Source organism: Lissotriton helveticus, chromosome 5_1 (assembly GCF_964261635.1).
Source record: "Lissotriton helveticus chromosome 5_1, aLisHel1.1, whole genome shotgun sequence".
In the NCBI taxonomy this organism is placed as follows: domain Eukaryota; kingdom Metazoa; phylum Chordata; class Amphibia; order Caudata; family Salamandridae; genus Lissotriton; species Lissotriton helveticus.
This window is the reverse complement of record NC_136065.1, coordinates 1,251,615,584-1,251,759,762: the sequence shown is the minus strand read 5'-3', so window position 1 is coordinate 1,251,759,762 and position 144,179 is coordinate 1,251,615,584. Positions and strand designations below refer to the sequence as shown.

Here is a 144,179-nt window from a genome sequence, read left to right as displayed (position 1 = left end):
GCACAGGATACAGATGTACTTTAAGTGGAACTCCCTTGTACTCCTTCTGGGACAGGTACATGGGAGAAAGAGTATGCCAATACAATAGTCTCTTGGATTTACATACTGATGGAGATATTGAAAGCCTTTTGATACTGGGTCCTTTACCCCAAACACCAGAAATAATTGATCTGACCTCCTGAAATTACTAGATCTCTCCAGATACACAGAAATAGCCCTTTTTACATGTAAGAGATGCCAAAACTCCTCCTCTTTAGAGGACGGAGCAGGGACAAAGAAAGGCATCAGAACTTCCTGCTGAATATGAAATTTGGACAGCACTTTCGGAATAAACGCAGGATTGGAAGTCAAAATCACCTTCCACCATCTTAAGAAAAGGAGGGTTGTACAACAATGCAGCCAGTTCTTCTAGCAGGTGTAATTGCCATTAAAACCCCACCTTCAAGGTCAGATATTTTAAAACCACCGAAGTCAATGAATCAAAAGGAACTCCTTCTAATGCTTTTAACACCAGAGACCCATCCCAATACGGTAATGTAGGTTTAACCTGTGGCCTAGAAATGGAAAAACTCCTCTAGATTCTGGCGACGAGATTACACCGTCTACCCTCCTGAATCCCTGATGGCCACCCAGTGGACTTATACAAGTAGAATATGTCACTTTCTTTTAGAAGACTTCTTGAAGAAATTGCAAAATACCTGAAATATTATAATCCACCAGAGAAACAGAGTACACCAAACAATATTTTGAATATGAAGACAACATCGCAGGGCGACGAGAACGCTGGATTGCCTCTGCTAAATGTTGTGGAATCCCTCTACTTTGTAGCCCTTACCTCTCAATTTCCAGACAGAGAGTAGGACCAGAGACAGGCTTCTGAGCAAGGTGTGAGGAGCAGTGCCGCACTGATCGGGCCGTCGCCCATGTGCAGCTAGAGAGAAGTTGGATACCCTGTATACCAGAAGGGGCTGTCGTGTGCTGAGAACTATGTCACATCGATCGGGCTGCCGGCTGTGTGCGGGAAGTTGCCACAACCCTGTATGCCAGGATGGGCCACAGAACAGACACCCTGTGGCCAGAGTGACCGGGCAGTGAGGTTCGTTGAAGTGATCCCGAATGCTAGGAGGTGCTACTCGAAGCGCTGAGGCAAGAGGTCCTGGCCTTTGTACCTGACCCCAAATTGCTGATACAACCAAGACAAGGGAGGCTTTGTATCCGAGGAGACCGGAGGACAGAGGAGATGCCGTTGGAGCCCCGCCTGAGCAAGGAGACTGCCCCATCTCCAAGCAAGCAATACTTACCACGAGTGGCTGGTGCCGGAGCAACCCCGATCACCAGAACGCTGGCAAGGGCGGCCCAGGAGAGAGCTGGTGCCTCGCAGGTGCTGCACAAGTGAATGAGTGCAACCCGACCATGCCGATCTGAGTTAGGAACGCACTGTACCACTGCTTGGGTTTGTATTGCTGGAGCATGTACACTGAGAACTGAGCTTACAGGCCCCAGGGGATATACCGCCTTGGTGTTTGCGACCCTGTGAGCGGGGGATAGTAGTTTACATTCTCTCGATGTTGCTGCATGTGAATGGGACATAACAGCACACCAGTTACGTGGGAAAGTAGTAGCCGGGGAGGCCTGACAACTGCTAGGGTGCCTGCTTCAAGGGGGACTGTGTTATTGCTTAAAGAATGCTTCTTTTATAACAAAATAGGTATTTGAATGGACATTCATTCACTGTGTGAGCTGCGTGCATGTTGAGTTATGGGTCATGTTCACTGATCTGTTGCTACATTTCCCTACGATGGAGCTTTAACTGCTCACGCTACATTACCAATTGACAGTCAGGTGCAGAAGGAGGTGCTGGTCCCAATTGCAGGGGATCCATAGTAGGGCTGGCATTGGGACATCAGGGAAAACTGCCACAACCACATCGGCTGGGTCCAGTAGCTCCTGCTGACCCTGTGGTCTTCTGAACGGGATTCAGACAGTGTCTTTTTTCATTAATTTACCCCTTTAATACTGAGGAACCTTACCAGACTCCCCCTTTGACAAATCAACCCAGCCCTGACAGTGGCTTGACTCAGGACCCCAAGCCCAACGAAGGCCAACGGATGCCAAACAGTCCCTGGCCCCTGCCTGACCGAAGGTACTCTCACCTGAGTAGACCGATACCTTCAGTCTCAGCAGTCCAAGTGCCGTCAGCCAGTCCCCAGCTGACAGAACTCCTGTAAGCACCAATCCGCTGCCGGAGCGCCCGATGAATGCTGCTATGAACCTGCCCTCCTACCTAGCACAGGGTCACATTGCAGGTCAGGAACAGCCAAGACCCCACTTCTATCCTCATCATAGTCGAAAGCCATGAGAAACAAGCATTTGCAATGCAATAGGTCTCGCATTAGGAAAGTGTGAGCTATTGGTATTGTAAATGACACATTTTTTAAATAAGTGTTGGCTTTGAAAATATATAAATTAATAGCATAGTTATTCACAAAGCCAATAGCTTATACTTTCCTAATGTGAGTCCTATTGGCTATGGCGATGCTTGTTGGTAGCAAGCAAGGACAGTGCTGTTGTGGTGCTGTGGTTGGGCTGAGTGATGTGGTGGTGTATTAGAGTGATGTGCTGGTGATTTAGAGTGATGTGCTGGTGTATTATAGTGATGTGGTAGTGTCCCAGAGTGATGTGGTGGTGTCCCAGAGTGATGTGGTGGTGCCCCAGAGTGATGTGGTGGTGTCCCAGAGTGATGTGGTGTTGTCCCCGAGTGATGTGGTGGTCTCCCCAAGTGATGTGGTAGTGTCTCTGAGTGATGTGGTGGTGTCCCTGAGTGATGTGGTTGTGTCCCAGAGTGATGTGGTGGTGTTCCTGAGTGATGTGGTGGTGTCCCTGAGTGATGTGGTGATGTCCCTGAGTGATGTGGTGGCGCCCCTGAGTGATGTGGTGGTGCCCCTGAGTGATGTGGTGGTGTCCCTGAGTGATGTGGTGGTGTCCCTGAGTGATGTGGTGGTGTCCCTGAGTGACGTGGTGGTGTCCCCGAGTGATCTGGTGGTGTTCCTGAGTGATGTGGTGGTGTCCCTGAGTGATGTGATGATGTGGTTGGGCTGAGTGATGTGGTGGTGTATTAGAGTGATGTGGTGGTATCCCTGATGAATGTGGTGGTGTCCCTGAGTGATGTGGTGGTGCCCCTGAGTTGTGCCCCTAAATGTGGTGTGGTGGTGGCCCGTGAGTGATGTGGTGGTGTCCCAGAGTGATGTGGTGGTGTCCCCGAGTGATATGGTGGTGTCCCTGAGTGATGTGGTGGTGTTCCCGAGTGATGTGGTGGTGTTTCTGAGTTATGTGGTGGTGTTCCTGAGTGATGTGGTGGTGCCCCAGAGTGATGTGGTGGTGTCCCAGAGTGATGTGGTGTTGTCCCCGAGTGATGTGGTGGTCTCCCCAAGTGATGTGGTAGTGTCTCTGAGTGAGGTGGTGGTGTCCCTGAGTGATGTGGTTGTGTCCCAGAGTGATGTGGTGGTGTTCCTGAGTGATGTGGTGGTGTCCCTGAGTGATGTGGTGATGTCCCTGAGTGATGTGGTGGTGCCCCTGAGTGATGTGGTGGTGCCCCTGAGTGGTGCCCCTGAGTGATGTGGTGGTGTCCCTGAGTGATGTGGTGGTGTCCCTGAGTGATGTGGTGGTGTCCCTGAGTGACGTGGTGGTGTCCCCGAGTGATGTGGTGGTGTTCCTGAGTGATGTGGTGGTGTCCCTGAGTGATGTGATGATGTGGTTGGGCTGAGTGATGTGGTGGTGTATTAGAGTGATGTGGTGGTATCCCTGATGAATGTGGTGGTGTCCCTGAGTGATGTGGTGGTGCCCCTGAGTTGTGCCCCTAAATGTGGTGTGGTGGTGGCCCGTGAGTGATGTGGTGGTGTCCCAGAGTGATGTGGTGGTGTCCCCGAGTGATATGGTGGTGTCCCTGAGTGATGTGGTGGTGTTCCCGAGTGATGTGGTGGTGTTTCTGAGTTATGTGGTGGTGTTCCTGAGTGATGTGGTGGTGTTCCTGAGTGATGTGGTGGTGTCCCTGAGTGATGTGGTGGTGTCCCTGAGTGATGTGGTGGTGCCCCTGAGGTGATGTGGTGGTGTCCCTGAGTGATGTGGTGGTGTCCCTGAGGGATGTGGTGGTGCCCCTGAGGGATGTGGTGGTGTTCCTGAGTGATGTGGTGGTGTTCCTGAGTGATGTGGTGGTGTTCCTGAGTGATGTGGTGGTGACCCTGAGTGATGTGGTGGTGTCCCTGAATGATGTGGTGGTGCCCCTGAGTGGTGCCCGTGAGTGATGTGGTGGTGTCCCTGAGTGATGTGGTGGTGTCCCTGAGTGATGTGGTGGTTCCCCTGAGTAGTGCTCCTGAGTGATGTGGTGGTGTCCCTGAGTGGTGTGGTGTTCCTGAGTGATGTGGTGGTGTTCCTGAGTGATGTGGTGGTGTTCCTGAGTGATGTGGTGGTGCCCCTGAGTGATGTGGTGGTGTCCCTGAGTGATGTGGTGGTGTTCCTGAGTGATGTGGTGTGTGAGGGTGAGGGTGTGTGGGGGTGTGGGGGTGTGAGGGGGTGAGGGTGAGAGGGTTGAGGGTGAGGGGTGTGAGGTTGTGAGGGTGAGTGAGGGTGTGTGAGGGTGAGTGAGGGTGTGTGAGAGTGTGTGAGTGTGAGGGGGTGTGAGGGTGAGGGAAGGTGATGGGGGTGAGGGTGATGGGGGTGAGGGTGATGGGGTGTGAGGGTAAGGGTGTGTGAGGGTGAGGGTGTGTGAGGGTGAGGAGGTGTGAGGGTGAGGGTCCGAAGTAAATGGTGGCAGGGCAGACATAAGACAGAGAGAAGAGACTGCGTGGTGACTGCGTTGGTCAGTTTCAGAATCAGGAGGGGCAGAGTCAGCACAGTCTGCGAGGGGTCAACGTGTCTAGAGGCAAAGCATAGCAGATGTAGCATTGCAGCTAGCAAGTCGAGTGTTTTCAAGCTGAGTGTCCCTAGAGAGATGGCAACACAGCAACAGCATTTGAGGAGCAAGGCTACTGTAATCAAGAACAGTAGGCTTTCACTTTCGTCCAGAAACAAGCTCTCAGCATTGCTGTGGTGGGGGGGGAGGGGTGGCGGGGAGCGGCAGCCTTTGAAGTCTGATGCCGAGGCACAGACAAATGGTGGTGCGCAATGTGAACGCGGGGGGCGGGGGAGGGGGGGAGCGGCAGCCTCTGAAGTCTGATGCCGAGGCACAGACAAATGGTGGTGTGTTATATGGCTGGCGATGGTGTGCACGCGCATAGATCACATGAAATGTATGCGATCCGCAGCCGTTTTGTTAGACTTTTCTTTTCCGCTTACTATAATCTCGCCGGAGCAATGCGCAAGCGCATTGGCACAGGCGAGACCTAAAAACAGTGGAGCTTAACCTTATATGTATATGGGTGTGTAGGTGGAGCTGTTTTTTAAACTTCCTGTTTTCTCTCATGTCAGAGGAGAAATCACCTCATAAGTAATGACTGGGAAGAGGATGTGGGGATAATGTGACCTCTTAATCATATGCAATGCTAACGATTAATCCCTCTGGATAACAGGAATACATTACCCATCCACCATACAGTTCCAGCTCTTCTTTCCTGCTTCAGCTCCACCTAATCCAACACCTCCATCATGGTCCAGCTCTCTTTTACCAAGAACTCAGGCGCGTAACACCCATTGGACTCACCGGGCTTCACCCCCTCCCCCCCCCCCCCCGTCGTGTGTGGCAGCCCGGAATGAGACAGATCCCAGGCACACACACAGCCGCACCCGAACGTTTTCTTTAAAAGACCATTTGAATGTTAATTAGGCCTTGGTGTTGTTTCATCCCTTGTTCAAGGCCCTGCAGCTCCACTCTGCCTACTGATTAAATGTTCAGTCCCCCCCCCGAAATTTTTTCTTAGCCCCCCCCCCCCCCGAAATTTGGCTCTAGTTGCGCCTCTGCAAGAACTTCCCTGCTTTTCTCTTCCACTACATCAGCGCTCCACAATTTATACTGATTAACCAGATATCAAAGGCATTCTGTGGTCGAGGCCCTCCAAATTCCTAATGGCTTTGTAATAAGGCTCCTCAATATTAAATACAGGAGAAAAGGCTAAATCTGTGTGTGTTTATTAGCACATGCGCATGAGTTGAGAGTTCTGCATCACGCCTAGCAGACTCTACAGGAATTTTAATGCAGACCCAGGTAACAATATAAAGAAAATTATCAAAATCTGCTCTTTATTTTCTTTGAAATATACAGTGAAAACAACAAATACAAGTTAAAACACTTCAAAATAACTTAATAGTTAACTAGACAAATCCTAAATGTTTATAAAGCAAATGAAGGCAAAATCGCAATATTAAGAAAGAATAAAGGGGATTTTTCAACCAACTGTTGTTTAAGGAAGATGGGACATAACAGCCAGTGCTACCGACTTTGGAGCCGGGGAACTGTTAGGTTGCATTCTTTTCATTCTTTTGTTGTCCCAGATCCGCCATCTCCAGAGTCTGATTGGGAAAGATGGAAGTAAGGATTCAAAGCCTAACTAGATGCCCTTGAGGGAGAGTCATTACCGCATGAGAATAAATATGCCATCTTCAGGCATTGCTTAGGTTCTGAGGGCCGCAACATTTTGAAACACATTCCTAAGAAAGTGGTTCCTATGGTCGATGAAGAAAACAAAAGAGAAGATGATCCAGGAAAAAGCTGACAGGAACGAAAGGTGTAAAAGTGCTGCTACAAAATGTTTGGAGAGCTTTAGATGTGCCAGCACAAATCATTTCGATAATGCAAGAGTGTGTCCAGCTATAGACAAGATACACGTCAAATGTTCAAAAAAAGGGCATTTTGCAAGGGTGTGCAGATCATCTGGCAAGGGTTCTTCAAGGAATGTTCACAATGTAGAACAATCTGCTGAGGGGGGAGTTATCATCCAGTGAGGAGGATCAGCTCTTCACCGTCATGCATGGGGAGCATACGCAGGACACATGTGGTGTGGTTTTGCAGGGACCAGAAGGCCTTTTTGATTGGTGAACATTAATGGTGTGGACATTAAGGTTTTAGCAGACTCAGGGTCCTCATTCACCGTTATCGGTAAGAATTTTGGAAGGAGCTATTCCGAGGCATTGATTTAAGGGGGTCTTCTTTATGCCCTGTAGGCTATGGTGGGAAGATCATCTATGTTGTAGGTGAATTTGATGCTGATTTTGAGTTAAGGGACAGTAAATCTCGAGAAGTAGTATGTGTGGCGAGTGATGATGCATGTTTATTGGGGTGGAAGGACTAAGGAAATTTGGGGATCATGGTGGATCCCAATAATCCCCTTCAATTTATACTAAAGAAGGACTATTTCCAGGTACAAACAGTCAAGGAGGAGACATGGGAATCCATGTATCCTGAAATTTAAAAGAAAGAACTGGGTTTGTTTAAAAGTCTTAAACATAAAATAAGTTATTTGGAGGGGGGGGAGGGTTATATCACAAAGTAGACCCAAAGGTATCAGAGCGCTTTACATGAGCACCAGTTGCGTTATAGACGGACCCATTCATTTTTGTTAGGCACGGGGAGATTAAGTGATTTGCACAAAATCACTGGATATTGAACGTCCCTGCTGAGACTCAAAACCAGTTCCCCAGCTTTGAGGTCAACCATCCTAGAAGTTAGGCCGCATCCTCTCCCAGGTTGACTTAGAAACCCAGACAGTCGTGCATACGGTTCGGATGGTACCTTTGGCCTTGCAATGATGTGATAGAACTCATTGAGTCCTCTGACTGGGTAGCTCCTCTGGTTCTGTCAAAAAGGTGAATGGTATGCTGCATATGTGTGTGTGGATTTATGCGTTGGTCCGACCATAGCGCAGTCTCCTTTGATCTGTCCCTTCCACCTACAGCTAGTAATTCCAGAATTCCTCACCCTCTGGATAAATCTAGAAATTGGAAAGGTGTCTCATTTGAGACGCTAGCCAATACTCTACATAGTATACACTGCATAATTCAAGAAGATCAAGACAGAGGCATTTGCAACATGCTGTAATCTACATCCAATATACTGGCCCCCCTGAAGACACAAACCCATAAAAAGCACCTCCCTTCAGCTCCTTGGTTCAATGAAAGACTCAGGTTGCATAAACAAACCTGCCGTCACTCTGAGCAGGCTTGGAGAAAAACTTCAGATGAGCATGAAAGAATTCTACATAAAATAAGTTTCAAGGAATATAAGCTCGCACTGATAGAAAAAAAATCCAAATACTGTACGCATAAAATAAAAAATTCATCTTCCACTAAATATCTATTTAGGTTAGTACAACAGCTCTCAGCTTCACAACCCAGAGCAGAGCCAGAGTTTCTGTGACCTGTTAGCAACTTTTTTCAGTCTAAAATCATGGATATCTACACAGGTTTTGATCCTAACTCCAGGCTGTCCAGTCACTCATCGATAACCAGCTGGCACCCATGGGGGGCCATCAGGCCCAAGTATTGAGACCATAGGTCTCTCAAAATTCTCTAATCTTTCGCCCCTACTGGTCACAGAATATCTCAGGAAAACCCATGCATGATCACCCCTAGAAGCATGCCACCATAATGGCAGCCAACATCATAGCAGAGCCTATCCGGATCCTATCCCTGTAGCTGGAAGCAAGCCATCTTTTAAAAAAAAAACAATTTAGATCCCGGGGAATGTAAGAACTATCGTCCCATCTCCCTACTCCCGGTCCCGCAAAAATGTTGGAGTAGCATCTAAACAGCCAGCTGATGGAAACTGCAGAACACAACTTTGGCTTGACGGCTCCCAGTTCGGCTTCAGGAAACACCATGGGACTAAAATCGCTTTAATATCAGCCACTCTCTGCGGCTGCAAGCAAACTCTGGAATTTCCTTCCCCTTACCTGAAGAGCCATACCCCTTCTTCTGCCATTCAGGAAGGCTCTTGACATGGCTATTTGCTGGTTTGTTCTCTATCAGGTGCGGGTGTAATGGCGATCCTCTTCCAGACAGCTGGCATTGATGCCCTACGGTGATTGTTGCGCTTTATAATTCTCAAATCAATCACTCAATCCCTCAAAGGAGGTAAATGGTTCAGCCTATTGGATATGGCATCAGCATATCACTAGGTTGACCTACACCCTGAATCCAGGCATTACACAGCATTCATCACCCAGGAAGGACTCTTTCAATTCAAACAAATGCTCTTTGGACTTGCTTCTGTGGTTTTCCAGAGGATTAAGGAGAGAATGCTCAAAGGGATGCCCATGGTGAAGGCTTTTCAGAATTATGTGCCGGTATATGGTGCTGACCAGGACCAGCATAATGGCAGGTTACACTAGGTTTTATCCATGTTAAAAAATAAAAGTGTGACTCTGAGCATCCAAAAATGCAGGCTGAGTGTGCCCACTGTGGAGTATTAAGACTACAAGTTATTCTCTGAGAGTATGGAACCTAAAGCATGTTTAGTAAAAGCCACAGAGAATGTTTGCAACCCATGTGATTCCTTTATGGGACTCGTTAAATTTTATGCCAGGTTTGTCCCCATCTGTGCTGCAAAAACCTTTTGCATGGGAAGACTCCTCAAAAAGAACATCAGGTTAAACTGGGATAATGAATGCGCCAAAGAATTTGACCAGATCAAAAAGGAAGTAGCTCATGCCATTCTCCTCAAGGCTCTTGACACCAAGGACCAAACAATAATCGTGACTTATTCCAGTCAAAGGAAATTAGGTGCTGTACTCTCCCAGAGCAGAGGGGGCAAAGATGAAGTAATAACGTTTGCTTCAAGAAGCTGGAGGGGAATCGAGACAACGTACTCCTTAATTGAACGGCAGGCCGTTGCCTGCTAGTAGGGCATTACCCATTACAAGCCCTGCTAGTGTGCGGCCGCTGGGTGGGCAGGACTACATGCTGATGGAGCTTCTCTACGGAATGTCTATTGTACGCACCCAGGATTGCCCTCCTGCAATACCCCACCTTATTAAGGTCAGGGTTTATTTTTATTTGAAAAGCTGCGTAGAAATGGGCTGATGCACCAGGCGAAATGAGGGTGAGCTGGAGGTTGGAATTACGATGATGCCCCCTGGGCTAAAACCATAAGTGTTGTACTTACAGTGGAGCACGAACAATCATGGCCGATGGAGCTGTTTAGGCAGCTATAGAGGAGTTTGGCTCAGGTTCACCCCTCGGCCGTCACCTACCCAGCCGGACATTGGACATTGCTTTTCACGGTTTTTGTCTGCCTTTCACTTTAACTGCTTTGTCTGCTTTGTTACCCCTGAAGTACTTTCTCCCTGCCAGTCTGCTTGACTCTATCTCCCCTAAGATGGCCGCCATGAGTGGGCCCTTCACCAAAGCTCTCCTTCTCCCCTTATTGGGGAAGGATCCAGCATCTGTGCTGTGGAGTTTCAGAGACCCCTCTGAGAGAGACCACAGTGACAAGGGAGTCACACACACACAGCAGAGGATTGGGAATGATCCTACTACCCCTCGGAGACAAGCTCCGCACACCGCGTCCGGCGCTCACGATGGAACTTTTTGAGATGCCCCCCCTAGGCAGAATCAAGAACCTTCTGTATATACTGCGGTGCCCAAGCAACCTTTGGCCGATGACTGGTGGAGCTGTCCTATGCAGCAATAGAGGAGTTTGACTCTGGTTCACCCCTCGGCCGTCACCTACCCAGCCGGACATCGGACACTGTTTTTCCTCATCTGTCCATTATATTTCTTACCCCCTCCCGCCTATGTTTATGCTATGCTTATGTAACTCATGTAACTATGCTCCAGCAACTGATGTAACTTTGTAACTATGTTCTTCGTCATGTAAAGAGCTCTGATAACCTTTGGGTCTAGCCAGCGCTACATAAAACTTTTCAAATAAATAAAATACTTATGGGGATCAAGTTTTTTCTGTACGAGTGGATCACAAACCATTGGTCCAGCTCTTTAAATCAAAAGGGGGAGAGAAATCTACTCCCAGGATTGCCAAATGGCAATATAGACTTAAGGAACACAACTATAGTGTTGAGTATGTGCCTGGTAAGAAGAATTTGTTAGCGGACTGTCTGTCCAGATTGCCCAGTAGTGAATGAATGGCACTGATGATTAAGGTAAAGATTGAGATTCTGAGATAATTTGTAGTATACAGAGGCACTCCGATGGATATTATAGGTTCAATCACTTTATCAGGTGGTTTACCCGAGTATAGCATTGTCCTCATGAGTTTTTCAGTTTCTTGAATCTGTTTGCCAGAGAAAGGGTGCCTGATGAAGTGCTTTCCGACAACAGATGTCAATGTACTTCAGCACAATTTGAGGATTTTTTGAGGTTCATGGGCATTGAGCACACTAAAACATCCCTTTGTCATCCTAGAAGTAATGGTCTCGTAGAGAGATTTAACAGGGTCATCAAGGAGAACGTATAATTGTCTAAGGTCAACGGGTTAAACTACAAGCTAGTACTCAAGAAACCGTTACGGGCATTGCACACCACAGCACTACTGGTGTGTCACCATTCATTTTATTGATGGGCTGTTGGAAGTGCCACCAAATGCTGGAGGTGGGTGTCCCTGACCCCTCGTTTCAACATTAGGCTAAGTAAGGACACCGTCCAAGATAGCCCTGCTCACCCCCTTAGTAGCTTGGCACGAGCAGTCAGGCTTATCTCCAAGGCACGAGTATACGATGCGTGCAACCACACTCACAGCAACCCAATGATGACACGACAAATAGACTCCACACGAGCTTTTATAAAATGAGTATGATCTTTATATAAGAAGTTATACAATATGACCACATAATACAAAACCAACATATAAGCATGGGTAGTATTCCTTCCAGTGGGTTGGTAGGTTCTAATCCCAACCATCGCTTTTAACTAACAGTTAAGCTTACTTCTAACCATTTCCAAAAGGTTAGGCAAGTCGTATTGCTAGAATCCCACACGTTGCAAAAGGAAACAAATACTGCAATGCGTAACAATATTCTCCTGTGCAATAGAGAAACAATGCCATACGTAGCATGTAGTTCGTCAGGTACAAATAAGGTCCGGCGTCATACGACAGTGCGATCGTTCATTAGCAGCAATAATGCAAATTGTAATACGACAGTTTAGGTCAGGTACAAATAAGGTCCGGCGTCATACGACAGTGCGATCGTTCATTAGCAGCAATAATGCAAATTGTAATACGACAGTTTAGGTGCTCCGTTAGCAATGCACCCAATATGTATCAATGATGACACAAAAGTACCGCTTCTCACTCCGGCCCCAGTAGTGCCCCTCCTTGGCCCAGCACAGACCTAGATTCGAGCCGAAGCAACAGGCTCGCACAGCTGACAGAAGCGAGAGGCCGAGAGAGTGTCCCTCCAGGCCCGCACCCCACCCCAGGTGGTGATCCACGTTACCAGGGGGGCGCGACCCCAATCTCCTCTCCTACTTCAGTGACTTGGGCCTTGATCCAGAACTCCATCAATGGGTACGGTGAGCTCGGGCCGGCTGCTCAGCTCCTCCGGGGCTGCCGGTCCGGGCCGCTGGTGTTTCACTCCGAGGGCTGAATGACCAGGCCCTCCTTCCGGCGGTCTCAGTGAACACCGAGACCCATCCTCAGCACTGTGGAGACTTACTTAGAATTCGGTGCACACACTCCTCAGGCCCTCCTCACCAGCGCCTCTGGTTGCACTTCGAAACACACTTTGCGGGTCTGAGACTCGCCTCTTCTCTGGTGCTCACTGGGCCCGGTGCTCTTCACCAACACCTCTGCTTGCACCTCGGCAGGCACTCTGCGCGTCAGAGTCTCACCTCTTCTCCCAGTGCACACGATGACCAGGCGCTCTTCACCAACGCCCTGGCTTGCACCACGACACGCACCCTGAGCGTCTGAGTCTCACTGTAAACGTGTGGGACTGGCTGGCCGGAATAACAAGCGTGGAGGCCTGAGATAGTGGGCAATGGTTGTTTTATTCTTGTCACTGAACGGACAAAGTGCATAAAGGATGAGGAAACGAAAACAAGAGAAAAGTTCCACTTTCGACGAGAAGGAGGGGCTGGTCCGGGTCGTCTGATGAGTGGTTTCTTCTGTGGTCGGTCTGGGTTAGTCCTCGGAGGTTCCGGGAGATATAAACAAAAAGAAAAGGAGCCGTTAGTCTCACTGGACTATTGAGGGTTGAACCGTTACCAACACCCAGGTTTCTGTGAGGGGGAATGAAGTGACCGTGAGGAAGGGAAGGAAGGGTCGGGTCGGGATAGAAGCAGAACGGGGCAGAGAAGCAGACCGTGTCCGGTGAGAGGGACGTGTATGGGCAACACACACACGTGCTATACAGGGCTCAATGGTGCTGTACAATATTTTACAGTGAACTAGAATTGCCGTGTCTTTCGGGTGTTTATTTACAAAACAAGGGGGCTATTAACACAGCACTATAAGGTGCGACAGGGGCGGTTCTCAGTTACTCACACGCTCCGCCAGTCCTCGCTCCAGTCGTCTTCTTCCTCGGTCGTCTTCTCCGTCGCCTCTCTGGTCCGGGTCTCCTGCCACGAGCTTGATCCGACGACTGTGTGTGTCTCTCCTCCGGCTTTTCCGGCGTCCGGAACCTGATAGGGGGAGGTCCTTCCGGGGTCGTCTCGAATTGCTTCCTGTCTAAGGCCGCTCCTGATTGGCGCCGCATCACACTCACATCTTCTCCCGGTGCACACGATGATCAGGCGCTCTTCACCAACGCCGTGGCTGCACCATGACACGCACTCTGCGCGTCTGAGACTCACTTCTTAGTTCAGTGCACACGACGACCAGGCGCTCCTCACCAACGGCCTGGCCTGCACCACGACACACACTCTGCGTGTCCGAACCTCATCTCATCTCATCTCATCTCTCCGTGCACACAACGACCAGGCGCTCCTCACCAACGCCTTGGCCTGCACCACAACACGCACCCTGCGCGTTTGAGACTCAGCTTAATCCTGCGTGCCCATGATCACAAGGTACAACTTCTGAGGGTCTCAATCTGCAAAAGCACGTGCACACCGCGTTGCTTGGACCATCACTGGAAACTTTTATGCTCCTGTATTTCCAAACAGGGAGACAGCTCACCTCGGGCCCTTGGGGTAACAACACACAGCACAAAGCACAGTCTTCTTCAAGCAGGGGGACCCAGCGCCTCCAAGCACAGTCCCAACAGTAAGTGAGTAAATGTATCGGAGGATAATCAAAAGTAAATGTATCGGAGGATAATCAAAAGTAAATGTATCGGAGGATAATCAAAACCATGCTTTTGAGGATGTTTTTTTCGAAAGGATTGCTGACTTTCTCGATCTAAAAATTAATGCTATTGTAAAACCTTTAGATTCAGAAAAGGGGGTGGTGATGAACAGAGTGTCTGAATTAAGCAGACCACTCTTACCCAGTCCAAAGATCAGGGCTTGATCCATCACCGTTATTTAGCTCACTGCCCCATCCCAGCTCAGAACCTGGCTATATGCAAATTAGTCTGTCCCTGGCCCAGTGCATCATGGGAACAGGGCAGACCAAACTACCAAGCCAATTCTTCACCAGAAAGGAGACAAGCTTCCGGGGACCGGTTTCTGCCATTTCAGGCGTCTTCGGCCCGGCTTGCTTGAATCCTGATGGAGCAGTGAGCAAGGGACTCATGTCTGAGTATACCCTTCCATGCTTATGGTGGACAAAATGATTCAGAAAAGGGGGTGGTGATGAACAGAGTGTCTGAATTAAGCAGACCATTCTTACCCAGTCCAAAGATCAGGGCTTGATCCATCACCGTTATTTGGCTCACTGCCCCATCCCAGCTCAGAACCTGGCTATATGCAAATTAGTCTGTCCCTGGCCCAGTGCATCATGGGAACAGGGCAGACCAAACTACCAAGCCAATTCTTCACCAGAAAGGAGACAAGCTTCCGGGGACCGGTTTCTGCCATTTCAGGCGTCTTCGGCCCGGCTTGCTTGAATCCTGATGGAGCAGTGAGCAAGGGACTCATGTCTGAGTATACCCTTCCACGCTTATGGTGGACAAAATGATTCAGAAAAGGGGGTGGTGATGAACAGAGTGTCTGAATTAAGCAGACCACTCTTACCCAGTCCAAAGATCAGGGCTTGATCCATCACCGTTATTTAGCTCACTGCCCCATCCCAGCTCAGAACCTGGCTATATGCAAATTAGTCTGTCCCTGGCCCAGTGCATCATGGGAACAGGGCAGACCAAACTACCAAGCCAACTCTAAAACCTTTAATATCTAAACTTGACAAGTTGCAAGCAGAGATTAAGAGGTTGGGTGGTCTCGTTACTACGGTTGCAGGTGGCGTAGAAAACATTACCACGATAGTTACAAACCTGACCAATAATATAGGGGGAAATGTGGTTAGTGAAGCTGTCTGTGATAATGAAGGGATTCAGTTGCCTGTTGAAAATGTATTGCCCCAACCATTAACATCATTGGCCACCACTATTGAGGGCTCTCTTTTAGTTAACATCCCAACAGATGATATCCCCTCTGTCAGCCTACCCCCAGTAACTACTCATACTACAGACCCCCTACAATTTTTAGTCGAGGCCACACCAGTGGTTCTTGTGTTAGCAAATGTACCCCCCTTAGAAGGGGGAACAGTGGAAAGCACTACCTCCCTTACAAGTAAGGCTCTGCACTGGCTAACCAGTAACATGCGGTTAGCCCCAGGGGGAAAACACCACTTGGCAAATGTTATCAAGTCCACAACCACGGTCCCCTGGCTGGGAAACCGCCCGAAAAAGTTTAAAGGGGACTGTGTGACAGTGAGCCTCTCGAATCATGATGTCCTCCCTAACATATTGGCCAACTTATTTCCTCCTCAACGCAGACAGGGTACTGTTGTCCCTTTAACCCTGAAGTTTTTTTATGGGGAGCAACAGAATGTTACTTATCCAAGGACTCCCGCGCCAGGGTGGGACAGATTTTGGGACTCTAGCACTATACGGGGCAAGACATAAGGCATAATGCAGTGGCCCACTATCCCCTTTTACCACAGCAAAATTCCTTTGTAGAACCTCTTCAGTTATTTAATCGCTACGCCCCATTGTCCTTCATGGATCAGAATGATTGACTCCCTCTTACAAAAGACATTAGCAATGAGGGTTCTTTGTCTGCTTTGGGACCTTTAGATCCAAAACCCATTGGCTATAGGGTCTGCAGAATTATGAGCTGGAATGTTGCTGGCATCAGATCCAAATTCAACAATAAGAACTGGTTGGAGATGGTCAGATCCAACAACATTCTTGCCTTCCAAGAAACCTGGGAAACGTCAGACAGACTTGTCCTAGACGGCTTTTCTCATTTTTCTGTACCTGCAGTACCTAGTAATTCCGGAAGGGCAAAGGGAGGTCTGGCTATATATATTTCCCTAGATGTTCTAGGAAAGCCAAGACAGATCAAAACTAATTCAACAAACATTTTAGCGGTTGAATTAACTATACAAAACTCACAGCCTATTTTATTAGTTAATTTTTATAATTCTCCTGTCAGTCAAATTTTGAACGAGCATTTGGTAACTCTAGATGATTTCCTGTCCTCCCACAGTGAGAATAGTGTTCACGGTTATGATGTGATTCTCATGGGAGACTATAATATTCACCCATGTAACATGGATTGCCGTGTGGAATATGAGGATTTTCCCCCCTACCTCTCCACTCCGCACTTTGAACACTCATCACGAGGAGAGGCTCTGGAATCACTCTTAGCAACTTTTAATCTTTATGAATCTTTTAGTAGTGACATACGCGTGAGGTTACCAACATACGTGGGTAACAACACCGGCACAATAGTAGATTATATTTTTTTATCGACCAGTATTTTGTCTGAAGTTTCAAACTATAAGGTAGAAACTTCAGTCTTCAGTGACCATAACCCAGTAATTTTAGAGATTGTATCTCAGGGAGTCCTGGGAAAGAGAGAAACTGAAGTATTATGTGTGACCAATTTAGTCCTGACAGATCAAAATCGCAGGCTGAAATGGGACCAAATCACCCCAATAACCTTTATACAGGATACCCTGTCTAAAGTTGAAGGAGAGGTTGCAATCTGCCTGGATAATAATAACTCCGTTAATACTCTGTTAGAAGCGTTTAACGCTATTTGCCGCCAGGTCAATTTAGACCTGACTACAAGGAAAAAGCCCCATATATGTAGGGGCCCAAAATGGTTTGACTCAAATTGCTCCAAGGCTCACTCAACTCTCTTGAAGGCTTTAAAAAATATACCAAGAGATAAAGTACAGATAGCATTACTAAGAAAAAAATATAATCATGCTATCAGTAAGAGGAAATTAGAGATTAAAAAGGAGGCCTGGAACGATTTGTTGTCGCCCGACATACAGAGAGATAGCTCAAGATTTTGGGCGATAATAAACCATCCTTTTTTTGTGGGATTAGACAAGCAGAGAGCAGATTGCACCATTCCCGATGAACAGTGGGTCACACATTTTAGTAATATTTACAGTTGCCCTGATAATATCCCAGGCCGTGGAATAGAATCTATACAAGTACCAGTTCTTATTTCCCCTTTTAGTATAGAGGAGGTAAAAAAAGCGATCAGCGACACACACTCTAAAAAGGCACCGGGCCCCGATGGGGTTCCCGCTGACTTTTTTAAGAGTGCCCCTGAACTAAGTGCCAAAATCCTTACCAACATCTTTAATGCCACAAGAGATTTTGTTTTTCCTACTAGCTGGTCAAAGTCTACCATAATACCGATTTTTAAAAAGGGACAAAGAACAGATCCGGCCTGTTATAGGCCAATTTCCCTTATTGATTCTAGTGTTAAGATCTTGGGAAGAGTCCTTTTAGGAAGACTGACTCAGTTTCTAGAAGGGAAGGGCATTTTATCAAATGCACAATATGGCTTTAGAGCCAAAAGAGGAACTTTAGATCAGTGTTTAAATTTAGAACTGATCATAAGTAAATACGTAATTGCCAAGGGGGGCTCTCTGTACATGGCCTTTATGGACCTCTCCTCAGCTTTTGACCTGGTTAACAGGGCTAAGCTGTGGGGAGTCCTTCTGTCCATGGGCATTCATGCTCCCCTGGTAGGATATCTGGCCGAGCTACACAGAGACCTCAAGACCTCGGTCAGAGTGACAAGGGAAGGAAGATGCACGTGTCACTTTGACTCAGAGAGGGGGGTTAGGCAAGGATGTATCCTTGCCCCCCTCCTCTTTACTCTTTATATAAATGGCCTTGAGGCAGCTCTGACAGAGTCCCATATTGATATCCCACGTGCAGGAGAGACAAAGATACCTGTCCTCCTGTACGCGGATGACGCTGTCCTCTTAGCACGTTCTGGAGTGGCATTGAATAAACTGCTTTTATCTTTTGGGGATTTCATGGCCTCGCTGGACATGAAAACAAACGTAGAAAAATCCCACGTAATGATAGCAGGAGCCGCAGGCAGGAAAAGAAAGATTAAAACATTCTTCTTCGCTGGGAAAGAGGTTAGGAGAGTTCCATCCTTCCCTTATCTAGGCGTGACCTTTGACGAAAAGGGTAAGTGGGGCCCCCAGCTTTTGGCCAAAAGCAACGCTGTAGCAAGAGCGGCTGCTGGGTTGCTTGGTTTCGCCAAAAAACTTGGAGCCCGTCCCATGGAAAGCATTATAAAGGTCTATAAAGCCAAATGTTTGTCGGTTGCTCAATACGGCTCTGTCATTTGGGGGTACACTAATCATGAATATGACAAGATTCAGAAAGTAGAAAATAAATTTTTGCGAACTCTGCTTTCCGTCCCCCAATCGACTTTGACATATATAATACACACGGAGCTCGGACTGGGCTATATTACCGACATTTTAAAGTTAGCCCCAGTTATTGGATGGTTGAAAGTGTGGCTCAACCAGGAGCTCACTCTAAATCATAGCATCCTCAAAGATTGTTTAGCCCTGGATAGAGCACACAGTATTCCATGGTTAAAATATGTTCAGACGCAGTTAACTCTAGTTGGCCAACCTGAACTTTTTTCTTCCCCACACACGATAAATCAGGAAGACATAAAGATAGTCAAAAATGTATTGACTGACCGCTATGTCTTGGAGAGGAAAGCCACAGAGTTAAACAAATCTACGGTTAGGAAACACTGTATGCTAACATCTGTTTCAGGTATGGAACCGTATCTTTTTTTGGTAAATAAAGCATACCATCGTTTCCTTCTAACAAGATTTCGTCTTGATCTGATTCCATTCATTCTGGGTAATTTTAAACAGTGGACTAGACCTGAAAATGCTGAACCATGTGACTGCGATTATTTGTCTATCCAAGACACGACTCATTTTATCCTGTTCTGCGGTCATTACAAAGAGAGTAGGAAAAAATACTTGCTGCCTATACTGTGCAATATGGGTTTTACACAGGTAAAACCAGCTATGTTGTTCTTGCAACTTCTACCGAACCTAAAAGTGACATTTCATGTTGCTAGTTTCTTGGTTGCTGGTGCACGTATAAACAAGCATCGTTTTAAAATTAGGCACCTTGTCCCTGATTAATGTGTACCTTCTATATTTTATTGATTTTATTCTTTTTAAATATCAATGTATATTTTATTTTGTATAACGTGTTTTTAGGGTTTTTTAAACAAAATTATGATCTATACATTATGTGTCTTGATGAAATGTTCTCATGTATTGCTCGCTCTTTTATGATTTTTAATAATCGAATAAAGATATTTGACTGACTGACTGACAGTCCCAACAGCCTCTCCCTTGGTTAGAACAGCAAACTGCAGACCAGCCCCAGATCACGAAGCAAGAGTTGGTCTTTCTACAGCAGTCTCTTCAGTTGCTTGTTCTTTAGCAGAGGTTCCTCTTGACCAAAGAATGGGTCCAAGCCTTTTCAGTCTCAATCCATTTCTGTTTCATTCCAACGTTCAGGGGTTTCAGCTCTCATAGTTATATCCCTTAATGTCTTTGAAGTTTGTTTGTGCTCAGGGGTCCCTGATCCCTCCTTAAATCAGTTCTGGGTGTCTCCCTCCCAGTGTCACCTTTCTCCCTTTGATACTGGGGGTCTGGATCCTTAATCACTCAGCAAGAGATGAGTCAATTGGTTTATAGCACCAGCCCAGGCCTTTTCACCTCCTGGGCTTCTCCTCCCCCTACTCTCCAGATGCAGGGCAGCCTGGTGCCATCTCAACCCCTCCCTGGGTCAAGACCTCTCCCAGTTCCTCTCACCTCTCAGATCCAGACAGTCAATCCACATTTCAGCAGAGACACACAGAAATACTTAAAGCACAAAACTCAGTCACTTTCTAAAAGAGTGGATTCTGAACACACCTTGACTTAACCACCTTCACAGAAAGATGTGTTATGACACCGTGAGTTCATGCATACTAAACTTCACCTCTCCATTTTAAACTTATAGGAAACGAGGCTAACAAACACAACACCCAGCTTCCCCCTCCCCCCATCTGTCCTAGGGCAGGATGGCCTTTCAGCAGTGAAAAATGAAATGAAGTATTTTTCACTGTCAGGACATAACACACACCTTTTACCTACACTGCACCCTGCCCAGGGATTATCCAGGACCTACCACAGGGGTGCCCAATGTGTATGCAAAAGGGAAAGTCAGGCCTGACAAGTGGTGGCACTTGTCAGGACAGCATGCTAACTTAGCAAACTGCGCGCCAGCCCTACACTGCAGGCCTGAGTTCCCTTCTCTGCGCGCCTTTGCATTACTAGGCCTGGCACACACGTGCACATCACTAGGGACTTTACTAGTAAGGCAAACATACCAATCATGGCCAACCAATTACCATTACACTTTACATAGGGAACACTTGTACTTTGACACTGATCAGCAGTGGCAAAGTACCCAAAGCATCTAAATTGGCAACTCTATGTCAGGTAAACGGTCTGGGGGAAAGCAAAGAGTTTAGGGAACTTTAGCCACAAAGGGCAAGTCCTACATGGGGAATGTGCCCACTCCAAAATGTTGAGGAAGTGGACGGGTGCGTTTGTGTTACCTGAAAAGAAAATAAGGAATGTAAGTATGGTAGAAAAGGGTAGCGTGGTGCAGAGCGGGTGGGCGAAACTCCGGAGGACATGTGTAAAGCATCCACGCAGCACACACAGGCGACACAAAAGGCACACTACAAAAAGAGACTCCACACCAGGTTGCATGAAAAACAGTATGTGTCTTGTAAAATAAACACATCAGAAGGGAATCACAGGTGCAGATAAACTGTGCCAGCTGGCACTGGGTAATGATTCACATGGGACTATTTACCAGGCAGGGCCAATCCGCTGCCAGAACCATCACAAGGTACAATTAGGGTAAATGTAAAATCCATCAGCAATGAAGGTATGACGACCAGTAGTTCTGCCAAAATCCTGAACATAGAACTTCCTCTTAGCATAAGAGCATCTCATTAGCAAGAACAATTTTAGTATAAGTCCATTATGCCTAGCCTGGGCAACATTGTCATACACATAAAAGCATTATCGTTAGGCATAGACTTGTGGGCATAAATCACATTAACGTGAGGCACCGAACCTGGGAAACATTAGGCATAACCAGGAAGCCTCATCAAGGGCTAAATACAACCTCATTAGCATAAAGGCAGTAGGCCTGACCTGTGAGTCCAAGGAAAGAGCATTAGGCAACATTAGCATAAAGGCATTAGTCATGAGAACACATTATGCATAGTTTCAGGTATAAATCACCATTGCCATAGGCCTGGAAGGGAAACATCAGGTTAGGCACGGTATACAGAATACCAACGCTGTAGCCTTAGGGGAAAAGAAGCATTAGGCATGAAAGGTAAACATCTGCCGTAGGCCTAAGTCCCATTAGATTACACATAAGCATAAAGGCAACATTAGGCATAAACTGAAATGTCAGGTTAGACACAGTCAATTCACATTAGCGTGAGGCACTAGGCATAAAAAAACTCCTTATGCGTAACATCAGGCCTATCAGATATGAGCCTGGAGGCATAACCTTATGCAAGGGTACATTTGCATAGATCTCATTAACAGGAATAACATTCCCATCCGGCATAATCCTAGAAAATCAGGGCAATAACGTTAGGCATCATTAGGGCATCACCAGCATGTCCTGCTCCTTGTCACAGATCAGCCTGGGCGCCACTGCGCCGGGAGAGCCCCTCCTCTGGGACTCTCAAATCACCAATGCTGTAGCCGACAGAGTACTGGCCCATTGGAGCCCCCTCTCTGGGGCTCAGAAGGTACAAAACTGACCAAGACGTTGCAATAATGAAGGGGGCCCAAGTCACTGAACCAGTGAGAGCCCCTCTCTCTCTCTCTCTCTGGGACTCTCCGCGACAGAACTGCCCATGTGGCCGGTGCCCGCTTCTGCGGTGCAGCGAAGGTAGGGACAGACCAAGTGGGCCTTGCGGGGTTAGGAGAGTCCCCCTCCGGGACTCTAAACAAGAGTGGCCCCACCAATTAACAGTCGGAGCCCAGCCCCACTCACCACTCCTTGGGGGCTGGGCGGGGAAATCCGCAGCCGGTCTCGCCCTCCGCTGTCTCTGTGGCCTGCGGGGCTCAGAAGAGGCACCCGTCGTGTCCCTATTAACTCAACCCACAGCCCCACTCACCGGCAGTCCTTGGGGTCGTCACCAGGGGCCTGCGAGGCTCCGGTCTTCTCCCCTGCCGCTTCCTTCCCGCGGGCTCAGCAGGGAGGGCTCTCCCCTGCTCACGGGAGCCCGCCACCGACAACGCCTCAACTGGCTTCACCCGGGCCCCCTCCTGGGACCCGGGTCTCGATGGAGGTCCCACGCGAGGCTCTGGACTCTTCCCTGCAGCCTGCAGGCGCGGTGTCTTCCTGGTTCCGCCCCCACCCCAGATGACGTTCTTCTGTCGTCACCGGGTAGGCCGACAGTGCTCCCAGTGGCTCCCGGCAGCGGCGGTGATCCTGGACGATTCTGAAGTACGGGGTGGACTCCCGCCTTTAGCTAAGGACAATTGCCGGGTGGGTACCCGCTCTTGGTGCGCACGGCGGCCCGGGCCACAGCGGTGATTTTGGCAGTTTCGTGCAGGGTGAGCACCCGCTCCTCCAGGGCACACGCGGGGTAGGCTCCTGCTCGCAATTTCCAAGGCGCCGGCATGCGGGGTGGACACCTGCTTCCACTGGCAATAAACCCGCAGGGTGGGCACCCGCTGGGTTTATAATTAGGCTGTCAAGTGGGGTGGGCACCCGCTCCCAAATGCAGCACCATCAGGTCCTGGCCCACAGTGGCGCCAGCACAGCGCTCGCAGAAAGAGGCAAAATTCTGGCAAGGTAGCGCTTGAGGGGACACAGCGCTTTACCTGGCGGTTCCCCAGCAGCAGCAGCGCTCGCAGGTTCCTCAACAGCAACAGCACTTTCAGGGCCACAGCGCGTCGCAGCCCCAGCGCCAGGGAGAGATTTCAGGTGTCAGGCACCCAGTGCTTCCCAGTCTTGGCCCTGATGGCAAGTCCTTTCAGTATATCGCTTAGCTAACACAGTCCATGGAAATATAGTGCCCTCACAGCCCAGAGTTACAGAGGACAGACGCTTCCCTTCTCCTGGCCCTTTAAATGTAGCGCTCACGAGGCGCAAGGTTCCACCAGCAGGGTTGTAGCGCTCAAGAGGCGCTAGGCAGGCGAGCAGCAGGCACTACTGGGCAAGATCAGCAGTCAGTGGGCACTCATCAGAACAAGGTTGCAATTCCTAGGAACTGTCATCCTCTGTAACGTGGCACTCCTCCTGGTACAGCCATCTTTTTACTCCAGCAGCGGGGCTCTCACTAGCCCTGTGGACAGCAGAGGGGTACAGTGGGGCACACGGGCCAGCACACAGGCCCTTGCGGCGGTACCTCCTGGCTGTAGGTCCCCTCTCATTCAAGTCCACGCTCAGTCTGAGTAAATGGCATCCTAGCTCTGCTATTTATACGCCCCTCACTCCACCTACCAGACAGTACCAGAAGCTTCTAGAAGCGTCTGGGGAAACTGGTCCTAACTGGTTTAGGGGGAGGTGTAGAGCACTCTGGGTGCCAGGCTTCCCTCCAAAAGCTGGGGTTGCTGGGAAACGAACAACTAGACTGGCAACTCACCTCAGTCAGGCGGCACAAACACACAGCCTTGGCATCCATTTTAAAAGTAGCATTTCTCCACAACAGCACAAATAAATCGGCGCACGCCATTGCGCAGCAGGTATTTTCTCAGACCCGGTACCAGGCTAGGGAGGAAAGCGAAACTTTTTAGGGAAAAGGGGCCAAGTCCAACAAAGTAAAAAGTGCATTCAGGCACAGAACAAATATGATCAAACTTACCTCAAGCAAGGGTCCAGGGAACTGAAAGTGGATGTAGGTGATGTGGTGAGGGTGAGATGTTACTGGATTTTACCGAAAGGAATCAAGGTTCTCTGACCTCAATAAAGTAGTGAAAGTGAATGAGAGTGCTGTGAAATTGGAGAAAGGCAGATAGTGGAACAACGGAAAAATAGCGGTGTCTCGAGTGCATGAGGCGAATAAGTCTGAGGAACATGTGCTGGTGAAAGGTCATGGTGTACTGCTCTAATGGAACACTCTGTGTCTGTTAGAATTACCAGATTGCCATGCACGTTCCGGGATTATGTTTTACAGTTAAAATATGATACTGTTACCAATTCTATTAAGTCATTTTACAATACATTTCTTGCCTTCACATATGCTTTTCTTTTATGTTCCTCAATGTTCATTTTGCTTAGACTTGTTAATTGGAGATTTCACTTATGCCAAACATTTATTTTAAGAACTTTGTTTATTTATTGTTTAGGGGGAAATGTGTTCGGTTGCATTCTTCTGCTGTTTCGAATGCACAGAATGTTGTGGTGAGGAGATTCTAGAGTAGGGGGGACAGGAGTTGGTGTTTCATCTTATTTTTATTTGAAAAGTTTTATATAGCGCTGGCTAGACCCGAAGGTATCAGAGAGTTTTACATGAGGAAGAACATAGTTTCAGAACATAGTTACAAAGTTACATCAGTTGCTGGAGCATAGTTACATGAGTTACAAAAGCATACCATAAACATAGGAGGGAGAGGGGTAAAAAATACAACGGGAGACGCGGAAAAACAGTGTCCGACGTCTGGCTGGGTAGGTGACGGCCGAGGGGTGAACCAGAGCCAAACTCCTCCATAGCTGCATAGGACAGCTCCACCAGTCATTGGCCAAAGGTTGCTCAGGCACTGCAGTACATACAGAAGGGGGGGGGGGCATCGTCAAAAAGTTCCATTGTGAGCGCCGGACCGGTGTGCGGAGCTGGGCTCCGAGCGGTACTAGGATCATTCCCAATCCTCTGCTGTGTGTGACTCCCTTGTCGCTGTGGTCTCTTGAGAGGTCTCTGAAACTCCACAGCACAGATGCTGGATCCCTCCCCAGCGAGGGGAGAAGGGGAGCTTTTGGCGAAGGGGCCCGCTCATGGCGGCCATCTTAGGGCAGATAGAGTCAAGCAGACTGGCAGGGAGAAAGTACTTCAGGGGTAACAAAGCAGTTAAAATGAAAGGGAGACAAAAAATGTGAAAAATAATGTCCGGCTGGGTAGGTGACGGCCAAGGGGCGAACCAGAGCCAAACTCCTCTATAGCTGCCTAAACAGCTCCATCTGCCATGATTGTTCGTGCTCCACTGCAAGTACAACATTTATGGTTTTAGCCCGGGGGGCATCACCGTAATTCCATCGGCAGCACCTGTCCCGGTGTTATTGAGAGGCGCCGTCTGCTTCAACCTCCAGCTCACCCTCACCGCCACGCAACCATGACCTTAATAAGGTGGGGTATTGCAGCAGTGCGATCCTGGGTGCGTACAATAGGCATTCAGTAGAGGAGCAGCATGTAGTCCAGCCCGCCCAGCGGGCGCACAGCAGCACCAAAATGCCGGGCGCGTGTGGCACCACTTCCTTGCAGTCAACTGGGGGTGTGCGCGTAGCCAGGTACTGGTGAAACTTCATGTTGAGAAGGTGGCTTAAGTTCCTACTGACACAGAATAAATCATACCTTTAACACCTTCAATGCGCACTGCAGCCAAGCTGACCATGTAATTTCAATGGAAATTAGAGTAAAAGTGGGAATTGCCTTAGCACCAAAGGGGTTACATACACCTATCTGCATCTTTATAAGGAACTGTTGTGAATTGTTAATGTTTAATATTACCTCGGCAACCATACAGTGTGTTTTCTATGTTCATAGCACTACGTCACTGATTCCAACTTGGAATGTTGGAATGGTATTTATGTGACGTCACTCCCGGCGTCCATGTTATTTTACTGATGCCTCTGATCTGACCATTTGCCCATTATATATCTTCCAGTGAGCCTTTCAGTTTGGTAATTAAATCTTATTATCTTTGTCATCTGTGTCCGCCTCCTTTTTACAACAATGGCGACGAGGGTCTAAGACGAGAGAGGCTCACGGACACCGTCGGAATACTAAAGGTGAAAATTCGATTTTGGAATGAGGTCATCTGTAACAACGCGTGGACGGTAATACACAGGAAATACAGAAAAAACGGAAGTGGCGCAATATTGCCTAATGCTGCCGCTGCTGATGGCTTGATTGTGGACGCGCTCAGAACATCCTGACAGATTCGCGTAAGGCATGCTGGGATCGATCTAGGCATCCTGCTTGACGCTCATTGGTGGAATAAAGCAACTTCACCGATTGAACGTGTGGCAATTTTGTCTAATAGAGTAAATCCTGTCAGATTTACGCGCGAAAAACGAGCAACAGAAAGTGTAAGGATTATAATCAAGCGCAAGTTTAAGTAATAGGGAAAAATAAGCGCATTGAATCCTGAAGATAGGAGCAAACTGTGGTCAGTAAGAGTTGTATGAAAATATGTCTATTAAGGTGATCTAAAAAAAAGTGACCCGTGAAAAAATAAATAATATAAGAGGAGAATATTCGTTTTTGAGGAACATAAGAAACTATAAGAGAATAAGAGTGGAAATAGTATAAAGTATCAATAATAAAATTATACATCTATAAAGAGAATTAAAGCAAGAATCATCAGGAATAAGAGAAGATGGCACAAAGCAATAACATCTGTGTTCCACCGCTTTTCCTTGAGGAACCAGGGAAACCTATAATGAAATGGAAAAGTTGGTTGAGAGCCTTTGAGAACTATATTATATCAATTGATGGCAAAGGATATGATGCGGAGAGGAAAAAAGCACTTTTGTTTGGTCTATTAGGTAAAGCTGATCAGGAAGTGTTTGACAGCCTACCAGAATATGAAAGTCCACAAGGTGTATTCATACCTCTCAATGAATACCAAGAAGCTATTAAGAGACTTGAAAAACAATATGATGAGGAAAGCAATATAATGGTAGGAAGGCACAAATTTGTGCTGAGGAAACAGGAGGAAGGTCAAACGCTTGAGGAATACATAGCTTGTTTACGAGTTTTGGCAAAAGATTGCGAATTCAATGAAATGACTGACATTTATATAAGAGACCAAGTGGTATTTTATTGTTATTCTAAGAAGGTGCAGGAGAGGCTGTTAACATGTAGAAACCCCACACTGCAAGAAGTAAGAGATATTGCCAAAGCTATAGAAAGATCGTTGGTATCAACAAAAGTATTATCTTGCAATAATAGTAATGCTAACGTAATTTGTTTACAGGATAAAAGAAAAGGTGAACAGAAAGGTTTTGAAAAAAGTTGGGGTGACAAAAAGGTAGGAGGAAGAAATTTAAATTGTTTCAGGTGTGGGTCACAGGAACATTTGGCTGATTGTAAGTCATGTCCGGCCATTGGAAAAAAGTGCATGAAATGTAAAAAATGTGGTCACTACACTACTTTATGTAAAACAAAGAGAACAACAGAGAATGTGAAGATAAATACTGTGGGTAATTACGATGATGAAATGTGTGCTAAAATTGTACTAAATGTTGAAATGGTGGATGGAAAGATAAAAGGACCAATTGGAGATGTAAAAATAGGAAAGGTAGAATTACAATTCACAGCTGACTCAGGGTCTCCTATAACGATTATTCCTGACAAATTGTTTGAGGAAAAATGGCAAAATGTAACGTTGCATGACACTGATGTAAACCCGAAAGCTTTTGGGGAGCAAGACATAGATATGATAGGTTATTTTTGTGGCACGTTGACATTCAAAGGAAGAGAAATTAGCACAAAAATGTATGTTGCAGTAAAAGGTAGGGTACTGGTAGGTTGGAAGGACTTGGCAAAGTTGGGTGTGATTCTACAACCAGGAGCCAAATAACCTATAATTCTTAAAGAGGATTTCATAAACAATGTATGTATAGAAGAGAATCAAGAAAGTGTAGAGAATGTATTGGAAAAGTATGAAGAAGTTTTCAAAAATGTAATAGGGTGTGTAAAAGGATTCACGCACGAGATAAAATTAAGAGAAGGTGCAGAACCAATAAAACACAAAGTGAGAACAATTCCGCTGTCAATTAGAGGAGAATTAAAGAAGGTTCTAGCAAAGTTGAGTCAAGAAGGAGTGATCGAGGAAACTGACGCATCCGAATGGGTGTCTGTGATTGTAGTCTCTAAAAAGAAAAAAACTGGGGAAATAAGACTGTGTGTGGAACTTATATCCTTAAACAAAAACATCCTAATAAACTGCCACCCACTCCCAATGATACAGGAAATTCTACAATCTGTAACAGGATCAAAATATTTCACTTTAATAGACTTGAAAGCCGCTTACCATCAAGTGTGTTTGTCTGAAGAGTCAAAAAAGCTCACAATATTCATAACACCGTTCGGTGCATACAGGTATGTAAGACTACCATTTGGCCTGGCCTCCTCAGCTAGAGTATTTCAGAAGTTAATGGATATACTATTTAGAGAGGTCAAAGGAGTCAAGGCGTTCCAGGACGATATCCTAATACACACTGAAACTGAGCAAGAACATCTTGAAGTACTTAATAAGGTGTTAGAGATTCTAAGGAATAGAGGAATGACGGTTTCTAAGGAGAAGTGCAAATTCATGAAGAGTAAAATAGAGTACCTGGGTCATGTACTATCCTCAGTAGGGATAACACCTAAGGATGACCTTGTAGAAGTTATCAGAGATGCACCGGAACCAAAAGACAAAGAGACTTTGAAGTCCTTCCTAGGACTGAGTGAGTACTATTCTAAATTTATAAAAGGATATGCAGGTAAGGTAGAACCGTTAAGGAAACTGCTGCGGAAGAATGTAAGTTATAATTGGACTGATGAGGAAGGACAGGCATTCAACACCATAAAAAAGGAGATTTCTGAAGCTCCTGATTTGAAATCTTACGACCCAGAACTTGAAAATGTTATTACGGTAAATGCCAGTGCAAAAGGCATAGGTGCTGTGTTATGCCAAATAAAAGGAAATAAAGAAAATACTATTGCGTTCATATCCAGGAGGTTGAACGACACAGAAAAACACTACAGCACCATAGAACGCGAGGCGCTTGCATGTGTTTGGGCGGTGCAAAAACTAAAAAACTACTTATGGGGAAAAAGATTTGAAATAGTAACAGATCACAAGCCATTGGTGTATATGATGGACAGAGAAGGACGTGGAAATGGAAGAGCCAGCTCCAGATTGATAAGACTGTTACACAGCGTCCCTTAGAACCTGCCCCACCACTGATCGAGCATGCGGACATCCACACTGTTCCTTGCACTGTGGACCTGTCCGCGTCTCTAAATCTCTCCGACTCGCATTTACAACACTCACTGGAGAAATCACCGGCAATTTTCGCTAGTCATATCAGCACGGTTGTCACTCCACCTGTAGATAGGGGTTTACTGGAGGGAGCAATCCCTAAGAAAAAGAGAAAAGTAAATAAATCCCGTAATACTGTCGGCCCTCCGACTCACCCTAATTCCCTACTCCTGCCCACTTCTCCCCCATTATTCAGCCCACAGATGCATCCTTATTGCTACATCAGGGAGCCACTTGCTCACTTGCACAAGTAATAAACCTTCCTCCTACTGACAACACAAATCTTAGCGTTAGTAGTTGTGACAGTAGCGTAGGTCTAGACCGCGAATCCTGTAGTAACAATAACCTACTTCTGATAAAAATATGGGACATAATTAGAACTCACTTAAAACCATTAGAGCAGTCTCTTCAGCAGGTTGAAAAGCAGTTAGCAGAACTAACTCTAGCCTTGAAAACAAAAAAAGATACCAATACAGGCCAAGCTATGGCCCCCAAACCTAATTCCAAAACATTCAAGGTAGGCGCGGCACCGCTAAAACCACCTACTGCGACCTTAACGGTGCAGAAAAAATTGCCATTAACAACAGGCACTAAGGGTCCAGTACCACCCAAAGTACCCTTGTCCTTACCTACCCCGGCCCCTATCCAAACAAAGCCACCTGAAGCTCTAAATCCCATCTCGAGAAATAGGAAAAGGGGGCTATCCGATCCACCTTCCCCCAGAAGCTACCCCATACGTGGTGATCATGACCGGCGTCCCCGAACTCTCTGTAAATTCGGACGAACCGGCCTGGTCACTGAAAAACAAAGTGATCCATTGGTTATTCACTAATCGACCTCTACCACCTTTTCTGGATAATAGAGTCACCACAGTTCGAAGAGTTCCCTGGTTGGGCACTGAGCCCAAAAACATCCAGGGCGACTGCGTTATTGTGAATTTCGAAGATCCAAATACAGTCGAACACATTTGCTCCTGGGGTGACCATTCAACCATTGAAGGGATAGCCGACCAATAGACTGTCATATTTCTATCCTCCAGTTCCCCGGTACAATGCTTGGAGCTGGACTCGAGTTGGGAACTGGGACAGAAATAGAGATCGGGGAGGTTGGTCAGGCTACGGTAGCAGGAATATAGTCCCCGCTCCACTTTTAGGCTGGAGAGGTCCACCTCTAGCAAACAGGTACGAATGTCTTGATATGGTAGACTGACCACCAACCTCCAGTACCTCCATCAAAGGTGGAATCTCTTCCCAAATTCTACACACACCATACCTAGCTTACCTCACTACAGGATTATCCCCGTTGGATACTGCATCTTCCCAGATGCTTAGTCCTATCGTAGTACCATTAGCTCCATCGGCTGAATTACTCCCCAACACGCTAGTTCCCTTGGACCGAGGACATACAACCGATCAGTCAACCATTATTGGAGAACTATCCACGCTACAATCACTAACTACGATTTCAGGGCACATCTGTTCCCTAGGTCAGCCACCCAACCTCCCCTTGCCGCCCTTCAGCCAAACACTCTGTCTCAAGGTTCTTTACCCCCTGATGTCCTGCCAAGATCAACCACAACACCCCTTCCAAGTTGGGAGCTCTCAGTCGTTTATTGGAATGTAGCGGCTCTCCGATCTAAGGTGGACCTTCAGCCATGGCTTGACGTGATCAACGCCCATCATTTAGTATTCCTGCAGGAGACTTGGGCCATTGACCCAATTCATATCCAGGGCTACAAAACATTTCATGTCCCTGCCGATATTACAACGCATGGGAGGTCAAAGGGAGGCCTTGTTGTTTATCTTTCCACCAAAATATCGCCACTGACTGTAAATGTTTCTCTTATGTCTGCCAGCTTCCAAATTATAAGGATTGTATTTGAAAAAAGCACTATATATTATGTCATTAACATGTATAACAATCTTTCACCTGTAGACTGCGCAAAGACCTTGTCTGAACTTTCTTTGTTTATTCATGACCAGCGGGCAAAGTACTCCCCTCCGCTATGCTATGTTGTGTGGGGGGGCGACTTCAACGTTCCTTTGTGCAATAAGTATAAGAAAGGTATATGTGGCCTCCAAGATGTATGCGACTTCCCTATGACACATTTTACCCACTCGAGTACCGGTAATATCCTGAACGACTGTCTTTTTTCTTTGGAACTTGTGTATGCTAACGAAGTAGTGAACCCTCCCGTCGAGTTTAAGCCGACTTTTCACAGGAGAGGTTTCTCTAGCACCATCGATTATATCTTGTGCTCACAAATTCTGAAAGGTCAGCTGAAGTCCTTCACAACAGGCACAGATATTTCCAATGACCACTTTCCGAACAGCATTAGCCTTATACTTAATACCGCACCACACGCCCATAACAGGACTAGCCTGCTAAACCAGCAATCTCTGGCCCTAGACAAACAAAACGGCTTCACCGTAAAATGGTCCAAGATTAACCCTGAAGACATCACTAGGAAGGTTATACAAAAAACTCTCCCTTTTATAAATATCTGTCTGGCGGAGGCCTCGTCTCCCCAGCTGATCCTTTCTAGCTTTTCGGAAGTATTAAAAGCTATCCGGCACGAATTAAACCGAAACCACAAACCTCGCGACAAGGATTCGCTAGGGTGGTTCGACGCCCCTTGCTGAAGAGCTCTTTCTGCTCTAAAAAGTGCACTGCATAAACAAGACAGAGATGTAGCAGAAATAGCCACGCTTAGAAAGAAGTATAAATTGGCCCAACAGAGCCGGAAACGGGAAATAAAGAAAAACCTATGGGCCCAATTACACGAGAGCACAAGGAGTAAAGACTGCTCGCTGTTCTGGTGGACAGTCAAGTCACCCTTCCTAGTAGACGCCTTAGCCGTCCGTCACCTAGATGTAGCGGTGCCAGCTGAAAAATGGGTGGCCCACTACTCGCTAATATTTGGTGACTCCTCCGCTGAAGCCTTAAACGCACAGCACCATGAAGAAGGCCTTACTTTGGATAATCCCTATCCAATAGACCTCTCCTTCGACCTTAAAGAGGTCACAGCCGCACTATCCTCCTCGAAGACCGGCAAAGCGCCTGGCCCCGACGGAGTACCACTCGATATTTTTGTGAGTAATCTTGATCTTTGGTCCCCAATAGTTACTCAGGTCATGTTTGCAATCTCACAGGCTGGCTTAATAGAATCCTGGTCCTCGTCAGTATTGCTCCCAATTTTCAAAAAGGGCGAACGGGATAACCCAGCCTGCTACAGGCCCATTTACCTCTTGGACTCACTGGGGAAGGTTGCCGGCCGGTTACTCCTGGAGCGTCTCCAGGATTGGGCCTCGGAGAATAACATCCTAACCGACCTACAGTATGGGTTTCAGGAGGGACTGGGCACTGTAGAACAGGCCCTGAATCTGACTCTTTTAATGGGCAAATATGCAGGGGCAAAAGGAGGCAACTTGTACTTAGTTTACGTCGACCTCAGTGCCGCATTCGATTGCGTGATCCACTCCAAATTGTGGGTAATTCTGAAGGACTTGGGGGTGGATCCCCCCCTCCTAAAATTCCTCCGAGAGCTTTATACCGACGCCAACGCGTGCGTGAGGTACGGTACAAACGGTGAACTATCTCAGTCATTTAGCGTAACAAAAGGAGTTAGACAGGGGTGTGTCCTGGCCCCGTTCTTATTTAATATCTAAACTAACGGGTTAGAACGGGCGATGCTGGAAGGTAGCCAGGACCTTCCATGCATAAATACTCGGCCTATTCCAGCCTTACTGTACGCCGATGACTCTGTCATTCTGGCGAGAACACTAAAACAGCTTCAACTACAACTGGATAAGTATTGCCAGTTTATGCTCTCTTTGGGGCTAAAAGTTAATAAGAGCAAGACTTTTGTGATGTATACTGGCCCGAAAGTGAAGAAACCGAAACCTCTCTTTGTAGAAAAGGTTAGACTGGATTATGCTAGGGAATATACCTACCTGGGTATTCTTATTGACGACCAAATAACCTGGAAACCTGCCATGGTGAGCAAAAAGTTGTTATTTCAGCGAACAACTCCGGCGCTCGTTTCTTTTTCTAGGAAATTGGGCAAACCCGCTCCCGCCGAGCTGCTTAAAATCTACCACGCTAAATGTCACAGCGATGCAACTTACGGCGCGGGTGTTTGGGGCTATGCTCCTTCTGACGAGCTCCAAAAAATCCAAAATGGGTTTTTAAAATACATTCTTGCCCTTCCTCAAAGCGCCCCAATCTATGGTTGCCATACCGAGCTCGGCATTGATTATCTATCGGATACCATCAGATACCAGCCGATTCTCCTATGGCACCGTATTTGGACTAAACAGCAATGCCACCTAACTCGCTCATTAATAACGGACTGCTTATACTTGGCTCACTGGAAAAAGATCCCATGGTTATTGTACGTTTTTAACTTTCTGAAAGATCTAAATTGTCCACTATTCTTCACAGACCCTTCATCACTCCTTGATATATCCAGGAAGGCCTTGAAAAATCTGTGTGTAACTCACCTTAGAGATCTACGTTTATGCTCAGAGGTAGGCAAACGTACAAATACCCATTTACTGATGGTACAAACCTCACCTGGCATTCAGTTGTATTTGTCCTTCTTTTTGTCTAACCACGAAAAAAAATTTTAACCAGGTTTCGTTTTGATTCCTTTTTCCGTCTTGTCTCTTTTCCTGGGGTTTCAAATTGGTCTCACGAAATGATTAGATGTCCCTGTGATGGAATTGCACATCAGTCAACCCTACATGTAACATTTTTCTGTAGCTACTATGTGATCCCCCGTAAACGTTGGATTATTCCTCTTCTCCGACAAATGGGCTTGAGAAGATGTAGGCCTGCGCTCCTGGCTTTACAGTGATTAGAAACCCAATTTGTTGCGAAATGTATAGCTTGTTTTCTAAAAGCATGTTTGAAAATTCGCTTACAATTAGTGCCGTCGCCCACTTGAGACATCCTTTTACTTTTTACCTAATTGATATCAACTGTCTTTTTCTAAACCTAAACATTTTTTAACCTACTTGTAAAAAATGTGTATGTGAAAATCTTTTTTAAAAGTATGATGCAATTTCTAATTATGTACTTTTTATGATTGTAAAAATTCAATCGAAATAAAGACTTTTGATTTTTTTATTTTTTTTATAAGACTGTTATCCAAACTCCAAGAATACACATTTAGTATAAGACACATCAAAGGAGGTCTAAATTGCAGAGCAGACTGTTTATCAGGTCTGCCAGTGTGCAACCAAAATGGAGATTTCACTTGATGATGTGGAATGTGTAGTAGCTTGGATAGATGCTTCTGAAATGTCCAATGGATTCATAACGAAAATGATATGGAAAAAAGGCCTAGTAAATGACAAGACAATGGAAAAAGTAATGAACTATGTAAGAACAAAATGGCCTCCCATCAGGAATTTGCAAAACGAGTTGAAAAGCTACCAACAAGTAAGTGATGAGCTGACAATAGAAAATGGATTTTTGAAAAGATGCAACCAGTTTATACCACCTGCTGGTTTAAGGGAGAAAATAATAAAATTGGCTCACAAGGGGCACCCTGGTAGTAGTGCTACTAAGAACATCCTAAAAGTGCACTACTGGTGGCCAAGAACGAATTATGATGTGAAAGAATTCATCGACAAATGTGAGCAATGTTTAAAAGCTGACAAGCATTGGAAAATAAGCAAAGGAGAGTTACAGATGGTGGAAATACCTAGTGGACCATGGCTGAAAGTAGCAATACATTTTGCTGGTCCATTTAATGGGTTAGAGGAAGATTGTAAATATCTAATTGTACTAACGGACTACTATTCCAAATGGGCGCACTACAAATTTTTACGCACAATTGCTACAGAACAGGTAATGCTATTCCTCAAGAAAATATTTGCTATGGAAGGCCAACCAAAGATCACTGTCTCTGACAACGGCACTCAGTTGGTGTCTAAACAAATGACAGAGTTTTTTGAGAATGCAGGTATCAAGCAAGAAAAGACACCACTCTATAGCCCAAAAAGTAATGGTCAGGTGGAAAAAATGAATAAGTTCATAAAAGAAGGAATCCAACTAGCTATTGCATCGAAGTTAAATGTGAAAGAAAGCATTCGTGATAAAATAAGCACACCTAATGAGACAACCAAACATACACCGATGAGAGGAAAGATGGCTAATGAGGTCAGCGCAGATGATAGCATACTACAGTGGGATGAAGTATGTGAAAGTCGTTGTTCAAGAGGTGCAGAGGAAAGTTTTAACATATCCAGATACGAAGGAGAAGAAGAAAGCTGTATAACGGAGGAAGGTGACAGCGGAGAGGAAATGTGCAATGTTAGCGCTGCTGACAAAAAACTTGACTATGAGTGTATTAAAACTAGATGTGGAAGGGAAGTGAGAATGCCTAAGCGTTTTGAGGATTATGTTCATGAATGACTTTATTATGTTTCTGGAGGAAAAAGGGGAGATGTTGTGAATTGTTAATGTTTAATATTACCTCGGCAACCATACAGTGTGTTTTCTATGTTCATAGCACTACGTCACTGATTCCAACTTGGAATGTTGGAATGGTATTTATGTGACGTCACTCCCGGCGTCCATGTTATTCAGACCCCCCAGGATATTGCGGCATAGATTTGCAAATTTAGCGGCACAAAAATTGAAATTTAGCGGCACAAAAGTGGAAATTTAGCGGCATTATTGCGGCACCTTATTTTACTCGTAATCATTCGTTTTCAGCCTTAAATCAATGTAAACTGATTTAACAGGGTATTCCACTGTGAAACTGGCATGGTTAAAGTGTCTGCGGCTCTACGGAAGCACAGCTTCAATCTGTACCTCTTGAGAGGGGGCCGTATTTCTCCCTGGGATGTTCTAGCACCCATGTATGCACCCCTGCCGGGCACCGCTGCCTCCTGGATCCGTCCATTATTAAAAACAGTAATTTCTATCACCCTTTTTAACATTGAATGTATATTGATAATATCAACTATGACCCATAGAGGAAGTCCTGCTTTCCTGCTAGAGCGCTTTACTAGAAAATAATGCAGCGAATCAAGCGTAGCAATTTAAGTGACACTTTGTGAGTGGACAAAGACAAGGAAATTCATTTAAAAAACTATCCTCTTTTCTGAAACCCAATGGTCTAAAAGGGGCCTTAAAATATCCCCAGCAGTTATGAAGTGCTGCTGCAGTGTACATAACTACCAGGGTTTCAGAATGCTTATGTGTGCCATTTTCATAAATTCACTGTAAATATGAGTGACATTCAATGACTATGAGTGACACTTTCTCCTGAACAAAATCAAGCAATGAAGTCTAGGGAAACGGATAACTATCATAAATTGCCCCAATTTGAGCGATTAGAAACTCTAGGAATATCTTGAAACTGCAGCAAAGTACCAGAAATAGACGGATACTAGCCTAGTGCCTTTGAAACACTACAGAACATTTGGCAAAGCGTGATGTACCTATCAGGGTCCTCTGAAAGAAAAATGAATAACTGACCCAGCACTGGTAAATCTGGAAAAACATAACTGAAGGTATTATATTTATGTAGTATAACTGACAACTATAGTCAGTGGCAGGTGTAGCGTCCTAGGTTGAAGTGGAAACAATTATATTCTTGAAACGTAGTTTTAACGATGTTGTATTTTGATCCAGGACAAAGAGAATGCAGACGTTTTTGCTTCTCTCGCCAACCTCTGAACCGCCTGTGGTTTCACAATCCATGAAAGTAAACCCAGTGATATGATGAGCTGGGAAGATTATTTTAAGTGTTAAAAATATAACTTATTGTAACAGCAGAAGAGAGACACTGCCGCGCGCCGTCTCTTACCACAGCAGATAAAACTTCCAAGTACATGTTTTAGTACTCCCGCGTTTTGCCTTTAAAAGTGAGAGATTTACTGCCCGGAGCCACGGCTGGAAACTTAACCCTATAAAAACGTCATTCATTCCGGGGACCATGTGTCTTGCATTCTTCCGGGACCACGTGTAAGAAAGCTCCCCCAAAAGCAGGTGAGATGATGGATTTGACCTCACTGCGGCCGCTGAACATTTACAGTCTCCCCCGACAGGTCATTCTACAGACCCCCACCTACGAATGAGAAATGGAAGCTCTGAGAAGTGCTGGGCCTTTATCGGTGATTAATGACCCTGCGCTTCCACAGAGCACCTGGGAGGCCCGAGAAGGCCTGTTCAATGGCCGAAGAGACACGTGGCCCCAAGGATGGACCCAGCTGACCGAGGCGCTCATGCCTTCTGCGTGTGTGTCAAAGCCAGCCGTGCGGATGTTTCCGGTATTTGATTAATGAAGCTTGGGCGAGCTCTAATATGGAAATACAGGCCCGCCTGCAGAGGATCACAGTAGTTGGATACATGCGCTGGAAATCAAGTGAAGAGAGGACGTGATAGCATCGAAGCGGTGGGCTTTGCCAAAGCGGGGTTGGTGAAAACGTTTCTTAGAAACCTCAACATGCTGGAGAAATGGGTCAGGAGGAAGCAGGTATTGAACGGCTGGACGGCGGCACGTAGTGACGTGGGCGCGCACAGCCAATAAACAGGCATTGTTTGTTTAGCAGACACTTTTTGGAAAAAAATCGCGGCGATAATAGTAAATATCGCGGCCATCGCGCTAGTGGGCCGATTTCGCGATTTTTTCGTGAATCGCGAAATCGCGAAATTCTGGAGGGTCTGGTTATTTTACTGATGCCTTGGATCTGACCATTTGCCCCTTATATATCTTCCCGTGAGCCTTTCAGTTTGGTAATTAAATCTTATTATCTTTGTCATCTGTGTCCGCCTCCTCTTTGCAACAGGAACCATGGTTCACATCCGTGTAAGCTCAAGATCCTTGGATTCTGGACAAATCACTTAATCCTCTCGTGCCCGCAAAAGCATGAATGTGTAACGTAACTTTCTCGATCAAAGTACTACAATATCTTTGGTTTAATTCGTACTATATTTATATAAACTGCACAAAACATAAGTACCATCTTCTGAAGGTTCCAGAGTTCCAAAACGGGCAAACGTGGCCTGTACCTGTATCTAAGAAGGTGAGAGAAACGAATATATGATTATACCACGATTTCAATTACCACGCATGGCTTTACCACGCGAATTTTACATCGCAAGTGGCTTTACCACGCTGGTATTTACAACGTAGGATTTTACTACGCCTAGAAACGTCTTACCTGCACGTCTTTCTCTACGAGCCCTTACTTCCATCCTCCATTGAAACAAGCGTCAAAACACGTATACCAAAATAAAAAAAGGACTGTTTTTTTGACGTACACGGCACGTCTTTGGGGGAGGCTCTTTCCTTTTTCTTTTAAAATTATGTTCGTTTTTTTTTTTTAAGTAAACTGCTTGTTATTTTTTGGGGGGGAGACCCCCCCCAGCCCCCCTCTGCCCACCGCTTGTTATTTTTGGGGGGGGGAGACCCCCCCCAGCCCCCCTCTGCCCCCCAAGCCCACGCAGAACGACTCGAAGGAATACCACATCTCCCCCCCAGCCCGTGGTAAAGACGTCGTGGAAGGCACCCTGCGTGGAAGGCACCCTGCGTGGTAAGTGTCACGTGGTAAATGTTAGTAGTGGTAATGCCTTCGTGGTAAATGATGTTTCCCGAGAGAAACAGAGTGTGTATGTCTGTCAGTCTTCAGTAGAATGTCATCCAATTTGGTATATTCTCATCAGACAACTCGCCCCCGCCTACAAAATGCCACCTCAAAGTAGGTTTGAGTTGCCTCTTAAAATAGCGGTCCCCCAGACAGCCCCACCCTTCTTAACTCGCCTTTCATCGCAACCGGCAAAGGGCTTGACGTGGCTTAGGCAACCCGGCCTCCGCATAATACCGGAGGGCTGACGTCACACGGGAGGGGGCGGCGGTTAAAGGCAACTCTTGTTTGATTGGCTGATGAAGGAGTGGTGCAGCCAATGGCCTGTACAGTCGCGTTCTCTCTCTATGACGTCGGTTGTTATATGAAGAGAACGCTGCCAAGTGCCTTCTTCTTCGCTGCGAGGAGAGAGGAAGAGGTCAGACTTGCGGGAGGTGAGAGGCGGGGCTGGACCACGTGACGTGACCGGGAGGGGACTGGAGGGGGGTTAATGGGCGCGCGACTGCCTTGAACCTGGGGGTAACAATGAGTGCCCTACTCCTGCTTAACGGCACAACACTCGGGGCCTACTGTCGAGTGGAACGCAGTTACTTACCACAGAACACCCACCTGTCAGCGACTAGCCTGTCGCAGTGTATTAATTTCTAGGGTGATCGTGTCTCATGATTTAGTTCAGCTGTTTCTTCCTGATCTCCCTCGTTTTTTGTATTTTTACCTTCGAGAATCATTTACATTATTTTGGTATAAATGAGTGAGCCTCCCCCCAACATTTCTTACACTAGTTAGCCTGGATTGTCATCATTGAAAGCAAATTTGCAAGTAACCTACCGAAACTACAACCTGTTGAAGGTATTAAATACTTCGCAGCTTTTTCCTCTAATCCGGTATGGCCTCCCCCGCACACAGTGGTTAACTTAATTCCAACAACACTAACTTCGCATATGCTGCTCACTATCCTGCACTACAGGTTGACAAGTCAAGAAATTAACAGGGAACACCCCTCCTTCAAGGGCTTGGTTCTGGCCATACCGGCTATACTGAGGGAAAGTTCGCAAATACCCAGTACAACGTCTACCTACCCTCCAGGTCTCTGGGGCGGCGGAGTGGGTTGTGTGTTGTTGAGTGTGTCTGCAGGGCACAATTCAGCTTAAACTGGCACAAATCCTTCCCTGAGTGTCTAGGCAGCCTGATGAGGACTCTCACAAAGCTTTTGCTGTACCTGCCTATGTGGCACCGAAAAGTCATCTGCTGCATATATCGTGCTACATAAATTAATTTCACCTACATTACGAAACTGTAGGTAGGACGTGGCTTATATCCATGGTCTCTTTTTTTTTGTATTGACACAAGTTCTGCTCTATCCATAAAAGCTGTTTTTCATGTATTCAGTTTGTTTGTGTTAGGTGGCCTCTTCTCGGATCTTTAGTCAGTTTTATGTTCTGCTTTATCTAGCTTGGTGCTATGGCAGATGCTAAGTTGTATGTTGCCTGCACATCTGGAAGAGAAGTGTACCTACCTGGAGACGCTTGATGGTCGTTAAGCATGCCGTCCTATTTGTATTTATTAATGGGATGGGCATTTCTCATTTTCAGCCACAAATCATGTACATAGAAACATGTTTGTTTATGAACAGACTGAGATAATGGATGGTTCCCTTTTGCCTGCTGTACGGAGATCGTACTTTGCTGATAATGGGAAGCTGGACTCGCATCAACTGTCGGGGCGTCAGTAGTGTAAGCCTCATAAAGGGTGAGGTGCGCACAGTTTGCACACTGTTCCTGTGCTGACAGGAGCCGACTGCGAGATGCAAGGGTAGGCAGCAACAAGCCAGGAGAGCCCCTCCTCCTTCATCACAACCATACACCGTAATGTTTGGGTGTGGCTTTGTATTCCCTGTGCATGCCTTTGCATAGGTGTGTATAAATGTGAGGGGCAGAATCTCTTCATGATTTGCCCTTCATGATGATTTTTTTTTGTATGTGAATGTCTTTATCAGTGAGTAATAGGTGCATTACTTGGTAGCCAACTAAGTGAATGCAAGCAGGGCTGACGGTCTCTTGGGAAGAAGTTGGTGTAGGAAGCAGTGGCGGCTGGTGAACTTTGAAAGTGGTGGTAGGCTTAAATTCTCACCTCAAACTGGAACAGGTAAGCTAGTGGAGTGTGCAAGCTTGAAATCCTTGTAGAATGTTTGGAGGTGGTTGTAGTTCTGCCTTGATATTTGAAAAAAAAATATGGGTTATTTGCAACATCCTTTACACACACAGTTATTAAAAGAAAACCCATTGGTTCTCAACGGACTCCTTTGAGTACTGCCAAGCAAGCTTTACCCGCAATACGTGGTCTTGACACTTCCAAATAAAAGCATCACAAAATGGAGGCAAAACCATGAACTTTGGAATGTAGTTTCCTTTAAAAGTAGGTTGCAGCAATGTTCATTCCATGCAGTTAAGAAAATCAGGGTATGCTTAGTCACACATGCCTATTGATTTTTCAAAAGTATCTTTCTTCACTATATTTTCCCATCCAGTACTATCGAAGCGGGTTCTCTGCCATATGTTGTGGCTGAGTTTCTACATTAAAGGGTATATAGGGTGATCAAGTAAAAGGTTATTCAAATCTCGAATTGAAATTCCATAGGTAAAACAGCTACACATTCTTACAAGCTCACAAAGCCGTGCAACTGTTCTGTTACAAATAAATTCCATGACCATACAACAAACAAATAGCATCACTCTTACATGCTCATGGCTCAGTCAGTGTTGCTGATACCATAATAAAAACTTTATCAATAAAGATAGTAAAATGCCTCTACCCAAAAATGTCACAAATGGGTTACAAAGATAAGTCTGTTTACCAGTGATCAAATACATACAGTAATACCTAGGCATTTGCAAACCGAAATTCACACATCCGAGTTCAAGCAGAATTATTAAAATCATAGGGCCTGGTCACCAGCAGGTTTGACTACGGCAAAGCACTCTATGCCGGAATAAACAAAAACCTCAACCGCAAGCTACATAACAGACCAGATCGGGAGGCCACTACTTCTCTTTCCACACAGCCAGAGCCTGGAACGACCTTCTGCTCTGCTCAGACAGATAACATCGCTCCCCATCTTTGCAAGAAATCTCAAAACCTGACTTTTTGACAGACACCCTCCTTGATGGACTGGAACCTGCGACCCCCAGCACCTTGAGACCCTTACAGGTGAGTAGTTGCGCTTAACAAACACCTGATTGATTAGGCACAAGCATCTGCTGGCAGGAAGATGCCAGAGTACCTGTTTTATTTTCATAAGAAAATGTAAGAGGCCAAGAGTTGTGACTTTCTGATCATGGAAACCAGGACAGCCAACAGATAGTATGGAAGGATGCTTCTAATCTGGTGACTAAATCAAATACCATGCCCTTGTGTTATTTAGATTTTAGCACCAGCTTCACTAGTGAAATAATGGTCGTAATAGAGAAATACTGGTTAGACGGCAAACCTGCGTAAGAACCAGAGCGTGAGCCAAGCCATCATAATATTTAGCGTGTAAATCATACAACAAACATTATGTTAAAATATAATACTTTAAAATCTAGAAAAGGCTATTCTTTTATAAACAAGTGGCAGCATTTCAGTTTAGCGTATTATTCAATGTAATGGATGACGTGGCGTTAGAAATGATAGTTTCCAAACAACTTAAGGACCTGCTGTTCCGATGATGCCTTATTCAACTTTTATGTTATGTTATACATGAGGAAGCAACATTGCAGAGAATTAAACTATATATGCATGAAATTTATTTCGGACTACATCTTGACCTGTTGTATTTGAAGGTGCCCTACAATGTTGTGATCACGGAATAGGGGGCATGTGAATTGAATTGAAATGAAGTACTTCCCTTGCATTACACCACCATTTACCCTGGCAAGCAGGGATTGACCCAGGTTTCTTAGTTAAAACATTGTGAAATTCTGCAACGGTATGGTTAGCTCGTTCTACCTCCTAACCAAAGATTAATGTTTGATGTTTAATTCTTCAAGTAACTAAATAAGTACACTGCGTTAAATAAATACTCCTATAATGAACCTGAGTCTTTCTAGGAACTAAAAAGTGCAGAGCTGAAACAAGGCAAGACATTATAATCTGCTACTATCCCTGGTCTTTAAAAAGAGACCGACTTCCGGCTTGGTTTATAATCTCAGTTAAGGTAATTCCACATATTAACAAAATATGAGGCCTTGGAGATTCCACAGAATTATAGGTCTTCACACAAGCACAAGTGAAGATCCGAGCTTGGATGCTGACAGACTCGGAGCTTGCACTGTCACACGTCTGAAAGTGGGCAGTTTCAGAGTAAATATTATTTTAAGATTTCAAGGTTTGGGTGTTAAATGGTTTACAGTTAGCCTACGCAAATACTCGCTATTTCTATGTTTACCCTGACTGAGACTGGTGTATTTCTGGTGATCATGAACACAGGTCTCCTCAAATAGATGCCATGGGTGGTGTCGTCATATTGCATAACCAGGTTGTTGGTGACATCACATGTGCCTTGTCAACAAATGCTGTAATCATGGTCCGCAGAAAGTCAGCCCAACCGGCTGTGTACTCTGAGAAAGGACATTGCCTATCTCCTCTCACCCGGCTTTCATGGCTGCCAAGAGAACATTAAATCCTGAGACTTGACGATTTACTTTCCTTAGAAGTACAATTAGTCAACCGGCTTAAAAACCTGGACGGTCAGTAGATGTCGCACAACAGGAGGGCACTTGACATCATGCCCCTTACTTCTGACAGAAATGCATTTCCTCTCTAACCACCACGCTTTCTATTTAACTTTTTCCAGACATTGTCGTGCCCTCGAGGAATGACATTTCCATCTCTGGCAAATCTAAGCCAAAAAGATCCAAACATTCAGATCTGCTAGATATTTTTCCCAATAAAAAAAATCTAGTTCAAAGTTACTCCATTACCTAGAGTTGTATGCAACTGGTTCACCAGAATCGTTGACAAAATAATTCAGTTTACGTAGACTGCTTTAATTCCATCACCAGTCCAACCACTCTTGTCTACAGTTCATTCTTCTGCCCCTTTAGTACTAGTCATCAACCCTTACGCATACATGCTCTCCTTGGTTTGTGGGTATCTGAAGTCGAGAAGTCTGCTCCAGAAGTTGGTCTAACAACCTCGTGCATATGAATCCCCCTGGAGCTTTATTATTTTAGAACTATTTACAATAATATGGAACCTGTGCCTCCGGATCATGCCAGTGCGAGTTGGCCTGGTTCCCCTGACTTCAGAATCCAGGCTCATGTTCCAGCAGTTCCAGGCCTCTGCACATGTGTGCCTGGTGGCTGCTTGGGGTGCCCTGAGCTCCTGGCACAACAGTTTGATACCAGGCATGAGAAATAAGTGCTTTGTTTCCCTTTCACTGCCGCGTGGGCAGTGATGATAACCTGCTTCCTAATGCTCTCGGCGCTTACTTTGTTTCCCCGTAACCCTACCCATTATGGTTATGATAAGCTGTAAAGATGGGGATCGTTGGACACGTTGGTCTAGAATATCAGGCATAATTGCTTAGCTTAACCTGCTGTTGCTTCAAGATGTGCATGACACTTAATCTAAAGGTTGTCAAGATATGAGCAGTGTCCAGATGCAAGCCAAAAGTTCTGCACTGAAGTCAACTGGTCAATTATTGCCAGTCCCATGAGACCAAGACTAAACCCCTAAGTCATGATCATCTTTTTTTTTTTTTATTTAAAATGAAGCTGTGAGACGAACCCTTAACCTGTTAATGGTGCTTTTAAAAAAAAAAAAAAAACTTTTTAACTCTGCCTACTCAGAATAGCTGCACTATTTGGAATACATAAATGTAAGACATGTCAAGGGCATTTTCTTCCATTTTTTCCCTTTTTATATTGCTATACAAAGGTACAAGAACGTAATAAAAGAATACTTTTATCTACATACCCTTTCAGTAGCTTGCATATAACACGAGGGCTCATTTAATCTTTATTTTTTACGTATGTCTGGTACTTGTAGTTCTTCTTTAAAGGCTAAAGGCCTCACTGGAACTATCGGGAAATAGCCAGAATGAGCTACTCAAATCTGTCATTGGATATAAGATGATATTGCTGTTGTCTGTACTATAGTTCGTACATTTGAATGAAGCATTGCTGCTCCTTGTACCGAACCTGCTTGTTTGAGCGAAGCTTACACTGCTGTGATTTCTGCTCTTCCTTTCTGTGGGAATCTTGCTCGACTTCTTCCCGTGCTGTAATCATTGTCGGTGTTAGAAAAGCTTGCACACACTGCACCCTTGTTACTCAAACTAGCTTTATAATGTTCTCGGGTTGTCCATACTGCATGTCCATTCAATGTTTTTTTTTGCTGACACTGCAAACTTTCTGCATTGCATTATAAGTGTCGCAGCCCTGCTCTGACGCTCATTAAAAGAATACCGGTCTACCTGAGCCGTTCTGATATGTATAATTAAAATACATAATCTCTGTTTAGAGGTTCTGCCACCGGCAATTATAACATAGAAACCTTCTATAGAAGTTCTGATCGTGTCACTTAGCATAACTAACGTGCCCTTTGAAAGGTGCCCATACAGTTCCATTCACATTATAGCAGCACTGTGGTGTTAGGAATCCCTTTTCATAAAAAGTGCCGCTGTCCTGATGGCCAGTCTGAAAATGTCACATTAAAACATTTGATTCCTGCTCAAAGTTTTATGAACTGTGGCACTGGGGTATTACGGCGCTGCAGTGAAGGGCACGTCATGACCCAAAGAAGTGTTTATAAATAAACCGTCAAAATATGGCAGTTTTCCGACTCCGCCCGTGCCCGTTTCTTCAATCCTATCTCCAGATTCACCTGGTGGGATCATGTAGTTACACCCCCCCGCTCCATCTCCAGCATGAGGCCTTGCTCAGACTCCTCATGCAAGCACACCCCGTACCATGAGGCTGTCTTCTTTCACCCCCCCCCCCCCCTTATCCCTCTGCGGGTGACTGCCGCAGGTTTCTCTTCCCTGTATCCGGCCAGCCAGTGTCTCATTCTCCTTGCTGAGGGAGGCCCCTCACACATTGACCTTTGACCGTACGACTCCCTCCTATCTCTTCTCTACACCCTCTCCCTCCTACAGGGGATATAGCTCCTACGCAACTCGTGTCTGCTTGTCGCTGGATGTATATTTAGTTTGGCTGCCTACAGCGATGGGTGTGTGAGGGGCCAACTTCGGCTCATCCAATGAATCTCCTCTCTGTGCTGATGCAATAGGATATTTGGCAGAAATAAATGCGATTGTCGCACATTCACCGTGATGCTGGCCCAAGGCATTAGAGTTTTTTTGTTTTAAGCGGTTTGTAAATCCGTGTTGGCTGATAGCTTGGCCGCTTGCAGTGACGGTCATATGTTTGCGTGTTTTGATGGGGGTGTGCCTTGCTGGTGTCTGCCCCCCCCCTGCGTGTTGTGCGCCTACATCACTTTCCAGGGCGGAGTGACCATAAAAGTGGCAGTGTCGACAACATCGTAGGATTCACGACTTGGTGAGAAGACGCGGCCACGCTCTAGCCGTCAGCCTCCAGCGTCTCCCTGGGCCCTGTCTTTGATACAAGAAAGATCATAGTCGGTGAGTCCAAAAGCCTCTGGCCCAATAGTATGAGCTCATGATGTGCCCGTTTCAGTGTTTAAGAAGCTGTAGAAGCTTTAGTGTTCAGCAGTCAGAGTTTGATATGTGAGATTCGGCTTGAAGGTAGGAATAGCCAGGTTAAATGAGCACACCCGTGGACAGAGTATTTCCTGTGATGAATCCTGTGTTTGTGAGGAGTCCTTGTTTGCAGTATGCTCCAAGGTGACTGGCCTACGCACGGGACACCAGCTGTTGCACGATGCGCTGGTGTTCAATGGACTCGATTGGATGGTGGTGTTGGGAGTAAATTCTGACGGAATGTTTGTGTTCCGGAATTTGTTAATTTATGACATGCACGAGAATATCTCATCTGAGAGCCATTCTTAAAACAGCAGAAATCTTTAGCCAAATCTCTTACTTGTTGGCTAGAGACGTTCTTTATGAAACTGTGAGCCTTGGGTTCTGCTTTCCGGGAAGGGTGCAGCCTTTGGGAAAATGGCAACCTTCTTTCTCTTTTGAAGAGTAGTGTGTGCACTGTGGTATCAGAGCAAAGCATGAAGGAGTGATCTTTGCTCCTTCAGGATCAGAGGTGCTGGTCTGGCAGTACTTGCGCGATTGTTTGTGGATTTATTTTAGTGTCTGTTCTGGCTTGGCACTCTAGTGTTTAGAGAAGTGCCTCAGTGAAGACGCTAGGGTAAAGAAACAGCATGATATATTTTTGCAAAGTGAATCTTTTAGTTGTTTAAAAGGGAATGTGTTCTCAAATTTGAGAGGCGAGGTCGGCAAAGAAGTGCCTTCTTAGGTTGTGTGTTGCGGTTTGGATCGAAGTCCCAAAAACAGCGCATTACGATGATTTGTTTTCAAGAAGGTCCTTATTTCCTGCTTTGAAGCCTTTAGTCCTCATGTCAGATTTTGATTTCACTTGATATCTTGTACTGCGACCTCATTTTAGATGTATATGTTTATACATGTATAGCCCCTACAGTAACCCTGTAAAGCAAGGTTTTATTGTAATTGACCGGTGTTCGATAGAGTAACATGGGCTGGCTATAGAGGAAACTCGAGATGGTTAGCTCCATTATGGAACAACCAAATTGTCTTGTTTGGTGTCAAACACCATGCATCTTAACCCCCAATACGATTCTCATGTTGAGGGTGAGCTGGCATGCACAAGGGTGCCACCCTGAGTGGGTGCCTACCCCCACCCCCCAATATATTTTGACCCAGTGCCTTGGTGGGCATCCCTGAGCCATTTGCCTCCGAGACAAGTCTGCCTTCATGATGAGTTATCCTAGCACTTCCCCAGGATGGAGCCAAAGGCCTGGGCCAGAAGTAGGTCACACCTCCTCCCTCCCATGATTGCTAGTGTTTAGTCATCAAGACAGTGAGCCTCAAAGGCTTTCACTACCCTTGATATGTAATTTATTGTCCCCTACTCTAGAACAAAGCCCTTACTTCCCTGTCCACTCTGACGGGCGGTAACATTACTTTAGGCGGCATACACCTCCAAAAGGCTACCCACACCTTTAGGGTGAGCGAAGAGCTCTGTACAGCCAAGGAAGGGTTCTGTCATGTGGGAAGACCCTAAATTAGAAGACTCTGGGTAGAAAGGTGACGTACACCCACATGATGTTGTCACCTCAGGGACGGGTTAGCCGTAGGGACCAGTAGCCCATTGGCCACTGTCCCTCAATCCCATAACCTCCCCTAAACTGAATTTAAGGGTATCCCCAGACACCAGAGCCTCATTTCTGACTTTGCGTCTTTGTGTCTCTTCTCGGATTCAGTCACTGACCAATAGGACTTTGGACTCTGCCGTAGCGCAAAGAGAGGGCACGTAAATGCCCTTAAAAGACCATATACTGGAACTGCATATTCATGTGTCTGTGACAAAAGCTCTTCTTTGCTCCCAGAAAGAGGGGCTCCAGTAGACGCCAGACACCAAAGCAGACTCCCTTGGATTTGTGGAACCAGTTCCCTGCAAGCTGCAGGAAAATCAAGGTGCTGCATGACAAGAATTGCGAACCGCTGGGCCTGTTGAGTGAGCCCAAAGAGAAGTGGTGTCCTGCAAGCCCAGAGTGGTAGCTAGGCTTTCTACCTAGTTTTAAACTGCTACTCTACGCCTGTTGACTTCCAGCCGCCAAAATAAACTGTGGACTAAATTTGCCAAAGCTTGGTGATCCCCAGTTTGCTGATGGACTGAGTGTCATACCCAGCCCGAGAGTAACTCGTAGTGACCGATTTAGTCAACAACCTTGCTGCTGTGTTCATGCGTCCTGAAGCGGGTGGCGAGTATGTGGTAAAGCATCTTTGGTGCGACCTCACCTGGTGATTGAAAACTGCCAGCTACCTCTGCACCTGTAGCTGCTGAGCAAGGTAGAAGAAATCCAGCTGTTGAACCGGAGTCCTAGGACCCCAAAGGCCTTTACTCCCCGTGGGTATAGTGGAACTCCATTTCCAAGTGTGGTTTTGTCAAGTACTGCAAGTTTGACAGATGCTGTGGATCCCTTTCCGTACCAAGGACAGCCAAGTCACCTCTGCACCTAGACTCCCTGGGCAAGGTAATGAAGTAACGACTGTTGTAACTTGGTCTAGGGACCCTCATGCAGTGCTTAATTTCTGCCAGTGGTTTCGGGTTCTTAGCACCTGCACCTACTTAACAGGGCCGAGGTTATTGAATTTTTCTCCCCTGTGTGATGGGCAAGTAATTCCTAAAAATAAATGTACTTACCCGCTGCAATTCAAAACATCTGACGTCGAAGGAGGCTTCGGTTCGGCTGCATGTCTGCCTGGTATGTCAGACCCACCCAGGTCCAGGCATGATGACTGCATCACGTTAGTGATGTCAGTCATGCACGCGTGTGTCACTCCCATTGGTTAATTATATTTGAGTGCTGATGAAGAGCTTAACCGCATCAGTGCGGTGCATTTTCCCGCTGTGCGCTGAAGTTTTAAAAAACCCGCGGTTCATAACGAGCTCAGCTCGTCATGAGCGTAGGAGAGGTGTACCTCATGACGAGCTGAGCTCGTCATCAGCGTCGATGTGGTTAAGCTGACCGGGTCCTGGAAAGTTCAGGTCTGTCTCAGCCTCAGGACAACCAATGTGACGTCAGGCGTTTTGAATTGCAACAGGTATTGTAATAGGCTATTTATTATTATGGCACACAGGGGTTTGAGGGCTGGGGTTGCTTGACCACAGTTAACAAACACTTGCCTACAAATAATTTAATGTAGGTGGTAATGGACTACAATCTTCAGATCACGGTACAAGGCAGATTCATTCAGTTTTGTAATGGTAATTGGAGATGGCGGCCGCAAGCTGAGTGGTCGCACTCCTGCAGGGGAAGATGGCGGCTGAGTAGAACGCTCAGTCGGAGAGCTCCTGAACCTGACTCCTCTGACATGAGGAAAACGCGATGAAATGCGGTGAAATATAAAAAACAAACGAACTTTACAGGAACGCTGCAGTATTAAGAAAGAAATAAAGCGATCTGCTTTTCCAGCAAAAGGAATGCGAGTGCAACGCGCCCCTCGCTCGATCTCAAGCATTACAGCCGAGGACGACGTGGGAACAAGCAAAAGCAGGCACGGGAGATGTTAACCCACCTCGAGGCAGAATACAGTGAGGCGCTGGTGAAGGGCAGCATAAACGGTGTAACCGCCACAGAGTTGGTCGTTGTGTTTAAAGTCCCTCGAAGCTCCGAGAGTGTGCAGAGCGAGCAGAGCGAGGAGAGCAACGGGTCCGCCGTCATACATCCGGGGAGTCCAGGGAATCATCCAGGGAACCGAGACGGGATTTGGGCAGTAGCCGCCAGAGCAAAAGCAGCAGCAGGCAAAGCAGCCGGAAGAGTTTGGTATCTCTTCCGGGGTATGAGCAGTCGAGCCTTACCAAACGAAGTGAGTTCAGGGCTTGGCTTCCGGACAGAGAGAGGCAGAGCCTCAGCAGTCTGCGCAGTCCCAGGAGAGGAACACACAAGTTGGAAACACACTCGAGGCGACCCAGGAAGCATTAGCACAAAAGATAAGTGGCTCAGACCTCTCAACACTGCGGAGATAAAGGCTCTTAATTTAACTTGTAAAATAAACGCTGTCAGACCAGAGAAAGTCAATACACTGACTCATATGAGTGCTGGGTTAAAAGGCACAGAGGGAGATGTGAGGGGGTGCACCAAGTCCTCTGAACAAACTGAAAGCTTGGAAAGATTAGAGCCCTGCACTGAAAATAAACTGGGCGCTATACCAGAGAGACAAGAGAGGAAAGTAATTTCAAACTATAGCCTGCGAAATAGAGCCTTCCTAAGCCAGGAACAATATCCGAAAGGAATTTCTCCTAGAGAGATAAAAAAGAGAGTTAGAAAGCCACCTAAGGAGAGATTAAAAAAAAACACTGACACTGAAAAAGAAATAAATTCAACGAAAAATAAACCTGATATACTGCAGAAAAGAAACGTTAAAATAACACCTTCGTTAAGGACATACTTTAAAGTCCAGTCTAAACAAGACCTTCATACCAAAGAGGTGTGTACACAAATTATACCTGAAAACCTAACCCCAAGTCCAATTCTAACACAGCAAAACACTGTATCGCCCCTGACAGCACCTATCTGCTTGGTTCACGAGAAAGTATCTCCAGTTAGCTGCAAGAATAAAACGCAAAGTAAGGCTGAGACTGGAGAAGAAGAAATTAAAGAGGCAGAAATAGAGGTAGGTACCAACCTTCTAGTAGGTATCATGGCCACTGGGGTGACTAAGGGTGTTGGAAACCTAGAGGAAAGAGAAGAAATAGTAGGCAATAGGAATGGGTTGCTCGAGAATGAGGCTGAGACTGAATTACAAGTGACAGGTCAAAGTATCCGGGAAAATCAGACAGATAGACCTCTTGAGACTGACTTACAAGAAACAGGACATAGTATCCCGGGAAATCAGACGGATAGGCTTCTTGAAAAAATATGGATAGACATGAGAGAAAAATTCACCATATCAGAAGCCAAGCAGGATAAAATACAAGAAGTATGCGAGAAACTGGACAACAAACTCAATGAGCTGGGAGACAGAGTGACTGCCATAGAAAGTGAAGTTGGCACCCTAAGTAAAAAAGTGGAGAAAAATCAAAAAGACATAAACTCTCTGAGGCAGGATAACAAAACATTGCACGAGAAGATGGAATCGCTCGAGAATCAAGCAAGAAAAAATAACATAAGGATCTTAAATGTGCCGGAAAATCAAGAGGGATCTGATATCAAAAAATATGTGGTGGAACTACTCTTAGAACATTTCCCATGGGCAGTCAGAGCACAGCTTGAAGAAGATATACAAAGGACACATAGGGATCCTTTTAGCAAAAATAAAGAGAGGAAAACACCAAGGAAAATTCTCGTAAATTTCAAAACCTACGTGCTAAAAGAAAAAATCCTGGGAGAGGGATTGAAAAAAGGCAACTTCAACAAAGAGAACTGGTCTTTTAAAATTAGATCGGACATGTCTAAGGTTTCACAGACCAGACAATGGGAGCTAGGGAACCTAATGCCAGAATTACAGCAACTTGGTGCAACTGTGCAGATGAAGTTCCCTCCGTCATTAAGGATAATGTGGAGGAACAAAATGCGAAATATACGGGACCCAGAGGAAGTAAAATCTCTCCTGGACTTAATGCGAGAAGAAATTATGTCGAAAGAGTTAGGAAGGTAAAGAGAAATGCTATTAACATATGTAGCTCTCGTATAAACAATGATATAGGTCGCTGCAGAACTACAGATACAATAAAGAGTACAATAAAGACATTAAAGACGTGTCAAGAGTCAGGGGGAAGAGGAGCCATAAAGGGTTAAGGAATAACCCTAAGAAAAGAAGAAGGAGGCTTCCCCAGGGAGGGTGAAAATAAAACACTAAAAGAAAACACAAAAAAATATTCAGTTCAGAAAAAGGGTGGGGAGCAAAATAGGGAAAAAATAGAAAAAAAAATCCTCAAACGTCAGGGAATGGAAAAGGGGTTGCCTTTTATATACAATGAAATAAACAGTATCCGGGCCGGGGAAGCGATAATGAGAAACAGAGCAGAAGGGGGATATGACTACGAGTAAAAATGTTAAAATCCTCTCCTGGAACGTTAATGGAATGAGAACCAAAAGTAGAAGGAATAGGATTTTAGAATACCTTAAAACATCAGAGTGTGAAATTATTATATTACAGGAAACACACTTGCTAAAAGAGGAGTGGGCCCAAATAATGAAGAACTTACGATGGGTAGATAGATATATATGCACCACACAAGATTGTAATATCAAAGGGATTGGGATAATAATAAAAAAATCACTCAAGGCCACAGTAGAATCGGAAGAACTAGACAACAAGGGGAGATGGGCAATAGTAAAAATAAGGATCCAAAATAATTATTATACAATAGCAGGATACTATGGCCCTAACTTAGATGATGCAGAACCCTTACAAAAGTTATACTCACATCTATTATCAGCCACTAGCCCAATAATCCTGGGAGGCGATTTTAACCTTATAATGGACCCTAAAATCGACAGGTTCCCCCCAGGAAGGCAGGCAAGCCTACCTAGAATGAGAGAATGGATTAAAATATACAAAAGGGACCTAGAACTAATAGATATTTGGAGAGCGAAAGGGGAGAAAACCCAACCTTTCACGTTGCATAACAAAAAATTAGGGCATAGGTCAAGAATTGACTACTTCCTCATAGATAAAGATCTGTCAGAAAAAGTTAAAAACTTAGTACATATACCTGCTCATCTATCAGATCACTCTGCGGTCCAATTGACTCTCCAAATAGAGACAATAAAAACTCAAAAAAGATTCACGGTAGAACGGGCAATCCTATTAGATCAACAAATTGTCAGAGAACTTAAAAGAGAGACAGAAAACTTCTTTGAAAACAACAAAATTGGCACGACTAAACAAATCACGTGGGATGCATACAAAGCAGTATTAAGGGGGAAACTACTCAGTTTGGGTGCATATAAAACTAAAAAAATCGGACAAGAGATAAAGGATCTGGAAAACAATATCAATTCCCTAGATTCTGAAATAAAAGTGGAAAAGGATATAACAAAGAAAAAGGAGTTGGAAAGAAGGAGGCAAAATCAGAAAGAAAGTCTCGAGAGTATATTAGAAGATAGAGTCCGTACAAAGTGGGAATCAAGCAAACTAAGAAACCATGAATACGGAGAAGGGTGTGGAAAGTGGCTTGCATGGAAATTAAGAACGGATCAAACCAGAAATAAAGTAGGAAGTATACATCTAGACGACCAGATGAACCAAAGCAAGGATGAGAATGTCATCAGACAAGAATTCAAGAAATTCTTCACAGAACTTTATACAGAAGATACAAACCCTTCAGAAGATCAGATTGAAGAGTTCCTTGATGCTATACCATCTTTAGCCCTAACAGAAGATGAAAAAGTAGAACTGAACAGAGAATTTCAAATAAGTGAGATAGAGGAAATAATTAAGAACTTAAAAAAAGGCAAAGCAGCAGGCCCAGATGCCCTACCAAATGAATTCTATCTGATATTAAAGGACACTCTCGCACCATACATTACAGAGCTGGCAAACTTGATTCTTATACATCAAAACAAAATCCCAGACTCCTGGAATGATGCCATAATTACGATTATACTAAAACCAGGCAAGGACCCTAGCAGATGTGAGTCTTATCGACCCATATCGCTGCTGAATGCAGATTATAAAATCTTCACGAAAATCATGGCAGCGCGGCTAGGAAAGGTAATGCCTCAACTTATAAACTTGGACCAAAAAGGTTTCACTAAAGGAAGGCAATTGCATGAGATAACTCATGAACTCCTGAGCACTATTGACATAGCTATACAAGAGAAAACTCCACTTACAATACTAACTATCGATGCCGCAAAGGCTTTTGATAGAGTCAATTGGCTCTTTCTCGAAAAGGTGATGAATAAGAATAACATAGGACAACCATTTATCCAAGCCATGAAAGAAATCTACAAAACACCAAGGTCCAAAATTCTAGTCAATGGTAGCTTGACAGAAGACGTGATTATAGGAAGAGGAACTAGACAGGGATGCCCTCTCTCACCCCTGCTTTTTAACTTATATATTGAACCACTAGCGAATAAGATAAGAAATACTAAAGAAATAATTCCATTTATCTATCGTAACTGGGAAAAAAAGATCGCATTATATGCAGACGATTTGATGATCTTCACGAAAGATTATGTTTCCTCCAAATCGACCATAGAAAAGATCTTAACTACGTATGGAAAGATTTCAGGCTACCTAGTAAATCACTCCAAGACTGAAATAATGACATGGAATACGCACTTCAAAAACCCAAATATCAAAAAGGAAATAAAATATCTAGGAATCCTGATAAACCATGATCTAGAAAAAATTCCACAACGTAACTTAAACAAAGTAGCAGGGGAAGTGAGAAAATTATTCAAAGTATGGTCCTGTCTCCCCCTTAGCATAATTGGAAGATCAAATATCATCAAAATGTCTATTCTGCCCAAGTACACCTATCTCTTTAACACCATCCCCTTGGAATTTAGAAAATCTTTACTAAAAAAATCACAAGGAGAAATCGCCAGTTTTATATGGGCCTCAAAGGGAATAAGGATAGCCTGGAGAAAACTTAGAAGAAGCAAGAAAGACGGAGGACTAGCAAGCCCAGACTTGACGGAATACTGCAAGGCGTTTCAATTTAAAAATATACGGACATTACTCAGAACCCATTATAACTATCCAATATACCTGCAAGCATTAACGGATTCATTAGACCATTTTTTATTCAAATTCGGACACCCAAAATACTTTAAAAAAATAAAATTAAAGACCTTAAGAGAGGCGGCGAAACTTTGGACACAAATCAGAACAGCTTTGAATATTTCCTATTACAGCACTCTGGCCCCTATATGGGATTCACCAGGAACTCCAGAATTTCTAAAAGATGCACTGGCAAACCCCTTGAAACTAGCCAATGTTGACTACTGGGGCCAAATAATAAAAGGATCCTCTCTGGTAACTTGGGAAGAATTACAAAGTATTACTAACGATTCAATAGCAAAATTCAAATATTACCAAATGTCAAGCTGGGCTAAGACCATCCTCGGAAATAATCAAGATAGTAAGAATTTGGAAAAGGATATGGTAAAAGACTTACACATCAAAAAAGAGATTTCAAAATGGTACTGGATTCTTATTGAAGCAACAAATAAGGGCACACGAATTGAGGAGGAAATCTGGGGGAGAGACTTGCAAATTGATAACTTGGATAACATTTGGGAAAAATCAGTTGGGAAATGTTGGTCAACCCTAAAGTCAGTGGCACTAAAAAGAAATCACTTATATACAATACATCGTGCTTATTGGACTCCGAAAAAACTCTCCAAATTTAAGAATGCCGACATTAAAAAATGCCCGAAGTGTGGGGAAGAAAAAGCAGATGACATCCATATGTTTAAAAACTGCCCGTCTCTGGAAGATTACTGGGAGGAAATCGGTAAAACCGTGAGTAAGATCTTACAGAAACAACTAATTGTAAGTACAACTTTAACTCTTTTTGGAATAGAAGATACTAATGATGGAATAAGGTTATCTAAACACCATGAGAACCTTCTATTCGTATTGATAGTACTAGCGAGAAGAGAGATTTGTGTTAATTGGTTGAATGCGGCACCTCCCACTTTTGAGTCATGGATGAATTCTGTTATAAGGATTAATAAGCTAGATAGAAGAGGGACAACTTCCAAAAAGTTTAAATTTTGGGAAATTTTGGAAAAATACTTAACTGCTAACTTGGAGTTGACACAAACAATCCTATGATTAATGCGAAATGACATCTGGTGGACAAGTAAAGTACTTGCCGAGTAGTCAAGGTGGCTAGCTCTTACCTCATTCGCAAACCAGATATCCTAATATATAATGGGCTGAGGATACTCCTCTGCGTAACTCCTCGAAGAGGAAGACCAAGGGACCGCCCCGGAATCCACGCTAAGAGGCAGAAACCTAAAGTTCCATTCATATATAAAATCGCAATATGAGGATATAAAAAAAAAAAAAAAAAAAAAAAAAAAAAAAAAAAAAAAATGGTAATTGGAGAGTTATGAAATTAGTAAACTACTTTACATAAAATATATTCTAAAATGCCAATGGAATAGCTTAATTTTTCTCAGCTCTGGCTGCAGGTCACAGGTTCTTGTGAGGTCAAAAAACGAGTGAAGAAAATGGGACTAGATGATAGATGCTTGTGAAAAGTCGGAGAACTGTTATGAGTGTTTAATAAATGGTGCTACGGTCTGAGTAATTAAGGAGTGCGAAGCTTACTGTTTTACCAGCTCGCATGACTCACTGAACTGAATCGACCTGAAGCAGGACAAAAATGATTCGTTTTTACTTTTGCATGCTATTGCTTATGGCTTGGACCTACCCACCAAAACACAGCGCAGTCCTTGTCCCACCTCGCCTCGGTGTGCACAGCACTGTACTGTATTAAAAAAACAAATAACTTGCCTGCACCATGACTGCTGTGCTGCATGAGTAGCTGCATTCAGGGATTAAATCGCTGGGTAGCTGGAAGTACTGCAGGCACGTTGGGCCAAACTGAACCGTAGAGGCCTGTGAATCACTAGCTGTGACCAAACCAGCTAACCGTACATGATTTCATTTACACTACACATTGTACATGCTGTGTGGCATGTGCAGTTGCATGGTCTTCAGGGTGGGGCAGAGCGGGTGTGGTGAAGATTGTATTATCATGCGCAGTATAAACTGCAAGTGCGGCGTCTCGTGTGGTACAATAGGACCAATGTGCCAATGGTCTGCAACTAAGTGCCACCGTAGCTGCAGGTCAGAGTTAAGATGAGTAGTTGGCAGTCATTATAACATATTGATAATATCTTGTTCTCTACGGTGGGGACAGGGCTGCTGAATTAAGGACAGGGAGCAGGGGTTGCGAGACTTGAGCCATTATGATATTGTGACTGACTGTGAGCCTGCAGTCCTGCAAGTGCATTGCATGCCGTTGATGCTTCTTTATTACTGATTGGAGGGTCCAGTCGTTGCAAGGGAGAGGCGAGACTGGCTGGGTGTCCTAAAATGTTTGTGTAGTAGAACAAAGGTCCATGTGGTGAAATGAAATTTTGTGTGGAAGTATTATGATCAAAGTCCCAAAGGGCTAAGGACCGTGTGATTTAATGTTCCTATGGTAAAGGTCTTGTGGTGAGACACAAGTGGTAAAACAAGCTGACACATACCAGTGTAGTAAAGTTCCCAGTGTAAGGATTAAGTTTGTCTGTGTGGTAAAGAGCCTGTCATGTGGCAAATATATGTGTAGTAAAGTAATTCACTGTGTTTGGGTTAAGATCCTGCATCGCAATTGTGTGTTAAATGGCTGAGTACCGAGGCGTGTATTAAAAATGTCTTGTGTGATGCAGGTTTTCTTTCCCCTTGCCTCCTGCAGCTCTGGGTATCGTAGCGCTGCTCTCCTCCTCACTCACTGCTGCCAATCTGAATCTGTGCATTTTTAGCGCCTCGCATTGCTGGACATTAATTGTGCCGTGTGTTGATTGTAGATTTTTAATGGTGCCTGTGTGCTAGCCGTGGATATCAACTGTGCCTGTGTTTAAATTGTAGTTATTAACTGTGCCCACGGAAGTATTTTTATTTTCATTGGCTTTATTTCACATTACTTGAGAACCAATATCGGCGTGTTAGCCATTGTTTTTGCTTGTTGCCATTTGGTTGTGCCTCAAGCCCGTTCCTCCTCCCGCCTCCCAGCCGCCCCGCCCTCGCTACGCCCCCCTCCACCCCCCATTTATGACAATTGGACATTCGCGCAGCGTCCACGCGCAGCGGACGCGCCCCTTGTGCGCCAAAGGTAAGCCCGTCTACGCCCGTCCGCGCCTGGACCGCGCCCAGCGCCAGACCCCCTGGTCCCCGCGTTTCACAAACCCCCAGCATTACATACGACCCATCCTCCCTCCTAACACTTAACCCCGGCCGACTCCCTAACTGTGCCCAAGCCGCACCGGGACACACCCATGGACCCTTCACCTGCCACTCCTGCAAGTACAACTCCATCGAGACCCACACCAAATCCACAAACACCAAACGGAGATCCGACACCAACCACCTCAAATGCATCCTTCTCAACACCCGCTCGGTTCATAAACACGCCATCGACCTTTGGAACCTACTCGACACCATTTCCCCGGACGTCGCCTTCCTAACAGAAACCTGGATGAATGCCTCATCAGCTCCAGACATCACCATAGCCATCCCTGACGGCTACAAGATCATCCGTAAGGACCGCACCAAGCAAACAGGAGGAGGCATCGCCATCGTCCATAAGAACACCATCCGCCTCACGACCAGTTCTGACGACAACCTCGCTACCGCCGAACACCTTCACTTCCAGATCCACACCGACCCCAAGACCACACTCCGAGGCACACTCCTCTACAGATCCCCAGGACCCCGTTCACAGTTCAGCGAAGACATCACTGACTTCATCACCCCACACGCCCTCCCCTCAGAAGAATACATTCTTATAGGAGACCTCAATTTCCATCTGGAAAAGAGCAACAACAAGAATACCACCACCCTCCTGGACAATCTCGCCAATCTTGGACTCAAACAACTTGTTAACACCCCCACCCACTGTGCAGGACACACACTCGACCCTATCTTCACCTCCAGCAAGCACATCTCTTTCACTCACTCCACATCCCTCCACTGGACGGACCACAGTTGCATCCACTTCAGTTACAATAAGACCACGATCCACAACCACCCCAACCTACTCTGCGAAGAAATTGGAACAAAATCACAATCGACCAAATCTCCACATCACTTCTTCAAAAACCCCCTGCCTATTCAACGAACCCTAACCAAGCCGCCATCAACCTCACACAATGGCTAACCCAAACCGCCGACAAACTAGCACCCTTGAAAACACATCAAATCAAGCAAGGAAGCAAGAACGCCCCATGGTTTAATGATGACCTTAAGAAATCCAAGAAACTCTGCCGCTCCCTTGAAAAAACTTGGAAAAAAAAACCCCAAACACTATCACCCAAGCCGCCTTCAAAAACGCCACCCGTAAACACCACCAACTCATCCGGACAGCCAAGAAATCAGCACTCAAAGACCGGCTAGACTACAACGCCCACAACAGCAAGGAACTCTTCAACATCATCAAAGAATTCACCAACCCCACCGCCAGCTCCAACGACATCACCCCCTCTCAAGCCCTCTGCGACTCCCTCGCCTCTTTCTTCCACGACAAAATAGCCTACATTCATAACGGCTTTGACAACCAACCCGGAAACCAGTCCACCCCACTCGCCTCCGAACCTGTACCTCCTCCGAATAACCTTCTCAACTGGAACCCAATCACCACAGAAGACACCATTCACCTAATGAACTCCATCCACTCCGGATCCCCCACAGACCCTTGCCCCCATCACATCTTCAACAAAGCAGACTCCATCATCGCACCCCATCTCCGAGACGTCATCAACTGCTCCCTCAAATCCGGCACATTCCCAGGAAAATGGAAACACGCAGAACTCAGCGCCCTTCTGAAGAAACCCCCAGCTGACCCCACCGAACTCAAAAATTACCGACCCATCTCGCTCCTCCCTTTCCCTGCCAAAGTCGACCCCACCGAACTCAAAAATTACCGACCCATCTCGCTCCTCCCTTTCCCTGCCAAAGTCATTGAGAAAGCCGTCAACAATCAGCTCGCCGCCTTCCTCGAAACCAACAAATCACTCGACTCCTCACAGTCCGGTTTTCGAGCTAAACACAGCACCGAGACCGCCCTCATCGCAGCCACAGATGACATTCGAACACTACTGGACAACGGAGACACAGTCGCCCTCATCCTCCTCGACCTCTCCGCAGCCTTCGACACAGTCTGTCATAATACCCTAATACAACGCCTCAGCAACATCGGAATTCAAGGGAATGCATTAGACTGGATCTCCTCGTTCCTCGCTGGAAGAACTCAGTCTGCCTCCCCCCTTTTAAGTCTAAGGCCACCGAAGTCATTTGCGGCGTTCCACAAGGATCTTCTCTCAGCCCCACCCTCTTCAATGTCTACATGAGCCCCCTCGCAACCATCGCACGTCAGCACAACCTCAACATCATCTCCTACGCTGATGACACTCAACTGATCCTCTCACTCACCAAAGACCCAACCACCGCCAAAAACAACCTTCATGAAGGGATGAAAGAAGTAGCCGAATGGATGAAGCACAGCCGTCTAAAACTGAACTCGGACAAAACGGAAGTCCTCATCTTAGGTGCATCCCCCTCCGCCTGGGACGACTCTTGGTGGCCAACGGCCCTAGGAAAAGCTCCCATACCGACGGACCACGCACGGAACCTGGGCATCATCCCGGACTCCGCTCTCTCGATGACCAGACAAGTCCACGCCGTCTCTTCATCATGCTTCAACATCCTACGCATGCTCAAAAAAACATTTCGCTGGATCCCCACCGAAACAAGAAAATCGGTCACCCATGCACTGGTTACAAGCCGCCTGGACTACGGAAACGCCCTCTACGCCGGCACCACCGCAATACTGCTGAAAAAACTCCAAAGCATCCAAAACGCCTCAGCCAGACTCATACTAGACATCCCCCGCACAGACCACATCTCCGTTCACCTGAAAGACCTTCACTGGCTCCCCATCAACAAAAGAATAACGTTCCGTCTCCTCACCCACGCACACAAAGCCCTCTACGAACTTGGACCTGACTGCCTCAACACGCGCCTTTCCTTCTACACTCCCACCCGCCAACTGCGTTCGTCCAACCAAGCCCTAGCCGCTGTGCCGCGCATCCACAAAGCCACCATGGGGGGAAGATCCTTCTCCTACTTAGCGGCCAAAACCTGGAACTCCCTTCCCATCCACCTCCGCCTCACCCAAAACCACCTAGCATTCAGAAAACAGCTTAAAACCTGGATATTCGATAAGTAAACCTCCCCTCCTTCCTCAAGCGCCTTGAGACCCTCTGGGTATGTAGTGCACTATATAAATCCTGACTTGACTTGGATAAAAGGTCCCACTTGGTAAAAGCGTGTTTCGAGTGTTGTGAAGTGTTCTTGTCCATCAGACAAACTGGCGTTGAAGCACTGCATGAGCCTCGAGGCGCTGGGACCCACTGTATCCATGTGGTGACACTGACAGTTCACCTATTGTTCCTAGAGACCAGCCTCCAAGCACTGTGCTAGGTGAGTCTCTATCTGTGATGTGACACACACCCATTGTTCCTCGCACATCCTGGATCTGTAGCAGACACATTTAAGGTGCTTACTAAACCTTTATGGTCATAACAATCAATGTTCATGTTCCACAGCAAGCTTCTCACGCTATTGTTTAATTACTGTTCTGAAAACTAGAAAGGTGCCATCTGGGAATAGGATTGCCCCTGTGGCAATTGCAAAAGTATGGAACAAATTGTGCATCGGATGCATCCCATCTCGTCTTTGCAGGGTTTTTTCAATGATTTTTAGCAATAAGGCAGTTTGTTTTTCCATTTTCTTTACAGTGCCATACATGCGTACTTTATAAAAAAAAAAATATGGAACATAATGTAACCGATATTGACTCAAGTTTGCATTTAGTTTGTGTTTTGTTTTGTTTTTCCAGCCAGTATCTTGAGTTCAAATCTACAAACCACTGCTAGAGTAAGACAGTCAAGAGCTATAAAGAGTGACTTGGGTATCCACTTGGAGTGTAGTAACACATGAGGCCCTGGTTGACGATGGTACCCTACACAGATAGTGATCCAGATGCTGTGACGTCACCAAACCAAGAAACTGTCTGGTGGCACATTTCTTTTCTCATGGTTGGGATCCCTAAGTCTTATAAGATCCCTATAGCCTTGTAATATCTCATTCAAAGTTTTCTTGGGGCAGGGGGAACCGCCTAGCAAAACCGTACTTAAGGAAGGCTCTCTTGCTGAAATTCAGATCAGGTATTACATCTGGCCATCAGCAGTGGCAGCTGAGGATGTGGGTGGAGCCAATATAAGTGGGTGGAGCCAGAGGGAGAATTGGTTGGTGCCAGGAAAGTGGGTTTGACTTCTTTCTAGCACCTGGACTTCATATTTTACTAAATTAAGTACTACCCGCATGACCTTATACCCAAGAGGGTTAGTTTGAACTCATCCTGCAAGTAAAGAAGTGTCACCCATGTCGCCCCCTATAGTGCCTGGGTAGACCCTATGGGGTTCTTTTCCCACTAATACTGGTTAGGAATTTGCCGACCATGGGCCCCATCATTCTTCCAGAAGCCTCTGGGAATGACGACACTTGGCTCAACAATGTATCCATCACCAAGGATACAGGTCTAGAAAGAATCAATGTACCAAAATATTATTGGGATCAATCCTCCACTTACCAGGATATTGTTGTTATGCAGAATGTATTATATCTAAACGGTCTTTATCAGCTGGATCCGGACTTCTGTCTCTTCAGTGTATCCGTCTATTTGGCAGCGTCCCTCTTAAGAAGGGGCAGCATGGTGTCAGGCTAGATTCATTCGCATACTAGGAAATAATGATACATTAAGTGACTTTCAAAGATCCAGCCTACGTGGACAACCTATCTTTACATGAGCCACCACGATATCTGACATATATGTAAGCTTCCAGGGCAATAATGCTCCCACAAAATAGCTTTAAAAAAAAGCATCCTGCAAATGTGGGAAGATACAGAGAGTGTCCAACTTTTCTAGTTGTTGTTTGGTTATTTAAGCAGTTGCCATTACTGCATGAAAAGACCCTGCATCTGAAAACCGAGCAAGGGTTAAGATACAGTGGTTGTGTAATGATAGTTTTTGCCCTGCCCCGTGGAACGAGAAGCTAAGCAGGGGGTCCAGTTTCAATATCACTGACAGCTCAGCAATATTAATGTAACACAGGTTTGAGTTCGTTCTAGGATAAGGTCCTCCCCTCTGGCTTCCTTGTGCCTAGAGAGGTTTCTTCCTCGTGCCTAGAGGTTTCTTCCTCCATCTTGTTCTTGATTCAAGAAAAGGCTGAAATGCCTTTAGCATCTACTTCTCAATCACTGTTCAGTTTCATGTACTTCCAGGTCAGCAGCAAGTACACGAGGCAGCCAGCTTCATTTGAAGCCGAACTATCCGCAATCGTTTGAGAAACCGGAACCAAGGGTTTATTATAAGGTCATGAGCAATAATTGTCTAGTTTCTTGACTCCTGCCCAAAGCCTGAATGTTTTTAAACTTTTTTACATTCTGGTTGTTTTGTATAACCCTCACACCTGCACTCTGACTCTGCTGCAACAGAGTACTTTCAAAGAAGGGAGCGGGGAGGCGGGAAGGCGTAGTAGTGTACAAGTAACACAATGGCAATACAATAAAGATAAGCCTCAAACGTTTGTCGGAAGATGTGGTTCTCGGGCCTTTCCGCAATCCGTTTTTGGAAGAGAGTTTAGAGTTGGAACATTCATTGGAATGAGCCCAGACAGTGAATTGGCTTCTGCTAAACGTTTGCATCATATCATCAATCAATCAATCAATCAAAGCATTTATAAAGCTCACTACTCACCCGGAGGGTCTCAAGGCGCTAGGGGAGGGGGGGGTCCGCTACAGCTCGAACAGCCAGGTCTTGAGCTGCTTCCTGAAGGCGAGGTGGTCCTGGGTCAGGCGGAGGTGGGTCGGGAGGGAGTTCCAAGTCTTGGCGGCCAGGTAGGAGAAGGACCTTCCCCCTCTGGTAGTTCTTCGGAAGCGGGGGACGGCGGCGAGGGTGTGGCCGGTCGATCGAAGCTGGCGTGTGGGAGCGTAGAAGTTGAGGCGGCTGTTGAGGTATCCTGGTCCTTGGTTGTGTAGGGCTTTGTGTCCGTGGGTGAGGAGACGGAAGGTGATTCTCTTGTTGACCGGGAGCCAGTGCAGGTCTCGCAGGTGTCCGGAGATGTGACTGCGACGGGGGATGTCCAGGATAAGACGTGCTGAGGCGTTCTGGATCCGCTGGAGCCTCTTCTGGAGTTTAGCGGTGGTACCGGCGTAGAGGGAGTTGCCGTAGTCCAGACGGCTGGTGACGAGGGCCTGGGTGACCGTCTTCCTGGTTTCGGTGGGGATCCACCGGAAGATCTTGCGTAGCATGCGCAGGATGTTGAAGCACGACGAGACGGCGTTGATTTGTCTGGTCATGGAGAGGGAGGAGTCCAGGATGAAGCCCAGGTTGCGTGCGTGGTCTGTTGGTTTGGGTGCGCTGCCCAGGGCGGGGGGCCACCAGGAGTCGTCCCAGGCGGAGGGTGAAGGTCCAAGGATGAGGACTTCCGTCTTGTCCGAGTTCAGTTTCAGACGGCTGTTCATCATCCACTTGGCTACGTCTGTCATCCCTTCGTGTAGGTTGGTTCTGGGGGTGGCGGGGTCGTTGGTGAGGGAGAGGATCAGCTGGGTGTTGTCGGTGTAGGAGATGATGTTGAGGTTGTGTTGGTGTGCGATGGCTGCGAGGGGGCTCATGTAGACGTTGAAGAGGGTTGGGCTGAGCGAGGAGCCTTGAGGAACGCCGCAGATGACTTCGGTGGCTTCTGATCTGAACGGGGGGAGGCGGACTCGCTGTGTCCTTCCGGCTAGGAAGGAGATGATCCAGTCCAGTGCCTTCTCCTGGATTCCGACATTGTTGAGGCGCTGCGCTAGGGTGAGGTGGCAGACAGTGTCGAAAGCCGCGGAGAGGTCTAGGAGGATGAGGGCCGCTGTTTCTCTGTTGTCGAGCAGAGCTCGGATGTCATCGGTGGCTGCAATCAGGGCGGTCTCGGTGCTGTGGTTGGCCTGGAAGCCAGACTGCGAGAGGTCGAGGGATCCGTTCGTCTCGAGGAAGGCGGCCAGCTGTTTGTTGACGGTCTTCTCGATGACTTTTGCAGGAAACGGGAGCAGCGAGATGGGGCGGTAGTTCTTGAGGTCGGTGGGGTCGGCTGATGGCTTCTTAAGTAGGGCGCTGAGTTCGGCGTGCTTCCAGCTCTCCGGCAGCGGTGTCGAAGGAGGTGTTGATGATGTCCCGCAGGTGGGGTGCGATGACAGCGTCGGCATTGTTGAAGACGTGGTGAGGGCAGGGATCGGTCGGAGATCCAGAGTGGATGGAGTTCATCGTGCGGACGGTGTCTTCGGTGCTGATCGGGGTCCAGGTGCGGAGGGTGGTGGTGGGGGGCGGTGGTTCGGTCGTGGCGTGCGTTGGTTGAATGCTGAAGCTGTTGTGTATTTCCGCGATCTTGTTGTAGAAGTAGGCGGCGAGGGAGTTGCAGAGGTCTTGTGAAGGGGTGGTGTCGTTGATTCCGGCGTTGGGGTTGGAAAACTCTTTAACGATGTTGAAGAGTTCCTTGCTGTTGTGTGCATTGTTGTCCAGTCGTTCCTTGAATGCAGTTTTCTTGGTGGCGTGTATCAGTTGGTGGTGTTTTCGGGTGGCGAGCTTGAGGGCAGTCATGTTGTCCTGTGTTGGGTCTCTGTGCCAGGCTTTCTCGAAGGCTCTGCAGTTCCTCTTGGAGCTCTTGAGTTCATCGGTGAACCATGGGGCTTTCTTGCTGCCGGGTCTGCTAGGCGGGGTCCTCAGAGGGGCGAGGTCGTCTGCACAGTTGCTGATCCACTTTGTGAGGTTGGTGACGCTTGGCTGGGGTTCGATGCGCCGGTGGGAGGGCTCTTGCTCAGGGAGGTCGCGAGCTGGTCGGCAGTGATCTTGTTCCAGCTTCTGCGTGCAACCTGTTGCTGGTGGTGGTGGATCGTGGTCCTTCTGAAGCTGAAGTGGACGCAGCTGTGGTCCGTCCAGTGGAGTCCGGTGGCGTGGCTGAAGGTGATGTCCTTGCTGGATGAGAACACTGGGTCGAGTGTGTGTCCGGTGTAGTGGGTGTGGGTGGTCACCAGCTGCTAGAGTCCGAGGTTTGCGAGGTTGTCCAGCAGGGTGGTGGTGTTGTGGTCGTTGTTATTCTCCAGGTGGAAGTTGAGGTCCCCGAGGAGGATGTAGTCAGCGGAGGGGAGGGCGTGCGGGCGGATGAAGTCGGCGATGTCTTCGCTAAATTGTGTGCGTGGTCCCGGGGGTCTGTAGATGAGGGTGCCTCTGAGGGTGGTCTTGGAGTTGATGTGGATCTGGAAGTGCAGGTGTTCGGCGGGTGCGAGGGTGTCGTCGGTGTTGGTCGAGATGCGGATGGTGTTCTTGTGGATGATGGCGATGCCTCCTCCTGTCTGGTTGACGCGGTCCCTTCGGATGATCTTGTAGCCGTCCGGGATGGCGATGGCAATGTCGGGCGCTGAGGAGGCGTTCATCCAGGTTTCCGTGAGGAAGGCGACGTCTGGGGCTGTGGTGTCGAGCAGGTTCCAGAGCTCGACGGTGTGTCTGTGGACGGAGCGGGTGTTGAGCAGGATGCACTTCAGGTGGCTGCTGCTGGTGCTAGTCTTGGTCGGTGCTGGTGTAGTGCAGGTCCGGGTGCAGGCGAACTTGCAGGAGTGGCAGCAGAAGGGTCCGTGGGTGCGTCTCGGGGAGACTCGGTAGCATCCCGGGATCCTGCCGGCATTGAGTGCGTTGAGCTCGGTGGCGTCGTAGGTCCGGCGGGTGGGCTGGTGTCTGCGGGGGCCAGGGGTCCTGGCACTGGGCGCGGTCCAGGCGCGGACGGGCGCAGACTCTTACCTTTGGCGCACCTTCGGCGCTCATTCGGTGCTCCCGCTGCGCGCGTCCGCTGCGCGGTCGCTCAGGAGGCATCATAAGTGAGGAGCCGGGAGGGCGGGTCAGCTGGGTGGCGGGAGCGGGGCGGCCAATGGGCAGGGGGGGGTGAAGTCGGCGGAGGTCTGTGGCGGGAAGGAGGTCTGAGGGCGGCTCAGCGGCGGCTGGGTCGTCCGGCGGACGGGAGGGGACACAAGGACAGCAGAGGGGGGAAAGGGATACACAGAGGGCAAACAGGCAGAATAGAAGGGAAAAAACGAGTGTGGCAGCAGAGGGGAAAAGGAAAACGACGAAGGCAACAACGAGGCAGCAGGAGGGGGGGGGGGAAGACACAGAAGGCAGCAACGATGCAAGGCAGCAACGAGGCAGCAGCGAGGCAGCAGAGCAGGGCTCAGGCAGGCAGCGGGCAGGAGCAGCGGAGTGGGGGCGACCTCGCCTGGTGAAGGCTCAGCGGTCGCTCATATGCCAGACAATGGTCTTTTATGGGCAGCTAAACATAACGCAGATAAGTCAAGGGACCCCTTGAGCTACTGTTCAAAATAATAATGCCGAAATATCAAGAATATGAAAAAAATTCTACAATACACACTACTATAATGAGTCATAAGAGAAGTGTGGAAGTGAGCCAAGGGAAGAGGGGTTACAGTGAAGGAACCCTCCTCCTGTGTGACCAACCTTCGATCCTCCACAAGAAGAGTCAAGAGGTTGGGTTTCAATGCAACAGATCATAACTAAATGTGTAGATAATGGGTTTTGCTGCATCAGGATTCGAATCTTGGACCAGGAAGAGAGACACATCTAAGAATTAAGTGCTTAACCCGTTACCTATCTTGGTCTTTAAGATACAGTGCATGTAAATGTTCTACTCACAGGTGAAAGCGTCTAGTTCTTATCATAGTTTAACAATCAGTTCAAATAAAACAAACCTTCATTTTTTCAACCTTCGTTTCATTTTTTTTATGTGGCCTACCCCGAGATAGACAGCATGATTAAATTAAGCAAAGTGTGTCTACAGAATCACGGTAGGGGCAAAAGAAGCTCTCCTTAAATAGGACTCAAAGGGGTACTAGCTAGAGTGCTTTCTCTGAGCTTGTGGCTTGGACTCAAAATGCAACACATCTGTTACAGATGTTTGCTTTAACAGCCAGATAAAGCATAACCTGCAGATTTAGCTTACTTAGAGACAGAGTCAACTTTGCTGCTGACGCAGTATATGTGAAGAAATCGCACGTTAGGCTTTCCAGGCTCCGAGCGGGCCAAACCTGTCACTTGTGATGCAATGATGTTTTAGTTCAATACGATTGCAGTCTAGGTAGGTGACTGACCTCACCAGAGCCCCTCCGGTCAGATTGTTCGCACTGCGCTTATTGATACAACAGGTCTATTTGCCAGCCAAGTCAGCAGGATTCTGCAATCCCTCCCAGGCTTGGTTCCAAACCCTGCATATGCTTACAACAGCAGAGCCTGTACACTGGGGGTCGTACTGCCACAGTGTTGGAGGGCACCCTGCAAAGCTGGCCCCGAATGCTGCCTCTAGAGGCAGAGTTAGATCCATGATGCAGTAGGTAATTCAGCTACTGACGTTGGACTTGGGCTAACGCCGCAGGAAATCCGCTCTAGCAGATATATAGGGGAGTCTTGATCTGTACAGAACATGTACATAATTAAGGCTCCCTTCACAGTTAGTACCATATGCACTCTGTATTTAAACACGGCAGACTGCAAAACCTGGATCTGCATTAAATCTAGTCGAAAGGATTTCTACCTAAACCAGAAAATTCTCCAAGACTGTGTGAAAAAGCTGTCCTCTGGTTCTTGGTGTTTAATGGGTGCCCTAATGTTCGTAAGAAGCTTCCCACAACACACTTATGGCCAGATGTACGACCTGCCAAATAGCGAATCGTAAATTGCGTCTCTTTACCGACTCTCAATTTGCGAGTCGCTATGTGGCATGTACAACAGTCTTGGACACTGTTTTTGATTCCCAATGGAGTCGCAAAATGCGAGGCACATGAATATTAATGAGCCACTCTCATTTAGCGACCCCATTTGGAATGGCTGGCCCTCTCAGGGATGGTGGCCTGCTGGGCTCAGTATACTACCATGTCTGGGACTGCTGTTAAATAAAGCAGCTTTCTTTTTTTTTTTTTTTTTTTTTTTTTTTTATATATGCAGCCAGTTTTTCTCAAAGGAAACCGGGACGCATTAAAAAAATAAATAATGAAACCCTTCATTTTTAAGGGCACCCAGTGGTCCCTGGCGCCACTGCCTGTCCTTAAAAAATGTTTTGCTTGCATTCTGCATGCACTTTTACATATAATTAGACCCAGGGACCTACTATTGTGTTTTTCTTGTTGTAATCTCTCCCTGTACAGCTGTGTGGTGTGTGCAGCTGTGGTGTTTTCCACTACTCCTTTTCTGTCTCCATACATACATTTAGTGTTGGTGTTGGATGTGCAGCATTAGTGCTGAAGACCCTCTTATTGCAACTAAGGGTACAGGTTAGCCACATTCAAACAAAACCAGTGAGACTTCTCTTGCTTGTGATCGGTTGCCCTACTTTGTGCCGCTCGCCCTACTTTGTGCCGCTCGCCTCTCCTGTCTACCCTACCCTACACCTCCTCCGTTCCCCCGCCTCTTTCCCCGCCATTTCGTCGGGCGCTGGAGCTAGGAGAGCAGCACCACCCTCCGACCTGGAGGCAGAATTGAAATGTGATGGAAAACAAGGAAGCCCTTCAATCAGTTTCTTTTAATGCAGCATGAGCGGTTACTCCAGGCATGAAAGGTCAATGGTAATTAAGGAGTTAACAGAGGGGTAACTTAACAAACGCATACGTACGTCATGTATGTCTAAGCTTAGATGTCGCTTCAAAAAGATGACAAACGTCACTCATTTGGGTACAATGGAGAATGAGGCACATGATTTGATTGGGTACAATGAATGAGTCGCATGATTTGATTTAGTACCATGGCGAATGAGGCACATTAATTTGAAAGACCTCAGTGTAAAAAGTGCTTCTTTAAAAAGTGTCAAATTAAAAAATGGAGCTCATTTTCGTTTGAGCCTGTTAATGGTAGACTGGGGGGGAGACAAGATTTTGAAGTATTGGCACAAAACACATTTAATAAACATTATTTGACTTTTGTGTACACGCACAGCTAAAATCGGATTAATTAATGGCTAAAGGTTTTTCACATTTGCTGCATGCACTGGTTCTGTTACGTAACTCTTCCAAAAGGTACATTGTGAAAACTGATGCTGCTGTGACTCCCTTAAAGAAATCCACACTTCTCACCCAGCAGTTTTTAGGGCAAGCTATCAAGGCTGGCTGACCGATGTTGCTTTCTTTGACTATTTTGAGCAGTGCATTATAGCTCTCCCACCTCCTGGCATGACCCCCAGCGTCTTAAGGGGGGCATTGTAGTCTTTATTTTCAACAATTGTGGCAGTTTGTAAGCAATTAGATGTAGCCACTACTCGTAATTGTGTGTGTTTCGTTTTCTTTCTTGCAGTGGCACAGCTAGCTCGAGCTCTGATGTTGGCTGGTGTTTGAGGTAGTGTCTTTCTGTACAGCTATGTGGCGCTGATCTCTTGTCTTTTGTCTTCCATACAGTACTCTTTTCAACATGTTCTCCAAACTTGTTAAGCGGCGGGCTGTGGGAGCCCTGTATCGCAGCATTCACTCCTCTGTGAGCTCGGCAACCATGGCAGCAAGTCAGAAACCCTTGGAAGATCCTCTCACCTCAGACTATGTCTTTGACCGGGAAGCAAAGTATGGGGCCCACAACTACCACCCATTGCCTGTGGCTCTCGAGAAAGGAAAAGGTGCGTCTTTAGTATCTCTGCATGTCATGTCCTGCTGGAAGACTGGTGGAGCTATGTGGTTTTCTTGTATGGCTTGTACAACTAACCAGGATGCGGTTTGTAATGTGCTGATGGTCCCGTGTCCATAACAAGGTAGAGGAAACGGCTGGAGATACAGAGGAGTGTCTTTATGAAGACCCAGGGAAGGGTTCAGGGAACTGATGTCAAGAAAATGAGCGCAATGACCTTCGTAGAAGAAACGGAGATGAATAGCCGGATTTAAACGGGGGATGAAACAAAGCAATGTATTACTAGAGCACTTGTCACAGCGCGACGATGTAAAGTTGGCACCTATGTGTTGGTCTTTTCTCAAAGCAGTAATGTGATACTAATGCACATACAACACATTTTAGTTTAATATGCCAACCTTATTGTTTGCGTCTGTGTCATGGCCAACTCTTCTTGCCTTACTAGTGGACTGGACCTTTTGGGTTTAACTTGTGATCTGACCTTATTCCAAAACCTCATAAGAATAGCACCAGTTTTCATATTCTGTCAGTTCCAAGTATGGTAATTTTACCAAGAGACTGTCCGTATTTACTTTCACAAATGTTTACTTTTTCTTTAGGTGTCTATGTATGGGACGTGGAAGGGCGGAGGTATTTCGATTTCCTGAGTGCATACAGTGCTGTGAATCAGGGCCACTGCCATCCAAAGATCCTGAATGCGCTGAAATCTCAAGCTGAGAAGCTGACCCTCACGTCGCGTGCATTTTACAATGACGTTCTAGGAGAGTACGAAGAGTACATCTCAAAACTCTTTGGCTATGACAAAGTGCTGCCAATGAATACAGGTGTGGATTTTTGTCCCAAAGGGTTTTATATTTGTGTGTGGGGGAAGGCGTAGTGGAAGGTGTGTGGGAGGGGCATGGTCACGTGATCTCTGCTAAGTTTGAAGGCTGTTTTGAGGGCCACAATGGTTCAGTAGGCTGAGGTTCTCTAATGACTCTAAAGTAGTTGGAGACTGTTTTAAATGTCTAGACTCAATGAATGAAATGATCACCATCTGACCAGTTTTCCCAAGGCCGTACATATAACATGACTACGCATTTCTAGAACCACTGACATGATATTGTTCTATCCCTGTTTAACTGTTTTAGTGTGTGGAAATCCTGTTATGAAAGCATCAATTAATAAACTTTTGAGCTGAGTGTCCTCTTGAGGCCCGGGGGAAGAAACGGTTGTCCATTGGAGGCTGGCTTACCACATCTCTTTGTCACTGAATACACCATTGTCTGGTCCGGAAATTTCTTTCAAAACCATTACGATCCGATACTCTGGTGTTAAATTGAAGTGCAAACGTTTGCTAATGAACCTGATTCTTTAATAAAACTCCATGACTGGAATGTGCCCCTGATGGGAGTCAGTAGGTTTAGTGATGTTCGCCAAATATGTGGAATACACGACATTCATTTGCTTATGTAGCCAGAAATCTGTATGGGATTCACATTTGTTTTTATTGGCGCTGTGTTCATGTTTTGTTAAGAAGTTAAATATTGCACGGAAACCATAAAAACGTATTACTGTTTTTTTTTTTTTTTTTTTTAATAGTGTGCCTCAGGCATTAATGGAAAGTACAGTGGTCCGTGTGGGGCGAAGGGCAATGATGTATAATTGTATTGTGGCTTGCATGAGTTGGTGTTTTTTGGAGAGCCTATCTGGTCTACTGATTGACGTGCTTGATTTTAACTTTGGTACCAGAGTTGTAATCTTCTTTTGTCAAAAGTGTCTATTTGTAGGATCATTCAATTAATTTTCCTATTTCTGTTCCTTAACAGCCAGATTTGGAAGCATTTAGAAAGTGTGTTCATGTATAACTGCTATAAAACTTTGACAACTGCTTTTGAGGAGTGCTGTGTTTCTAGGTTTGGTAGTAACCAGAAGGTGGCACTCTGACCTTCAATGTTCAGTATTACTGTTAATCCTTTATTCTCCGTCAACCAATGCCTGCCATTAGACAATGTGCCATTAAACAAAAGTGATCTCCGTCTAATGGTGATGAGAAATGTGCCTTAGTTACATATTGCATGTTAAGAAACCAATGCTTCTATACAGAAGGGTGGTCAAGATAAACAGTAGCTGCGCATAGGACTTCACTGTGATCTTTGTGCTTTTGAGATAAGTAAGAGAGAATGGAACCTGTGTTTGTGCTCTCCATGTTGGGATAGAGTGAAGTAGCTGTGGTCCTTTTATGTTGGCAGAAGTGAGAGAACCTGTATCTGTGCTATAGTGAGGGTCGCTGTGGTATTCCTGGCTAACTCCGCGTGAGCAATAGCACTGTGTTAAGAGGAATGGGCAGAGGCACCACGTCTGTTTTAGATGATAGAGTGGGGGGTGGGGTAGAAGAGTGCTGTGCCCTTTGTGTCTGGCCACTAATATTTACTGGAGTGTCACCTTCTTTTATTTTGGTTTGGTAATGTAATTCGAGGCTCTAGCGTTTCTTTACTCGTGAGTGGCTCATGTGGGGTTTTAAATGGTGTTTACTTTTCTTTCTGTACAGTGGTTTCATTTGGGGCATGCAGACACTTTTGTTCCATTTGTCACTGACCTTTTTAATTCTTGCTCCTCACAGGTGTAGAAGGCTGTGAGACGGCCTGCAAACTTGCAAGAAAGTGGGCCTACACAGTGAAGGGGATTCCAAAGTACAAGGCCAAGATAATCTTTGCAGGTACGCTTATCTCTTCAATCTCTACATTAATATTTTTTCACATTTGGCTTGATATTTACTGGAATTTAGATGCATTTTTTCATTATGGGTCTTTGCCATGCCCATCTATGACGTATTTTCCACTAGGAAAGTTATGCGCAATTAGCCCTTTAGTCAACTGGGTAATCCTGGATTGGGTCACCTGAAGGACTAAGTCCGAGCCCCAGTTGATGAAATTTCATTGTGAAATTAGAGGGTGCATTAAAGGGGCAGTGGGAATGTAGACTAATACCGATTGGTAGGGGCACCAAATGAGAAACAATATTTTGTAAATGAACCCTGCTAGGCCTCCTCCCAACGCAACGTTGATATATACTAGCAGCCCGACCCAGCTTTGCCTGGGGCAGAAGGGGGTGTGGGAGTTGCATTTCGGATTGCGGCAGCGTTGCGCGGGGAAGAAGGGGGCTGGGGGCAACATTTCAGGGTTGGGTGCACTCCCGCCCCCGCCCGCCCCGACATTGCCCAGACCGCCTCCCGCCTCCCTCCCGCCTTTGCCTTTGCCTTACCTGAGCCGCCGCTCTTCCCCACGCTCCGGACTTCACCGCCACTCCTCGCTGCTCGTCACCGCTCCTCCCCGCCTGTCGTCATCACGCACGTTGCGGACATCGCTAGGTCGCGGCCAGCGCTACGTCGCGGCCTGCGCTACTTTTAGGGGACTAGTTTGTTATTAAAGTTTAATTTTTTAATTTATGTTTTTTATTTTATGCAGCCTATGTCCATCTACACACCCTGAGGATTACAACAATGTATTGGGTGTGCGGATTGGCTCTGTGGTTCCCAAGTTTACCTTGCCAAAAGGTTTCGGTTCTCTCTTTATAATAGTAGTATAGATATATATATTTTTACAGTGAAAACTGACCCTTTTTTGGCAAAGTGCCTAGCTGTAGATTTTGAACCCTAGATCTACCAGTACCTAGGGAAACCTAGCAAACCTATACATTTTTGAAAACTAGACACCAAGGGGAATCCAGGATGGGGTGACATGTCTGGCTCTCACCAGGTTCTGTTACTCAGAATCCATTGCAAACCTCAATTTGTTTAAAAAAAAAAAACACATTTTCCTCACATTTCTGTGGTGGAAAGTTCTGGAATCTGCGTGGATCCACAAAATTCCACCCACCCCGCATTCCCCAAAGTCTTCCGATTAAAAATGGTACCTCACTTGTGTGGGTAGATCTAGTTCCCGTAACAGTAAACTGCCCAAAACGCAACGTGGACACCACGTTTTCACAGTGAAAACTGACCCTTTTTTGCGAAGTGCTTAGCTGTAGTTTTTGAACCCTAACTCTGCTGGAACATAAGGGAACCTAGCAAACCTATATATTTTCAAAAACTAGACACCTGGGGGAGTCGAGTGAGGTATGGCTTGTGTGGGTCCCCCAACGTTTTCCTACCCAGAATCCCTTCCAAACCTCAAATTTTGCTGGAAAAAAGCACTTTTTATTCAAAAGTTTTTGTGGGAAAGTTCTGGATTGTGCATGGATCTTCAAATTTCCTACCGCCCAGCGTTCCCCCAAGTCTACCGATTCAAAATGGTACCTCGCTTGCGTGGTTGGGTCAAGTACCCACGACAGGCAAGGGCTCCAAGCTTATTGAGGCAACATCAAAATTATCCATCACAAAACAGCCTGGGTTTGCAAGTGGGGGGGTCCCCCTGGAATTTCGGCCCCGGGCTTGGCGGCCATCTAGGGAAACCTACCAAACCCACACATTTCTGAAAATTGGATACCCGGAGGAGTCCAGGGAGATATGGCTTGCATGGATCCCCCAACGTTTCCATACCCAGCATCCCCTGCAAACTTCACATTTTGCTGAAAAAAATCACTTTTCACACATTGCTGTGTGGGAAAGTTGTAGGATCACCAGGCAGACACACATTTCTTACCACACAGCGTTCCCCCAGGTCCCCCGATAAAAAAATTGTACCTCACTTGTGTGGGTAGGCATAGTGGCTGCAACAGGAAATGGCCCAAATCGTACGTGGCCCAAATTGTACGTTGGAGACTTCAAAATTACCTTGTCGAAGGGGCTGCTCCTCAACATAAATACAAAATCCCTAGTGGCCGTACAAAAAAAATCAGCGATCCTTGCCTAAGGCGCCGCTGCCCGCCAATTGCATTTCCAATAAAAAACAAGCGTTTACAATGCAATGGTCTCGGCATTATTAAAGGTAGAGCTATTGGCATTGCTCATGACATTTTTATTTTTTATTTTTTTAAATCATAAATAAATGGCATTGTCATTTACATTGCCAATAGCTTAATCACTTGCATATGTGAGACCTATTGCATTAGCACCCACACACTGAGTAAGTAGTAGAGTGAGTAGTTGATAGTGAGTAGGAGAGAGTTATTAGTAAAGAGTATTAGAGAGTGAGTAGTAAAAAGTGAGAGTGAGTATTATATAGTGAGAGAGTGAGTAGTAAAGAGTCCTAGAGCCACACACATTTACATGCACAACCACACCTTTACATATACAAAGTGTATTTTTATTTTTATTTTCAGTAGGAAAGAGTGAGTTGTATAGTGACTAATTGTGAGTGAGTAATGTTGAGTAGCAGAGTGTGTAGTATAGTAAGTACTATACATTAGATGCGATTTAGTACAGTATCACAATCCAAGAGCGAAACTGTGCTCCAAAGGGTTAGACTCCTCTGAGGCGTAAGGACCATTATCACAATCTAAGCGAGACAGTGCTCCCAGAAGTGAGTCTTTTTAAAATCCACAGGGCCCCGGTGCGCACTGTCAGCCTCCCACCTGGTGAGGGACAAATGGGGGTGGGGTCGCACACTACTCACACACCGATGCATCGCAAACACTTTACTACATTGACCAGAGTCCTTAGGGGCGACACCGCCGGTGTGTGAGTAGTGTGCGACCCCACCCCCATTTGCACCTGGTGAGGGACACTGGGTCTCTGCAGCAGGCCATGTTCTTGGCACTGAGCACCATATACCGCATCCTACAGCACCTGGCATTGCCCTAGAAAATGCAACTACATTTTTCCTTTGGAAAATGCGCTTTGTGCTCTTACCATGGCGACCTGTGCAGCTGCCCACAAACGTCGTGTTTTATTCCTGCCTGGGCACCAGGAATCGTGGTGTCTATCAACCAATCCCTGCTGTCTCCTTCACTCCCCTCCACCAACCCTCTCCCTCCCCTTTTACTCCTACACAGCCACCCTCACCCAAAACTCCAGTGCCTCGCACCCCCACACACACTCTGGAAATAGTCTCTCCTGCTTGTTGTGACATTATCACCCGCTGCCTCTTTATACGTTGTGATTAGGTACCACATCGCTCCTCGCACTCACCTTTACTAGCGAGGCGCTAGATGCAAGTCAGCGAAGTCCCTAAAGACGCTTGGTGGTAGTACGAAATCACCACCTTTCACGTCCGTGCACATTGGTACCTGTTTCTTTTCACAGCCGGGCGTTGTACTGCCTTTCACTTGTAAAGCCGGGCCTTTCTCCTATAGGCGAGGCAATTGTGGGCACTGTGGGGAGCAGGGACTGGCCTCCCCCAACGTCTGAGTCCCGCTCTGGGACTCCCTCCAAGTCGATCTGGCCCACACAACGCTAGCACCCGCAGGAGGGTGGGGGGGGGGGGTGCAATGTGCCCCGACGCCCTCCTCCTCTAAAACAAACAGAAATGAATCCCGGGGCCTCACTCACCGGCTCTCCTGGTGCGGCGGATGCTGTTGCTGCGGGGCTCTCTCTCCTGGTGACACCGAAGCCCTACCTGCTCCTCCAGGCGGTGGCTCCTCTCCTGGGGTGCGGGCTCACCGGCGACTTTCCGCCTGGGTGCAGGAGCGCGGGGTAGGCTACCGCTGCTTCCTGCTTGGCTGCCTGTACTTCCGGGTCCTGGGAGGAAGCACTTCTAAGGTGCCGCGGGCAGCGTGGCGGCCCCTTCAGGTCACTGCAGGCGGTGCGTCAGAGCGTTTCACAATAGGAACAGTAGTGATACATGAGAAGATGAATAAATTACAAAAGCAGACGTTAAGTAACATGAGGCAAAAGTGACAATTGTGAGCAAACAAAATACAAGAGGAGCAAACTGTGCATTACAGGAGGAATAGACTGGGACCTCTGCGAGAGGGAGGGTGTAACGCCCACCACTAGAAAAGGGGCGGGGCTTAAATAGAAAGACGAGCAAGAAAACGCCCCAGAATCCAAAAGACGGGGCTTGAACGGAGTGATGCCCCTCTCCTCCAATGGCTGGCCTCCGTTTAGGCAGCCAGCCAATGGAGAAGAGGGGCGGGTTCAAGCCCCACTGTAGAAAACATCTAGATAACATTAAATCTTCGGACCGAACTGCGCAAGCGCAGCCTACGGTCATCGACCTAACAATCCCTGGTGTTTAGTGGGCCTTCCTGCTGCACTATCGTGCAGCAGTAATGCTCAAAAGAGCCATCCGGGGAAAGGAAAAACCTTTCCTTCCCCCGATGCCCCTTATGTTTAAATGCCACCCCCCCCCCCCCCCCCAGGAGAAACTTACCTCTTCTCCTGCTGACGCGCTGGAAGCAAATCGGCTTCTAGCGTGTTGGGAATCCTCTAATGATGTCAGCGCACCTCGCCGCTGGTGTCATTAAATGACGTGGAGTAGGGGGGCGGGCGAGGCAGGGAAAGGGTTTCCCCGGTGGGGCACCTTAAAGGGAGGCCCATGGGAGGGGAGCGCCAGCGCTTCCCCCGTGGGTGGGTGCTACGACGGCCGGGAGCCGTCCCCGACGCACGGAAAGGGTTAACCAGCATTTTTTATGTCTTTCAAAACAAAGAGTGACGGTGTGTGTGTATATGTGTGTGTGTGTGTTTTTGTCTTTCTGTACAAAAATGCTGGTGAAATCAGACCGACACCGCACCACACATGACTGAAAGGACCTGTACCCAACTATTAAGCAGAAAATACATTTATTAGGGAGGGTGTAACACCCCAACCGCTCCCCTCCCATGAAGCTATACCCATAGTTCAGAGCAAGGCTTTCAAGGCTCATGATAGCAGTAAATGTGTAATGGCTGGAAAATGGACACCTTTAAGTGAGGGTATGGTTTGAAGAGTAATAGACTTTTGTAATAATAGGGTGCAGAGGAGGGGTATATGTTGGAATTCCAGCCAATGCATGTATAAGTTGGACTGAGCACATCTGAAATGGTGCAAATCAGGATTTTATTCAACGGGAAATGTGATGAATTGGAAAATAAGTCTTTTTAATTTTTTCGATTTTTGTTTTGTTCAAGTGGGTAACTTGGTTCCTGAATAAAAGGCATTTTTTGTTAGTGGTTGCTCATCACTGCTGTGTGCTACTGAGGTGTATTTTACTCGGTGGCCGCCGGCATTTTTCAGAGGGCGTGGGTGGGTTCGTTCATACATGCGTAAGCGTGGGTGGTGGTGGGGGAACAAGAGGGGGGGGGGGGGTGGGGGGGATGGGGCACAATTAAAGAAAAGGAATTATAATTAAAAAAATTGCCACCCTGGGTCTTACGTCTGTGCTCTCCTTATCAGACTGAGGCACAGGAAGCACAGTCCGGCTCCCCTGACTAATCACAACGCTGCAATGCAGAGTTGATTGGTTTTGAGCGTCCTGCTTCGACGCTCAACCAGGGAATGGGGGCCTAGGCTTGTTCTCCATGCAGTCTGTAGTGCAGCCTGCATGGATAATGTGCACATAACTGGTTTGGCCGGCCCGAACGGGCTGACCAAACCGTCATTGCACACTTAGGATTGGGCAAACCACTCCTAACCTGCCCTGCTCAGAGCAGAGCAGCCCCACCCACAAAGCAGCAGAAAACATTAAATGATAACTCAAAGTTATTATCCTTTTATGTTTCCTTTACTTTGCAGTGTGCTGCTTAAAAGCAGTGGGGCGACGCTCCTCCTTGATGGTTCTCAAGACTTCACTGTTTTGCTTCTATGGGACTCGACCATTTTCTTGGCTCTAACTTGATTGTTAAGGCTGAAGCCCGTATCGAGAGCGACCCATATTTGTTGTGAGCAACTGGTTGGATGATCAGTTGATTGACGAGGCGTCTAGCGACCTTGCATTTATCCATGCTTCAACCATTATTCCATTTGCCTCGGGTCCTCTGCTATAGGTTTTGATATGAAGTTTACTTTTGTTTAATGCTTCAAAAATACCCATTTGAGTAACATTAACCGTGTCGTTTTCTCCTGCCATGCATTTCAAGATATTTTTGCTTTTGCGTCCACTGAGGTTGTTGGTTGGCTCCCTTACATTGTAACTTGGAACCGGTGCTTATTTATTTTATGTACGTCATTTATAAAGCGCCTGAATCTAGAGATGAAGACACAACTGTTAAATTCTACATTTTCTCTTTCTAGCTGGCAACTTCTGGGGTCGAACTCTCGCTGCCATTTCTAGCTCCACAGATCCTTCAAGCTATGATGGTTTTGGACCGTTTATGCCAGGATTTGAAATCATCCCATACAATGACCTCCCAGCCTTGGAGGTAAGACCTGTTTTCATCTTCCTGTCTGTTAGTAACTGCAGATATGATGTAGTCCATTTATTCAGTGCTCATATGCTTCCAAACAAGCGTCCCAGCGCTAGCGGCATGAAGGACTTCAGGCACTACAAGGTAGAGGGGGTTGGAAGGTGCAAAATTAGTAGAAAAAATATAGGTCATTAGTTTTTTTTTTTTTTTTTTTTTTACGACTGATTCAGAGGGAGCCATGTGCAAAACAAGGGACACTGTTCCAAAGCTTGGATGTAAGAGTGATGCGTTTTCAGATTTCAATTGTGTTAAAAGTGGCTAGTAATTAACGAGAATGGTTCAGGTAGGAGGTTCATTCAAGATACCAGCAGAGAGCAGTTATCACTACCGCTCTAAACTGCTGTAGGACCTCCCTTATTAACCCTTCGACACTCATGACGAGCTCAGCTTGTCATGAGGTACACCTCTCGTACGCTCATGACAAGCTGAGCTCGTCATGAACCGCGGGTTTTTAAAAACTTCAGCGCACAGCGGGAAAATGTGCCGCACGCATGCATGTTAAGGACCGAACAGGAAACCAAGCCTGATTGCTGGAGTATTCGCGCATCTTTTCAAATTACATGGGGATGGGGTGTTGAAGGGTGAGAGTGGCTGACAAACTTACTGCTAGCCGTAGGCCTGGAATTCTATAAGATCTGATAAGCGAGTGGCATTTTAATAAACACAAGGTGATGGTAGGGAACTCTAAAACCCTAGTCCATCCCAAACAGTCTTTCAAGACCCCTTCCAGAAATTAATATGAGGAAACTGAGATCAGTTTCGGACTTGTTGAACCTGGAGGTATAGCTTGGATCCTTTGGCACTGTGAGCAAAGGACTGACAGCTGGGCATACACATGTTCTTCTATGCTATTACATCAACACACTGAAGGCAATGGGCGACATGCTTGTAGTCCAAACCACTGGCAGTTACTCTAGGTACGATTCCTACCCATCGAATTAACACCTACTGTACCACTAGCATTCTGCCCATCCTTTTTGCATGTGTTTGGTGTACTTTCTGATAACTTCTAAAACTACTAAAAGATTAAACGCAAGCAAATTGTAAGCAGAGCACTGTTTGACTTCACTTTAACCGGGTTTATGTAAACCTATTCAATAGGTAATATCACAGGCGTCTGTTCAGAAATGTATTGCAACTCAATACGTTTTCAAGCAAATTAAATACGATATAAAAGTTTGTAAACGCAAACCTCTATTGGGGAAGCAAGCGATGTAGAAAACATTTACTTTGCATCCGACTTTAACATTGTTTGGCAAGTCATAAGATTGGAATGTATTTTTTTAAATGCATTTGGCTTTTCATTACGAATATTTGTTTTTTGCCTCCTGTCAACCAAAAGATCAGTTGCTTGATTGAAAATACCTCAAACCTGACATTTTTGGGACATATCTTTTATTTTATTTTGCAAATACCTTAAGTATAGAAATATTCTGGGACATAACTTTATTTTTAATATGCCAGTAGGGTGAGTGACATCCCCATAACGTATAAATGCATGTACATTCCTAACAATGCACCATAATTATCATATATCAAATTTTCCCTTGCTGCCTTCATGCCCTGATTTAAAAGAAGAACTTTTGTTGTAGTGCAGCCACTCCATCTTTTCTACCAAGCAGGAGAAAAGATCACCTACAATCCCTGTCTTACCTTTAGCCTCAGAGTGACTTATTGCAAGCAGGCAGTGGAAGCATTAGATTTGGTCAAATGAGCTACCACTTTGCTTTTGAAAGCATTACCCAATTCCTTAACCTTTCAAAAATACTACACTATGCACATTTTGAGAAACAACTGGAAACGTTTTGTTGCAAAAGAAATAATGTGAGACTTTGTTGGATGTCAGTTCTTTATAAATCTTCCAATATACCATGTAATGAATATCACTAGTATTGAAAATCCTTCCCTACGTGTCGACACCAGTAAAGACTAGTATGCAGGATTTACTGTAATGAATCCCAGCCTCCGCTCCTGAAGGATACACATGCCAAAAGAACAAATGATGGACTTAATGCTGAACAATTTCAAACACTCACCCCACTACAGAGAACTGGGCTTAAATTAATAGTTTTTTGCTCTCCACACCATTCCAGTTTGGACCCAGCCATATGCAAATCAGTCTTGCCTACAATTACAATTTGTTACAAGAAGTGGTCCGAGATTGGCCCTATGGCTAAAGTAAGGTAACACTAGACCTGCCTCCATTACATTAGCTTGGTGAAGCAGGTAACGTTTAAGACCTTGCGATTGGGGTACAAGCTATATACAAATGTAAAAAAAAAAAGGGGTACCAGGCCGTTCCTGGATGCGTGCTATTTGGGTAGTGACAGGTTATAGATGCAGTAGGACATCGGAGGAGCCTACTGTGGGGCATCCATTTTGTTGGATGTAATGGCCTCACACACCCTTGCGGATGTCATGCTTCATCATCGGCAATGCTCCTCGTTGGGTCGGCGGTGCAATACCCAACGGGCAACACCTCATAGAGGGGCTCTTTGGCGGAGATCTTTTTCCAACTGCCGTAAGGGTGAAGTGCGGGTGTGGGGCCAAGTGACTGTAGATGTAGATGTGGAGGTGGTTAAAATGAAGTCAAGGGTGCCAGGATCAACTTTATTCTAGAGGGCCCTTGGCTCCAATTAAAATTGGATAAGGAATGGCAGCATATTTGCCCCAAGTGTGGCCTGCCTGTACATTGCAGACTTTGAAAGACAACGCATCCATGATCCATGATCAGGCCAACCCTTACCACAACAACATAAAGTTGTGGAGGCGGTTCATAGACGATATTCTGATCTTCTGGACCGGCAACAAAGATTCATATGATGCATTCTTTGGGTGGATTAACTCCCTTAACCCATTTCTGCACTTCACAATGACCGCTTCCCCGACACAGATCGCATTTTTAGATCTAACTATCAAGATTGATGACGGGCACCTGACAACCACCATGTTCAAGAAAAAAACTGACCGCAATAGCCTGCTCCATTACACGAGTCATCATCCGAAAGCCCTCAGAGAGAACCTGCCCTATGGACAATTCCTGAGGGTAAGACGCAACTGCAGCCAACTGGCTGAATATAAAAAAACAATCTACCATTCTCTCAAGGAACCTCTTGGACAGATGGTACCCCAACAGAGAGGTAACTAAGGCGATGAAAAGAGCTCGCAACAACCACAGGGATGGGCTGTTGGAAAGAAGAGAACCTCACCCTGGCGAAGTAGATAACCCCTGACATGTGTGACCACATTCTCACCAGCCTCTAACTCAGTGAACAAGGCTCTTAAACGCCATTGGCAGATCCTTGACATCGGTGACATTAAGTTCTATCCACCCAGGTTTGCCTTTAAACAGTCAAAAAACATCAAGGACATCCTGATACATACTAGACCCAAGAAATCTAGAGTGGTTAACCAATCCACACTGTGGCACCTGCCGCCGGTGACGGGTCATTACGCCTGTGGGACATGCAGTGTGTGCCTTTTCACGGCAACCTAAAAATCCATACAACTGACCCCGAACTTCTCGTGGGAAATGCAAGGCCACACTAATTGTAACACCACCAAATGCATTTACCTGATAATATGCCCCTGTAATCTATACTATGTGGGCATGACCACCCGCCCAGTTAAGACACGCATGGCTGAGCACCGCAGTAATTTCCGCTGCAAAAAGAATAACACTAAGATGTGCAAACATTTCCTTGAATCAACCCACAGTGCAGACTCCATTAGATGGCTGATATTGGAAGCAAACGCAAGCTCCACTAAACAGTTTGTTCTTCAAAGAGCAAAGATGGATCCATCGACTTTCCACAGACAGGGCAGGCCTGAATGAAGACCTCCCCTGGAGCGCTTTTTAAAGAGGGAACCACAGCCCATGCGAGAAATGGGCTATCATCCATTGTCTCACCACCAAGGCAACCACTCCTTTACAGCGACACATATGCCCATTTAGCCATTGGTGCACTCACCCAATATACCTGTGCAGTCATTGGTCTGTGCCAGCACCTACCGACCAGCCATTCACACCAACCAGATATGAGCAGACCCTATTAGTCACTCGACATTTTCACCTACCATTAATTAGGCCTCCCGCCTATGAATCACTTTAACCCTTGAATACTAACACATCTAACGGAACAATAGCCAAGACAATGGGCTGCCTTGCCACACATCGAACGGGGCACTGATTTAACATGTATATGTATATGTATATGTATATGTATATGTATGTGTATATGTGTGTGTGTGTGTGTGTGTGTATATATATACACTCCCAACAGATCACGTCACTCGTTCACCAAAGCGCCCTAAGATATTTAAAATAACTGTGTCCATCACTTAATACCCCGCGCCTTGACATCAGGGACGGCCGTGCACATTGGCCCTTATACAAACCACTAAGTTTCCCATTTCCAATACCACTATGAAATGGCCGCCGGGCGGTGAACAGTATCACGAGCCCCGTGGTAGCGGTGATGTTTCTCTGACCTTAGGCCCTACACACGCCCCCCCCGTCACGTGATGCAGGCTACCCCTTAGTTTCCCATTCTCATACCACTAAGAAATGGCCGCCGAATTGTGAAGAGTTTCACAATTCCCAGGGTAGCGGTTTAGTTCACCTGATCCTCAGCCCAACAAACACGCCCCCGTCACGTGATGCAGGTAACGTGATTCCGCCCGGTTTCTTAACGGACTACACTGGGTTTCCACTCATCTATCCGGATCCGGCGGCGAGGGGTAGGTCTCATGCACGAGACACGGGATTTGCAAGTAAGTGATGAATCGAACGTAGCGCACTGTTATGCGCCCTTCACAAACTAGACGGCTAGCCGCGTCAGCTTCTAGTCGTTCTTGTTACCGGCCCGGGCTCTCCTTCCCGCATCCTCACCTGAGATCGGCAAAATCCGGGGATGAGGCTGGTTTAAGATTTGGGTTACTAAAAGTGGTCCTAGAATGAGCGAGTGTGGTTGCTGACAGCTGGACAATCCCTTGTTATCCAGTATTTGGGTGTCTTTCATAGATTCACATGCCTGAATCATTCCCCGTCGTCGAGACGGGAGCCTCCGGTATATAAAAAAGTAATGTCCTATAGACATACATAGAGAAGAATAGGCCTAAGGATCCCACCTTAGTGGCCTATCTACGTCCTTTTGTAAAAAGGACCAAACTAGAGTAGGCCCAAGGGTCCCACCTTAGTGGCCTATCTATGTCCTTTTGTAAAAAGGACCAAAGTAAAGAAGCCAACCAATCAGCTACTACCTCCTTCTAGAACCTTCCTGTCAGGAACCTAGGTCTCTCAGATTTTCTACCGCACGTTGTGCTAGGGAGTCTCCACCTCAGTTCTCCTCAGGATTTTTCTTCTTACTTTAAAAAACGAATTTACCAAACCTATTACATTATGGCTGATGTCCAGAAAAAGGGTCTCTTCAGAGCCTGTTCCTCGTGTGGAAAGAAAATGCTCCATGTAGAGGACAAGCATGAAACCTGCCTGTATTGCCTCTACCCTCACCATCAACCTACGGACTGCAAAATATGTAGGACCTTCTCAAACAAGACCCTCAAAGACAGAGAAGGACGCCTGCTACTCTGGCTGAACAGGCTGAAGAACAGGACAGACGACTTGGTGTCATAAGACGGTTAGAGTCTCTCTGGTACTTCACAATTTTCCTTGAAGAGGCCAAGGGTTACTTCCCCTAGCCCCTCAGACACCCCTCATAAGAAGACTCTCAAGAAGTCCTCAGAGGGCAAAACCTCAGTGTCTGGCAAGGATCTTCCTGTCACCAGGAAGCAACCGCTGACCTTGACGACGACCGCGTCGATTATCTCTTCTGCGCAAAAAACTGCGTCGACGACAGCATCGTCGGCCACCTCCTCGACGACAACGACGCCTACGACGGCGAGTATGCCAGTGTCGTCGACCATTCCATTCACTCCATCGACGACGACCCTATCGTCGACGACGAGGTCAACATCGAAGTCGAAGCCGTCGACGATCATCCCGTCGACGAAGGACATGTCGACGACAGGGAAACCGTCGACGACTGGGGAAAATACCGTCGACGAAGGACACGTCGTCGGCGGGGACACAGTCGACGACTGGGAAAATACCGTCGACGAAGGTAATGACGACGACACAGTCGACAAAGTCGTCGTATACCCCTGGCAATGCATCGTAGTCATCGGCGCCGCATCTGACAACGCCAACAGGGAAATGGAAAGAGTCTGAGTTGCTATCTCATGCCATGGATACCTTACCGCCACAGACATCCCATATCGCCATTAAAATCACGAGGAGGCCAATTAAGCCAGACCTCACGTCACCCAGTAAGGTGCAAGAGCTGCCTCCAACCTGTCTATTACAAGGCGAGGAGTCTGAGGAAGAGTTATACACACAAGCCACAAGCCCATCAGACCTGGTGGTCAAGTGCCAAAGCACCGATGAGGAACTGGAAGAGGTGGAACATATAGAGCAGTCAGTCCACACAAGTCCGCACACAGGTTACACCGATGGTGTGCCTACCAGCAGCCATTGTATCAGACCTGCAATTCTTAATACAGGACTACAAACAGCGGTTTCCGGAGAAACCCACTACGCCTACACCTACAGCTGTACACGCACCCACTCCTTTGTCCCGACACAAGCCGCCACCACTGGTGCTTAGTAGGGAACAAGAGCCAGTACAAGAAATTCACTCGTCTGATGACGAGGAAAGGGACCAGGAAGAGGGCGAGGTCCGTGACGACGAGTCAGACCCAGATGTAGATCAAGACTATATCGCTCCTTCTCCGGCCTCCCCGGAACCACAGTCCTCAGAATCACCACCCGCAGACATCGGTGGATTCCATAACCTTGTAGAGCGGGCAGCCAAACTATTTCATATGGCTATGGATACTCAGGAAACCGAGTGCTTCCTGTACGACTTCAAGGAACCAACTAAAAAGACAACCAGGTCAATTCTCATCATTGACTTTATATGGAAGCAAGGGAATCTACTGATGCAAACACCAGCTTCAATCCCAGTAGTACCCAGGCTCGATTTAATAAAAAATACAAGGCGACTTCATCGGCGCCAGCATGCCTCACAGGTCACCCCCAGGCAGACTCTGTGGTAACCCAAGCTGCACAGAAAAACTTACGTAACCCAGCATCGCCTCTGCCAACACCACCTGACAAAGAAGGCAGAAAACTGGATACTATTGGCAAGCGTTTCTCCACCACGTCGGCCATGACCGTGAAGGTGGCGAATTCAATAGCACTTCTGGGCCGCTACAATCGGCAACTCTGGGCAGATATTGCTCCTTACCTATCTAACCTGCCAGAGTATTTAAAAGAGGAGGCTCATTCGCTTCTCTTTGAAGGCCAAACATCTGCCTCCGAGCTCATTGACTGCGCAATGGATGTCGCCATGACCGGTTTCAGGCAACTGGCAGGTGCTGCTGTACTCGGAAGACAAGGTTGGCTCAAAGCCACCTCTTTCTGCCAAGAGGTGCAAACGAAGATTCTTGATATGCCCTACGACGGCCAGCATCTCTTCGGTGAAAAGATTGATGAGGCCTTAACTACTATCAAAAAGGACACGGACATTGCCAAAGCCCTTGGAACACTGCAATTCCGAAACCAGTCCTTTCGTGGAAACAGAAGTAGAGGACAATCTTCTTATAGAGGCACCTACCAGAACAGATCCTCCTATTCTTACAACCAGAACAAAACGCAATACCAACCGCGACAACAGCAGCAAGGGCGTCGGACTTCCTACGGCAAGTCGAACTACAGGGGGAAGAACCAGAGAAGACCCGCTGGCAACCGCCAATGACTTGTGTCAATGGCCAGTCCATCCACCATTGAATTTTTTACAAATTGGAGGGAAACTCACACACTTCCTAGACAATTGGAAATTGATAACAACAGATCGGTGGGTGCTCCAGCTCATTCAATTTGGACATTCTCTAGAATTTGTCACAATTCCCCCAACAACACCACCTCGCAAACGGTCCCACAGGCACCTACGATTGCTTCTTCAGGAAATCTCTTCCATGCTACAGAAGGGAGCGATAGAGCGAGTTCCACCAACCCACAAAGGAAAAGGTTTCTACTCCCACTTCTTCCTGATCCACAAGAAAGGGAAAAAGTGGAGACCAATCCTCGACCTCAGGGCACTCAACGTGTTCCTAAAGAAACAATCGTTCCGTATGGTAACACTCCAGGAAATCCTGGGACTACTGGAGGAAGGTGACTACATGACGTCCTTAGACCTGCAGGACGCTTACTACCATATTCCGATCCTCAAAGGGCACAGGAAATACCTCCGGTTTGCTGTAGCGGGGCAGCACTACCAATTTTGTGTCCTCCCGTTTGGCCTCAAATCTGCTCCACGGATATTTACCAAATGCCTCTCCCATGTGGCAGCCTTCCTTCGTCAACAAGGACACCAGGTCTTCCCATACCTGGACGACTGGCTGATAAAGGCACCATCTGCGACCGGCGCAGCCAAATCCTCCAGCGCCTGTCTGGATATTTTCCTCCGACTAGGTTTGACCCTCAACCACGAGAAGTCGACACTGGTACCCCACAAGGTCATTACATTTCTTGGGGCGACTCTAGACACGGAAGGCGTCAAGGCTTTCCCCTCTCAGGAAAGAAAAGTCAAACTCATCTCCCTGGCCACGTCAGTGGCATCACGGAAGACTTTACCGGTCCGCACCTTCAAGTCCCTCCTCGGCATGATGTCCTCATGTATCATGCTCATTCCCCACTGCCGCCTCAAGATGCGCCCACTCCAGGAGGAGTTGACGAACCAATGGACACAGAGTACAGGATCATTCGAGGACCGCATTCGAGTCACTCGAAAAATGGTCAACCACTTACAGTGGTGGAGATCGCTCAAACACCTGTCAAAGGGATTGCCGTTCCTGCTTCCCGCAGAGCCACATGTGATAACAACGGACGCATCCCTAGAAGGCTGGGGAGCGGTCCTCCAAGAACTCCAGATCAATGGCAAGTGGACAGCACAGGAAACACAGTTCCACGTCAACCTATTGGAGTTAAGAGCGGTCTTCCTAGCTCTTCCTGCCACGCATTCAAAACTCCTCAGTGCTCGTCAGGACAGACAACACCACAACGATGCACTACCTGAACAAGCAGGAGGGGGGACGCGATCACTCTCACTATCTCGAGAATCACAAAGAGTCTGGAACTTGCTTCTGAAACATGTAATAACACTGAAAGCAGAGTACGTCCCGGGCAAGGACAATGTCTTTTTTGACGCTCTGAGCAGACAGGGGTCTCCATCCCACGAATGGGAACTAGATATGGAAGTGCTGGAACACATCTTCGCGGTATGGGGAACTCCGCGAATAGACCTCTTTGCCACGAGAGAGAACGCCAAATGCCCAAGCTTCGCAAGCAGGCATCGCCACTCAGGAACCCTCGGAAATGCATTTTCCATCGCATGGCGCAACGTCTTGGCGTACGCCTTTCCGCCATTTCCACTGATAACCAGCTTCCACATGAGCATGTTAGTCACTGTGCTCACTTTGGATGACATGTATTTTAATAATATTTTTAACTCACATGCTGGTAACACAAACACTGGCATGCAACACGGAGTGCTTCTTAGTCACCCACCATGTTTCAGGTTATACTACCATGTGTGAATTGCTGTCTTTTGTCCCCCATTCCAGGTACACAAAGCGCAACACAGGTACACCATTCCTTAAACTTTTGTCTACTTATATGCAATAGAGAGGCAAAGGTTCCTTGTAGATAGTTTCGCACTAACCCACTTAAATAGACACTGGTCCTGAAGAATCGTGTGTCAATCTGACACTAGGCGAGAAACATGTCGACCCAGTATTCAACTAGGATAGTCTTGCATTAGGATACTTCACTTCCCTACAAGTCTATTCCTTACCCAATTTTAATTGGAGCCAAGGGCCCTCTAGAATAAACTTGATCCTGGCACCCTTGACTTCATTTTAACCACCTCCACATCTACAGTCACTTGGCCCCACACCCGCACTTCACCCTTACGGCAGTTGGAAAAAGATCTCCGCCAAAGAGCCCCTCTATGAGGTGTTGCCCGTTGGGTATTGCACCGCCGACCCAACGAGGAGCATTGCCGATGATGAAGCATGACATCCGTAAGGGTGTGTGAGGCCATTACATCCAACAAAATGGATGCCCCACGGTAGGCTCCTCCGATGTCCTACTGCATCTATAACCTGTCACTACCCAAATAGCACGCATCCAGGAACGGCCTGGTACCCCCTTTGTTTTTGACATTACTGGCGAACACCAGGGCCGGACCTTCCACTCCTACACTGAGAGTGGTTATTTCGCCTTGCCTGGCACCAAGGGAGAACCCCCTTGAGCCACCCTTGTTTTTCTCCCCCCTTGTTGTACACATATATACACATGTAACCTGTTGCATTTTTGTTCCAAGAGGTTGCAGTGACTTTTGATGATTTTTAATTTTCATCTAGTCTGCAAAAAAAAACACCCTACATTCCAGAACCGTGAGAAACTTGCTTTTCTGCAGAGCTCTAGTGAAATAGGAATTCTAAACTGGAAATCCGTGCTTAATGTAATAACTGAAAATGGCATGAAGTGCCAGTACTTTCTATGGTGTTGCCATTTCGCTCATGAAAAGTGGGGGTGTAACCACACACTCCTATTTGTGTGTAAACCAATTTCTCTAGTGTAATCGCTATAGATCAGATAAGCATGCTGGGTGGGAATGAGATGGCCAGCCTCAAACTAAAGTAGACACTAGTGCAAGTGTCAACGTACACTTGCCCCTGCCTGCCCTCTTGCGGGCAGGGCCAAGTGTACGTTGACACCTGCACTAGTTCTAGTTTGCATTCCTCTCCCAAATTTAAGTTTTGAGTGTGCTCGAGTCACCAGCAAGAGCAAACCAGTAAACAAAATGGGGCCTCACCTAGAGCGAGCAAATAAGCTGTTCAGTTCAGCCGCTCATTGATGTAGGGATTGGGAACCATTTACAGGTTAGTAACCTTGCCTCCTGAGATGGGGCTTCTTTGGCAAATCTCATTTTACTTCTATATGTTTATCAATAGTATAGGTAGCAAATTCGCCCTATGTCTTCAGTGAGGGAGGCATTTGTTCCAATAAACCTTTGAGGGGGATGTTTTAAGTGTCCAAGTAGTACAGTGTTTTCATTCATCTTTCCAGCGTGCACTACAGGACCCTCACGTGGCAGCGTTCATGGTGGAACCCATACAGGGTGAGGCTGGCGTAGTCGTTCCAGATGAAGGTTACTTGACTGGTGTGCGCGATCTGTGCACAGCACACAATGTAAGTGTATTACCTTCTTGTTGGTGTAACTATATACTGGGGACTGAGAAGGAGCAGGATGTTCTAAGTGGAGAGCTGCTGTGGGCTGGTTTCCCATTTCACCATGCTTCTATATATAGCGTCCTCTGTAAAATCAGCCAAGCTACAGAGAATTTAAAATGGATTTTAGTTTCAAGCTCCCCACCTTAATCGCACAAACTTAAACAGGTGCTCAGTCAAGATAGTACAGGTTTCCAATGAAACGATTTTTAGTTTCTGTTTAATGGGCAGAAACTAGTGCAATAAATGCATGGTCTGACTTCAAATACTCTAATTTCCTTTGCTCTACAGTGATTGGCTGAGTTTTCAGGAGGGATTTGTGGAAATGTCCAGGCTAGGAATGTATTGCCATTTGAGCAGGTGCAGTGAGAGGCTTGGCTGTACGCACTATGCTTATTCAGCTTCACAGAGCATGGATTATTCGCTTTATTTTAAGCACATCCCATACACCCTGTCTCCATTTTTTCCAACAAAGTAGACCTTGTTTTTCCTTGGCTGGTCTCCCTCTCTCCTCACCACCATGCCCAATAGTATACTATGGCTCTCCCTTAGTTATCATGATTTGTGGCTAGTTCCTGCATACCCTCCGCAACCTGTCCTTTTCTGCTCTTCCCTTTGAGTAGATATTTCTAATATATTCCCCTCCTTAGATCACATTTTGGGTTTGTGGAATTGTTTCCGGCAAACTCACCACACCAGGTATTCCCCCCCCCCCCCCCCCCCCCGAATACATTGAAATATCTGGAAACCCTCTGACTTCCATCCACCCCCTCTCCCCCCCCCCCCCCAACCCCCACAAGCTTTGTCCCTGCTATGTACTGATTTTTTTGGCCCATACCAACATGGCCTTTCCTACCTACCAGTCAGCATTGCTTAATATCCCCCTCTCACACCTCCGACTTCCTCCGTATTGCCCAACTCCCAATGCCACACTTCCTTACCCCTGCTATCAGATTCTTTCTAATCTTAGACGGGATTTCCTCGTACAGTCCTAAGGTTACTGGCTTTTCCGCATGGTTGCACTACCACAGCACAACAGTCACATCTACTTTTACACCTGCTACGCATGCTGTTTTACCCTGATTCACCCACTACCAGAAGCTCATTTGCTTGCAATGGCCGTCCTAAATAAATACTTGTCTCTGTTTCATGATCCTATTCATCCGGAGGCTCCAGGCCAAATACCCATTCCTGTTCATGACCTGCATATCAGCACTCTGAGGCTACAGACCGTAACCACCTCCTATATTTCACAAGCCTTATAACCCAATTTTGCATATATACGACTCCTCTTGAGCCTCCTTGGGGCAAAATGATCCCCTTTGTTGCCTCAAGGATGAGGCTACCTTACTTATATTTTGTAGTTTCTCATGACAAGTGTTCTTCGCTGACTCTAGAGAATTGGTGGCACAAATTTACCTTGTCATGCTTCCATTTGTTCTTTTGTTTCCTGTGGTCAGGTTCTGTTTATCGCAGATGAGGTACAGACTGGATTATGCAGGACAGGGAAGATGCTGGCTGTGGACCATGAAAATGTCCGTCCTGACCTTGTGATATTGGGGAAAGCATTGTCTGGAGGTTTTTATCCTGTAAGTAGATTCATGTCTTTGGGTTAATTATTTTTTTAATTTGGGAACATGACCCGCTCTTCCCAACACAAGCCTAAGGAATGCCGGCGATCTATGTGTTTCGGGATGAGTAAGGGAGCAGAGCAGCGCCGGACTGACCATAGCGGGCACCGGGCAATCCCCCGGTGCGCTGCACGGGTGGAGGCCGGTTTTGGGCCCCTGGGGGCCGTTTTTGTTAGTGCCGTTTTTGCTGCATAGATGCAAAATCAGCCTCGTACCAAAGTCTGCAGAAAACCGGCCCCGTCAAAGAGCTCGGCGGCACCTTGAACCCCCCCCTCAGTGAGGAGGTGGGGCCGGCCGAGCACTTTGCCAGGGCCGGTTGTGGTTCCCAGTCCGGCCCTGGAGCAGAGTGAGTCTCACTGCCTTGTTAAGCAGGTCCTGGACTCCGCGCTGATTTGAAATTGTGTGGCAAGAGCGTGCTTTGGATGTGCTCCAGTTCTTTCACCCCCGCAGTGCCATTCTCACCTGGCTACATCGAAACATTGAGACAGTTAACTACAAACATCATAAAGATTGCACGATAAGACGCTGCCTTACGAATTGCATCTTGGGAGTTTGAGTGTGGCCAACGACGGGGGTGTGTGATCAAGCACTACACTGGGACATTGCACATCATAAGAGGACACACCTTTGAGGAAGGCAATATGCTGAAACGCATCAGGTGCCTCTGACACGTGATTACCTGCGCCAATTGAAACAAAGTATCTTTATCCAGGAACTGGGTTTTGACGCATTTCTTGGTTGTATGTGTGTGTGTGTGTGTATATATATATATATATATATATATATATATATATATTGCTCAAGGTTTCACCACGATTTGTAGGAACCACGCACTCCAGGGTCGTTTTCTCCAAACAATTTTATTTTGTCGTTTGTAACGGACTCGTTTCGGCGCTCCGCCTTCCTCAATGTTACAAACATTGTGGTTTGGCGCCATGTTTTATCCTACACATCATTGTGAATTCATGATGGAAACAAACAAGGGACTTCCGTTTACACCCATCACAATGGTTAAATCTTAATGTATACGAGTTGCAGTGCCCGCTTGCAATCTGGTTTACAAGCGCAATCAGTCTTATTTTCAGATTGCGGTTAGATTAATGCTGCGTTAATTAAGCAACATTGTGGAATCTTTACAAATCAAATATAGTGCGTGGCCTCATATTTATCTTGAGGATATCGACGCCATATTTGTAGTTTTTAAAAAAAACTGTGATGATGGAAGAATTCTGCCACCCAGATTAGCATTTCTTCTGCTCAATGCTATTGGCCACGTGTTCTTCTCATTCGTTTTTTAGAACGCGCAACAATTAAAGACCATGAGCATTGTTTTACTTCTGTACAGTACACTCAATCGTTACACTGTTTGCAAAATTCAGTTCTTTGTCTTTTGTATGCATTGTGCACAGAAAGCAATTATATTATGTTTTCTTCTTTGCCCCCCATTGTTTCCAAATTGAGGAAGTCTAGCTTTGACCTGCTAAACACCATTTGTGCATGTTTGCATGTTAGCATTGGCTTTGAAAGTGCTTGTTTTCCCCTAGTCTTTATTCCTCTGCTCAGTCTACTAGCACTTTTATTGGGAGGTGTGCCCGTTTTCCTTTTTGTTATTATTTAGCTTGTTAAGCTGTCATTTTCCCTTGTTGTGAGGGGAACTGCTGCATTGCTATTGTATGAGTTTCGCTTTAATATTCACTTTAGTCCGCACCTGGGGCAGATAATAGAAAGTTAATGAGATTTCGGAGGCTTTGTGTTAATAGGCTTGACGCACCACCAGAATAGCGTTGCTCTGATTCAGACCTGGCGTTTACACAGATGTATACTGGGTTGTAGGTACAAATCCGTAAGATGTTTTTAGATGGCTTCCTCTACCCCAGCTTGAATGCTGGCGTGTAGAGTTAAAATGATGCAGAGCTCTTGGTTGGCAGCATCGCTGATCAGTGTTATTGGTAGTAGGAGCAGCCATCTTTTACTGTAATGCTTACCTTTGCCAGTCACTTTATCAACTCCAAACCACCGCGCGCCGTCACAATCTAGCATGGTGCGCCCAAATAAAGAAATAATCCTCTCAGTGGGGAGTTTAGAGCAGTGATGGAAATGAACAGTGACCGAAATGTTGATGGCTTCCTCTGCCAAATTCCGTAAGTTGTTGGATTTGCAACAGTTGTCATGCTACATAAACCAAGGCCACCGATACCGGTCTAGATTTCCACTTAACTCTTCATTAGGCCTTGCTTTATATTCGCAGGCCAGTCAATAGTTAGTAGTTCTAGTTGCATGCTTTCATTTGCCATTGGTGTCCGGCGTCCACAATCCTATTGCACTCAGATTAAATAACAAAGTTACTCACTTTGAGTGATTCACTTTACCCATGGGAGGAGTGATGTGTGAGGTCCACCATGTGTATGTGATTCCCAGTTCCAAGTGCGCATCGATTGCCTATAACTTGAACCTTCCTTTCGTTACAGTGCATTATGGGGTCTTCCAAGCTAAACAGTTTATATATTACAAGCCCAGTTGTTGCTGGCTACATGCTTACGTCCACATGAAGGAGAAATTCACCTAGGATGTACTCTAGAAGCTCAAAAGGATTCTCCACATATTTCTTTTTCTAGATGTGGCACCGTCTGGTGACTGTTGGGCCTGCGCATTTTTTTCTTGAGGCCCTGACATGCAGAACATGCCCTCTGGGATCCTCACAATAGGCACACTGGGGTTTAACTGCAGTCAGTGTCACTTTATTCTGGAATTTCTCTTAAAAGCATTGTACACAAACGTTATTCCCACGTAACCAATGTTTTCACTTCTAAAGATATTTATTGTTAAAGAAAGAGCAAGATTGGCTATACATCCGTGTATAAACACACACTAAAAGTCCAATGCAAGTGACTATTTTCCTAAAACCCTCTCTATTAGAAAAATAAGATGCCATCAGTGTGAGAAATGCAGCCAGTTCTCTGAACCAGCCTACTGTTGAGTCCCTCTATAGTGAGTGCTGCACTATTTTTCATGCATACGGTATGTATTTTGTTATAGCCTCCATTCCATCTCAAAGGAGCTCACCAAGGGAGTGCCACAAGGCTCATGTCTAAGCCCTACACTTTTTAACGTGTATGTGACCCCCTTGGCTGACATTGTGAGAACATATGGGTTCACCCCGGTGTCGTACGCTGACAACACCCAGCTTTTGTTCCCTTTTCAGTCCCTCACACCTGCAATAAAAAATCTTTTGCAGATGGTATGAGGGCAGTATCAGATTGGATGGCCTCAAATTGCCTCCAATGCAACGTAGGCAAAACAGAGGTTATGCTGTTCGGGGAGGCCCCCCTCCTATGGTCTCCAGAATGGTGGCCTCTGGACTTAGGGCCAGTACCAAGCCCTAAACAGACTGTAAAGAATCTTGGTGTGCGATTAGATCAGGCACTACTGCTTAAAGAACATGTTAGTCAGGTTACCGGATCCTGTTTTCGTGTCACTGGACTTTTAAGGCGTGTTTCCATTCCTGTCCGACAGCCACAGAAAAAAGTCACTTGTCCAGACTCTTGTAGTCAGCAGGCTGGACTATTGTAATGGCCTTCTCATCTCTGCCAATGAGAACAACTCAATAGACTACAAGTGGCCCAGAACACCGGGGCTAGACTGGTTCTCAACGCTTTGCCTAGGACTCGCTCGCATCCCCTTTTGAACAAACTCCACTGGCTGCCTGTCCGGCAACATGTTAAGTTTAAAATCTGTTGCACAATACATAAGTCTCTTTGGCTCTGGCCCTAAATATTTGACTGAAACTCAACCTCTATTGTCCTGGACGTTCCCTGCGTTCTAGCAATCAATTACTACTCCAGGTCCCCAGGATTAAGAGGATTAGGCAGGGAGGCCGAGCTTTTTCCCATAAAGGCCCCACTCTTTGGAACTCACTCCCTTTTACTTTGAAACAAAATACTATGCTGTAGCGAGGAACTGTTACCTACATTCTGTTCAGTGATTAATCAAATTGGAAACCCAGGCAAAGCCCCTAACTCCTGGAAAACTGCCAAAATAATCTTTTTTTTTTTTTTTTAAAAGAAAAGGGTAAATCACCTGTGGAGTGTGGGTCTTACAGGCCCATCTCCTTGATAAATACCGATGCTAAGGTTTATTCCAAGTTACTAGCTACGAGATTAGCCCCGCTAATGCCTAAATTAGTTAGTCAACACCAGCACGGTTTTGTGATAGGCAGAGACACGACAGCTCATGTTAACACTGCTATAACTGCATTCCACATTGCCAATACTAACTCCTCCCCACTCGGTATGGTGTTATTAGATGCAGAAAAATCATTTGACCGAATGGGGTGGGATTACCTCTGGGCTATATTAAGGAGAATGGGCTTTGGGAAACCGTTTCTAACCAGGATTCAAGCATTGTATGACTCACCCAATGCAAAAATAGGATATGCTAACTTAATCTCTAATAGTTTCCCGGTTTTAAGAGGCACACGCCAAGGGTGCCCCCTGTCATCCCTTTTGTTTGCTCTTTCAATGGAGCCTTTTATTAATTCGATACTGACTCAAGAATGTATTATACCATTTATTCATGGTAACAACCCCCTTAAAATTACTGCTTACGCAGACGATCTGGCAATTTATACAACTGATGTACCGAAAGCCATAGCTGGGATCATCAAGGAAGCTGATGAATTCGGCTCGGTTTCGGGTTACAAATTGAATCTAAACAAAACACAAATTGTTGTTAATTATAATCTGCCGGCCCCAGTTCTGGGGGTCTGTCATACTGCGAATTATCTAGGTATTAAAATAACATCTAACTTAAAGGAAATTATGGCTCTAAATTATGATACTTTATTGAAGGAGACAACAGGGACTCTCAAAAAATGGCATACGGTTCCCTTAAATTTAATTGGACGAATAAACCTATTCATTTTTATATTTGTTTAGGTCCATCCCTTTCTTTGTTAACAACTTATTCTTTAAAAAACTGGATGGTATTCTAGGCAGCTATATCTGGGGCTATAAAAAAAAATCGTAGAGCTCTTTTTCTTCTCAAACTAACAACTATTAAGGGCGGCCTCGAATTTCCCGATTTTAATTTTTACTTTTACGCTTCTTACCTGGGTAGGATACGTAGCCTTTTTTCCTCTAGTTACCCTTATTTTTTTCACCAATTAATGCTTGGAGCAAACTCTGTACAATTTTTAGCTAGAAGCAACTACCCGAATTACTTCAAACGAGTGAAGTTTAAGACCGCTAAAGATGCGGTTCATATATGGAATACCATCATGGCTATCAATAAAACTACGTTCTTTCACCCCAAGCTTAGCATGTGGAATAATTCGGGCTTACCCGAGATTTTTAGCGATCCAATAGTTAGAATATGGGCTAATCTCGGAATAAACCAACTTTCCGATTTATACGGACCATCAGGCTTTCTAACATTTGATACCTTACGAATACTTTACAAACTACCGGTAAATGCACTATTCAAGTACACCCAGATACATGATATCTTTGTGAATAAAATGAAACTAAAGGAAACTTTAGATTCAGACATATGGACTTGCATCTACGGGGAAACAAACAATGATATAATTAGCTTGGGGTACAATCTAAACCTGACGACTGCATCAAAATTGCACAGAAATGGACCACTAATTTATGAATGCCCATTTCCTCGCATAACATCTCCACTTTTTTTCATAACAGCAACACTTTAACTCACTCTTCCAGTTTAAAACTTCAATCTTACAAGACTGTATGCCAGCTATACTATACGCCGCTTCACTTCTTTAAGTGGTCAGGGAACCATGCATTACCTGAACGTACAAAATGCGACCTACTAGCAGCGGATATAGTACATATAATTTTCTCATGCCCGGCTCTTCAAACATTCTGGGACGAAATAGAAAAAGTGCTGAAAATGAAACTGTTCCTTGGTAAACTTTCTGCCGAGATGATACTTTTGGGAATACAACCAAATACTGCTATGTATAAAGACTTAATGTTTATTCTAATTTCATGTGCAAGATTGACAATTGCTAGGGCTTGGATTTCAGACAAACCACCATTGGTAACCGAATGGTGGCTTTTGATAAACGAGATATACGATATGGAATTTTTATCCGCAAAAATCCGAGGGACAGGCTCCTTGAAGAAAGTGGACAAAATCTGGGCTATCCTGTTCCCTACTCACGAATGAACGACTTTATCTTTGCTGTATTAGATTTGTGAATAGCTCCTATTTCCTTCACTTAAAGAAGGAAAAAGGGGGAAAAAGGGGGGAAAAAAGAGGAAAGAAAGGGGAAAAAAAGGTAAGAAAAAAGGGAAAGAGAAAATATTTTTTTTTTTTTTTTTTTTTGGTTGAGGACCTGGACTTACTGCCTATCTGTGCAGGATCTTAACTGTATAGCACTAATCTGATTATCATGCTTTGTAAACCCGGCTATTAACATTAGGGAATCCTTATTTCTTGGTTTAAAAGCTGGTTGCGAGCCTATTTGATGCAGACGAAACTGACGTATTTTCTTTTTTTAATATATTGTAAATCCCTTTGCCTATTTGCTAATTGATTAAGTCTTCAAGGAATTGTATGTACTATAATTTTTTATTCTTTGAAAAACGCTTTATTTTTGTAATGATTGCCTGCCTGTGCTGTCAATAAAAAAAAAAAAAAGAAACAAAATACTAATCTCCAGTCTTTTAGGAAGTCTCTCAAAACATATTTATTTTTGACTTCCTAAATTACTTTACAGATTACAAAACCTGATTGGGCATTTGTAGCAATAGCGTAAGCGCGGAGATACCCCTTCGGGGGTCGAATCCTGCGCTATATAAGAATATGAATGAATAAATAGCAAAAGATGCAAACTTGTAGAGTAGTATGATTTCCTTTTTGTTTGTAAATAAGAGCATGCATGGAAGTAAATGGAATATTAGCTCAACTATGTCATTCGAAAAAGTTAGAGGGTTGGTATTTCCCACTCGAGTTGTTAGCAACAGGCAGAATTTCATGAGTTTTATGAACCTTGTCCTGTATTTGCTGTCCTCAAATACTTGTCGCCTTAAATACAGTTAAGTGTCCCAATCATTTGTAACCCTTGGTCACTGGTGTATTAACAACTTGTTCTCATTTTTGGATCATTTGTCATCTTCACCACCACCACCACCGGTGTAGCTTTTAAAACTGGGATCAGGTCTACTACCATTGTCTCCTTCCACCAGAAGCTTGAATCGCCCAAGGTGGTTTAAGATAAGTGTATGATTCGAAAGTGGGTTTTCCATTGTGTTTAGTGTCGTGTAACAAATCTACAAGTGCCATTTAATATTTAAGAGCTTTGTATTCCATTTTCTTTTTACCCATCTTGAGTAAGGTGCTTTAAGGCGCTGTTTCATTAATAACTAATTTAGTGGAGCTGGTATGCTCTCAGAGTTTGTCCCGAATATGAGCTGACATTACTATGGTGTTAAATACTTTGAAAGCTTATAGTATTCCTAAAACATTCAGAATAACCTCCTGGTGCTGTCACAATGCAGTATGGTATTATTTGTGACCAGTCTGTTATGCCATATCCTGGCATTTTCCTATTATGAGCAGGTACGCAGAGGTCCAGAACCTATCCTATAACGTGGAGTGGTGCACCATGCGTGAACTCATTGTGGGTAGAGGACTACTGTCCCAGTCATGTATATAGCTCATAAAGCGGTTGCGACCGCATACTGTGTATTAGACATTTTAGCCTTAGGTTGGTTGGTCTCTCCCCCAAGGTCCTCTTACCCCCTTTCTTTCCCCCCTTCCCCCCAAAAACAAAACCTTTTCCCTTCACTCCTCCTGTTTCTTGAATTTGTTATTGTTGGCCTTAGGACTCTGTGTACTTTACCACTGCTTACCAGTGCTGAAGTGCTTGTGCACATTCCCCAAAACATGGTGAAATTGGGTTGCACCCGATTGGCATAATTTACTTAAGTGCCTAGAAAAGTGGTATAGCATGTACTGTACCCAGGGTGTGTAAATCAATGCTACTAGTGGCCCTGCAGCTCTTACTGTGCCACCCACATAAACGGTCCCTTAAAACGTAGTGAAAACTCCCAAATTAGTTTGTACTACTGTGAGGCCTACTTCCCCCCGTAGGATAATTTTGGGTTACCATATTATATGTAATAAGTGATAACTTTTGTTTGGGAGCGTGTAGAAATGTCATTTTTGGTTTGAAATGAATTCTGCAAATGGCTTTTGTTCTTTTATAGAAAGTTGGCATTTCCTTGCTCTAACAATTTGATGCCTGTTCCTTGGTCACATCAGTAGGTGCAGTTGCCTCTGTGTTTTCCTCCCACCTGCACAAAAGGGGATTGGGTGTTGGTAGGATGGACCATACTGGCAAGGTGGGGGGTGCAGAGCTGTGCGCATCCCCACTTGCACTTCAAAGTAGCTGCCTCAGCTCTCAAAGAACTTCACACCAGCCTTTCGTGCCCCCACACATCCTGGAACCAGGTTAGGGAGGCACTTTCGCGTGTGAGTGAAAGGGGTTCTCCAGACGTTTCTTCCACTTAAACTGGCATCAGGTGTGAAATGAGGACACTCTGACCCACTCTTCAGTCTATTTTATAACCCACTGAATATTTCAGACTACTACACTGCTGCCTGACGCCTGCCTTGTTCCCTCCGAGGCCTACCCTGTTGCTTGAGACCTTGCTTATCTGCTTGAACCCATGACTTTCAGAGATCCAACGGCTAGTTCGCTGGCCTCCAGATCAGAGCCTCTGGGACAGAAAAGGCTCCAACCATCTTAAACCCGCACCTGGGCCCAGCCTAAGTAAGGCCTGATATTCCAAGTGGTGTCTCTCCAGACATGGGCACTCGGAAGAGGCGCTGAAGATGCCCAAATATCCTAAATTTAAAAATTTGGTCATAAAAAATTAAGGACCTACCTGATCGTCGATCTGCCCAAGGTGCCTTGCCGGTAGACTGGATTTTCCAGTAGCTCCCCTTCTATTCAGCAGCAAATCTTGTTCAGTGGCTCCTCACAGAAGGGGTATTCGGCCTCATGGAGCCCTAGTCCGCTACAGCCTGCGGCTTTATCCCACTGGAGATTTTTGACTTTCAAAAATCAAACTAAGTCAGAATGTAGAAATCTGCACTGCAACTTCGTAAGCTCCTTGTCTGTCTCTTTCTCCCGTGCTCCATTGTGGTCGACCCTGGCTTTTGACTTTGACCTGGTCTCGCACCACTGTGTGCTGTGGTTCTCTTTGATCTTCTAGGCACTATTTATTTTCACTTCAAACTTTAAAAAGAACTCTGGTTCTACTGATAGGATTTATTGTTGTTTTTAGTATTGAATAATGTATTAAAATGTACTGTTTTTCTAAACTTGTGTGGGATTTTTCTTTTCACTTTATTGCTGTATGAGTGTAGCATAAATACTTTACACATTGCCTCCGTAAGTTAGACCTAACTGTTTTTGGGCCAAGCTACCAGAGTGTATGGACCGCTTAGTTTAACAACTTTATGGTTCACCCTGACGAGGATAGTGGCTGTTGCTTGAAGGGCTTGCACCCCCCACCCCCTAAACCAGCAACCACATTTCTCACCTTTTGTTTTTGACATTGAACTAATGTGACAAGACCTTTATATCTTCCATTGGGAGTGGGGCCACCTGGCCACACTATCTGGCACAGCATAGAATAGAGGGTGAGGACTGTTCTCCCATACTGTAAAAGTAAACTGCCTACATTCCTGTGATGTAGGTCAGACACAAACAAGGAAGGCGGAGACTAGGCTATCTATAGAATTTCCAAGAGGCCTTTTGTTTAGTAAAAGGCTGCTGATCAGTTTTCCTGATAAGAGGTTTCTAGGTCAGGCGTGCCCTTTTTGTCTATCCAGAAAAATCTATCTCTCAGACAGAATGTCTTCAGTTTGGGTAATTACATCGTGGCGCTGAAACCTCAATCTGCATTCTGCCTTTATTGTTGGTGCGCCTGTTTAGAGACAGCCCCAGTACGGTCTGCTGCAACAAACATTCTACACAAAGGCTGTATCGGAAGAGCAGCTTGAGGAGGAAATGTGAGAAGTACCAACTTACACAAGTTCCACAGTTTGATAGTGAATCCACATCCCCTATCCGGTAAAGGTGCATTAAAGTGGGAACCAAAGCACCCCATGTTCCAGTTCAGGTCCTTCATGAACTTGGAAGGGAATGGTCATTAGAGTATTCAAATGCTAACAGTGTGACCCGGGCAGGTGTCCCAGAAGTGATGGGGCCTGAAGTATTTTAGAAGTGCCTGAAAGATTGCCTCCCTGATTAGAAGTCCGCCTGCCCCTGTAGGAGAGGCCCTGTGGGAGGAGAGAGGCCCAGCATGTGCCAGGGGCTGAGGGAGGTCCAGAGAGCAGACTGCCTGAGAATAAGGGAGGAGCAGCCTAAGCTCCCTGCTCTCGCCATTTGGTTCCTGGGGGGATTTTCCATTGACTTTTTAATTTTCACTTGCATCCTAAATACCAGTTCTATTAATCTTGAAAGTACAAAGAGAATGCTTTTCTATTCCGCTGATGGATACATTGGTTGTCCCGCTCTCCTGTCTTTCATAATTAATGGTAACTCACAAGTATAATTCTTCTCTGCAGCTCTTATAGCTAAACTTATGAACTTAAGCATTTTGGTACTCTTCTCTTTGCCGGTGTACAGCAGGCCGATTCTCCACTTTTGGAAGAAGGGCAATCTGGAAATTCCCCACTGCCCTGTCGTGTAGATATGGTCAGGTGTTGCAATAATCTCACTTCTCTATCCAAAGGCAGTCACAAATAGAGTCTGCTTGATTTCAATAAGGAAGTACATATTTTGAGTTCTGCTGCCAGGTCTGATTGGAAATATACTTGGTTACTAGACTTGGATGAATTATAGGTCCGATCCCACTGAGGATGTGACTCTTTCTGGATGGTTCGCATGAATTTCATTGTAGTGAGTCCGTTTTACAATAATAGAGTAAGATGAGCTTCAAAGTCTTCCCAGAACTGCTCCAATGGGTTGCTCAAAACTTTATGACCATTATGTTTTTGTAGTGCGGGTAAAGGGTTCTTTCAGCTTGTTTGGGAGCTGAGCATCCTTCGAAGCAGCATCTTGTTGTACAGCCATGTGGCATTTCTCACGATTGTGTACCTCATCAATATTGTTAGGGGGCCACAGGTGATAGGTGTGTGTGTGTGTGTGTGTGTGTGTGTGTGTGTATATAGATGTACATTTTTGAGGCATGTGTGGCTGTATACATGCTTTGCATACTCCTGTGATCTAGTGTTGGGTCTGGATGTGTGCAAGCTGTTTTATTCAAAGATTAACTTTCGTGTCACAAGGTAGGGTTACACCACCTCTTGGTCATAGTGCGCTTGGGCATCGACTACTTTGTTTTCTTTCCGTCATCTGGTTCAGACATTTATTATGCGCTTCGGTTTGAGACCGTTTTCAGGATCCTTTCAGTGAATAATCCACTCTACCCTCATAGGGTATTGTTTCGAACACACTTTCCTTCCTCGCGTTTTGAATTTGGGAATACTGTAATTTGTTGTGTCAGCACATTTCGTTCGCGGCATTCTGGCCTCGCCCATTTGGGCTACCCTTTCCTCACATTCAATTCCATCTATGATACTCTGCTGATGGAACAGACTCCTTTTCGATTCTGCCCCCAGTGCCATTTCAAGAACCTGTCGACTGACCTTCACGAGGTGTGCAATTGGTGCTTATCCCAAGAGCACAAAGAAGATTATTGTGAGGGCTATCGATCCTTTTGATAAAAAAGACCCTGTGGAACCGTCTGGCACGACGCAGAGACTTTAAATTGAACACACGCCTGATATCTTCAGACAAGGAGATGTCAGAGGAAGATCTGGAGGCCTCTGCTGCCCAAGAAGAGTAAACCTTTTCGGTTGGAGATTCGGACTCAGACTTGTAGATCGATTTGGAGTCACACAATCTGCCGCCAGGTCAAGGTGCCGTGAGTACTCCAACCTCTCACCTCCCCACTTTAAAACTCTTGGTTCCCACAAAGCAACTGGCTTCTGGGCTGCCACTGCCATCTGGCCAAGGTCTCTGCTTCAGCTTCCCCGCCTTCTGACTCTCACCGAAACCAAAATCCTCTCCCTCTACACCCTGGGAACCTATTTTGTAAACTATGCAGTAGACTCGATCGAAAAGAAAAACTGATCCATATCCATCCAGACACTCGCTGCATTATTACAAAGTCTGCGCCCGTGCCTTCTCCCAAGCGGCAAACATCTTTTCAAGAAGCCATTGTTTTGCAGCGTGAATCTTTCTGGATTCACTATGCTGTGCATTATTCCGCGGTCTTGTGGTTGGGTCCGGATTCATAGTCTTTTTTTTTTTTTTTTTTTTTTTTTTTTTCGTAGCCCCGGTGGGCGTCGGCGTCACACCCCCTTGGGTGTATTTCCGGTGACGTCGGCATGCTTCCTGCGGAAGCTCCCACTTTTGGGCGCCATCTTCAGATTCTTTTTTTCCACGGTCGGGTCTGGATCGTTCCCGTTTGGGCTCCAGACATTTTTGGAGAAAGAAGGAAGAAAATACAGAAAAGACGAGGAGAAGTCATCTGAAGACTCCAGGGGACTTCATCGACGAACAGTCAGCAAGGAGAAAGCGTTTTTTCATCGAGATCTCGACGACCGTCGACGAACACGCTACCAGGGAGGCCCTGGACGCTCGATGATGGACAACACGCCGTTCAAGTTCTGCCGTAACTGCCACCACAAGTACGCGCAGAAGGACCAGCACCCGGTATGCAACCTTTGCCTACCGGTGAACCACGAAAGCGGAGACTGCAACGCCTGTTCCGCCTTCGCCCCGAAGACCCTTCGTGTGAGAGAGGCAGAGGGTAGCACACGCCACCCTGCAGGGGAAGGCCCCGACTCCGTCCCTCTACGAGCTGGGGATGTCCTCCGAGGAAGAAGACAACGCTGCCGCCGAAGACGACGGCTACACGGTCGTAGAGACCGATTACACGAAGACTTCTGACAAGCTAGGAGACTCTTCGGCCCCCAAGAACCCGAGAGACTCTGAGTCTAGAAAAATCGAGGGCAAGACCCCGAAAGCGCCGACGCCAAAAAAGGCGGCGTCCGCGACTACTCCCAGGCCCAGCGGATCCTCCGAGAAGGAGTCCCCGGCGCCGAGAGCTGCTGATCAGCAGAAAATGTCGAAAATCGTCCCCGAAATGGATCGATCGACCCCGAGGGAGAAAGACCCAAAACTGACGACGACGACCAGAGACCCAAAATCCGGTTCGATGTCAAACTTCGACACCGAAAGGCCCGGCGCCGAGCCATCCGCCGAAAAGAACGGCCGACCCATCCGACGCGGAACACGCGGCCGAGCTGGGGAAGAAGAGAAGGCGCCTCGAGGCCGAAATGGAGAACATCATGCAGCGGAAGAAAGATTTCGATGCAAAGATGAAAGCCTTCACGATCCCTCACAAGACCAAGCCACCGGTGGTGGAGGCTGTCGAGGAGGAAGAAGAGATCGCCGAAGTCGCCAAGGAACAAGACCAGGACGTCGAGGTGGTTGACGACCAGGAGGAGTACGAGAATCCCTACGATAGTTACAACTATGGGGAGGAAGATGAAAGCAGGACGGACACAGTCGGCACCCTCTGACCTACAGGAGGTAGATTACATAGATGTCGACACCGACAGCCCGGAGGAGGTGGTCGACACTTACCCCTCGAGGCCGGACGACATCGGGGCCTACAACTCGGTGATACAATCTGCCGCAGCAGCTTTCAAGCTCAAGCTCGACGAAGAGAAGCAGAAAGCAGACTTCCTTCTAGAGACATTGCTCCCAACACAAACGAGGAGCCAGTTCCTTCCAATGCTCTAAAGCGTCTTGGCTCAGGGGAAGGAAGCATTCAGGGAACTCGCAACATGCAAGGCAGTAACTCCCAGAACTGAGAAGAAGTACAAACATTCCACAAAGGACCCGGCCTACATTCAGGGCACGGTCTCCGCAGACTCCATTATCACGGCCACAGCAAGGAGGAGGGCTAACGTACCCACTACCTCGGGTCCGCCACCGGATAAGGAGAGCAAAAGGATGGATCTGGTGGGCAGAAGGATCGAACGGAATGCCGCAACCCACTGGCGCATGGCTAATTCCAACGCCCTGATAAACAGGCACATGTACCAGATCATGGAAGGGCTGGGGCAGTTGGTGAAGGACCTGCCCCAGGATGCCAGGCAGAAGGCCGAAAAGCTGGTTGAAGAGGGAAAAAACGCGGCAAATTCTTTCCTTAAGACGGCCCTGGATGGGGCAGACACCGCCAGCAGGCTCATGATGATGGGTGTCACGGAAAGGAGGCACGCCTGGCTCAGGATCTCAGGTTTCAAACCGGAAGTGCAACACAGCATCCTGAACACACCGTTCAACGGCAACACGCTTTTCGGAACAACAGTTGATGAAACGCTCAGTCAACTGAAGAAAGATAACGAAACAGCAAGATCCATGGGAGCATTGCAGTTCAGAGGCAACAAAAGGGGCACCCCGTCACGGAGGCCCGGCGGGAGAGGTGGAAACCAGCCAGGTACATCACACCAGGCTTTCCAGCAAACGCACCAGGCAGACTCGCAGGCTCAGCATGGTCAGCAGAAGCAGTCCTGGCAGTACCAACAAAGAGGCCAGTCCTTTCGAGGGAGAAATGGACGGGGACAAAATAGAGGGGGGCAGCAGCCCCGCCTCTAAGTGACTTCAAAAAACTACGTGTGCCCGCCCACAGAAAAGATCCCAAGGGGCAGCACGTACAGAGGGGTCAGGACAAAATAGACACCTACGACCACATAACACCAGTGGGAGGAAGATTAAGATTTTACCTCCAGAAATGGAGAGAAATCACATCAAACAAATGGATCCTCAACATTATCCAATTCGGATACTGCATAGAGTTGGAGGGGAGGCCAACAAGCAGAAAACCAAAAAGAAAAACACTAGCAAGCAAGCATCTGCAGTGTCTTCAGGAGGAGGCAAAGGAACTCCTGCGGAAGTAGGCCGTAGAACGGGTACCCTTCAAGGAAAGAAACACAGGAATATACTCAACGTACTTCCTGGTACCAAAGGTAGACGAGACAATGAGACCCATTCTGGACTTACGGTTCCTGAACAAATTCATAAGAACGCAAAAATTCAAAATGACCTCCCTGCAAGAGGTGCTCCCACAATTGCAGACCGTGGACTTCATGGTCCCAATAGACCTCTACCTGCACATCCCAATGAACAGAAAGCACAAACACATGCTCAGGTTCATCTTTGGAGAAAGCCACTACCAGTTCACGACACTGGCCTTCGGACTAAAATCAGCACCAAGAGTTTTCACAAAGTGCCTCGCAGCAGTCGCAGCGCACCTACGAAGGCAAGGAATACACGTATACCCTTACCTGGACGACTGGCTGGTGAAAGCAAACTCATGCCAGAAATGCAAGCAGCAGGCACATACAGTGACGAGCACGCTCATAAGCCTGGGGTTCTCAATCCATTGGAAGAAATCATCAATGGAGCCGGAACAAGTCAAGATCTTCCTGGGAGCACAGATCAACACCTTACAGGGCAAGGTGTTCCCCAGCGAGAAGAGGGCGAGGGCGCTGGTGAAGGAAACTCGCCTCTACCGGAAGGGACAGGCTCGGACAGTGAGGACTGCGAGCAAGATCATGGGCATGATGGCATCATGCATCCACCTGGTACCAAATGTACGACTCCACATGAGACCCATTCAAGAATGGCTACAGGAGCAATGGTCACAAGCTACAGGCGGTTGTGAGGATCTAGTGGTTGTAACGCACGCAGTGCAGAAGGAGATGGCATGGTGGACCATGGAGAACATAACAAGGGGAAAGCCTCTAACGCCCCCAACGCCAACAGTGACCATCACCACAGACTCATCCCTGAACGGATGGGGCGCTCACATGGAGGAGCTCAAGGTGAGGGGACTGTGGACGCCAACAGATGCGACAAAGCACATTAATTACCTAGAATTGAAGACAATCTTCCTTGCACTGAAAGCCTTTCAAACAAGACTGTACAAACACAAGGTGTTGATACAAACGGACAACACCACTGCGATGTTCTACATCAACAAGCAGGGGGGCACACAGTCAGCCCCGCTTTCAACGCTGGCGCAGGAGATATGGAGATGGGCCATCCCTCTCAAGATAGACCTGCTAGCCATACACCTACCAGGGAAGGACAACATACAAGCCGATTGGCTCAGCAGGCAGACATCGGCATCACACGAGTGGGAGCTCAATGCTCAGGAGACCAGGTGCCTGTTCGACAGATGGGGGACACCATCGGTGGACCTGTTTGCCACACGCCAGAATGCAAAATGCCAAAACTTCGCATCCAGGCAGCCCTAGGAGGGGTCACTGGGGAATGCCCTATGGATAGATTGGTCAAGGACATTTGCTTACGCCTTTCCCCCGATACCACTGATGCACAGAGTGCTGAGCAAGTGCAGAGCGAGCAACATGACACTGATACTGGTCGCACCACAGTGGGCGAGGCAGACATGGTACTCGCAGATCATGGAGATGACAGTGTGCACCCCACAGATTCAGCAGGAGGAAAGACCTACTCTCCATGCAGAACGGAGAGGTACTACATCCAGAGCCAGAGAGCATGAGCCTAGTAGCGTGGCTCCTGAGGATATAGAGTTCGCACATTTGAGACTGCCAGAAAGCACCTTGAGGGTCCTTCGGGAGGCACGAAGGCCCAGCACTCGGAAGTGCTACGTTGCGAAATGGAAAAGATTCACAATATGGTGCAGACAAGAAAGACTTCACAATAAAATGAAGAGGGACTCCACAGTGCTAAGGTACCTGACGCACTTGCTGGAGAAGAACCTTAGCTCATCCTCTTTAAGAGTTCACTTGGCAGCGATAGTCGCCTACACAAGGGGAGAAACGTGCAGGAGTTTCTTCACATCACAGGTGGTGAAGAGATTCCTAGAAGGAGCGAAAAGGATCGCACCACCCAAGCGGGCGCCGCCACCTGCATGGAACTTGAACACAGTCCTAACGGAACTCATGAAAGAGCCCTTTGAACCACTTCACAAGGCCTCCCTAAAGATGCTAACTATGAAAACAGCCTTCCTGGTTGCAATAACGTCCTTACGCAGAGTAAGCGAGCTTCAAGCGCTGACGCTACAAGAACCCTACATACAAATACACAATGAGAAAGTTGTAATGAGGACTGACCCACACTTCATGCCGAAGGTGGTATCCAAATTTCACATGAACCAGTCTATACAGATACCGAGTTTTTTCCAAAAACCAACAACTAGCGCAGAGTGAGCTCTGCACACCCTGGACGCCAGAAGGGCAGTCATGCACTACATTGAAAGGACGAAGGGACACAGGAAAACAAAACAGTTCTTTGTGTCATTCGCAAACAGCTTCATGGGGAAAGCAGTAACCAAAAAGACCATTGCACGATGGATCGCACAGACAATTCAACTCTGCCACAAGCGTGCAGGACAAGAGCTGGCAGAGGGGACACGTGCCCACTCCACTAGGAAGAAGGGCGCTACAATAGCCTTCCTGGCTAACACACCCATAGAGGACATATGCCTGGCGGCAACATGGGCTTCGGTGCACACGTTCATGAAGCACTACTGTGTGGATATACAAATGAACAAGGAAGCTCAAGTTGGACAGAAGGTGCTACAGCACATATTCAACACCCAACGCTCATCTTCCACCCAGCCGCCACAGAGATGAGAAACCGCTACAAAATCAATGCACAGCATAGTGAATCCAGAAAGATTCACGCTGCAAAACGAGTAGTTTTCTTACCTGTCGGTGTAGTTTTGCAGCTTGAAGATCTTTCTGGATTCACTAGCGAACCCACCCACCTCCGCCAGAAAGATGAGGCTGGAGAGAGAAGAGGAGGTTAACAAAAAAAAAAAAAGAAAAAAAGAAAGGACTTTTAAAAGTACAAAGCGGTAAAATATCAACTAAATAGAACATTGCCATTACTTCGGAAACGAAAGAAACACGGAAAAAAAGAACCCGAAGATGGCGCCCAAGAGTGGGAGCTTCCGCAGGAACCATGCCGACGTCACCGGAAATACACCCAAGGGGGTGTGACGCCGACGCCCACCTGGGCTACGAAAAAAAAAAAAAAAACAATGAAAAGACTGCGAATCCGGACCCAACCACAAGACCTCGGAATAATGCACAGCATAGTGAATCCAGAAAGATCTTCAAGCTGCAAAACTACACCGACAGGTAAGAAAACTATTCGATTTGCCACTAGCCATGAAGAGGAAGAAAAAAGACAAGGCTACCAGTCCTCTGCACCCTATTCGTCATACTTCATCTCACATAGCACCACCTCTACCTCCCCCACCTGTACCTTCGGTACCTCATTCACCACAGAATCCCTTAAATATTAGACCTCCGGGATCGCCACATCCAGATTCAGATTTGGGGGAGGAGATGACACCTATGGTGCACCACCGGACCCCTGGCAGAATCACCTGTTGATGAGATTACATCCTATTGGGCTTATTGCTAGGGCAGCAGCATATAACTGGTTTACTTACACTGCACAAAGAATCCATGGAAGAGGATATTTTCTGTGAGACCTCGTGCACTACACACAGGACGTCTCCATCTCTGCCAATGGTTGAAGGCATGATGCGGCACGCAGATATTTGTAAGAATCCTGCAAGGACTCTCATTATCACCCCTAGGGTAGATAAGAAAAATCTTCATTTGAGGTCAGCCTCCATCAGTCTCCCTCGTTGTTTCAAATGCCGTACGTTAACGGGCTAACTCAGACTACAGCTGAAGGACCACCTCCTGATAAAGAATCCAAACTTATTGAGGCGTCCGACAAATGGGGTGCTGCGCAATCTGCCGATCTTTGTAGAGTTGCAAACATGCATGGATTATTAGCAAGGTAGGACAGAGCTAACTGGAATGAGATGAAGAACTCCTACAATATCTCCCAGAAGAATATAAAAAGAAAGGGTAAGAACTGGTTCAGGAGGGTAAGTTAATTTCCAATACCTCCAATAGATGCGCACTGGACTCTGCGTATACTGCTGCTAGAGACTTCAATACAAGTGCCCTTCTACACATACATGCCTGGCTACTTATCTCTGATTTTAAACCAGATGTCCAGCAAACCTTTCTCAATGTCTCATTTTATAATGAGCATCTCTTCGGTCCACAAGTAGATGAGGCCTTAGAAAAGATGGAAAAGCACAACTAAGGCTGCCAAATCCTTGGGGGCACTTAATACACCTACTAACTGTGGCTCCTTTTGTCACTTCTCTTACAGTCCAGGTGTCAAAGCGACCTCTATGGATGCCACTACATCTTCCTACAGATCTCAAACCCGCATCTCTCCATCTAGAGGGGCATTTCAGAGACTACTATAGAGGTAACCACTTCAAAGGTCGGGGCAAATGCCCCATCCGGTAATATTGACTTACTTATACCCCCCCATCATTCTACACTAGTCGGGGGTTCATTGCAGCAGTTTCTTCCCACCTGGCAGTCAATAACATTAGATTGGTGTGTTGGACATTATCCAACACTGTTGTTGCCTGGAGCTCATCAGCAAACTGCTCAAACATGAAGCGCAAGCTCTTACTCAAAGCAGCTATAGAGTCAGCTCCTTTAAAACATCACGGGTCAGGGATCTGTTCCCTGTACTTTCTTATTCCCCAAAAGGATGACTCCCTATGGTTGACTTCAGATCTATGGCACCTGAATCACTACATACCATCCAAGCACTTCCATATGGTCACATTTAAGAGGTGCTTCCACTTCTACAACAAGCGGACTTCATGCCAGCACTAGACTTTAAGGATGTGCACTTTCACACCCCATTCACCCAGCACATTGCAAATACCTCAGGTTTGTGATCGCAGAAAAACGTTCTGGTCAAATCTGGAAAGTCTGGCCCTCGTTCCGAGGGCTAGGCTCAAAGCGATGTTCTGGGAATTATCCCTCAAAGGACTTGGCAAAACCTCAGAGTAGTTTGACTATTGAATACCTTAATTTTAAATTTTTCTGTCCCTTTGAGGATACCATAGACATTGTTCCCCCTCTGGCACGCAAACTATTTTTACAGTTCCGCTGCAAGACCTTACCCACAAAATTGTTTTGTATTAAGTGGCCCTGTAATGCTTTTAATGACTATCTTTGTCCCTCGTGCAAAGCCTGTCCAGAATCCATTGTGCATTTACTGTTTTTTTCTGCCCATACGATTCATCCCTGAGGAAAAATGGATTATTCTGTTATGTAGAATAGTTGGCCCTGGCCAATACCTTGAGGTGCCGATAATCATGTGCACTGACACACGCAGAGTAATGGTTTATGGCCTTGCCAGATATTGGTATGCATTGTGGATTAAGCGTTCCAAATGTATTGTATGAAGTGATGTATCTTCTACCTGTTTTTATTCTCCCTGCTTTTTTTTTTTAAGTTTTTATTATTTTTTAGTGTAAGAAACATACACGTTGACATTCAATACGATAATAGTTCTATGACGACCTACACATACAGTTTCATACAATCTGAGTTTAAAATTACATTATCAAGTGCGGTATCTCACTGTACACTCCACTGATAGCAGCACATCCGTTTCAGTCCCATTCCCCATCCTCCTCCTTGTCTGAGCTGGCATCATCTTCCGGCAGCGGGTCACAAATTTCCCCTCTATATACATTCCAAAAAGTCCAAACCTTGTTCCATTTACGAGGGCAGGCCCTGGTTACATACACCGCTCGCTCTGTCAACATTAACATGTCCATGTTTCTGCTCCATTGTGCTAAGGTGGGCAGTTCTGAAGCACCCCATTTTTGTGCTATATCTCGCTTCGCCACTGATGGCCAATGTGCCCCATATTTGACCATATCTAGATAAGTCATTTGGATCCCAAATATTCAAAATACATTTACGTGGCTCTGGTAACAGTGAGGCCTTTAGTGTTTGTGAAACAGTGCGCATCACCTGCCGCCAGTAGTTAACTATGAATGGGCAGTCCCAGAGGTTATGGAATAACATACCTTTTTCACCACAGCCCCGAAGACAATAGGGATGTGGAGCTCTTTGCAGCTTGTGTAGTGTGGTTTCAGTATAGTATATTCGATGTAAGATTTTTAGCTGTACTAGTCTGAACTTAGCCGAAATGCCCACCTCCCTTATGGACGCCAGTGCCTCGTTCCATTCCGTATCGTCCATGTCGCCCAGTTCCTCCACCCACCTCTCGCGAAATTTCAGTGTAGGGTCTGATAGGTTATTTATTCGTTTTTTGTAGGTAAGTGAAGTGGCACTATGTTGCATGTAGTCAGTGAGCAACCTATCTTCTAACTGATAGGATTCCGGGACTTCGGTGTCTGTCGGTATTGCTTGTAGCAATGCGTGCCTGATCTGCATGTACCTGTAAGTTTCGTTTGGTCTCAGGTCATATTGTTGCTGGAGCTGGGTGAACGTGATTACTGTCCCCTTGTCCCATAAGTCACCCACCGTGGATATTCCAATGCTGTCCCATTGTGTAAACCCCTTACTCCTTCTCAATTGCCCCAATGCCTTGGCGTCCCAGAGTGGGGTGAGCTTAGTTATTGTTCCCTTCCAGCCCAACTTCGCCTGTGCTGTGTGCCTTATCGTGGCTGTATGTTTCGTGGGTCCCATCAGTTTAGCCGCTTGGGCTCTGTTGTAGAGCACTGAAAGCATGCTGTCTGTGCCTAATTGTGTCCTGTCAGCCCCGTAGGGTGGGTCCTCCATGGGCAGCCCAGTAGTACAGTTGCAGGTTTGGCAGTGCAATCCCCCCCCCCAATCGTACCAACTTCTGTTCAGTTTGATATGGGCAAGGTGCGCCGGTCGGTTACCCCACAAGAGATTGGACACCAATGCTGTTACCTACTGAAAGTACCGTGGAGACGCCGGATAAGGGGTGTTTTCTAAGGCGTAAAGAACCTTGGGAGAGCCATCATCTTGTAGAGTGCTGCCCTACCGAGGAGTGTTAGTGGCAATGGCGCCCAATGCCTCACATCATTACGCAGTCGTTCCAGGGGTGGTTTTAAATTTTTATCAAAGAATTCCGTCTCATTGTCGGTGATATATATATATATATATATATATATATATATATATATATATATATATATATATATATATACCCAGGTATTTAAAGGAGGCCGTGGGTAACATAAGCGGGCAGTCTACAGTGAGTGAGGGCGCTGGCCCCCTCAGAACGTACAATACTGATTTCGACCAATTTAGAGTGTATCCCGACGTTTTCCCGTAGGCATCACAGAGTGTGAGGAGTGTGGTATACTTCTCTCCGGATCCGTCAAATATACCAACATATCGTCGGTGTAAAGTGATGCACAATCCTCCCACCCCTCCTTCCAGTTAATTCCTCTCAATGACGTCGTTCTAATCAGTGTCGCCAGCGGTTCCAAGACTAGTGCATATAACAACGGTGATAGGGGACAGCCCTGTCGGGTCCCTCTAGTCAGCTGGAGTGTAAGTGAGATGTGGCTGTTGGCTGTAATGTGAGCAACTGGGGTGGCATATAGAAGGCGTACCCAAGCTATGAACTTTGGGCCAAATCCCATGTGGGACAGGACTGCGAAGAGGTGTCCCCATTCTACCATGTCGAACGCCAATCTGGCATCCAAGGAAAGGATCACAGCTGGTTCTAATAATAATGGAGCTCGTGTTAGTACCCCATGTACACGTCTGAGATTAAAAGCGGTGCTCCTCTTCGGCATGAAACCAGAATGATCAGGGTGTATCAATAGTGGGAGATGGGTCATCAATCTAGTGGGTAAAAGCTTCGCAAGGATTTTTGCTTCTGCATTCAGATGAGAGATTGGGCGGTAAGATGCGCAGTCTGTCGGTGTCTTACCGGTTTTCGGAATCGCCACTATCGTCGCTGTCTGTTGATCCAGCGGGAGTTCTGCGTTCGTTAAACTCTCCGCGTACATAGCCAGCAGTGGTGGGCTTAGTGTGTCGGACATGAGTTTGTACAACTCTATGGGGATCTCATTGGGGCCCAAGGCCTTTCCCGGATTGTATCGCATGTATAGCCAGTTGTATTTCATCGATAGTGAGGTCTGACTCCAAATCTTGGACTGCTGCCTGTGGAAGTGTCCGGGTCACGATGTGATTAAGGGAGTCCAATGCTACACTCTCCGTGACCTCTTTATCAGGGGTATACACCCTCTCGAAGTGATCTGCCAGAGTGTTTACAATCTCCTCTGGGTGTGTTTGAATTTGCCCCCCACTAGTGTACAATTGCTGTATGCCTCTATTTCCCCCCCCCCCCCTCCACTCCCCCCCCCTTTTTATCTAACCAGGCTAACATTTTCCCTGCCTTGTCTCCCACATCGTAGACTCTCTGGTTGTAGCCGAGATATTGTTGAGTACCTGCAGTCTGGGATGTTCCCTATACTGCTGCTGGCGTAGCTGCAAAGTGTGTGCCGATTCTGCTGTGGGATCCGCCATATGGCCTATGTTCGCTGTGTGCAAGGACAGTTCCAACTCTGAGAGCTTCCTTCGCTGTGTCTTTTTGTGCCCTGCAGTGGAAGCCATTGCTTGTCCTCGAAGGACCGTCTTGTATGCTTCCCAAAGAATCGAGGTAGAGGCCACCGATGTTTCATTTTCGTCAAAATAAAATTTAGTCGCCTTCTTGAAATCTTTCTTAATTTTAGGGATCTCCAGAAAGTTAGGGTATATGGGGTATATTCTCTTACGAGTCCTCTCCTGGCTGGAGAGAGTCAATACTATCGGAGAATGGTCAGATATTCCCCTGGGCAGTATATCTATGGTGTCTACATCGTGCATACCATTTCCAAGCATCAAGAAGTAGTCTATTCGGGACAAACTATTGTGTACTGTCGAGTGATGGGTGTATTGCTTCGTGGTGGGGTGTCTGTGTCTCCAGATATCTGCCAGGCCAATGCTTCTAGAAAACCCTGAACCGGCAATATCTAATACTGGGTCTACCACTGAGTTAAAGTCCCCCCCCCCCCCCCCCCCCCCATGATGGTGTCTCCCACCGGTAGACTCAGCAGAAACTCTCCCAATGCCGGTAGGGTCACTGAAGTGCCGGCGGTATATAAACTGACACTACGTTTAGAAGCCGTCCCTCCCATTGCCCATGTACCGCTGCAAAACGTCCTTGATCGTCTATTCTGTGCTGCAAAAGAATGAACGGGGAGGTCTTCTTTATCAGAATACCTGTCCCCCTGGAGCCAGAGGTAAACTCTGTGTGCTACCATTTTGTAGCATCGTCGGTCCAGCGCCTGACACGCCCTCCCTGTGAGATGTGTCTCTTGCAATAAAACCAATGTTGGGCCTTGTCGCTTGAGAGCCTGCAGCACCAGCCCCCTCTTGATTTTGTCCCCCAATCCTCGTATGTTCCAGGTCAATGTCCTTAGGGGCGGAACCGTAGTCTGTAGCAATACGCCACTATGGGTGGTAGATTGTGAATGTTGTGACATAGTGATGTGATTTGAATGTGCCAGCCTGTCTTCAGCATCAGTGCGACATATCTGCTGCCCTGTTGAATGGTGCGTGTGAATGTCTCGTCGTATCTTGCCGTAACGTGTGTAACTTGAAAAATAACAATTGAATCCCCCCTCCCCAACCCGCCTCCCTGCTCCACGGATATAAAACCCCCCGCCTCCCCAACTCAGAGTGCATGTCCCCGTCCCAACCCATTGTACTTGCTTGTGGGGATAAGGAGTTCCATGATGGCAGCGGCCCCATCCGCCCTCTTTAGCTTCTCCCTGTCCAGAGTCCAAGGGCAGCACGCCCGGAACAGCAGGTGACCGCTGTGATGTCTGTGATAATCGGGCCCTCAGGAGTCCGGTTGCTGTTTGTCATCCCCCAGTCCTGCCTCTGACGGGTTCTCTAGATTATGTCTTTCCGACGTATGTGATTCTGCAAGGACCTTGCTCCATTGGTGTTGCTGATTTTTGCCAGTGCGACGAGGCGCTCCCACTTGTCGCCAACCCATCAGCCAATCCTGTGCTGCCTCAGGCATGTCGAACAACCATGTTTTGTGGTGATCAACAACTCTGTCTCGCCGGGAACAACATCGAATAAGGCAGTTCCTTTGCTCGTAAGGCTTTCTTGACCTCTGTGAAAGTTTTCAGACGACGGGCCACTTCAGCTGTGTAGTCCGGAATGAAGGCAATCGTTGAGTTCTGTATCTTGATTGGTGGTGAAGTTTGTGCTGCTTGAAGTATGGCATCCCTGTCCCTGAAATTGAACAGTCTGGGCAACAACGGCCTTGGTGCAGCTCCCAGCTTTGGTGCACCGCCAGGTACCCTATGAGGCTCTCCACTGAGCAAGAATGTGACAATCCTTTGGGCTGCAGCCTGGTCTTGATTAGTTCTTCAACATATAGGTCCATCGCTCATTTGCCCTCCGATTCCGGCACTCCTAGGATTCGTACGTTATTCCATCTCGAGCGCCCTTTCTGATCATTCAGTTTCTTTTGAAGTTGTTTATTCACGGCTTCCATACGTTCCATTGCCAGCTGTAGTTCCGAGGTGTCGTCTACCAGGGATTTTGTGACCACTTCCACTTGCGCCACTCGTTCCGTCATTTTGTGAAAGTCTGCTCGCAATAAGCTAACATCTGTGGAGATTGATCCCACCGTCGTCTGTACATTGGACAGTGTCTTCATTATGTCTTCCAACGTTACCTTCTTGGCTCCCTCACCCTCCGGGCCTTTTGATGTCCCCCAAATTGACCATATAGTGGATGACCGGGGCGTAGACCACTTCACAAGTGACTATATTCTAGCTGAGTTTCGCACCTTTTATGAGTCCCTATGCACTTCTAAGGGGGACATGCACGAGTCCGCATTGCAGGACTACCTGGCCGACACAGCTTGTGCCTGGCTTTCTGATGTACATCGTAAATATCTCCGCCTCCCGATAGATGAGACGGATATTAGAGAAGCCATTTTGTCATTGCCCAATAAAAAAGACCCGGGACCTGATGGGCTGACGGCGCAATTTTACAAGCACTATGTAGAGCTCCTAGCGCCGCACCTCCTGGCGATGTATGCAGAGGCGCATGAGGTGGACTACCTTCCGCCCTCTTGCGGCAGGCACTGATCGTCACATTACTGAAAAGGGACAAGACGCCTACGCGTTGTGAATCATATCGCCCGCTATCTCTCATCAATATTGATGCGAAGATCCTCGCTACGGTGCTGGCCACCAAGCTGAATCCCTTGATGCCCCTGCTGGTCCTACCGGACCAGTCTGGCTTCATCCCAGATAGGTCTACTTCGTGGAATCTCCGCACTATCTTCGCTATGTTTCACGTCCTAAAGCCGGAGTTACCTGCCGTGGCTGTCCTGCTGGACGCGGCCTAGGCGTTCACTTCGATCGAATGGAAATACATGATCTCCATCTTGTTCAGGATGGGCTTCCCTCAGGTGTTCATCCGCTGGATACAGGTTTTATCCAGTATTATGGGTATCTTTCATAGATTCACATGCCTGAATCATTCCCCGTCGTCGGGGTGGGAGTCCCCGGTAAATAAATATAGTAATGTCACATGGACATATACTTAGTACTAGGCCAGAGGCCTCACATTAGTAGCCTATCTAGGTCCTTATGTAAAAAGGACCAAACTTTGGCCAGTAGCCAATCAGCTCCTATCACCCTCCTGACCTTCCTGGAAGGAGCCCTTGTCCCTCAGATTTTCTACCGCATGTCGTGCTGAAGGGAGTCTCCACTGAGCTCTGCTCAGGTTTTTTCCTATATCTTTGGATTCTATCCTTTTATCCTTTTATTCTTCAAGTTTTGGTAGTGAATATGGCTACTACTCCTAAAAAATGGCTTTTTAGACCCTGTGCCTCTTGTAGTAAAATGAGGTTACATATAGAGGACAAACATGAAGATTGCCTGTATTGCCTCTATCCTCAGCATTCTGCCAAGGAATGTAAGATTTGTCGCACTCTCCCGGTCAAGACGTTGAAGGACAGGGAAGGGCGACTGCTTCTGTGGCTCCAGAGACTAAAGAACAAAGAGCAGGTAGTCTCCTCAGGTGAGAGCGAGTGTTCCTTCAGGAGCTTCCACTCCGCTTTAAAAAGGCCTGGGCAGTCATCTCCAGATCAGTCTGTGGCGCCTCCTCACAAGAAGCCAAAGTCTGTTGAGAGTCATCCTAAGGTCAAGCCTTCTCTTCAGATGACAGAATTCAAAAAGCCTGCTATAATGTCGTCTAGCCTGCCTGTGACGTTGTCGACAGTCTCCATTTCGACATCCACGGCGTCTACTTTCTCCATGGCATCGACTTCTACCACGTCGTCGACGATGGGTAGGTCAGTATCTTCTGTCATTCCTGTCATAAAATCGTCGTCGTCGCCTTTGACAGCGCTCCCGTTGACGTCTGCTTCATCATCGACGAAGGCAAAGCTTCCAGCGTCGACGAAGATCCCATCGTCGACGAAGATCCCATCGTCGACGAAGATCCCATCGTCGACGAAGATCCCATCGTCGACGAGTTCCTCGACGACGAGACCGTCGACGACGCCGTCGACGGTGGCATCGTCGTCGTCGAATGCTGCAGTGTCAACGTCGACTAGGACGTAGTCGTCATCGACAAAAACATCAATGACAATGAAAACACCTGAAACATCAAAAATAGTAGACGCTACACCATCAACGGACACCGCGTCAAAGGATTTACACTCCAAGGGCTCTCCCTCATTGAAGTATACATATACACACTTTAAAATGTCATCATGTTTGGTCACACCAGAGATGACCTCACCCAGCAAGGTCCAACAGTTGTTGCCAACGCAGTTTTTAGACACGGAAGATCCAGAAGATCAGTCCATGTTTCCCATAGCATCCAGTCCCTCTCATCTCAACATCAAAATTCATGAGAGTTCGGACTGTGAAGATTTTGAGGAAATTACAATTCAAGAATCAGTTCAAGAGCATACCACTGTTCAGCCTATGGTGTGCCTTCCAGCTTCAATTGTTTCTGACCTACAATTTCTAATTTCAGATTATAAACAAAGATTTCCATCATCTGCTCCTGCCTCTGGAGTACAGGTACCACAGGAAACACCAACTCCTAAACATCTACAGCGGCCTCTCCCGCGGGATGTGCATCAGGAACAAGAGACATTTCCTCCTCAAAATTCTACGGATGAGGAAGAATATGAGGAAGAAGTGGGAATTGATGAGGCCCAGGATGAAGAAGGCGAAATACATGATGACGATGATATGGATTCTGATTATAATGCTAACCCAGATCCAATATCCCCAGACCAAGTACAGGACGATTCAACCCCTGAGGACTTAGGGGGATTCCATAATATCGTAGGAAGAGCGGCTGCAAGATTCAACATCCAAATAGCATCGGAAACGAAGGACTGTTTTCTTCATGATTTCAAAGAACCCTTCAAGAGATCAGCTCGCTCCATTACAGTAATCGATTTATATATGGGAGCAAGGACAAAAAAATAATAAACTCCTCTCTCTCTCATTCCAGTGCCGGCTAGACTTGAAAAGAAATACAAAGCCCCAGACACTGCACCCGCATGTTTGACTGGTCAAACTAAACCTGATTCAGTTATATCTCAGGCCGCTCAGCGGAAGTCCAGCAACCCGTCAGCGACCATGACCGCTCCTCCTGATAAAGAAGGAAGAAAGCTTGATGCCATTGGCAAGAGATTTTCCTCCATGTCCGCCCTATCAATCAGGGCTGCAAATTCTCTGGCTTTACTAGGGCGCTATGATCGACAGATATGGGCAGATATAGCCCCATATCTGGGGGCGATTCCAGAAGACCAGAAAGACTAGGTTAAAAAGATTTTGCTGGAGGGTGAACGCTCTGCTTCAGAGATGATAGAGGTGGCCCTGGATATTGCTTCCACAGGGTTCCGTCAATTGGCGGGAGCAGCAGTTTTAAGGCGCCAGGGCTGGCTTAAAGCCACAGCATTCCGGCCTGAAGTGCAAGCCAAAGTCCTCGACATGCCTTTTGATGGGGAGCGCCTTTTCGGTGAACATATTGATGACATGCTGCAAGGCATTAAGAAGGATACCGAAACGGCGAAAGCCCTAGGCACTCTACAATTCAAGCAGAATTCCTTTCGAGGCTCCAGAGGTCGAGGACAACGGTCTCGTGGCAACTATCAAGGTTACAAGTCCTCTTATAATTCTTCCCAGCAGTACAAACCTCAATATCAGCAACAACAAGGACAATCCTCATATAACAAGTCGTCCTTTCGAGGAAGAGGAGGAAAGAAAGACAATAACAGACGTCAATGACTGCTTTCTCCAGCTGGCCTCCACCTCTTCTCCACAGTTCGTAGTTGGAGGAAAAATTACCAACTTCCTTCACAATTGGAAGAAAATTACTACAGATCGTTGGGTGTTGCAGTTAGTCCGCTTCGGACACACTCTGGAATTTCTCGAGCATCCTCCTCCAAATCCACCATGTCCGGCGCAACACAAAAATCTAAACATACTTCAACAGGAACTCTTGCTAATGCTTCAGAAAAAAGCAGTGGAAAGAGTTCCTCCAGAACAAAAGGGGAGAGGATTCTACTCCCGATTCTTCCTGATCAGAAAAAAGGAGAAGAAGCAGTGGAGACCGATACTGGATTTGAGAAACCTAAACCAATACCTCAAGAAGCAGTCTTTTCGTATGGTTACCCTTCAGGAGGTATTACACCTGCTCAATTCAAAAGACTATATGGTATCCTTGGACCTCCAGGATGCCTATTTTCATATCCTCATTCACAAGAGTCATCGACAATTCCTGAGGTTTACAGTGGCAGGCAGGCAGTACCAGTTCAGAGTCTTACCATTCGGCCTGAAGTCAGCTCCGCGCATCTTTACAAAGTGTCTGTCTCCGGTAGCAGCATACCTTCGCCAGCATCATCATCATCAAGTCTTTCCCTACCTGGACGACTGGCTTGTCAAGGCTCCTACTCGAACAGGCGTGGCCAAATCCTCTACCGCCTGCCTTCGTCTCTTCAAGAACTTAGGCCTAACGCTCAACCAGGAAAAGTCAAATCTACGTCCATCACAACGTCTCAATTTCCTAGGAGCGACATTGGATACACAACAGGAGAAAGCCTTCCCTTCCAGGGAACGTCAGGTCAAGCTGAGAAACCTGGCCGTCCAAATTCAGACCAAAAAGAGTCAGGGTTCGACTATTCAAGTCGTTGCTAGGAATGATGTCTTCCAACATATTTCTCATTCTGCATTGTCGTCTCCACATGCGACCTCTACAGGAAGCTTTAACAAATCAGTGGATCCAAAGTACAGGATCTTTCGACGACTGGGTCAAGATCACTCAGGTCATGAAAAAGGCTCTGAGATGGTGGCTTCTGGGCGACAACTTGAACAAAGGCCTTCCTTACTCCCAGTCTCCCCTTATGTCATAACCACGGACGCATCACTGGAAGGATGGGGAGCGTTCCTTCAGGAATTGCACGTACAAGGTCAGTGGTCAGTGGCAGAAAAACGACTCCACATCAATTTGCTAGAGTTACGAGCAGTACGCTTAGCTCTTCGGGCATTTCTACCCCGAATCAGGAGCTTCCCAGTGCGTGCGAGGACGGACAACACCACCACAATGCACTACCTAAACAAACAGGGAGGTACTCGATCCAAGACGTTGTCTCGCAAATCTCAGCAAATTTGGAGGTGGCTACTCCAGCACAACATTTCTCTGCGGGCAGAGTATGTCCCAGGAGTAGACAACATCCTGGCAGACTCGCTAAGCAGACAGCGCTCAATTTGCCACGAGTGGGAGCTCGACCAGAAGACGCTCGACTCTGTGTTCTCCCGTTGGGGCAAGCCTCACCTGGATCTCTTTGCGACGGAAATGAATGCGAAATGCCAAAGTTACGCAAGCTGGCTTCCCCAGAAAAGATCCCTAGGGAATGCTTTTTCGATGACATGGTGCGAGACCTTTGCTTACGCCTTTCCACCGTTTCCCCTAATCCCAAGGGTTCTCTGGAAATTGAATGCAGGGAGTTTTACCATGATCCTGATAGCCCCAGCGTGGCCACGCCAGCACTGGTATACAGAACTACACCTGCTATCGCTGGAACCTCCAATTCTATTCAGGACATGCCCACATCTCCTTACAATGAACCAGGGACAAGTCCAACATCCGGATCCAACATCTCTCAAATTATCGGCTTGGCTCCTGAGTTCAGAGAGTTCCAGAACCTAGATCTTCCACAGGAATGCAGAGTCGTTCTAGCCCGGGCTGAAAGTACTAATAAGACATATTCCCTCAAGTGGAAAAGGTTCTGTTTGTGGTGTAGGGCTCAGAAATTGCATTTGTTCACTTCTACTCCAGCACAAATTCTGCCCTATTTGCTCCACCTAGCCAATTCAGGGCTGGCACACGCTTCAATAAAAGTCCATCTGGCGGCCATCTCCAGGTTTAGACGTTCTTCGTGTGGCGCTTCACTATGGACCAACAGACTGGTCAAGCAGTTTCTGAAGGGATTATTCAGAACTTTCCCTCCAGTACGAGCGTCACCACCTACATGGCAACTAAACGTGGTACTAGCTCAACTAATGAAACACCCGTTCGAGCCAATTCACAAAACAGATCTTAAATATTTGTCATGGAAAACGGCTCTACTACTGGCGCTCACGTCAGCAAGGAGAGTGAGTGAACTGCAGGCTTTTTCTGTGCAAGACCCTTTTATCCAGTTTGAGAATGACCGGGTCATTTTAAGGACTAATCCAAAATTTATACCAAAGGTTCCGTCCTCTTTCCATCTCAATGAACCTATTGTCCTGAGATCGTTCTTCCCAAATCCATCATCTGCGGCTGAAAGATCTCTGCACTCATTGGACCTCAAGCGATGTCTCAAATTCTACATACACAGGACTGAGCAATTTCGGAAGTCTAACCAATTGTTTGTTGCATTTAGCAGGCCTAGGAAAGGCCTAGCATTGACAAAACAGAGCATTTCCAGATGGATTTCAGCGGCCATCGCATTCTGTCACCAACAGGCGGGCCATCCTCTGCCTTCAAAGGTTCAAGCACACTCCACTAGAGCGGTAGCCACCTCCATGGCGCTCTTTGCTGGGGTACCCATTGTCGACATCTGCAGAGCGGCGACATGGAAGACGCCGCATACGTTCACCAAGCACTACTGCTTGGATTCTGAACTTATGAAGGATGCAGCAGTAGGACAGGCTGTCCTACGTCATCTATTTCATTAGAGGTGAGCCTTCTTCCTATCATCCCACCTTCCAGGTAATTTACCGCACGTTTCTTATCAGGTTGTGAGTATCATGTAAACTGTGTAACAACTTATGATAAGTTTATTATGTCTTTCAAGATGTATGTGAGAAATGTGCTCATTATTGCTTGCTATTCTGATTCAGGCATGTGAATCTATGAAAGATACCCATAATACTGGATAAGAAATGCGTTACTTACCTGTAACAGCAGTTATCCAGTATTGGTATCTTTCATAGATTCACATGCAACCCACCTGCCTCCCCTGGAAGGGCTCACCTAAGTCTTCTCAGTAGGTACTACTTGGCACGGTGCTTACGAAAATCTGAGGGACAAGGGCTCCTTCCAGGAAGGTCAGGAGGGTGATAGGAGCTGATTGGCTACTGGCCAAAGTTTGGTCCTTTTTACATAAGGACCTAGATAGGCTACTAATGTGAGGCCTCTGGCCTAGTACTAAGTATATGTCCATGTGACATTACTATATTTATTTACCGGGGACTCCCACCCCGACGACGGGGAATGATTCAGGCATGTGAATCTATGAAAGATACCAATACTGGATAACTGCTGTTACAGGTAAGTAACGCATTTCTTATATGCAGATGTATCGGCGAGGGCACTAGACAGGGGTGCCCGTTGTCCCCCTTTCTTTTTGCCATTGTTTTGGAGCCCCTCGCATGCAGGATTCGCCAGTCTCACAGGGCAGCTGCTTTGAATTTTAATAATTGGCCGTGGGGATCTCTGCATACGCAGACAACATGGTCCTGTATGGCCGGGAGCCTCAGAAATATTTATCTCAGGTCGTTCGAGAAATATATCCGGTTCGGTCTCTTTTCGGGGCTGCACATCAACTGGGAAAAGTTAGTGCTGGTCCCTCTTACGCCTGCCACGACTGCACCACAGGTAGATTATCCCTTAGCCTGGACGGAGGAGCCAGTCAAGTACTTGGGCATCTGGATCCATTGGTATCCTGTGATAGTGGTCCGCGAAAACTACGGGAGAGCTTATACTGCTTTGGTGGAGCGTGTTGACCGTTAGGTTGGGCTGCCTCTTTCGCTGGCGGATCGCATTGCAGTGATCAAAATGGTGATCCTCCCTCAGTTTTTGTACTTATTCTGCAATGTCCCTATTCGGCTGAACACTTTTTAAAAACAGTACAGACTCAATTGCTTCGGCTGGTGTGGGGGGCGAGACACCAAGGATTGGATGGGCCACATTGACTTTACCCTTCGAGAAGGGCGGGTTTAATGCTCCGGACTTCTATGCGTACTACCTTTGCGGACAGGCACAGTATGCATATTTTTGGGTCTGCACGCATGGATTTATCCCCATGTGGCGATAGAGGAGGGTGATGCTGACCCGACACCGCTGAAGAACATTGTCACGCATGTTCACAGGCAAACACCCAGATCTGAGATTAATACAATAGATGTCACGGTTTCCGCATGGCAGGAAATCTGTAAGCGGACGAATAGACTGCCTTTATATGACCCGGCTATGTGCATCGAAGGTCATGCTGCTCTTTCAATGGCGGGCGAGCGTGGGCCGCTTGCCTTACTTCGCGAGGCGGGAACATCCACTATGGGCGATCTGTATAAAGAGGCGTCATACATTACAGGCTCAGACTTGGAATATATCTCAAATCCTACCCACCGGTTTCAATACACGTGCTACAGATTACGCAGGGCTGTCCGGGACCACTACACTTGCTTTCCGGAGGAGCCAGCTCGTCTAGAGCTTTACAGATGGTCATGGTAGCTGCTTCACGGAAACATCTGCTCACTAGACTGTATAAGGCGGTGCAGGAAGAGTCCGTACTCCCAGTGGATAAACGCTTGGGGCAGTGGAACAAGATTTTAGATCTGCAAGTCACTGCTTGAGTGGTAACAAATCTGTACGGTGACCGGGAGGCTGTCGCTTAACTGCAATCTCCGCATTATCCACCTGAAATTCCTGCACCAGACTCCTCCCACTCCAAAGAAACTCCATAGAATGGGGCTTAGAGACACAGATTGCTGGAGGCAGTGTGGGCAGGGAGAGGCAGACTTCCTTCATCTAGCCTGGCAGTGCAGGACGGTACACTCATACTGGGTAGAAGTGATGGAATTGATTTACACTATGACTGGGTGCAGACTGGAGTGTACGCCTCTGGTATGCTCGTTTGGGTATGTGCCGGGTACAAAAGGCGTTTTGGGGCGCTTTGTGAGAGTGGCGCTGCTTCTGGCCAAAAGGCGTGTACTATTCACTTGGGATGGACGTCGGACTCCACTTGCATCTCAATGGTTAACGGACATGGTGTATTGCCAAGAACAGCTGGAACTATTTCAGGAGGAGCTGCCATCAACTTCTCGACATAAAGATATCTGGGCTCCTCTGTGAGAATATTTGCTGGCTTGCAGTGAGCAAACTGAGTGATCATTCGCACACACGTGAGCACTTGTTACATTGTGGGATCTAGTGTCCTAGATTCAAATATCGGCTATACATGTCATGTACTGCAGGCTTGGGGGGTGGGTGGGTGATACTTGTTTTTTACTTGCCATTTTTGTGTATCACGCGGTTTACTAGTGATATGTACTGATGTGCTATTTGATAATGATTAAATAAAATTAATTAAAAAAAAAGATACTCGTGTTCAGCGGGCCTAACTCAGTCGCTGTATCCGGCACACAATCCATCACGTTTGGCCTGAACGGTTGACTTTGTCCTAGTCTGGTTTGACCAGATAACCATAGTTGGCACAGGCACTATTTTCACTTCAACCTCTACAATTGCATTATCTCCGGTTCTACTGGTTGGATTTTTGTTGTTTTGGTCTTACATAATTTATTAAATTGTACTCTATTCTAAAAAATAAAAATAAAAAGTTGCCAAGGAGGCCCTGTTAAAGGGTTGTTTCACTTTTACCTCTTTCCTCCACTTGTTACTGGTATGGGATGTGCCATAGATTTACCTGCTTCCCACTGTATTGTTATTTAACAGAATGCACTTGTATTTCCCAAGTGTATTCCACTGCCATGATGAGTGTCTTCCTGCAATATGTTTGTTACGGTCTCAGTGTTTTTCTTTAACTGTTTTGTAAAAGCTTTCTTCTTCTAAACCTAGGTTTCAGGAGTATTATGTAATGATGAAATCATGCTAACCATCAAACCCGGGGAGCACGGATCCACATATGGAGGAAATCCACTAGCCTGCCGTGTGGCTATAGCTGCTCTGGAGGTAAGTGTAGGCATATGGGTCTTTTAGAGTTTACTAAAGTTAATTGTCCACAGTATTTCAGGGAATAATGCTGTGCTGTTACAGCGCCCTCTTTGGTGAAAAGGTTTGTGGCAAATCAGTATGAATCCGGGTGGAGGACCACCTATGTGGGAAAATTCAGGAGTCAACTGCTGAATAGTTAAGATGATGACATTGTCTTGTCCGTATCAGTTAATAGCCCTATCCTTCCTTCCAGTGTGATCAGCTCTGGCATACCATTCCATTAAAATGACTTTTTCTTTTCAATTTCCTCATTGTTCTCTCTCCATTTTCTTTCTCTTTACTGGTGGCCCATACAGTAGGCTTGAATTGTGCTATATCCTCAGAGCTAGTTCTTTTGCTGGCACCCACACATGGCACTTTGAAAGTAGGAAATCCTGCTTTTTGGGCGAGAGTCCATACACTGTTTGCAGTTGGAATTAGGATTAATGTTTTACACTATCTTCATTTTCTAATCTGCATTGAGGCGGACACAACAAGGTTGATTATTCGGAAACTGACGTTTAACAAATATATATCTATATAACTGTAAAAAAACTATTGTTACAGTGATGTTCTAGTTGGGCTCAGATTTCACCCATACAGAACCAGTGAAATTCAGCAGTTGTAGTTACCCGAGCTAACTAAAACGCCCCAATGCACTGCTTATAACCTCACATATTAGATCACTCATGACCTGGTCAGTGATATCACTGATGACATCTCAAATAACATCACAAGTGACATATTGATTGTGAGTGTTTTCTAAATGTTTTTGTGTGTTAAACGCATATACTACCACACAAGGTAAATTAGTATGTGTACTTTGTGTACTACGGAGTGATTCCTTTTTTAAAAATAGTTTGTGAGTCACTGTGTGTGAGTGGGTGCCTGAGTAACTGTACAGGTGTCAGTGGGTGTGACTAGCTTAATGGATGAATAAGTGGATGTCTTTGTAACCAGGTGGGTTACTAGGTGGCTGTATTGGTGAGTGGGTGTGTCACTGACTATGGTTGAGTGGGTGTCTGGCTGTATGGGTGAGCGAGTGGCTGTATGGGTGAGCGAGTGGCTGTTTGAGTGAATGGTTAAATTAGTTGGTGTGTGAGTGGTTGTATGGAAGAGTGTGGGGTTGACTGTATGGGTAAGTGATTGGTTGTATAGATGTGTCAATGGGTATGTAAGTAGTTATGTGAGTGGTTGTATGGGTGAGTGGGTGGTGTGTGAGTGGATGTATAGGTGAATAACTGGGGGTGGGAATAGTTATGTGGATGAGTGCTGTTGTGTGATTGTCTGTGGGTGAGTGACTGGTTGTATGATCAGGCTGAGTGAGTGGATCTATTAAGAAGTGAGTGGTTGTGTAAGTACTTGCATGGGTCTGTGAATAGGTATTTGAGTTGTGAGGGTATCTGAGTTGGTGTGTGTGGTTCTGTTAAAGATACCATCGGTTTCAGCATTGATGTCAATGACTAGCTCATGCGTGATGTAATATGTGAGGTAATAAGCAATGCATTGTGGGGGCATTAGTTATAGTTCGCTCAGGTAATTAACTTCTGAATTTCACTGTTTTTGTACAAGTGAAATCGGATTCCTAACTAGAGCTTAATTTTATTTCCTAACTGTAATCACTAACTTTTGACATGGAGTGCGGGTGCATGAGTCTCATTGGGTGTATGAGTGTCTGAGTTGGATTGTAAGTGGCTGTGAGTATGAGGGGGGCTGTAAGTGGGTATATGAGTGTCTGACTGGGTATGCGAGTCTCTGATGGGGTGGGAGGTAAACTTCCCTCCGGAGTTTGTAAAGTTTTTTTTTTTTTCCCCCCTTACACGTTCTGCTTGGAACGTTGAATTGATCAAAAACTCTGCCAACCGCCAGCAGAGGAGAGTTTGCTGGCGTGATCACCCCTATACTTCATCCCCCGAGAGTAGTGTGCCAGGAGGCGTGTTTGCCAAGTGGTTGAGAATTGGGCAGGGATTCCGATGAGGTCTGGGCAATCCTGCTGTGGGGGACGAACTTGTGGCAACCATAGGGGTTCTTGGCCCCCAACGGCCCTCAGCAGCTAGGGGACTCCATCGTCCAACCAGTAGTGCGTCAGGAGGTGCATTTCCAAAGTGGTTGAGAAAGGGGCCGGGGCCTCCAATGAGGTCTGAGCGATCCTGTTGTGGGGTACTTGTGGGTGCAATTCAGCCGTGGGGAGGAGCTGGTCCCTGGGGATTATAGAGCCCATAAAGGGAAGCCCTGTGTGCCCCCTCCCTTTTTTTTTTTTTTTTTTTATCAAAGTCTTGAGGAGGTGGTGGAACCTGGACCTCATTGAGCTGGGGGGGGGGGGCTCTTACGCCCCCTCCTTTTTAAAAAATAAATAAAAGCCACTGGGACCTGGCTGTATTCAAAAGTAGCCCCTGCATTTTTTTCTTTTCTCTTTTTGCCGATTAGAAAAAAAAGTGCTTTTTGGCCCTGTTGGGCTCACTGTGGGACCACACCTGGGGGAGAGTGTCGGGGTATTCCTGAGCTCCCCACCCCATCTTTATATTATTTAGACGCTTTTTGTGGAACTCTGCTGAAGTAGAGTCTCAAGTTGGCTGCCAACACATCCTGATTGATGTGTTGGCAAGGAATCCGATCTCCCCATGAGATATGTGCCTAGGAAGTACCCAGATATCCTTATATGCTTTCCCTTAAATTTCTCAACAACTACTGAACGGATTTACACCGGATAACAAAGTTTAATCTGCGAACCAAACAACCCCCCACCCGAACCCTGAAATTTTACATGCACCACAAGAGTCTGACACTTTTTGGGGGAAAGGTTTGTGAAAGTTTGTCAAACTGTGAGAAAATATATATGTATGTATGTCAAATGCTATTTCTATAGAAACTGTCTGAACTATAACTACCTACTGGCGGTAATATATCACAGGGCAGGTGCTGTCCTTTGCAGAGGAACTGGTTGAGATCTGTCTGAATATAGATACATTTTTAGATCTGCAACTAGTTGGATGAGCTATGTTACACTCTGCATCAGGAAATGGCTTTAAACCCCAGTAAGGCAGGTCATAGAGTGGGTAGAGTGAAGGCCTAGCAGAATTAGAACTGAAATTTGAGAAAAGTGGATGGGAATGACAGAAAAGTGTAGAAGACAGAAAGAACATAGAGATGCAGGGGTTTATAAAGTGACCAATGGCAAAACTGGAGGTAGGATAAAGTTGGGACAGCACAGAGACAGTGTAGATTAGGGCAGAGGCGTGGTTCTCCACTTGTGCTTCGTGGACCCGATGGGATCTGTTACGCCTACTCGGGGGTACACAATTGTTTGTAAAATGAAATTTTAGCAGATTAGTAAAGTACATATACATAAGAAAGCAACATTAAAAAATTTAAGTTTTAAAACGCTCTGTATATGCAAAGGAATACGAAATTGGAAGTGCTAGTACAGCAAATCTAATCGATTGTGGCTATGGGAGGTTAATTGAAGCAGCACTTGTATGTGCCGACAAAAAAGAGCATGCTTTTGGAGCAAAAAAGACAGTGATAGGCTAGACTCTTGCATAATCACTTTCTGTTATCATTAAAGCTATACCTTGAAAAACTCCAACTTTTCTAGCGAAACTATGATTTTCACTTTTTATTTTGATTGTATATATATTAAAATATTCTATACTTTGAAATAAAATATTCCATGCTTTGTGTATTTGTTTGCAGTATATTTGTTTTCTGTATTTTCGTGTATTCTTTTGAGCTTAAAATCAAAGAAAGGTGCTCTGCAAAAAGCTACATGAAAGGACAGGCTCAGTATGTATGTTCCCAGAAATATTTAATAATTTCTGAGAGAGGAGTATATAGGTCATATTAGACTTTAGATTTTCTTAGACTTTTTGTAATACATTCTTCAGGAAAGGTTTCACAAGCACAAATTATACAATGTTAAGACAATTTAAGTGGCGGAACACATGCGCACACGCAATTTCAACGCACAGAGTACCAGCAAAATAAGGTCAATCAAAAGGCAAAAACTCGAGGAAGACAACAAAGAAAAGAACAGACTTCCTACAGCTTGGCTCCTGGAACATATTTAAATATATGCCACAGTTGAATAAAAATTGAATTGGGAAATTTCCTTCCCTAAGTTTGGGTTTCAGTGACCGTAAAAAACACGTAACCTGAAACTTTGGAAATCCAGAAGCTGCACTTCCTACATACGTCGGCCAACAAGGCGTTTCATTTATTGTTCACGGAACAAGGCACCCCCAAATGTACATACGTTCTATTTTAACATTTCAGTCAACGCTCTAGGATATTAAATTGCTTTTATAAGGATATCTTAAGGTAGGCACTTTTTTTCACTCATTTTTGTAGAATTAAAAAAAATAATTATCAAGATTAACTACTCTGCTATAGGGACCTCCTGTAATTTCAAAGGTACTTGAGCTGAACATTTTGCCAGACCTCCGTAAGCTTCCTGAGTGAACCTAAGATGGGCACATTAGTGTCACCATCATCTGTGCATCCTGTCAGTAGAACTACTTAAGCTTCCACATATGACCAGAAGGCCTTGAGTGAAGAAAAGGAATGCCGCAAGATTCGGTTATTGATCGTGACTAATCTAAATGTATTTGAAACTCCGGATTTACGGTATTCTATTTTTTTTTTTTTACATGTCTGTCTATATTTTGATCCTTTAATATTTTTTTGCTTTTTTCATCAGTTTATCTAGATTTAGTTAGGGTTTTCTAAACAACTGGCGCTTCAACTATGTTTTCACTTTGAACAGATAAATATATACTCGAATGTGTGATAGGTTTTCAAGCTGTACATTCTTATGTACATTCTTATGCTACATTTGCGCAGTCGCATTAAACATGAGCATTGTAGCACACCCGAATATGCGTGTCTGCAGCTGTTTCAACTTCACCAGGAAAGCTCCCTTTTCTTTTAACTCTCCTACCTGTCGATCAGCGCGCTTGTTGCCTAGCAATCACAATTGACCACATTGATTATCAGAAAAAATTGTTTTATGGTTTCTTTTTGTACGTACCTTTTTTAAAATAAATTTAAAAAAAAATACAGAAGTGGGAGTTCTTTTCCAGGGGATCCTCATCAATAGTCATAAGCACTGAATATTCCTGCCTATGTGCGTGGAACCCCAGAAATAATAAAAATTATATATGAAAAACCGATGCAACCTCCATATAGGAGGCTAAACAATGCAATAATAAAATAAATACTTGTGCTTACACAATTAATATATGAACCACAGGAGGGCAAGTATCACTTAAACTCTTTGAGTACAACTCATAAACTGCAAAAGAGCAGGCATTCACTTAGAGGCTGCATTGTAAGCCCATAGCAAATGAAAAATTGTACAAAAACTGGCACTGTGCCTTTAAGGCAGCCATGACCCCTAGCTTCCCATCGTGCCTCAGGGGTGACAGTCACGTCAGTTGTTCTTTGCGGAGCCCAACGATTAGGACACAAAGATTAAGCTTAACCAAACAAGATTAAACTGTCTCATTTGCCTGGGGAGGCGGGTGGGTTGCTGATGACTTTGATGAGGATACCCCTGGAAGAGCACTAGGATTACAGGTAAGTAACTTATCCTTCTCTTCCAGGGGATCCTCATCAATAGGAATAAGAACTGAATAGAATAGCAAGCCCATCTTCCACCTGTGGGCAAATGAGACAGAATGAGCCAACAGACAACCATAATTATCAGTGTTTGAACATATTCCTCAAGGATGCTTGGCCTACTTGAGTGTCTGCTCTTGTATCTGAATCAAGACAATAGTGTCTTGTAAATGTATGTACAGATCTCAGAGATCGGTACATTATTAAGTAAAACAGTTGTAGCTGCTTTTCCTCTAGTGGATTGAGCTTTGGGAGTCAAAAGGGGGACCCATCAATTTAGATAGAACCGAGTTCAATTCCCAGGAAAGAGAAGGAGGCCGAACAGGAGGGTAGACCTTCTTTAGACCTTGTAAAAAAATCCTTCACTACCTGTAGCTGAAAAAAGGACGGTTGAGAAGAACGGCTGTATGCCGTAATGGTAGCCAGGTGCACCTTAATGGAAGCAAATTTGAGGCCTGCCTGGGCTAAATTAAGCACTTATGGTAAAATAATGGGGTACCCACACTTGGGCGGGAATATTCAGTGCTTATGACTTTGAGGATATCCCTGGAAGAGAACTAGGATTACAGGTAAGTAACTAACTTACCCTTACTCATCCCGTCTTATTTATGTACGTAAAAAACTGGGAGGCTTACATAGCGACATTTATAGGTTCCCCACATAATGTAAATAGAAGGGTGGATGCGTTAGGCAAACATGTGTCCAGTTCCATCTGTAGTTGAGAGCTGCAGGTTCCACAGATTCCCCTGTCCCAACGCCCCTGCTCTGTACTCCTGCTCACCATAGAAGCTTTCGAAATAAGTCACCAGTTTTTACTCCAAAAGAAGAGCTGATTCTACCCTAGCCCCCCCCCCCCAGATCGTTGGCAAGTCGATAGACTTTGTGAACCCCCAAAATTGTGTTTGTGAACGGACATCGACCATTGCACGCAGTTTTGAACCTTGTAAGTGTATCCTTACCTTTGAGAGAAAAGGTGAAGTGTCCAGAGTACGAAACTGCTGTCAAAAAAAGTAGGTCTGTTGGCAAAAGAATCGGGTTTAGGGTATTCACTTACACTGGCAGGTTGCTTTCTTCCAGAAATCTATAGATTGCTGTATATCTTCTCTTTACATACTGGGAGCATTCTGCCACCAGTTATGTACACATTTGTGAAGATAAAATTAAACGAATCTGTCTAACTTGTGTGTATGCTATCTCTGTTTAATGTGAACCTAGCCAAAAGGCAGTGGAGTGCTGCTGTACAGGATTGGAATTTGGATTTCCTGTGCTTTTACAGTAGATGTAGTAGTGTAAATAACTCTTGATCTGGGTCCAGTGCTCTTTTTATAAATGAGATGGGATATTATTAAGGAAAGGGAAGAATTGTCAGGCACTTAAGACTACTGTATTTACTTTATGATGGTGGGGCAAGGGTTTGTGGCACAAGGTGGTCACTTCATTTATCATTTTCTTTTCTTCATTAGGTTCTAGAAGAGGAGAAACTGTCTGAGAATGCAGAAAGAATGGGAGATGTGCTGAGAGCAGAGCTCATGAAAACCCCATCTGATATTGTGACATGCGTGAGAGGAAAAGGGCTGCTGAATGCAATAGTCATCAAAGAAACCAAAGGTATGGAACTGCCACATGCTATCATTTCAGTGCTGGTTAGTAGAATTTATAACTTCCACAGCAGGTATTGAACCCTTCATGAAGAAAGTCTGGGTCTCTGAACATAATCACTTCATAAGTAGGTGATGGATGTATTTATTCTGCTGTGTGCTTTTTTTTTTTTTTTTCTTTATTTTGCACCAACATCTTGTCTTACGAAACAAGAAGAGTGACTAGTGATGCAAGTCAACTGAATTGGGAGCCTGGTCAATGGAGCCCAAGAGTTCGGCCTTGAGTACTGGCTGCCATTTGTCTTCTGATGTCGGGTTTGATCTTCTCTGTAACAAAGATATCCATGGACGCAACTTTCAGTCCACCAAAAGCTGGGCCATTAACAATCGGTGTAGTTGAACAATTGTACTCGGAAGGAAGTTGAAATATTTTTTTTTTATTTTCCTGAAGGCAGTTGACAAATGTAAGGGAGACTATTCCAGGAAGGAACTCCTAGGTTAATGGGCATCTGACACCACCATTCCTTGCTCGGGGGCTGTCAGCTGGTGCAATTAAATGTTGAGACTGCAGATTCAAGGCTGGTAGTCTTTAATCCACTTTCAGACACTCCTTGTCCATTTTTCTCTCTTGCAGGGTCCTGCTTTCTTTGTTATTGTAAGAAGTAGGTTTCCAATCTGTTTCTCCCTCTCGTGCACTCTGTAAATATCAGATTCTGGAAATAAGTGCCAGTGCACCCTCACCGACTCCAATCTAGCACTGGTCCTTGTAATCAGACTGAATGAATAATGATGCACAAGGATGGTTTTCTAGACCATGCAAATACACAGAATTTAGCTTCCGTGATGAGCTAAGTTGTGTGGTTTTGCAATTATATGATTGACTTATGTAGAGACGTCAAATCTTCAGCAGTACAGTACTTTGGGTGAAACTCCACTGCTATTCTATTGATTTATTTTTTGTTGGTCAAACTTAAGAGGTGTACTGTCACCCCCTTTTGCTAACTGGTTGTAGTTGTTGTAGGTCCGATGTAGAGCCATTGAGGAAAATAGCCAGTGTTTAGTCCTTTAGTCATGGAAGAGAAGTCTTAAAGTGACAGGCTATAGTAAATTTTGTATATCGTTGCCATGCATAAAAAAAAGTCTAGATTCAGCTAATATATCCTTGCCTATGGTGAACAAGCATTGTGGATGGTAGGACCCAGTACTTTCAAGAGGAGTCGGTGATCTTAATGATAGAAACAAGGATTTCAATAAGGGCTAGCAGGTACTATTCCTGACCTCCAGTTTGGTTCCCCTGGTACCACTTGCAACCACCGATTTCAAGGGCCAAGACGGCAGTAGAAGAACAGAGTATACCCGGTGTACTTTTTGCAGTTTATGCCCTTTCCTTACCCCAGCCACTTAGCAAAAAATAAGGCGCTGCTGAGGGCTTACGGGGGGGACCAGAGGGTTAACCTTGTGATGTCCTCAAGGTTGAAGGGAGCATGGTGTGCTATTTTAGTGAATTGACGTTCGTGACCAGAAATACTACTGATATTTCCTTGAAAATTAGATTTTTGCTGTGTCTCGGTGATGGACTCTTTTAGGAGAACGAGGTCCTTTACTAGTAACTAAGCACGTGCTACCTCAAAATTCTTTTAAAAAATTTTTTTTACATTTTTTTTTACTTTACTTGATTTGGCATATTGTCAAGATGTGGGCATGGCTTCCCGAATTGTGTAAAGTTGGCAAGAAGGAAGCAAGACGTGAGCAGTGCTGTGTGAATCTCTCTTCATCCTGCATCTAGGCTTTAAAAAAAAAAAAAAAAAGCTGCAGCAAGCATTGTCTCGAGTAGTTAAGCCGTGTCTAGATCACTGTCCTAGGGAGCTCAATCTACAGGGCACTCAGAAGGGATGTTGAGTCCTTGACAACTAGATAATGCAGGTAGTGTTCCCTAGCAAAGATTTTGCCCATTTATCGCTTGGAGGCTAGTAGGGCTTATTTTATGAATCCGGGTATACTTAGTTATCCATACTTTTTTATGGAGCATTGAAAGGAATGTGTCATACGACTTGCTTCTTGGAATCCAAATGTTGTATTTTCTATGCTTTTAAGTCCATCTTTTGATTCCATGCTTTGCTTTCCTGCAGTGTAGTTTTCCTTTACTATGCAAAGTTAGTGCAAAATAAGCACATTTCATAGACTAAGCATCACACGTGTGTACCAGAAAATAGTAATTCAGTGTATTTGGTTTATTTACTTGTCATTTTCAATTAGGTCAGCCCATTCCTTTGCTGTTTCCCTTTCTTTACTTGGGGGCCTAATCAATACAGCCAGTCTTGTCATGCTTTGGCAACATCATCTGTTCATTTTCAGGAGTATCCATATTGCTGGCATATGGCCAACACATCCTGGAAACCAGTAAGCATGTGCCCTCAGTGAGGGCACCAACTGCTACTCTTTATGCTATTGTTAAAAAGCTGAAAAGGAACTACAAGGTGTTCCATGTAAATATCTGACAAGCATCCGTTTGCAAGCAGTAGTTCCTTGCAGACTGCTCTGATGCACTAGAGAGGGCCCCTCTTGTTGTATCACTACTTTTTCCTGTGTGAAGCTACTTTGTACCTCCATGTATAGAAAAATATGTAACCAACCTGTGTTGTAGAAGGAAGTCCCTTACTCATAATGCTCATTTTGTGGTTTGGGTCTTGCAACCTTCCCTGAAGGTGCAGGTAGTGAAAATAACACGCAAAATGCTGTCACACGAGGCAGCGAGTTTATAAAATACCCAGAGGTCATGGTTCAACCTGTCTAACGTATGCTTCTGGCCACACACCCCCTTAACAGTAATCCCCTCCATCAATCTCAGACTAGAAATTCAATGTCTCCTCACATCTCATGAATACAGTTTCCCTCTGACTTAATTTCCACGTGATATCTGAAGGTAGTTTACAACCTAACATGTATGCTTTCATTGATAGATTACGATGCATGGAAAGTATGTCTGCGGCTGCGTGACAACGGACTTCTGGCCAAGCCTACACATGGGGACATCATCCGCCTGGCACCACCCCTCGTAATCAATGAAGATGAAGTTCGGGAATGTGCGGACATTATCCATAAAACTCTACTTTCATTCTGAATATTCCTCGGTTCAGCTGCCAACTCATCGCAATTTAACTCCTGGCATGTTTCTCCTGTTTATACATAACTTAAAATCGAACCTTCATACAGAGCACCGTTGCTCCATTCTTGTTCCTGCTCACTCCATTTAGAATTGGGGCAGATGGTTTTTAGGTTGTAGGGTGTAGGTCAAGCGGTTTCAAAGTTTGATGGTGACTCAGTCTGAACGACCACCCACCGTTCAGGATGATTTTCATGGTCTTTCTGCTCTCAGCTGATAGCAAGGATGTTCTGGACTATGGGCCCTGGGTGGCACAATTACATTTGCACAAGAGAATGCCTCTCAATACTCAAGCTTTATATTCCACCTCACTGATGAATGGTTGAAAGTGAACCCTACTAGTTGACTTATTGAATAGGTCTAGGTGTGTGCCTACAACATGATGCCTAAACGCCATTTGCCCTTTGAATTGCTGCGTTGATTTTGCGGTTCAATTTCAAAGCAACTGTTCCATGGAAGAAGATAAAACTTATGAGTTGTAGAAACTGTTTTCTGTTAATATGATGAATTTGTTAATAAGTTAAGTTCTGTGAAATAAATACGGTTCAGAAATCAACATTTGTTTAATGATTGAACAGATAGTCTCAATAGACTTCAGCAACACTGAGTTTGAATAAGCGCCTATGCAAAAAATATATAGATATCCAGAGAACCCTTATGTGGACATCTGAGCTTTTAATGTACATTTATTTATGTGCTCATACGATCTGTACCATATAAAGTAACCAAATAACATATGAAACCCATGCACTAGCAAACGCTTCATGAATGTATCACTAACATGTACTTTGCAATACATCGATATTTCCATGCTGTGTTGGCACTAACGCACGTGTACACCTTAATAGTTGCCTTGTACAGACATTCATGTCAACCCTTAAAGAGACTGGTGTGTACACTCAGTCTGACCGAGGGGCCTTTTTTCTAGATATCATCATCACCTAGTATTCCTCACATCATAATGTAATTCTCAAAACAAAAAAATACAACTTGCATATACACACTTCCACAAATTGCTACACAAACTATAATCACCCAGGCAGATGTATTGACTCGTTCACTCAAGAGCACACACTCCTAGAAATGTTCATGTGAAAAAAAAATGTACAGCGCGTGCAAATAAACGTATAATTTTTTTCTTTTGCCCTGTCCTGAACACCTCTTCATACGGTTCCATATTTTTGAGACATGCACTCACACCATAAATCTTTAAGAAGGCTTGACTTTGCTCACACACAATCTATTCCTAGATCATATCATTCAAGCACCCAAGCATAGACCCTACTGTTACAAAGTGAAAATGTATGTGGCAGATTGTATAGCTGAAGTGTATTCTGTGTGCAATGCAAGTTAGGGTCTCAAATGCCTTACACAGTAATGGACACAACAGACAATCTGCTTCTGTCAGTAAATGTTTATTTTGTGTTCAAATACTTTATTGCTTAAGATAAAAAAATACATCTGCAAGGCCGTAGCAATGCCTAAAAGTCAGAAACCTAATAATGAAGAGTTAAAGAAATATATAACAAATAACATCAGAACTGGGATAAAAAGATCTAAAAGTTATCATGTGAAAATGATGAGATAAATATCATGACAGATAACGGGTATTACAAATGCATCAAATACGAAGTATAAACAGCAAATTCATGTGTGAGTTTGTATTGCTTGGTAAATGGGATACATCAGTGACTGGAAATAAGTGAACATTGGAAGATAGAAGGAAAGATAAGTAGGAAAGGGTACTGGAAGGGGGTGGAATGGTGGAAAGAAGATCTGATGCACCTTTTTTTTTTTTTTTTTTTAAAGGGAAAAAAATACAACTTATTAAAGGATATTGAGCTACCAACCCCTGAGAAGACAAATCCATATGATTATCCAAAGAACGCCATACATTACTAGCAATTGAAGGTGAATGATGTTTCTTTTCCACAAAAGTATGAGCTCCACGAAGATATGAAACCCATGCTGTTGGACTGGCCCTTTTTGCAGGGATATATTTCCACTTTTTGCTTCTGCCTCCTATCTTCTACTGATCTGGTGTTGGTTTTAGGACTCTGGGCACTTTACCACTGCTGATCAGTGCTAAACTGCATATGTTCTGTGTAAATTGTTATCTGAAAGACACGTTGGTGATAGAGTCCTTACCTTAGAATATCCCCAGGCGTCAGACTGGATCCGGAACGTTTTACTTAGCCGTACCCCTGGGCGTCAGTAGGTGGCATCCTGTGGCTCCGCGTCCATTACTGGCGTCCTCAGTGCTGAGATGACGATGACTTAGGAGCCATCTATGCTCTGGCGTCAGTTCTTTCTTTTTCCACACCAGTAAGCGCAGATCCAGATTGAGCAAGTACCTTAGTCACTTTTTGACTGCTATTTTGAGACTTTTGTCCCCCCCCCCCCCTTTTTTTTTTCTCCTGGTGCATGTAGGGATGCCCGGCTTTCTAAGTCTTGTAGGGCCTGTCACCGTACTATGTCTGTGTTGGACCCCCACGATGTTTGCCTCTACTGCCTGGAGACCGACCACGACTCCTGGGATTGTCGAGCCATGGCCCTCAAGGCCATGCGGGAGCGGCGTAGGAAATTGCTGGAGGTCCAGCATTTGTCACGCCGGGTCTAGGGGCCGTACCGGGGACCGCTCACGGGACCGGAGCCTCCGCTCTTTGGTCTCCAAGTCTTCACCTTCGGATTCCGGTAAGCGACGCCATAAAGTTGAAGAAGCGTGTTTGCTCTCTGACTTCCCCCTGTCGTTCCTTGGAGGCGGACGTGGGGGTCAGGGGCTTTGCCCCTGTGGCTCCTCGGGAACCTGGGAGTTTCGCGGCTTACCCGCCATACCGGGGTCCGTTGGCGACTCCCGAACAGGTGCAAGAGTTCCTTGCTGCCATGGACCGCCTTTTTTAGGCCTCCGGCTCCCGCCAGCGCGCCTTCGGTCCAGTGTCCACATCTTGTTGGCCCGGTGCCACAGGATCCTGTGCCGTTGGCTCCAGACACGGCGCCATGAGGTGCAGCATAACCGGCTCCGGCGCCGCACTGGGTGCAGTTTATCCCTTCCTTGCCCCGGTTCTAGGACCATTTTGTTCCGACCCGGGATCCTCATTGGGTGGCGGCGCCGGTCTGGCCCTGGCCGGCGCTGAGAACGGTCCCGACACCGTTGGTCCCTTCTCCTGCTCTGCCTCTGCTGCCCCGACTGGCCCCCTCTACACCAGAGGCAGACTAAGACTGGGAAGGGTCCGAGGACCCTCTTGCACAGCAATGTGACTCCGAGCAAGATTGAGTGGACTATTTTGGAGGATGCAGGCGACCTCGATTTCTCTTCTGACCTGGGGTCTGCCTCTCCCCCGCCTACGATGGAGGAGGACACCTCCTACACTATGTTACTCTGTTGTGCTGCTGAGGCCCTCAACCTTGAAACTCCCCACAGTGGCCCTCAAAACCAACCCCCTCACCGGGGTGCTCCAGACAGCGTCTACTTCGTCGGAGCTGTTGCTTCAATTCAAGGATGCCCTTACAGAGGTCCTCTTTGGCACTTGGTCAAGGCTGGCCACGGGGGCCCCGTGGATAAAAACGTCACCCGGCGCCCGATGACCCCGCCTTCTTGACCACTCTCTCTACGTCTGAAAGCCTGGAAATCTGAAAGACACGTTAGAATTAGATTCCTTACCTTAGAATATCCCCAGGCGTCAGACTGGATCCGGAAATTTTTTGCGTAGCAGTACCCTTGCGCGTCGGTAGGCGTCGTCTGCGGCTCCGCGTCCGTCGTGGGCGCCGTGATCACGTCGTCTGAGTACTTAGACGCCGCCTCCGCGTGCTGACGTCAGTTCTTTTTTCCGCGCCAGCAGCGCAGATCCGGAAAAAGTGGTACCTTAGTCACTTTTTGACTTTATCTTTTGATCTCATTTTGTGAGTCTTCGACTCCTGTTCGGTGTCGGTAGGGATGCCTGGTTTCAAGCCCTGTGAGGATTGCGACCGACTGATGTCGGTAACGGACCCTCACCGTCTGTGTCTCCACTGTCTCGGCGTCGACCACGACGACAAGGCCTGTTCCGACTGCCGGGCCTTCACTTCGAAAGCTAGACGGGAGCGGTCCCGTAAGCAACTCGAACTCCGGCAGTCGGCCCCACGCCAGGAGAGGTCCCGATCCGGACGGAGGTCGAGGGACCGGAGCCGTCGGAGCTCCGGGAGTCGACATCACTCCTCAGGGGCGAAGTCGTCAGGTAAACACGAAGTCGAAGAGACGTCATCGCTCTTCCGACTCCGCTCGCGTGACGCGGCCGGGGGTTCGGGTGGCACCGCCCACGCGGCTCCATCGGAGTCGCAGGCGCCGCGTCCGGCTTCATAGCCTTCGGTCCCTGGGCCTAACGCGACGCCGGAGGAGATCGAGCGGTTCCTCATGGCCATGAAGTCCCTCTCTCCTCCGACGGGCTCCGCGGCGCCTTCGGGCCCAGCGGACCCGTCTGGGGGGGCCTAGCGGGTCGGGGGCTCCGGTCCCGACGCCGTCAGGTGCTTCGGCTCCGACGCCACCGGCGCCTTCGGGCCCGGTGCCGCAAGGACCCACTGGATCCGGTTCCGGATCCGGCCGCCTCTGGTGGACTTGACGACCTTCCCGGCGCCGACCCCCCAGGTGTTGCCCCCGACGCCGCCATCGAGGGGCGCCGTCCCCGATGCCTCCCTCGATCCGGTTCAGACGCCGTTCGGAGAGTTTACTT

At 46.2% G+C, this 144,179-nt stretch overlaps 1 protein-coding gene across 2 annotated transcripts; it reads left to right on the top strand.

Moving 5' to 3' along the window:
* The first annotated feature begins 39,562 nt into the window (after nucleotides 1–39,562).
* OAT (ornithine aminotransferase) lies at nucleotides 39,563–140,029 on the top strand. Of its 2 annotated transcripts, none has more exons than XM_078644021.1 (10): nucleotides 39,563–39,671; nucleotides 71,162–71,373; nucleotides 71,981–72,205; nucleotides 73,984–74,079; nucleotides 80,453–80,580; nucleotides 91,820–91,942; nucleotides 93,442–93,570; nucleotides 128,962–129,075; nucleotides 136,176–136,320; nucleotides 139,271–140,029. In XM_078644021.1, exons 2-10 carry the CDS (start codon nucleotides 71,175–71,177, stop codon nucleotides 139,429–139,431), a joined length of 1,320 nt encoding a protein of 439 aa, XP_078500147.1. In that variant the 5' UTR covers nucleotides 39,563–39,671; nucleotides 71,162–71,174; the 3' UTR covers nucleotides 139,432–140,029. The 2 variants fall into 2 exon arrangements, with proteins under 2 accessions (XP_078500147.1, XP_078500148.1); XM_078644022.1 differs by lacking the exon at nucleotides 39,563–39,671 and adding an exon at nucleotides 63,971–64,061.
* The last annotated feature ends 4,150 nt before the right edge of the window (nucleotides 140,030–144,179 follow it).

Bases quoted from the DNA above. Each gene is read 5' to 3' on its own strand.
- OAT (XM_078644021.1), top strand. From the start codon at position 71,175: ATGTTCTCCAAACTTGTTAAGCGGCGGGCTGTGGGAGCCCTGTATCGC. The intron at 91,943-93,441 runs GTAAGTGTATTA...TCCTGTGGTCAG, and splicing joins ATCTGTGCACAGCACACAAT to GTTCTGTTTATCGCAGATGA. The intron at 129,076-136,175 runs GTAAGTGTAGGC...TTTCTTCATTAG, and splicing joins TGGCTATAGCTGCTCTGGAG to GTTCTAGAAGAGGAGAAACT.